Source organism: Amborella trichopoda, chromosome 3, assembly GCF_054954075.1.
Source record: "Amborella trichopoda isolate Santa Cruz 75 chromosome 3, AtrichopodaSantaCruz75HAP2 v2.0, whole genome shotgun sequence".
In the NCBI taxonomy this organism is placed as follows: domain Eukaryota; kingdom Viridiplantae; phylum Streptophyta; class Magnoliopsida; order Amborellales; family Amborellaceae; genus Amborella; species Amborella trichopoda.
The window spans coordinates 5,405,221-5,549,399 of NC_142338.1; the positions used below are offsets into that span (position 1 = coordinate 5,405,221).

Genomic DNA, 144,179 nt, shown 5'->3' on the forward strand with positions numbered 1-144,179 from the left:
TTAATCAAAAACCTTAATTTTGAAAATTTTCTTGTCGCATAAATGGTTTTATAGGGCTGCAGCTCTATCGGAATAAGCAAAGCCTCACCTCATAACTAATTGAAATTACGATTCAAGCATTGAAAAACCTTTACATTGATCGTCTCAGCTTGAATGTTATGATTCTAAAAAAAAAAAAAAGATTTCAAGCTCTAAAAATAGTGTATAATGGAACAAATTATCTAGACCGTCCATTTCGTCATAAAAATAAGTTTCACATATCCTCAAGATCTGTTGTTAATATTAGAAATTGATTTTAGAGCCATCTTGGAGATTTACATTGCCAAACATGCTTTTCGGACGAGGATTTGAGGTGAGTTTTTTTTTTTTCCATAAAGACTAGGCCTCATAGAAACTTCATCCTTAACTATATTTAGAAAGTTGTTCCCCACTTCATATGGCCACTACGTTAAAAAAAGAAATATATACAATGTGGCCATTTACTTATGCTATAAGGAGATCATGATCGTTATTGACAGTTAAATTTTAAATATTCTTGTTTAGACATAAAATCCAAAATAAAATTTCTCGAATGTTGTAATATACTTTTATCTATGGAAAATTGTTTCATCCGGGCTGGACCGCATGACTACATATGCGGTCCAAAAAGTGTAAAGCATCCATCTTAAAGATGGATGCAAGTAGGTGTCCCATCTAAAATGTTTTCTTGCTAGAATTATTATTTCTAGTTTTTAAAATTTACTTATTTTTTCATATTCATGATCTCCATGTTAGAAATTACATTTCCTTCAAAATTGAGTAAAAAAATCCATCTCAAAAATAGATTTATTAATACCACATTTCAACATATGCGGGCTTGGCCACATAGAAACTGGGTCCTTCATTTATTAGCTTTTCAATCCGATAGCTAAAAATAATTGTGACCTTCTTGTACCAAAAAATAAAGGAAAAAGTTTATATAAGGATGCAACCTTATAATGTAGAACTACGGATGCACCTCAAAAATCTATTGGAAAATGTAGTTTTTTAATGTTGAAAAACCCTTTGATTGATCATCTCGATATCGAGATGTATGAACATGAAAAATAAAAAGATTTTAAGTATCAGAAATATTGCATTTTACAACATATTATCTACACCGTCTATTTTCAAGATTTTCATATGTTTATAGATCTACTTGATTTTAACCATTTTTGAAATTTAAAATTTTATAATTAGATATAAAAATAGATTTTGAGATAATCCTAAGAATATTTACATCAAAATTATATACCATGATAAAATTTGAAGGTGCAACTTACCTCTACAGATGCATCCGTATGCTAACTGCACCAAAAAATAAATAGTCACATAGTATACAATCCCTTATTTAAAAACTAGAGAAAATTACTTATATATCAATTATATTATGCGTTATTACCGATCCACCTTTCAGTTTTTGTTATTACCTTCAAGTCCGTTTTTTCACTTTCATAACGAGATTTTTTTAAAAAGACGATTTTACCCATTTTCGGGTGTTGAACGACGGAAATAAAAAAAAAAAAAAGGTTTTTCAACAACCGAAAAAGGGAATATGTCTTTTAACCTTCCCGCTCTAGTTACGGTTGTTTAACAACCGAAATTTGGGTTTTCGAACCGAAATTTGGGTTTCCGGATGTTTAACAATCGAAAACCTAATTTCGGTTGTTCAAAATCCGAAACCGTGAAGTGCGTTGTTTTCACAACCAAACTTATATTTTCAGTTGTTCAAAAATCGAAAACATGATTTTGGTTTTTGAACAACCTATAATTTATGGACTTCGGCTTTTGATTAATTAAAAATGTTCGCGCCAATATTTCGTGCGTTGTTACTGTAAGAAATTTTTTTTAGGTTATAAAGTTGGGGAAAAACGTGAAATATAGTATCATATGTGGATCCATACCTTTTTTACTTTCCCCCAATACAGTATCCCACGAGATTGGCCCACGGTCGTGATTGGTACGGTATGTACTCTTGCCTTATGTTGTTGATTGTTTTTTGTTAGTTTTGTCGCAATGAGTATAATAGAATATCATATTTTTATATTTGTAATTTTTATGTATAGCTCATTAATAAATAATATTTGTTAAAATATTGATGAACGTATTTCTTTGTATAATTATTTGTTGTTTGTACAAAGAATAATGATCCTATAGGACCTTCCCCCACCCATATGTGTAGGACCTCAAAGGATCACCATTAAATTATAGATCGCTAGAAAAGTTATCACATGGGTGTGAGACTTGATTTTTTTAGAGGTCCGTGCCAAGTCCTATACACATGGGTGGGAGAGGGTCCTATCAGATCATTTATCTTGTATAAATATATATTGTTTGTTTTATGTTGATACATTGTTTTTATTGTATTGGGTAAATATTGTTGAACCTATTGGTTTGAGTTAATAGTTGTTGTTTATTTGAAGTTTGTTTAATTTGTCCTTTTATAGTAGTATACTATTTGAATTTATTATGTAATACTCACTTTTTATGCACCTTAAAGTAGTTAGAAATATCCAAAATTTTTGTATTTTTTATTGTATTGTGACACAGATTTTTCTATGACGGAGTGCAACTGGTATTCCGATATGGGGGGTCATTTGAGACGAATGCAAATGACGATCGTATCTTTTACAAAAAGGGAAAATTGAAAGTTAAAAAGTATAATAGAAATAGTTCTTTGGAGGAAATCAAAAATCATTTTGGTAATTTAACAATGTGTGATCCAAACAAATTAACTATTATGTACCACAACACAAGTCTTTCTAGTGGGATTGATTTGATAAGTGATGATGTAGATGTATCGTTTATGTTGGGAGGGGAATCTTTGAAAATTGTTGTATATATTGCATCTACAATGGAGCCAGAATGGGAATCTATTGGTGAAGGCCCATCTTCAAAAAATAGGTATATCTATAATTTACTTTTTCATCTGTAATTTGCTTTAATTTATTCTTTTATGTATAGAAATTTTATTGTTTCTTCGTCTCACACTATATCTTTTGTCAATAGTCCACATAATACTTTATCTGATCAAGATCAAACATTCAAGTGGCTCCTGACCCTGAGCTTGTACCAGAGCGTTATATGGAGGATATTGAACCGCTAGAGAGCCCCTATAGAGGAGTTGGTAATGAGGTTCAATTGAATATAGGACAATATTTTGAAAGTGTCAATGAATGCCGAGATCATCTTGTAGATTTTGCAATTTACAATAATTTTGTTCTGAAGTTTGACAAAAGTAAATTGGGACGAGTATGGGCAAGTTATAAGGCAGAGGGATGCACATGGCAAGTTCGGTGCTTACGAGTTGGCAGTACGGCTTACTTCAAAGTGAAATCTATGGTTAAGGAGAACACATATAATGGTCAAATGGGGAGGGTCCATCAACCACTAGCTCGTAGTGATTGGGTGGCCAAAAAAATTAAAGCCCGCCTTATTGACCAACAAAAAATTAAAGCTAAATACATTGAAAAGGATGTTCAACACGATCACGGTGTCAGGCTTTCCTACATGTAAGCTTGGCGGGAAAAAGAGGTTGCTAAAGAGATGATAGATGGATCACACGAACAACAACATCATAACCTCCCCTTGTATGTGGAGAAGCTTAGAATAATCAACCCAGAAACCATAGTTCTCATCGTCACAGATGAAGGTAGGTTCAAAGTCCATGTATCATGGGTTTTGTTAATGGATGCAGGCCACTAATTGGTATTGATGGGACATTCTTAAAAGTATCAAGGCATATTATTGTATGTCATATTTATAGATGCAAATAATGAGCTCTTTCCATTGGCATTTGCAGTGGTCGAGAAGGAGAACTACCAGAGTTGATATTAGTTTTTGAGTATGATGAGTGAGCTATTATATGAGTTTTCTAATCTGCATGCCTTAACAATTATATCAGATCGACAGAAAAGCATGTCAGAAGTAATAGAAAGATCTTTTCTCCCGTGTTTTCCAGCATTCTGCATACGACGTATGAGAGAGAACTTCAATGGCTTTATGAAGAAGTCAGCAAACACCAAAGTATTGTTGATGTTGTTTTGGAAGGCTACCCGTAAAGCAACCATTAGTGGGTTTGAAAAAAGTATGTTTGACATACAGTGTGCCGACCCAGATGCATATGAGTGGATTAAGAATATCCCTCCCAAATATTGGGCAGATGCCTATTTTCCTGGGACAAGATATAATCATCTTACCTCTAACATAGCTGAGTCATTCAATGCTTGGATAATGTCTGCTCGAGAGAAGCCGATCATTACAATATGTAAAGAAATAATGGTGCAGTTGATGACCAGGTTTGAAGAGAAGAGGGAGTTAGGTAATAGTTGGAGCGGCTTGCTAGTACCCAAAGCCCAAGATTTACTTGACTTGCGAAAGATGAAGCCTAGATGTTTGCATACAGTTATATTTGCTATGGATACACAACTTGAGATCCACTATCTTGGAAAGAAATACGCTATTGATTTAACTCACTGGACATGCAGTTGTAGAAAATGACAACTGAGTGGCATACCGTGTACTCATGCGATTGCGGCCGTGTACTCATGCGATTGCGGCTATTAACCATATGCATTTAGACCCCATAGCATACTGCCTTTAGTATTTCACAGTTGAAATATTTAAAAGGGCATTTCAAACTCCCTTTGGGCCCGTCCCAGTTGATATTGAGTTGACTAGTATGTTCAACTGTGCAATATTGCTACTAAGGACAATACGCCATCGTGGTAGATCGAAAAAGATCTGAGACTGAACAACCCATCACCACGCCTCTGAAATACAAACGATGCGGCACAGTGGGTCATACTAGGAGGACATGCAGAGAGCCGATAGAATGAGTTATTTGTTGTCAATCTTGTGTTTTTGAATGGAATTAACAATTTGATGAATTAATGAAATGAGTGATTTAGATGCCGTCAATCTTGTGTTGTTCTTGGTGTTAGTGTGAATTGAGATTCAATGAATATGCTATATATAAGGTGTGGTTTCTATGAGGTTGCAACCTTAAACAATCCAATTAAACCTCCTAATTTTATTAGAACATGTATTAAAAATGCTTATGAACAATTGAAATTGTTATATATATGGCTAGGAATCTATTCCTTCCATAGAGGATATGAACAATTTGCAGCTTGTTTGGTGCACGACTATAATTTAATTTTTAATTATTTATGAGATTTGAGGCGTGGCTTTATGAAAGAACGGCCCTACAAAATACTTTCTTAAGATGGAAAGGAAATAGCACAAACAAGTGTTGTATGGCAAATAAAAGAAAACTTAACAATGTCTATGTCATAGTTTTAAATCCAACTTGGACCAATCCCAAGCCTACTGGTTCAACTCAAGAATTATCGAGTTAGATCGTTGTAAAATACAGTTTTGAATACTGTTTTAAATGTTAAAAAATGAATGTTCAAGTAGATCTATAAGCATAACATTGTAAAATACTGTTTTGAATGTTAAAAAATGAAAAAAGAATATTTTCGGCTGTTCAACAATCGAACAACCGAAAATGTTTTTTTTTCATTTTTTAACGTTCAAAACTGTATTTTACAATGTTATGTTTATAGATCTACTTGAACATTCATTTTTTAACATTTAAAACAATATTCAAAACAGTATTTACAACCAAAATTATCTCAATTCTATCAATTTTGGTTGTTCAAAATAGTATTTTACAATGTTATGTTTATAGATCTACTTAAACATTCACTTTTTAACGTTCAAAACAGTATTCAAAACCGTATTTTACAACTGAAATTATCTCAATTATCTCAATTTCGGTTGTTCAAGATTTTCATATGTTTATAGATCTACTCGATTTTAACATTTTTAAAGTAATTTTATAATTAAATATGAAAATAGATTTTTAGATACATGTTATGATAAAATTAGGAGGTGCATTTTTAGATGCATTTTGTCATAAGCATTTTTAATACATGTTATGATAAAATTAGGAGGTGCACCTTAATTGGACTGTTTAAGGTTGCAACCTTATAGAAACCACACCCTATATATAGCACGACCAAGTACAAATAATTCCCAAAAAAATAGAGTTATTTACAACATCCTTAAGAAGCAATACAAATGTATTCAATGACCATTACATTGTCCTTTCATAATATTACAACGGTAAAAATGACCATTATATTGGCAAAAAAATACAATTATGGGTGCCGCCTTCTCTTCGGCTGATACTGCTTCAAGCTTGTGTTATATATTCTACACTCCTCAACTGCAGGTTATGTGGATGGAGCCAAGTCATCAATAGCAGCCCGACTACTCTCACCCACTACATCTTGTCTGCCCTCTTCTAGTACAGCTTCTTCATTAACTTCACGGTGTAACAATTTCCATCGTGGCTTCTATATCTTCCATGTCGACTAGCACAAACTTAGACAACATTTCAAACGCATTATTAACGCGATTATATACTTTAGAGTACCACTTCTGTCTAAGTGTAAGTGCCTCTGCTAACATACTTGTACTAACCTGAACTGCACTAACCGGCAAAAACATTTTATAGGTTGTTAATAAACATATAAACTGATTAGTAAATACAAAACTAAAGCAATTTGTAGGTTAAAGTATACATACCAAATGATCCTCATAACCTCGAGATCTTATTATATACTGTAGTTCATGTGCAGGAACCACCTCTTCTTCTTCCTGGTTACGAGATTGCAAAATATCAATAGGTGGGTTAGCGATATTGTGTATGATAGGATGAGACACTCGGCAGTACTAAGCCTTGTACTCCTGTGAGGGCAACCCATTCGCAGTATTGACTTCAATGTATGTCATCATGTGATCATGACGAGGTAACCAATGATGAATCTTGTCAAAATTAATATTTCACCAATCTCGTTGCCCACCATGTCAGCTGGACCTTTTACCAACAGATAAATGATTTCTTAGAATGCTCTGTTTAGCTCCAAATTGGGTATGGCTCAGCAATATCATCAAAGATCAGAGTCGTTACACACATTGCAGTTTGGAATGCCTCATGCCTATCATCTGAAGTTGCCTCATCAGGCTTGAAGTACGGATTCCATATTACCTGTTATATGAAGTGCAATCACACATATGACAATCAGGCAATAAAAAAAGTACAAATACTATAATATAGTTGAACGTATTGAATATCAAAGTATAAACTGACCTCATTTGGTTGGAGGTTATCTAACTATTGTCTAATGGGAGGCATCAAATTATGTGGATTGCCATAATAATGCTTGGGTGGCTCCCACCGTTTTTCCCTTGGCATATTTGGAGATATATTATGCGGTATAGGTTTCATCTGCATAATACGCTCATAACACCAGCACTGCATTATATCAAGATATGATGAGTTAAAAAGATATTTCAAAATAGTCTAAAGTATCATGCTTATATCTATACAAAAATTAAATTTACCTGCATAAGAATGGCAGAACCACTGAAATGTCTTCTTTTGAAAGTACAAGTTTTTCCAAGTGAACGATATAGATATACGAGGGCTGCAACACCCCATGCATATATGTTAGCTTTCTCAATATCTTCAAAGAATTGCAGGTACCTTGTTGGGACTGTTGCAACTGATGCATTAACGAAAATGGTAACGTTGATGAGGAAGAATAGATAGGCTCGAGTATATCTTACTATTTGTACAGGGGATGCATCAGGTGGTAATTCCCTAAAATCAGCCTTCAACTATGAATGCTTTATAGTTGTTAAGTTGCCTTAAGTGGGGACTATACCCAAATTGTCCTCTATGAACTTACGTAGGTCACTGATAGGACGGCATGTAACAGACTCGCTATCTATAGACAATCCTAAAATCTTGTACACATCAAATAAAGCTGGTGTCATCTCACCAATTTGAATGTTATAATGGAAGGAATTGGTATCTGAGCGCCACCTCTCTGCATTGGCAGCAACCAATAGATGATCAATTCGACCTGGCCGAATGATAAACAGAGCACCTAACCCAGATGCGTTCACTAATTGAACTTGCTCTTCAGTCAATTGAAATGTCTTCTCATCGATTCTAATTTCTTGTTTTTTCTGAAATATAACAAATATGATACATATAAGTCACATTATATATACACATGTACTTCCCATATGCAATTGAAACAAACAAAAGTTATTAAAATATAACAAACTTATAGAAATAGCAGATGAATATATTCATATACCTTTCCTTCCCATATGTAATATGATGAATGCTCTGGATGAAGCTGTAGCGAGCTAAGGTCCTGAGGACCTCTTGAGTATCCCCCCTTTGGATGGACATGACTGATATTGACTAAAATCGAGACAACAATAATTCATCATGCATATTAAGATTGCATCATGCATTTTCATGTATATTACTACTCTAAGACGAGAATGCAATAATAAATTTACATATCCAACTATAAATGGAGTTACTAACACATCTGCAACTCGTATGTAATCAATATATGAGTAAATCATATATCACTAATAATGGCATGGGCTCGTATGTAATCCATATATCAGTAAATCATATATCAATAATAGAATGTGCATGAAGTATAGAAGGCAAAATTTTTGTTCTTATATGATAACCGAGACAGTGTACCTATACATCTTTGTACCATCTATATTCCTAGTCAAAATTTATGCTATAAGAAATATTGAATTATAGAACCCACGCCCATTCATTATAACCCCATTTCATACAACTAAAAGATTGGTTAAAAGGGGAAGAAATAAAAACAACTAGTGTTTTTTGCTTTTAATTATAACTCAAATGCTATTTATAACAAAATACAAACAACAACATCCAACAACACAGAGAAACATATAAAAATCCATATTAAGCTACTAAATTTGAAATTACAAGTCCAACATAGCATAAGTCATACATCTTCAATTATAACAGAGGGTGCTACATTAAGCAATATATTTCAAATTACAGATAGATTCATTTACATACAATCACATACATTTCAAATTACAAATGGATTCATTTACTTACAGTCACAAAAACAGAAATAAAGCCCAACTTTACAAATTTGTAATCAATAGATAATACACAAACATAATAACAGCTATATATTTCAATTTACATATGGATTCATTTCCATACAGCCACAATACACAACCATATTCAACTACTTAATAACGAAATCCCCAAAACGAAAAAATGATACAAACAACATCCAAAAGCTTAAAAAAATAATAGAAATCTTTAGTAATAATCAAAATATATTGTCATTGGCATTGACACAACAACACATTTAACTATATTCAGTTATTGATATCGATTTATAATAAAACCCCCAAATTTGAAGTTCTCAATAACCCCAAATTTACAAATTCTTAAACAATAAATAATAAACAAACATAAATCAATAACTCATGTGTATCATTCAAAAATTAAAAAAACACTATAAACTCACAGTTATAAAAATCCCAAAAGTAAAGTTATAAAAACCTCAAATAATACATACCCTCACTACAAATTTGGAATCTGCCAAATGAACTCAAAATACGTCAAATGTCATTATTTATCTGTCAAAATGCTAGTGTCCAAATTTAAGTAGTTATTTCGGTTAGAAATATAAGAAAAATTGGAAAAGAGGGGGATGGAATATTTTCGGATGTTCTTCGACCGAAACAGCCCAAGAACAGTTTTGTTTTTGTTTTAAAGGAGCTCCTACTAATTTCGAGTGTTGAACAACCGAAATTAGATTTTCAGTTCTTCAACACCCACAAACCTAAATTTTGGTAGTTGAACAACCGAAACTAAAGCGGAGACCTATTCCCGTTTTCAGTTGTTGAAAAACCGAAATTTTATGATTTCGGTTGTTCAACACCCAAAAATGGGTAAAGTCATCTTTTTAAAAAATTCGTTATGAAAGTGAAAAAACAGACATGAAGGTAATAACGGAAACTGAAATGTGGATCTATAATAACACATAATATAACGAATATATACGTAATTTTCTCTAAAAACTACACCACTATTTGCTCTCTCAAGTACACTTCCCCAATAGTAAATCAACAATGAAATGTGGAAGTGAAATAAGATATTCAGCTAGACTATGGTTAGTGCGAATCAAACTATATGATACCTTAATAAATTGTAACCGCTGAAACTTTTGGCGTCATGCAAAAATGGCCGATTTTTTTAACCAAACCAGTTTTTTGGGAAAGTATATAATGAAATCATTTACCTTTGGTAGAAGGCAGTAACAATTAATCTTGACTATTGGATGTGAAATTGGGTGGTTGTATTTATTTCATTGACCAAGCTCAAAGTTCAGAAATTTTCTCGATTTGTGACACACTCAAGCTATTAGATTGCATATCGGATGGTTATAAGTAAATCCATCTTGTATCAAAGGAAAATAGTTTCATTGTATACAATCTTTTTTTTCTTTTCTTTTTTTGAAATTTAACTTGAAAAGTGGGGGAACGTGAATCTTTAGTCTATTCTTAAATAGGGACTAGTGCAACCCCGCTTGGGGCTAAATTCGACCAAACTAATAAAAAAAAAAGTGAATATTTAGGCATAAATGGAGTTAAAATATCCAAAAATGGGGCCAAATTTTGCCAAATTTGAAAGAAAGACTAATATGATCTAGTCGATGAATATATATATTTTTATTCTTTTCACCCCATTTCTTTTGACAAAGATCATTTGCAAGTAGTCTTATTACATAACTCTTACTTCAAAGAAAATAAGATCAGTAAAACTAGGACCTTAAAAACCTTGATGTCACTAAACCAATTTTCTTTAAACAAAAAAATAACCACAACTCTTATGTTTGGGAATAAAAAAACAATATAATTAAAAATATAGTAGGTAACAAAAAGGAAGTGCCGGAGATTACCTCGACCGAGCTTATTACACCCCACACTGAGTCTTCATCATCCGATGATACAAGATCAACGATCAACCGTCAATCTTAACCAAGAAAGCAAGTTTAAGTTAAGCCCTCCAATGGAACTTTGAACTCCTTTTGATCACAAAACTCAAACTTAGGTACAAACCCACAAAACCTAGTTTAAGTGAGATAACATCTACTTACTACTACTACCAAACCCTTTAGATCATCAATGCAAGATGAGAGAGATAACGCCATCAAGGTGGGGCGTGCCCCATACTATAATCTAGAGAGAGAGAGCTTCTAGGGTTGGGGTGTGCCCTCTATTATTACTAAAGAGAGAGAGAGAGAGAGAGAGAGAGAGAGAGAAATATTTAGTGAGAGAAGAGAGATTTTGGTGTAGATATTTATGGCCAAGGGATCCTCTATTTATAGTACAAAAATAAGATTATGGTTTCTAATGGTTTTTCATGGCTTGCCTCTTCTTTGTGAGATTAAATATGAACCATTGATCTTGGATGACTTGTGGAGTGAGAGATTTGAGCCCTCCATTCCATAAATGGGTCATCAACATCATAGAAGGTGCTAAAACCTTTATCCCCATTTCTTAAACCATTTTTTCATTAATAAAAATAAATAAGATAATTTCATTCATAATATTGTGCTTAACAAAAACTATGCACATCTTATGCTTTCTAAAAATCCATTTAAAGCTTCCTCAAGGCTATAGCTTTCTGAATCACATAACAACTTGGGCTTAAAGCTAAAACCATTTAACACATCAAAATGGAAAGCCTTAAATGGGTGGGGGCGTGCCACCCATCAGGGGATCTCATGGGCCCCACCATCTAGGCCATGGTGGGCCCATGTGCACAATGGGCCCCCATACAATTTTAAATAGTTTTAAAATCAATAATTTTTTTTTAGAATTTACTTGAATATTTAAATCAATGTAAAATCAATATCTCTGTTTTTGTAAATCCAAATTTGATAAATAAAATATCTAGAGACCTAGAAATAATTCAAATAATAATTCTAAAAATCATATATCATAAAACAAACATAATTAAATTCATTAGATGAGAAAATGATCCATATGGTTTAGGAATTAAATAAAGAAATACTGGGGCACTCCACCTTCAATTACGAACTATGGTCCATACTTGTTTTATCAAACCGACCTAGTATTTCCCATGACCCACAGTCTATGCAGGGGTTCATTAGTCGGTCACCAAAGTCTGGCTGATAACCCAAGGGATCGTAATATCAGTTTATGGATTTTAGGTTCTCTCCTAGAGACGTACCAATGTCACATAGACCTGACGCAACTATAACTCTTATGGCGTAAATGGGTATTTATCGCACATACATAAACTTCACCCTGAAAGGTGGTTCGCTTCCCGAAATGACTATCATATATGTATGACGTATAATGGTACATAGATGAGGCTTTGACCCCCATCTCTAAAAGCTACCATCACATACGAGGGTCACACAATCCATCGGCTTACTCATCCAGGAATACCCCAACCTCATCAATGGATGACCTATTAGAACCCTTATCGGATAGTTTTCTATGCTCAGCTAATATACGTTTTCCAACCGATTGGGGTAGTTCGTAAAACTCAGTTCGGTATCAGCAAATGTTATTTTCTTAGTATAGTACATGGGGGACCACACTCCCACAAAGCTCACGTTCAATTATATTAAAATGTTTTATTACAAGCATTCATAAGGCATTTAATGGCCACACTCACCTAACATCTCCCACTTGGCATGTGACATTCTCTCTTCCTCACATTCTCTCATCCCCATCTCTTTCACATGTTTTACAAAAACATTAGGGGCAACCCCCTTTGTCAGATGATCTGCAATCATCAGATCTGTGAATATATAGCTAATCTCATTCTCACCTCATTCTTTACGTGATAGAAATATGGTTTTATGTGTTTGGAGTTCTTACTAAAATGTGACTCATTTGAAACGCAAATCGCTGTCGTGTTATCGTAGAAAATCCTTACTGCCTCACAATGCACAGGAAAAAAAGTTGAGTTGATTAAAAAATTTAGTAATCCATACGGCCTCCTTGGCCACTAAACAACATGCCACGTATTTTGCTTTCATGGTGGATAAAGCCACCATATCCTATTTCTTTGACTTTCAAGAAACCATACCCCTTCCAAGCATAAATACATATCCAGATGTGGACTTCGCATCATTTGGATCCGCAAGTTAGCATGCATCTGAATATCCCTCAATTGTTATTTCAGTTCCTCCTTTGTATGTAAGCTCATAGTTTATAGTCCCTTTCAAATATATGAGGATTTTCTTAACCGCCCTCCAGTGCTCATCTTCAGGATTGCATTGAGGATTTTCTTAACCGCCAACCATGCTCATGACGAAAGACAAGTCAGTCCTTGTTCCCATCATGACATACATAAGAGACCCAATTGTACTCCTATAAGACACTCTCCCTATGGATCTTATATCCATATATTCAGTAAGACACATTTTATTACTGAGCTTCATCTTTTTATCTATCGGGGTAGACATGGGCTTACACTTATCCATATCAAACTTTTTCAATGTCCTCTTGCAATAGGTTGCTTGGGAAAGTTGGATAGTTCTCTTTTTTCTATTTTTATTATCTTGATGCACAACACGTATGAAGCTTCTCCAAGATCCTTCATATCGAAATGTTGTGCAAGGAAAGTTTTCATTTCTACTATTAGGGTAATCGAGCTACTAACAATTAACATATCATCTACATATAAGAAAATACAAACCACATCACTCCTACTGATCCTTTGATAGATACAATGGTTCTTGTTATTTGTAGAGAACCCCGCAAGGGTTTGTGTCTCTTCAAATTTTATATAGCACTGACGCGATGTTTATTTTAAGCCATAGAGGGATTTGTTACGCTTACACATTAAGTTTCCCTTTATTTTTTTCTCAAATCCCTTAGGTTGACTCAAGTAGATTTCTTCTTTTAAATCTCCATTTAGAAAAACTGTTTTGACATCCATATGATAAACTTCAATATCAAAATGGGCTGCTGTGGCTATTAGGATTTAGATAGATTAAAATTTGGCAACTGGGTAAAAGGTCTCATCACAGTCTATCCATTCACAACTAGCATAGCTTTGTATTTTGTTATTTTTCCTTCCGAGTTTAACTTCTTCTTGAAAATCCACTTACATTTTATAGCCTTACATTTTCGAGGCAGTGACATTAATTCCCAAACATAGTTTTGGTTAATGGAAGCATATTCGACCGTCATGGTTTCTACCAAATACCCCTTTTCAGGACAAGACAAGGCTTCATGGTAAGTTTTAAGTTCAGAATTTGGATCTTCCCCAACCTTATCATAGTGTTCCCCCAAGTAAACAAAATGTTCCAGGTATAGAAGTGCTATACTGATTCGGCTGCTTCGTTTTAATTCGAGTTCGGGTTTATTTTGATTTGAGGGTTCGTGTTTAATCTCAAGTCTATTTGAAGTTTTAGGTTCAGGTTCTCGAAGCACATCCTTGTTTCTTGCCTCTTCAACGAAGTCGGTTTGTTTGTGGCTCAATCTTGCTTCAAAGAATTCCTCCTCGAAGAAGTAAGCATCACAACTCTTGATAACCGCCCCGGTTTCAACATTGCATATTCGATACCCCTTACCATGATCTTGGTAGCAAATGAAAATGGTTTTTGAAGTTTTAGGTTGAAGTTTGGTCCTATTTTTGTATGAGATTAGGATATGGGCTGAGCAACCCCAAACATTTAGATGATCAAGGGCGGGAGTACAACATGTAAATATTTTGTGAAGTGTAAGTGAGGCGGCTTTTGATGAGTCCGATTAAGGATATAACATACCTTCAACACAGTTTCTCCCAAAAAATCTAGGAAGAACATAGCGTGCCCCATCATACTCCTTACCATTTCAACCAAGGTCGTATTCCATCTCTCGACTACACCGTTTTATTCGGGAGTATAAAGCATCGTGTATTGATGGATAATTCTAGTTTCGACACAGGTCTTTGAAAAATTCGGATAAATATTCCCCCCTCTATCGGTTCTAAAGATTTTGATTTTCAAGTTAGTTTGATTTTCTACCTTGGATTTATATTCTTTAAATTTTTTTAAGACTTTCAATTTTGTGTATATTAGATACACATGGTCATATCGCAAGTGATTATCTATAAAAGTGATGAAACATCTTTTGTGGCTTTTGGTACCACATTCATAGGATCACATATGTTACTATGAATGATTTCTAAAATGTTAGTAGCTCTTTTTTTCCTGGTGGGATTTTCCTTGTTAGTTTTCTTTTCACACAAGGCTCACACACTTTCGATAAATCACCCTTATAATTTTGAAGAACACCATCTTTTTGCAATCTTTCCATTCTTTTGTAATCAATGTGTCCTATGCCATAGGGTGTCATCCAACCATCAGGAGATGAGACATAAGCAATGTTCTATTTCATTTCAATAATAAATAAACCATCCACAAGACGTCCAATCATAACAACATTATCGCCCTTCTTGACTACCACCTTCTCTCCAACAAAAGTAGTCATAAAACTTGCTAGAGCCATATTGGGAACATAAACCAAGCACTTCTTCATTGAGTGGGCATAAAGTGCATGCTTTAGGATCGAGATGCTCCTACTCTTTAATTGAAGCTCAAAATCCCTAACTCCAAGTACGTCGGTCTTTTGGTTCCCTCTCATATAGATGTGTTGCTCACCCGGCCCGATGGGAGATAAAGAGCAGACGTCATCTTTGGTGTCAGTGATATGAGCTGTAGCTCCTGAATCAAGACACCAAGAAGCTCCTTTGGGTTTGGCTAGCGACTTTTCAAATACCACACAAGCAAATTCCTTGTTGGTCCCACCAAGTTTGTTGGACCGACAATACTTGGCTATGTGGCTCACATTCTAGCAAATAAAGCAAGTCTTAGTCTCTCTCTTTCCTCCTCTATTTCTAAAATCTCTCCTTTTGTCATCCCTTCTCTTTTTAAAATTGTTCATTCCATTTCCTTTTTTTGGTTTAAAAGAGGGTTGAGATTTTACCATGTGTATGGCCTCTTTTGGAGTCGATGTCGGTGCATGCTTTGAGTTCCTCCTTTTTTCTCCACCTTTGATTGTCGTGATAAACTCCTCCACCCTTGAGGCCTTTCGTTGTGCGAAATGAGAAGACACAGACATTTCTCATAAGTTAGAAAGTGAATTCATGAGATTAATCACTTGCATGGGTTTCATGCCAGTGTCTTTCATCTCTTGGACTAATGAATGAAATGTGTGCACATGATTCGAGAATTTAGTTCCCTCTGCCATTTTTAACTCATTGTACTTTTTCATAGCAATGCCTTGTTTCATGAGAGAGAGATTTGCATTCTCTCTCTGAAGCCTATCATAGATTCCACTTGCGGCAAAAATTGACCCATACTCAGAAGCATACGAGTCGGTTATAATGCACAAAAAGATGTGCTCATATCTCAAGCTTTTGTATTTCCACGTAGCATACTCATATTTGATTGCTTGAGATTAGTCGGCACTTGGACGATCGGGATGACACTCATAGAGCATCTCATACAAGTGTTCCTTATAAAGGACATACCCAATCTTTCTTTTCCAATAGGAATAATTGGCCTCATCAAACCTTTCAGTTTTTAGGATCTCCAAGATGAAGGTACGAGCAGCCATAACCTATAATTCCCAAGCTAGATCTAAACTCAATAAAGAGAAAATGTTTCTAATAGTAACGAGTAACTATAACTCTGATACCAATGAAAGAAAGACTAATGTGATATTGTCGATGAATATATATATATATATATATATATATATATATATATATATATATATATATATATATATATATATATATATATATATATATATATATATATATAGGAAAATACTACGCAACGTCTATAGGGGAAATGAATAGTGATTTCACCTATAATCATCACCGTCCAAAGTTCGTCGCACGGTTACAGTTGTCCGATAGTGTTTCAAGTTTAATTTTTTTCTATAAATTAGACTAATCTAAAATTTGAGCGTGTGTTCATAAAAAATAGAATAATTTAATAAAAATATAAAACAAATAATTCTCAAAATATAAATTAACCAAAATACCCCTAAAAATTTACGGGGGTATTTTAGTCAATTTATATTTTGTAAAATATTGTTTTCATATTTTTATTAGGTGCGCCTCACTAAGATGTAGACATGTTCTAAATTTCAGATTATTCTGATTTGTAGAAAATAATGAAAATTAAAACATTACTGGACAATCATGACCGTACAATGAATTTTAGACGGTGATGAGCATAGGTAAAATCACTGTTTATTTTCGTCTATAGGCATTGGGAAGATTTTTCTATATATATATATATATATATATATATATATATATATAAATATATAAATTCTTTTCACCCATTGTCTTTTGACAAAGATCACTTACAAGTAACCTTATTACAATAACTCTTACTTCAAAGAAAGTAAGATAAGCAAAACTAGGGCCTTAAAAATCTTGATGCCTCTAAATCAACTTTCTTTAAATAAAGAAATAGCCACAACTCTTATGCTTGGGAATATAAAGACAATAATTAAAAATATAGCAAGTAACAAAAAAGAGTGCCGGATTATCTTAATCGAGCTTATTACACCCCACACCGAGTCATTATTATCCGATGACATGAGATCAACGATCAACCTTCAATCTCAAACGGGAAAACAAGTTTAGGCCAAGCTCTTCAATAGAACTTTGAAGTCCTCTTGATAAAAAAACTCAAACTTAGGTACGAACCCACAAAACCTAGTTTAAGTGAGATAACATCTACTTACTACTACTACCCAACCCGTTAGAACATCAAAGCAAGATGAGAGAGAGATAACACCATCTAGGTGGAGTGTGCCCCTTAGGTCAACCTAGAGAGAGATATGGTCTAAGAGGTGGGGCGTGCTCCATACTATAATCTAGAGAGAGAGCTTCTAGAGTTGGGGCATGCCCCCTATTGTTACCAGAGAGAGAGAGAGAGAAATATTTAGAGAGAGGAGAGATTTTGTTGTAAATATTTAAGGGCAAAGGGTCCTCTATTTATAATGCAGAAATAGGATTAGGGTTTTTTAGGATTTTTCATGACTTGCTTCTTCGTGTGAGATTGAATATGAACCATTGATTTTGGGTGACTTGTGGGGTGTGAGATTTGAGCATTCCATTCCATAGATGGACCATCAATATCATGAAAAGTGCTTAAACCTTTATCCCCCTTTCCTAAATCATTTTGTCATCAATAGAAATTAAATAAAATAATTTCATTCATAATATTGTGCTTACCAAAAAATTAGATGGACCATCAATATCATGAAAAGTGCTTGAACCATTATCCCCCTTTTCTAAACCATTTTGTCATCAATAGAAATTAAATAAAATAATTTCATTCATAATATTGTGCTTACCAAAAAATATGCACAAGCCTTCTCATGCTTTCTAACAATCTATTCAAAGCTTCCTCAAGGCTATAGCTTTTCAAATCACATAGCTACTTGGACTTCAAGCTAAAACTAACCCATCAAAATGGAAAGCCCTAAATGTGTGGGGTGTGCTGCCCATGAGGGGATCTCATGGGCCCTACCATCTAAGCCATGGTTGGCCCATGTACACAATGGGCTCCATGCAATTTTAAATATTTTTAAAATTAACAGAATTTTTTTTAGAATTTATTTGAATATTTAAATCAATGTAAAACCAATATCTCTGTTTTTATAAATCCAAATTTGATAAATAAAAATCCAAAAATCTAGAAAAAATTCAAATAATAATTCTAAAAATCATACATCATAAAACAAACATAATTAAATTTATTAGATGAAAAAATGATTCATATGGTCTACGAATTAAATAAATAAACGTTGGGGCACTCCACCTTTAATTGCGGACTACGGTCTACATTTGCTTTATTAAACCGACCCAGTGTTTTTCATGACCCACAGTCCATGGAGGGGCTCAGTAGTGGGTCACCAAAGTCTGGCCGATGATCTAAGGGGTTGTAATTCCAATTTGTGGATTTCAGGTTCTCCCCGAGAGATATACCAAAGTCACCTAGACCTGATGCGACTACAACTCCTATGGTGGATAGGGGGTATCTCTTGCACATGCATAAGTTTCATCTTAAAAGGTGGTTCGCTTTTCCGAAACAACTATCTTATATCTATGCCGTGTGATAGTATATGGATGAGGCTTTAGCCACCATCTCTGAAGGCCACCATCAGATACTAGGGTCATACAGTCCCTCGGCTCACGTATCCTTGAAAACTCCAACCTCACCTAGGGATGACCTATAAGAACCTTTATCGAATAGTTTTCTATGCCAGGTAATATAGGCTTTTTCCAACCGACTGGCCTAGTTCGTAAAACTCAGTTAAGTATCAGCAAATTTTATTTTCTGAGTATAGTCCAGGAGGGACCACACTGTCACTGAGTTCACACTCCAATATATCAAAATGTTTTATTACAAGCACTCATAAAGCTTTTAATTGCCATACTCACCCAACAAATTTCTCCACCAAATATGGACCTAATAGTTAGTTTATACTATTTTTTAAAAAAATAATATATAATTTTGACTGAGAATTTGTCCCGATTCCGAAATTCGGGTTCTATCTAACAAGACATGATTTGTCATTTGGCTTTGAAAATTGAACATCCGGGGACATAGTTGGGCTAAAAGACCCTAGTGGCCCTTTAGGATTGGTTGAATTAGGCGAGATCCAGATCGACTGAATCAGTAATCTAGTAGAAAAAAAAAATCATTTAAGGACCTTAACCTTTTATAAAATTATTATAGGGTTTTAAAATATCACAGTTAATATTAGAGGATTTACTTCTAAATTTTAATTTCACTTAGATACCTCATTAAGAGATATCCTAGAAGTTGTCCAAACAACCTCGTCCTGGGCACTTTCATATTTGACCCGCTAAAAGGCATAAACCAAATGATGGGAGTACCCTTCCTTGGTCAGGGTAGGGCACAAATTACTGAAATGATTCTGCTTGATCAGGGTTCCCAACTTTGAATAACAGCGATTTTTTTTTTTTTTTTCTTAACTTTTCGGAGGAGATATCTAAGTGAAGTGGAAGCTAGAAACTCTAATGTAACATGGGGGTTTTTCTAAGTTCTAATTTTTGGATTTCCATATCTGTATTACCAGTTTCGTATTCGCATGTCTTTCAGGGAATTACTCTTATCATTTTCTTTAAATAAGAATTGATTATCTGCCGCAGTTTCGTATTCGCATGTCTTTCAGGGAATTACTCTATCATTTTCTTTTAATAAGAATTCATTATCTGCCAAAGTGCTCATTTTAAAACCCACAATAATGTTACCTACCTAATGTTGTCAAGTTCAATGTCTTCGAGTTTTCCAATTTTTATCCACTGTTAGTGCCCCCAAAGTCTTATTTATCCAGTGATTTAAAATGCGGACTTGAGTCCCAGCTCACCAACGTCCCGAGCCCGAGTTGGTGGTCCAACTCGGCCAAGCCCCAGTGGAAATTACATAGAATGGGACCCTGACTCGATGATATCCAGGTGAGTCTCAAGGTCGGAACCAGACTTGGCTCCCCACATACGAGTGACTCAGGCGAGTCTGAGCCTGAATCGTCGCCTTTTTCAATTTGAATCACTGGTATCGTTGATTAAAGAAGAATACCCTCCCTCTTAAAAGCAATATTATAGCTAGCATTACAACTTAAGGACGGCTAGAACTCTTTATGATGTCTTTTTGTGTGTCAGATCTGTTCTCTATGTTTCTGAACAGACAAGAACATGGTTGCAGAAGGGATAATTAGACTTGGATTTACACTTTTTATTCTCTTTATAAGAAAGAGATACTGCCGCAGACTGCAATGCCGAAAATTCGGTAATCAGAAGAATCTAAAAGATCAATAAATGAATTTCTGATACTTCTTAGTGATTGCAAATTTTCAACGACCAAAAACAGTTCTCTAAACTAAACACTGCATAAGAGGAACCAGAACACACATAAAGATGGCAAGCGGTACATGGTTCTGAGGGTCAAAACCTAGTTGCCTTAATTCTTTTGCCTTCAAGCTTGTGGTCTCATTTTAGTCCCTGGAGGAAAGAGCATGATTCCTAAGTTTATTGACTCCTATGTAAAGTTAGTGGTCATGCACCTCTAGATAAACTTATAGTAGCACCATTCTCAAGAGGCCTTCAAATGGGCACTTCATTTAGTGGAAAAGTACTTATTTCTTGGACTTCAGACTTTGGAGGTATGAAGTAAATAAAGTTTGGACTTTATAGGTCTCAAGTGCTCATTGGAGTTCCAAGGAGTATTTCGGACCTTCAAAGTCTGAAGATAAAATAAGAAATTTGTTGACACTTGCAGTCCTTGAAGGTCAGAAAAGGACACAAAAAAAGGGTATGCACTTAAACTACAAAACAATAAAAAGAAAGAGATATTTATAAGAAAATACATTCAATGGGGAATGAGTGTAAGCTTCTCGTATAATTATGTAATGGGAGGAATTAGGGAATAAATGGTTTGCCTATGAAATAATGTGCTCTGAATTCTGATCTGCCTTGTAAGACAATTATTCTGTGTCTCTCTCTCTCTATCTCTAACAATAAGTTGTTCGACCACTCCATGGAAGTTCTTGAATTTCTTTTTTTTGGGGTAAAAAAAGAAAAAATTACAGGGAACTAAGTATTCTAAAAAAATCTACCCCACAAATATAAAAGATTTGCCATTATTAAATGCCACACCAAAGGAAAAAAAATGCTTGGATACTGTATTGATTTTTTTTTTTTTGGTATTTTAGGATCATAAAATGGCCTCAAATGTCCATCAATATCCTGTAGACCAGACACCATTACTGGCGAGGACATTGGGATAAGATACCCTCAAATGAAGAGGCAAAGCTTGCATATGGTATACAAAGCTTTCCATCAGTTTATTGAATGGTCCAGGCTACATACTCTTGGATGTAAGCTGACATCTTTTCAAGAGCTTATGAAGAGAACAAAAATGCAGCACCGATATCACAAGCACGCTGGATCTTCAATTCAATTGGATTGATAGTCCAATATTACAGATAGGCAATTGCCATGAACAACCCCTTTGTTAGCATGGGGAAGGGGGAGGTGGAGGGGGAGGGGGAGGGGGATGGGACGGGGAGGGGGAGAGGTCCGGGTTTCTGGGTACGGGGAAAAGGAATCAATGTCATTAACCACTACTTTTCTTTTGCCTTTCTTGCCTGCCAAAATAAAATTAATATTTATACAGGCACAAGAGATTAGTATGTTAATACACAAAAATGTGTAAATGTGTTTGATGGCAGTAAATGAGGTTTATTTAGAGAGAACAATGAAAGCTGGATTTGAACCACATGATGCAAAACCATAGGAATATCAGTTGAGCAGGATTTACACATTTGGAATTACCAAACAAGATAGCAACCCCCTCCAGTGAGATATTCAGATGCTGCCATGAAAATAATGCTTAAAAAGGGCAAATCTATTCCTCTTACCTTTAACATCCCATTAAACCCCAGAGGCGAAACCATAGCTCGACCTAAACCATAGAAATCTCACCTCTTCCACCCAAATCAAATTAGAACTCAGTCATACATAATCAGCCTCAACTGGTAGACCCCAAAGAGTGTTAGCAGTTGGCGCACCTGTGGGCAGGGCTTGTCAAGTAGGTCTACCTTTCTTTTTTCTCTCATTTCCTTTTATTTGCATGCTGTATACTTTTCTTTTATTCTGAACTTTCAAAAAAATTCCCTCTGTTTTACAACCTTTTTTCAAAAGATTCTCTTTTCTTGAGTTTCAAAAAATTCTCTTTTGATTTTTGGTGAACAAGTTGGCATGGTCAGAGGTCCGCAAGGAAGAGACCCTCGTTTTGGTTGATTTCCCTGTAGATCATAATTTGACAAAACCACAATCTTACCTCTGATTGACGCTCTTTCTTTTTTCTTTTTTTGGGAAATTGTACCTCTGATTGATGCTGTTGAAGTGCAAACTAAGGGGGAGCGCTCTCGAGTATCCTCTCTCTACACCAACATCATTTTAAAAAAGAAAAAACAAATAAGACCAAGACTGGTGAGCTGCCATAAGATGCTTGAACTTCATGGCAAACCAGTAGCAGCTTACACCACTGATATTGCCCATGTTAGCATACACAATAATGAGGGGGCACATGCAAATATACCTTAGCTAAAATGATCTTTCAAGCAAAAAAATCTTGGATTCGATAGAAATACACTACTAAACTTGACACTTTTTATCAGATTGACCCATATTTTGAGCCCCAAGTTGCTATCATGCCAAAATCGCACTTTTCACAGTATCATAAGAACTATTAATAGCACGCTCCCCACGAATACGTTTAATTTTTCAATACTGAGGAAACGACCTAAACTTTGAGGAGAAAAGGTTCATGTGTGTCATACATGTATAGACCAGATATACCTATGATTTCTAATTACATAAAAACGTAAACTTTGAGGAGAAAAGGTTCACACATGGAACTTTGTCAAACCTAACCCTATAAGACCATGAAAATCACACAACTAAGGTTTTCTTATAAAAAAATTTCAATTGGGGAATCTAGCACTAATGCTATGAAAAATATATCAAAGACTTGGTGGAAAATGCTAATCAGAATGGCACACAGTGAAGTTTGAAACACAAATACATATTCCAACACTTAAGAGACATACAAAGGAACATACAAAACTTACTGATATGCTTATGATAGCTTCGCCCATATAAGCCCCGATTGTCACATTTTCCAAAAGTCAGGCTTTTCAAATATATCATGGGATGAGAAGTCCATGAAATGTTCCAGGCAGTAGATTTCAACATTTGAACGGGTCACCTTCTGTTCTAAGGAAAACTATAATAAGGATCCAGATAAGAGTTCACATTATACGAAACTTTGAACAATGTCGATTGCATGATAAGTAATTAAACATGCAATGTGGCTCACGGATTGGTTCCTAACAAAATCCTGGACACAATGCTTGGCTGATCCACCAATTGATATTGGAAAGTAATATAAAAACATACAATAGTTCAGTGTGCCGGGACCCCCCTTAGCCAGGCGAGTTACTCTCAGCCGAGTCTGGCATGGGGCTTCTGGGCCTAATTTTTTTTTAAATAGAAAAAATTTGAAAAAACAAAAAAAGCATGTAGTAAAAGTAAATCGAACCTAAAACAATTTTAAAAAATAAAAAATAAACTTAAAAATTTAGAGAAAAATGGATTTAAAAAAAAACAATTTACAGTTTGAGAAATTTAAAAAAAAAATCTAAAGAAAGAGGAAACTACAAAAATAGTGATTATAGCACAAACACTCATCAATCTTTGCCAAATAAATCCAAATCATATAAAAAAAGATAAAATAATCCAATATTTAGAAACTTTTTGAAATTTTTTATATATCCCCGAGCTGGACACAGAACTCGGGGAAACACGGGGAGAGGACAAATTACTCGCCCTAGCCTAAGTGAACTCGGGCGAGTCCCGGAACACTGCAATAGATGCTCATTCCTTACATTCATCCTGTTCATCAATCAAATAAGAAAGGCACCAGTCTATAAGAAAAAAGGCTAAGCCTTTCTACATAGAAAAGGTAACATAGAGAGAAACAGGTACAAAGAACTCTGAGTCATTGGAAGTAAAATTTATCAGATGGTTATAACTACGCATTAAAAATTGAATATCAAAATTAGTTAAATTATTGATGAACATAAAAATCAGGTATTCAAAGGGCCCCAACCAGACTCACTTCCAGACCAACTATTGGACGAAATGACCAGCCTGAACCCACCATGGAAACAAACCATACAGTCCAAAATCATAACATACTAGAGAGAGAGAGAGAGAGAGAGAGAGAGAGAGAGAGAGAGAGAGAGAGAGAGAGAGAGAGAGAATCCTAACCTTGTATCCATGACAACAGGTTCCTTGAGCTCAGCCTCAGGGATCATGACTGGCCACGGCTCGCCGGCCTCTCGGAACATCTGCTAAGTCTCTAACATCCTTCCCTTGGCCAGTATCTTCTCTCGAATGTCCTGGGCAGGAGTGGAAGCGGCATCGATGACCTCTTCAGTGCCATTAACGAATGTCACAGTGATCTGAGGGTAGAAGTCGTCGGTGCGCCGCTTCACAGCGATTTGGCACCCTGGGTTCGACTCCCGAGCCCTGCGCGCATTGCACAGAGCCAAGAACTCGAAGCACGCCGCCGTTCGGCCCGTGTTCAGTGCATTGAACTCGATCTTCACCTTTGACAAGAACTTCAACATCCTCTCTCTCTCTCTTCCCCTCGATGCGAGCGAAAACCTCGTACCTGAATGATTGAGAGAGAGTGTAGAAAGAGGAGGGCGCGCCTTCTTGCTTGTCTAGTAACTTTTATTTATTTATTTATTTAATAATTTGACTTATTCAAGTGTCTCATTTATTCATAAGGGAAACTATAAAAAATATGTTTTAATTTTTATCTAATTAGAAAAAAAAACCTTCAATTTTCATATATCTCGTCCATAACTTTTTTTTTCGATTTTAACATTTTGTTTATCAAAATAGTACTTACAATAATCATATTACCATAATGACTACCGCATTATAGTACTTTAAATATCGTAATGACCAGGCTAAACATTGCAGTACCTTAAGTATCAAAATGATAAGGCTAAACATTATGGTACTTTAAGTACCGTAATGATTAGGCTAAACATTACCGTACTTTAAAGACTGTAACGCTTAGATAGGCTAAACATTATGGTATTTTAAAAACTGTAATGCTCGGTAAATGAGGGAAAAAGAGACCTAATGAGCATTACGGTCTTTAAAATATCGTAATATTTAGTCTAGTTATTACATTACTTAAAGTACTGTAATACGATCATTACGATACTTACAGTACCATAATGCGGTAGTCATTATGGTAATACGAATAAAGTACCGTAATGCTTACCTTGGTCATTAAAGTACTTAAAGTACCCTAATGACTAGGCTAAACATTACGGTACTTTAAAGACTGTAACACTCAGATAGACTAAACATTATGATCCTTTAAAGACTATAATGCTCAGATGTGACAAATGGGAGAGAAAGAGACCCAATGAGCATTACGGTCTTTAAAATATCGTAATACTTAGCCTAGTCATTACAGTACTTAAAGTACCGTAATACGGTCATTACGATACTTAAAGTACCGTAATGCGGTAGTCATTACGGTAATACGAATAAAGTACCATAATGTTTAGCGTGGTCATTACAGTATTTAAAGTATCATAATGACTAGGCTAAACATTACAGTACTTTAAAGACTGTAACGCTCAGATAGGCTAAACATTATGGTACTTTGAAGACTGTAATGCTCAAATGTGGCAAATGGGGGAGAAAGAGACCCAAGGAGCATTACGGTCTTTAAAGTATCGTAATACTTAGCCTAGTCATTACAGTACTTAAAATACTATAATACGATCATTGCGATACTTAAAGTATTATAATGAGGTAGTTATTACGGTAATACGACTACTGTGAAGGTTATTTTGGTAAAAAAATACCAAAATTAAAGAAGCAGGGTATGGAAGAGATTTATGAAAATCGATGATTTTTTTTTTCGAATTAGATAAAAATTAACGTATATTTCTGATATTTTCCATTATTCAATTTAGAGAAAAATCAACTACAAAATAATCAAAATATCAGTCAGGCAATATGAAACCAGGGGCATTTTCATCATTTGGTAATTCAATGTTCCTAACCGTAGATGATATACTTTTTAAACTTATCTTTCGGTGTGGGATGGTTCAGATATCCCAATCTCTTTCGACGAATGTGGACTGTCCAGATTGGTAAACCAGAGATATCAGGTCTATGCTATAGCTTGGGCCGGAAGGCACATAAAATCTACATCCATTTTGTATAATGTATCTTCATGGTTGGTATGTACTATAAGGTGGTAGCTTGAGAAAATGGCAAGAGCTTGTTTTCATGCCTTAAAAATTGAATGAAATAAGCATAGTAAACATTTCTCTTCTTCAGTGCTCAGCTGCCTTTGCCTCAGTGGTTCTCAAGGATTCATTTCCATGATGAACTCTCCCTCTTTGTCTTAGTATTTCTCATGGTTTCATTTGATAGACATGGGATGGGGAGTGAAATTAAGTGATACCTCAACAATAAGGGCAATTAATCTTATCAAGGGTAGACCATCTTTTCTAAAATTCATATACTCTGCATGAGATTATTTGATTGACTATCTATCTGGTGCATACATTCTATTATATATTTGTGTATAATTATTTGACTTTTTGAGTGATTTTAAGGTGTTTTTAGTTATTTTTGTTTAAAAACATGTGATTTTCAATAAATTACTTTGAATAAAAATAAAAACTTTTCAAAAAGATAAACTTATATGTAAAATTGTCTATAAGTTTTATCTCAAGTACTTTTATAAGACATGCTGGCAAACAACGAATAATTCATTATCATCATGATCAATTTTATTGAAATAGTAAAGGGTAGGGATTCTATGAGTCAACTGGCACATTTGTATATGTGCCTTCCCTCTTTAAAATCCATCTTGAATATGGATTTTGTTTCTCCAAAATTATTAAGGATTCATGATCTAAGGCAAGGAAATCATGGATACGAAAAGAAAAAACAAAATTTTAAAATTAGAATTTCTTTTTTTTGAGATTTTTTTTGCACTGTTAATTTGATTTTTTTGGTCCATTGCAGTTTTCGCAATTACCATCTTAAAGATGGACATCCACGGTTCAGCTGGATCGCGGGTCCCTAACTTATATAACAATAGTGAATTATCAGCAATAATGAATACATCCAACAAGCCCTAAATATCAATCTTCAACGGCATACACAAACAGATTAGGTGAGCAAGTGTCATTGAAAACAGCCAATATTGTTGGCTTCTGAAATTGATTTATTTGGTTTCAAGTCAAGTTCCTTTTGTAGATAGCATCTCTCAGCCACCAATAGACTCCTGGTCTGTTTTGTTGGATAAATGAAAACCTGTACTACCCAACCTAGAAGCCTTAATACCCTAGTATACTTCAAATCAGCAATTATTTATTTCTTGTTCACATTAAAATTTACATTACAGAGACCAACCAATTGTTTTAATGAGAAATTTCTCTTATGTTATGACGTTTCAGACTTTCATTAAGATCATTCAAACAAAAAGTAAGATCCTATGGTTGAACTTTTGAAAAAACAAAAAAAGACCATAAAACTAAAATTCAGAGATAAAAGGAGATGTTTAAATGATGAACACCACATATTAGTGAGAAATATTTTTTAACAGAAATTATCACATAAAAAGGTTCTTTGAATTTAATAAAATTTTAAAATAAACAGAGACATTTAGTATAAGCTATAAAGGGCTAAAATCAAAAGATTATTGCAACAAGCAAAACTTAAATTGGATATTGCTTCAAATTTTAAGTGGATGGATTCAATACTCGAATTTCGTTGTCAGCTTTACATCCTTTTTTTGCATCCTTTTTTACTTTCTACTAGAATTTGATAGAACATACTTGGAGTTCTATTTTTAAAACGGTTATTGGTTATCTATATGAAATCTTTCAGAGGATTTTATGATCTGATTCCTAAGCTGAGGCATTGCGCAACATATGTGCGATTTGCTAATTAAAATTATGCCTCAACTATGATGTGAACCTAGGAATGGTGCTGCATGGAGTTTTGCAAGCCTGCCTAATAATAAAAGCAAAACATATATATTGCAACACAGAATTATAATTAGTTCCCTTTCTTTCTAACTTTTTTTGCCAATTTCAACATTAATCACAGTAACCAATCAACACAGGCACTGAGTCCTGTCTCCAATAATAAAAGCAAAACATATATATTGCAACACAGAATTATAATTAGTTCCCTTTCTTTCTAACTTTTTTTGCCAATTTCAACATTAATCACAGTAACCAATCAACACAGGCACTGAGTCCTGTCTCCAGTGTTGTTATTTCAGTGAAAAACCATGGCAAAAACAAAGACATTGGGACTAAAATTTCTTCAATGACTTACTTCTCTTCATTGAGAAGTCTCATTGATAACTAATTTGCCATGGCCTTTACCTCAATTGTGAGAGAGAAGGGGGGTGTCTTTGCTTATGTTGTGAACCCCTATGTCTTTGAATGGGCTAAACTTTACAGATAATCTTTTGAAATGTCAAAAAAAATGGAAAAAGGTTATCTTCTCTTCATATCAATTTAATGTCGCGGCCACAACGAGCAATCAAATATTTAAAAACCACCTCTCTGACCATAAGGAATAAAACCAAGTAAAACTACTAAATTGCCACCAAATGCATCGAGCTTTTCGTTCGTCTGAGGTCTCACAATCTCATTATGACACTAGAAAGCCCACTATATTGTGAAATATCAAATGACTAATTATTTTTGGAGTCCCAGTAGGGCTTCATCTTGCAATCTAGAATTATCCTGAACAACCTGCATTCAAAAGGAGAACATGAATAAAAACGAGAATGGTCAGGAAAGTAGAACTAAGAGTGGGATTTCTTCTTGTTTTTTCACTACTAAAGCAGAGGCATGCCTTCTTAAACTCATGCTCTTTGGTTAATGTGCACACACCACCATTAAAATGAACAAACAATAGCGCTTCATTCTTCTTTCTTTTTTTGGGTAAATAGTGGGAAAAAGGTTATAAACCTGCGGTAGAAATGGAACTCAAAATTTCACATTATGGCACCTCGCCACCTTAGTACTTATCCTTGAGCCCCATTCCTAGCACAAGCACTTTTTGACCATGCACATTTGTCTAGCCAAGGACATGCTCTGGTCAAGCTCCCCCCTTTCAAAGCAAACACAATCTTTGTTGCATTCCAATTGTAGTTGTACGCTAATACGCACCATGTGAATGATATCAAGGAATGGATGCTCTTGCGTAACATGTTCCCCTCCTAAGCATGCAAATTGTTACTAAAGACCCTATACATCAAAGTACCATCATCATTCATCATTATTAAAGCTTTTTTTTAACTAATTGGGGTCGGCTACACGAATCCTAGTCTGTCATTCTGCTCTAGGGACAGTACCTTCAGTGAGGCTTATATTTTAGATTAATAAGAAGGTTTTGTAAAGTTTTTACATTAGCTGCCTACTTAACACAACCCACCCCTTTTATCCAGGGTTGAGACTGGTTAAGGGAAAATTTAAGGTCCTTACTCTTCTTAGACTACTTATACATAAAAGCAATGTTTCAAAATTTGCCTGTCTGACCTAAGACTTGTCGAGTCGAACTATATTGGGAAACTGGCGCTGAAAATATCTAGAATCTCATGAATCTCTTATATATATATATGGGTAATGATTTCATGCAACCGTTATATAGTAATATGATGCAACAACTTTAAAAAACCATCTAGCCATTTGTTTGATCCAAAATTTGAAATATATGCTCTTTTCATTCTAATGAACAATCACAAAAAAATAAAAAATTGAAAACACAACCTAGAAAGTATTTTTTTATCCCAATTACCATAGGCCGTTCATTTTGGTGAGATGTTTAGATCTAGGCCTTAGAAGGAATTTTTCATTTCAAATTTTTTTGGATGACTTTATTATCATTAGATGAACAATGTTAAAAAATAAAAAAATGATTTTGAGTTTATAAAGGCTAAGATCTTGAAATTCACAAAATGAATGGTCTAGATTCATTTTTGGAGAGAACTTATTTTGACCATATCTAGAGTTCAAATTGAACTTTTTTTTTTAGGTAATTGATTATTGAGATGAAGAAAATATGTGTGCAAAATTTGGAGTCATACAAATACCACAAACATGGTTTTCTAGAAGTGTCGTTGCATTATACTATAATACAACCGTTGCAATGTATCATTGTTATATATATATATATATATAATTCCTGGTCCGACTAAGGACTTCTCCGAGTGGAACTCAGATTGTAAGGTGCATGACTTGGCACCGGTTGCGTTATTAAAAACATTGTATCAAAGTAATGCTTTCCATGGACAATTGCCCAAGCCCACGGATTGGGTTCGAAACTGTCAATTGATCAAGTAAAAGCCAAGAGGGAGTCAATGCCTTAACCTGATATATGAACTCACGCATGCATAATTTACTAAAGCTAGGGGTTTCAATCAGGTTAAAGGACTAAGTTAGACTCAGTCGGGTCGGGTCTAGGCCAGGTTGACGCGACTTGTACTCAACCTTTTTACGAACATAAGTAAAACCCTCCAAATTTTTGTTTGCATCACAACTGACCTATCTCAAAAACCCCTCTAACTTCTCTCTCTCTCCTTTTTGTTTTTTTTTTGTGTGTGTCGAAAATCCCTTTCAATTCAAGTGTTTCTTTTTTCTATCCTAGCCCCGAGAAGTATATTGGTATTAATCGAGTTATGTGATCTGTACAAACCCTAATCTACCAGGCCAATCTCCAAGCATTGTGCTGATGATAACAATGAAGCCTCATCTGATAATGAGAGGAGGATGAATTAAACTTAATGCACACCTCAACACTCACAATGAGAAAGGGTAGAGGCTCTTGTGAACTTGTAGGGGTGGCAACTGGCCGGCTGGACCCAGACCCATACCCGATTGGATCTGAAGTCATAGGACCTAGATTTGAACCCAAAAATCTCATTTGGGACCCGAACCCAGAGCCACCTAAAAAATCTAAATATCTACATAGTTAAATATATTTAAACATATTTCATAAATTGGGACCAAAAATACAATGTGTGGCCTAAACCCAGACCCGATCGAACTCGGACCTGGCCCCAAATAGTATTCAGTCCAAGATTTAAATCCGGAGTTGACCCACCGGATCCAATTTTTGGCCCCATACCCTGACCCGGTCAGGTCTACATGTCAACCCCGGTCCACGTCCGGGTCCATTGCCACCCCTATTCAAAACTTGATGCTCACTGGACAGTATACTTTAGGTGAGCATCCAACTTCCAGAACAAATCGATAAAAGACCTACCATTTTATTTTATTTTTAAATTACCTGTAAACCCCTATTGTCTAGCATTTTGTACAATGATGAATTCTCAATTGGGAAAAAGACATGCTTTTGTATTAGTTTCACGTATATCATATGGGCACATGGACCGAGACATGCTTTTCATCGTTAATGAATGTCGTATGGTTTAGATATTGTAAAAGATATAATAAAAATAATGAATTTTAATGCATAACACAAGGGGTTCTTTTTTTAAAAGATGGGAAAATATCTCTTTATTTTTTATTTTTATATAATAAAAATCATGAATTTTAATACATAACACTAGGGTTCTTCTTTTAAAAGATTGGAAAATATCTCTTTGTCCCCTATTTTTTACTTTTATGAAACCCAAGAATTAGAAATATTACTTGTTAGCAAAAGGTTTCCATTTGTTCTATCTTTCAACCCCTAGATCCCTTTGACCATGAATTTTGACCTGAAGAAACATTAAAATGACACCCTCTATTTTTTATTTTCCGTTAATGTTTTCTCTCAAATCACCATCTCTCTCTAAAACCCAAAGTTATAGAGAAGTTCCCCTCTCTACATCGTCCCTCTCTGTCTAAAAATTCCCCTCTCGTCAAATGACGAGTTATGCAAAACCGGTACGGCCAATGTCATACTTTGATGTCTTTGCAAGGAAAGTCGATGTAGAGAGAGGAAATAATTTTGAGATGGTGAGAGAGGAGAGAGAGAAGATGTAGAGAGTGGAACTTCTCTACAACTTTGGGTTTTAGAAAAAGAGATGGGAGTTGTGTGAGAGAGACGACGATTCACGACTTATGGCAAACCGGTACGACCAGTCTCATACTTCGATATGCTTTTGCAAAGAGAGTCAATGTAGAGAGGGGAAATAATTTTTAGAGAGAGAGATGGAGTTGTGAGAGAGAGACGGTGATTTAAGAGAGAACGTTAACGGAAAAGAAAAAAAATTGGAGAGGGTGTCATTTTAGTGTTTTTTTGGATAAAAAATTCATGATCAAAGTGGTCCAGGGGGTTGTAAGATAAAAAAGATGAAGAACTTTTACTTATAAATAATATTTTCAATCATTGAGTCTTAAGAGATATAGAAGTCAAAAATAAAAGATAAAGAGATATTTTGCCTTAAAAGAATTGCTTGGGGTTTCTTTCTTCCCAACCCCTAAGAGGAGAAAAAGCTTGTAAATACTAGGGCTGCCAACGGGGCCAGCCAACTTTTGGGCCGCATGATGAGACCCATGTATTGGGCTTGGGGTGGGCCTAATATGCCCAAAATATTTTTGGGCAGGTTCACATGGAGCGCAGGGGCCCAACTCAAATGTTTTTAGGCTAGGCCAGGCTCAGGCCTCAATCTGCACCAAATTAGATTCTCGGGACCGAGCCTATATTACACAGTTTCGATTCGAGTTTGGGTAAGCCCTGGCCCGGCCTGAGGCAAGCCATTGACAACCCTAGCAAATATATCAATGTTAGTTTGGCGTAAGGAACATGAAAAAGGAGCCTTTGCTATTGTAGACAGGAAATTAGCCAAAACAAAAACAAATATGAAAAATATTATAGATAGAAAGTTTACCTTCCAGTTAAAAAGTTAGTTTTTTTTATTGTGAATTGCCTAAGATGCGACAAAACATTAATATTCTAAGGAAAAAATTTATATAAGATTGCAACATTGAAATGTAAAATTAAAGATGCACATCAAAAATCTATTGAAAAATATTATTTTAATGTTAAAAAACCTTCTAATTGATCATCTTGACATAGAGATATATGAATATGAAAAAAAAAAAAAAGTTTGAGTCCCAAAAATAGTGAATCTTACAATACATTATCTAGACCATACATTATCAAGATTTTCGTATCTTTATAGAGATTTTAACCATTTTTTAGTACAATTTTAACCATTTTTAGAGTTTAAATGGTTTTAACCATTTTTGGAGTTTTAAAATTTTATAATTACACCAAAATTATATGTCATAATATAATTTGGAGGAGGGCCTTAATCGGATATTTAACGTCGCAACGGTATAAAAACCACACCCATATCCTAAAGGTTGCAAATTTCCTATTTTGGCTTTTACAGCGTGCATATTATTCTCATGTAGAAGCAATATTGTACACCTAATCCCTGGGGCAAAAGACCTATTTGGGAGGAGTTTTTCATTCTAAAATTTGAGAACCTCATGAGAGTCATTCGATCATTATTTTGGAAAGAAAAAATTTGAAATTTAAGTTCTTCAACACTTTGATCTCAACCTCCAAAAATTAGACGATTCCTATTGAATTTTCAAACATTATTTTTTCAATTATATAAAGAGTATAATTTGGAAAAAGAAATTATTGATTTTCGTCGATGTTATATCCCCAAATTTGGAGTTCCTAAAAATACTTCTAGATTACGTTCTACGTGAGAGAGTAAATGGAAACTATACTTTTACATAAGTAAAAAAATTATTTGGATTTCATAAAAAGGTGTAGTACATTTAAAGATGAGGCCCTAAATAATCAAAGTAAGACACACATTCAAATAGTATTGAAAGATGTTGTTTAGGTACTGAAATTGACGGTCAAGAATAGTATAAATCAGTGGTTTAAAAAACGGATCGGTGACCCGGATCGGGCATCCAAAAAACTGATTCGGATTGGTGAATCGGCGATCCAGATCGGGAATCGGGCCGAATCGCTCGGATTAAGCCTTAAAAAAATTCAAAAAAATTATTAAAATTCATTATAAATGTTCTTTTTTAAGAATCCAATAAGAAATGAGGATACTACATTATTAACTTTCATTGTTTTCATAAATTTATGAATATTGAGATGTTTTTTCCCTGTATGAATTTATGTTGACCATTAAATTTACATCACACAAAAGAAATCATAGAATTATCATGGATTAATTATATAATCATATATGGACTACAATAAAGAGTTGACTAAATCGATGAAAAATTGGCCACTAAAATCTCGAATTGGCGAAAAACCCTAATCCGCTAAAAAAACCCAAATTATTGCAACCTAACTAACTATAATATTATATACCAACAATATTTTATAATTATGTTATTATATAAATAATAACAAATCCAAAATATTTTATAATATCATCTAATTTAAAATGTATTATGGACAACTGTTAGAAAAATAGTACACTACATGATTTATAATACAAAAATTAATAAATAAAATAAAAGATTTGGTTATCAATGTAGAAATTATTAGAATGCGTACCAATTTTCTTTAATTTTTTAGGTTTCTAGAATAAATTCGTAGAAAAGATTATTAGCAAAAAGAGAGATTTCAAATGGCCTCATTGTATGAATCCTATCTTTAAATTAATATTACGAAATTTATGTTAAAGACCTTCAAGTTATAAAAATAAAAAATATAATTAGACCATTTATTCCTAGGTTTTATTAATAAATACCTTTTATTTTTTTGACAAGAAATACTTATTGTGTTATCTTTTATTTTTTTTTACAAGAAAAATATGATACTTGTTGATTATCTTTTTCTTTTTTTTTGACAAAAAAAGAAGACGTTGTACTACATTTTTTTGCTTGTTGTATTACTTTTTTTTTTTTTTTACAAGAAAAAAAAAAAATGATGCTGCCAAAGTACATTTTATTTTTTTATGCCTTTTGTTTTATTTTTTTGTAAGAAATACTTGTTATATTACCTTGTATTTTTTTTACAAGAAAAATAAAAAAATGTTGTATTATATTTTTACCTTTATCTTGAAAAGACTTTTATTTTTTATTTTTTCTAATTTTTTACAATAGTATTTTCTGCCTTTGTTTATTTTTGTTGTCAAAATTTTTTTTTATGCCTTTTGTTTTATTTTTTTGCAAGAAATACTTTTTATATTACCTTGTATTTTTTTACAAAAAAATAAAAAAATATTGTATTATATTTTTTATCTTTATCTTGAAAAGATTTTTATTTTTTATTTTTTAAGCTTTTTTTACAACAAGAAAAGCTTTTTATTTTTTCTATTTTATTTCAAGTTTTTTATTCATTATCTTGAAAAGCTTTTTATTTTTTATCTTTATCTTAAAAAAAAATGTTGTATTAAACAATGACGAGCAGGGTTTGAACTCAAGACACCCACCCGAAAATTCAAGGTTGTCAAGCAACACCACCACATCACTTGATGTGTTTCATTAGCAACTATAATATAATATATATTGAATCATCTTGCTTGAATGGCTTTTTGAGGGAATTATCCCACATCGAAGGATGAGAGAACCTTTGTTCTATATAAAGTGCTGTGTATTAGTCATACAGTCACGTGTGTAGAAAAGCGAGGGGGGAATACAAGCGAGGTGAATTGCCACGCAAGGGGGGGCATACAAGCGAGGTGAATTGCCACGCGTGGAGGGTTTGTAGGTGCCACGTGTCGCTCTCGTGAGACGGCCAAGTGTGAACCCAAAAATTTTCGGTAGGACTCGCGATTCCCGATTTTTTCGTGGAACCGGCTCGGTATAAATCAAACATATCTATGAACACCTTCGAAGTACGGCATACCCTAAAAAATAGTATAAATCAAGCATATCTACGAACGGTCAAGAAAATGCATAATAAAAAAAATGCATAATAAGATGGACCGAAATCCATTTTTTCTCATGTGCATACTTATGGAGATCAATATGGTCGATTTGAGGATTTTTTAGCATAAAATGTTTTTTGAGGCGCATCCTAACTTCGGTAAAAGAAAAAAGAAAAGGTGCAACCTTAGGATCGGGTTATGTGTGAGGATGAGTGCTTGTTGAAATGTGTGGCCTGCGAGAGGAGTCTTTAGCACTAGGAGATCCCGTTCAAATCGTCTCTCCTTGTGGCTTGAAAAACACGCTTAGTACTGGTGGGTACGGGTCAACCGGACTTGGGTGCAGGTCAGGGTCCAATTTTTTGACCCCAATGGGTTTGGTCTAGGTCCAAAAATAGGGGCTTGACACCAAGTCTGGTCCGGTTTGGGCTTCAGTTGACCTGACTCGACCCAATCCGAATATTTTTAATGTACTATTTATTTTATTATAATAAAATATTACACAATTTACTATTATTTCGTCATATTTTTTATACATTATATGACAGTTTTCAATATAATGTAGTATTATATAATATCTTATAGCTAGAAGCTCAAAGGGACTCTTAAGGAGAAGGTTTCTCTCTTCCCTTCAACTATTTTTTTCATTATTGAGAGTTAGAGACGTGAGTGTGTGTGAATGAGAGAGAGACATGAAAAAGTAAGTATGGCTTGATTAATAGGGTCCAATTTGGGTCTGGGTCAACCTTGACCGACCAACTCAAATATATTAGTATGAATTACATATCAATAATACTAATTATATTGTATAAAATAAATTTTCATATTTATAGACTCGGGTGGGTCAGGTCTATATCCAATTGACTTGGACCCAACCCGTACCCCGAACCAAGTATGGGTTTGCTCCGAATCAAACTTAGACGTAGTGGGGTTAGGGCCAGATCGACTCCAACATGGACATGAGCAGATCCATTCCCACCCCTAATGCTTAGCGGGCTTTGGTAATTGAGGCATTAAGCAATACATCCCTGTCCACGTGAGGGCTAGTCTCAATGTTATCGAATTCGCTTCGCTTCGGCCGAAGCCTTCGGATTTGAGGCATAGACAAAAGTGAAGCTTGGTGTTGTCGCTTCGGTCAGATTCGGGCCACTTCGAGCTGCTTCGATCAGATTCGAGTCTGCTTCGAGTCTACTTCGGCCAGCAAAGAAATAACTATATATAAAAAAAACTCTATTATTTGTGTATATTTTATATATAAATATTTAATTTAATAATATTAAATTTTTTAAAAAATAAGAAGTCTTTCCTCGAATTGACTGAAATACCGAATTACTTTATTTTTCTCACCAAACCAAAAAAGACTCTACAAACGAATCTAATAACATTGGTTAGTATTGTTAACCTCTCTCCATAATTGGTCATTGGAATTTGCATCAGGCCAAACCGCTTGTTTTTTACCTCCCTAGAAAAGACGAGTTTCAAGCATCAAAACACATTGCAAGTTACTTTTTTTCTTCAAAACCGTGAATTTGAAGTTCTAGAAATAATAGAGATTTCCCGATCTTTAAGAATTGAAATAAATGATCTAAAATAAATTTACAAGATTGACCCCTCATGGTGATTAGGGTGATTATCCTTCAGAATTTTGAATATAAAATCCATCCCTAAGATAGATTTCAGAAGGAAGATCTTTGTTTCTCGAAATGCACCAAAACCCTAACCTATTACTTATTACCGCGTGTGTTATTCTGAGGAAGTATTTTATGTGTCAGGTGACACAATTAGGTGTGCATCCCTGCGACATGAAGCATTCATCTTTATTATGGGCTTCATAAAATGGTCCCTCTACTAAAATGTAAAACGAACAGTATAAATAATAATAATAATAATAATGAAAGAAGCAGTTTATGCACGGACATAATGAGTCAATTTTGGCCAAAAAAATATAAGAAATATTGTTTTTCCGTAGAGTTTTAAATTTTCCCAGAATACCCCTTGGTCCGGGGATGGTATCTATGGACTGGTTTTATTTTTTTATTTGTTTTAATTTTAATTTTATTTATTTTTATTGTTTGAGCCATGTGCTATAGACAGTTGGCGACCAGATTGAGATTCTCATCCTCAAACCACTCAGATTGTCGTGTTACAACACATTACAGGCATTCCGAGGTCTCAACCGTTGGACTGCCTAGATTGTCGTCTTACACGACACATCCTCGAACAGTCTATAATGCGGTCGAACACCACAGTGTGGGCAGTTCGAGGATGAGGACCTAAGACTGTTGGTACGTATGGGTGGCCATGGGGCCTCATAATTGCTATTTTTTTCTCTTTAATCTTTATCATAAATAATATGTTTATCACTAAATAAAGGCCCTTCTTAGAGAGAGAAAATATCGTTATCTAACGGACAGAAAATAACCACCCACATCCCAGGATTACAGGGCCACGTTTCTCATAGTTGTAAAGAGAAAGTCGAATGTTGGACAATGGCTCTCCTCCATTCTCTATAACTAGGCCTTTCATGGCCATAGAGATGTAACACACAAAGAGTTCTCATTGTTATGGGAAACCCTTCACTCTACGATCCTCAGTCTCACAACGCTACCAGTAATCCTGGGAGAGATTCCATCTCTTCCCTAACAATTCAACATTGGCATTAGAGCGAACAATAGCGGAAGCGTGATGGGCCCATAACCTACATGTCCCAGGATCGAAATCGATTATTTGGTTTCCTGTGAGTTTGTATTTTATTTATTTATTGTCATGTTCCATCTTATTTGACAAAACATTAAAAAATATATATAAAAAAATTGTTACCTATGGCTTGTTTTTTTTTCTTCAATTTATTTTGCATTGAAATGCCATTCTCTTAAATTTCAACACTGTTCAATTGAAGCATAAAGTTTTTTCTTTTTTTGTTGTTCTCTCTCCTAGGCAGATCTCCTATTTTGTTTAAATTCTATTCTCTTTTGCTCTCTGTAAACATCTTTTTTCATTCCAGGATCATACCAATTCAACTATAACTTTTTTAAAACACTTTTCCCATTATTATTGTTATTATTATTATTTGTCTCTCCATTTACGTGTTCTATCAAAGGTGCAAGCGATTTTTGTTTTCTTCTTTTGTATTCTTAATTGTGCGCCCCTCTCATCTTTTAAAGAAAATTTTCTTAGTTAGCAAGTAGGTCCAATAGTGCTTTTGCAATTGAATCCAAGGATATCTTGAAATCGTGTACTGTAGCTGAAGTTTTTTTAGAGAGAGAAAGGCAAAAATATAACTGCCGCTGAAAATCAGTGTATAAAATAAATAAATAAATAAATCTGAACTAGCAAGTAGATCAGTGCTTTTGCAATAGAAACCAGGGACCTCTTGAACTTTTAGTACTGCTGTAATTTAGATAGAAAGATAGAGCTATTGCTGGAATATTTGATATAAAGTAGTTGTTGCCTTACTTTATTAATTTTTTTTGTTGCATCACAGTTGTGCGAATATAAATTATTCGAGAAAATTTTTCTTTAAGGTTGCAGCTCACTGAGAATCGGCAAACCTATTGATTTAGCTAGCAGACAACCTTTTCTTAAACACAATTAAATTTTTTGAAAATTTAGGTATTATCTAAATATTTAAAATAACATCTAGGCTAGTCATGTCAGAATTATCCAAACTTAAAAAACTCAATGGAACCAATTTTTCTGTGGAAAAGAAAAATTGGGTATATTTTTTTCCAAGATATGGTAGATTATGTCCTAGAAAAAGAACCACCTGTCTTAGAGCTTAATACCAATAATCAAGCCAGAAGGTGACTTGAAAAATGGTTAGAAGATGACAAAGTAGCTCGGACAACTATGTTAAGCTTTATGGAATATGATTTGATTAGAGTCTTTGAATATCACACCACAACTCAAAATATGATGGGTGCCCTATCTGAAAAATATGAGACCACTTCTAAGACCCATGTGCAATTGTTGTTAGAAAAATACAATTGTTGTTAGAAAAATACAATTCTTGTAGAATGAAAGAATCAGACACAGTGACCAAGCATGTCGATAAAATGACAATGCTCGCAAAGGACTTTGCTGCAGCTGGGAATCCAGTCCCCGATCGCATGCAAGTGTTTATTGTCCTTAACAGTCTCCCTCCATCTTGGGAGTCTGTTGTAATTGCATTGAACCATTTTACACAAGGGATAACCATATTAAATCTTCTCATGCATCTCAGTATTGAAGCTGAGAGAAGAAAAATAATAGGTATAAGGGCAATGGGAGAAATTTTAAAAATCAAAAGAATAAAGTTGAGAAAACCTGTTTTTATTGTAAAGAAATTGAACACATCAAGTTTAATTGTTTTAAGCTGAAAAATAAAAATAGGAATCAGAATAACAACCTTGTTCGAAATAATCGAAATAAAAGAAATGACTTGATCTGTGTACTCCTATAATCAATAGTTGCTGACCATGATGACTTTAGAAATTGGTGGGTCGACTCAGCCTCTACTCGACATGTCTCGATGACCAAGAATGGATTCACAGAATTGAAGGAGATTGCAACCGATAACTAGCGGATTTACATGGGAAATGACACCTACTGCGAAGTACTAGGTGTCGGTACTTTCAAGATGAGTCTACCAAGAGGAACAAATCTCTTATTGACTGATACATTGTATGCACCCAATATGATGGGCAATTTGATTTTTGTCCCTAGGATAGATGACAAGGGTTATGAAATAAAGTTCAGGTCTAGTCGGGTCACCATTGGGAAGTATTCTAAAGCATTGGTGTATAGTATTAAAGTTGATAATTTGTAGCGACTGAATGTTAATGAAAGTTCATCTTTTTATGGTTATTCTGATGCTTCTTTTGATGCTTTTACTTGTATAGATGATTCATATTTATGGCACTTAATATTAGGACATATCAATAAAGATAAAATGAATCAAATGGTTAAAAGAGGCTTACTCCCCAATGTAGGAGACATTGTGTTCAAAACATGTGAGTTATGTATTTCTGGTAAATTAACTAAGAAGCATTTCCCTAAAGGGAAAAGGTCTAGTGAACTACTTAGTATTGTTCATTTTGATGTATGTGGCCCATTAAATGTAAAAACACATAGAGGTATGAAATATTTCATAACATTTATATATGATTTTTCATTTTATGGATATGTATACCTAATTAGTAAAAAATCAGATGCATATAAAGCTGAGGTAGAAAATCAATTAGGTAAACATGTTAAAATTCTTCGAACAAATATGGGAGGTGAATATTGCTCCGCCTTATTTACCGAATTTTTTAAAGAGCATGGTATAATTCACCAAACAACCATGCTATATACACCACAACAAAATGTTGTAGCTGAAAGGAGAAATAGAACTCTAATGGACATAGTTAGGTCTATGATGAGCCATTCAAATTTATCACCTCATTTTTTGGGTGAGGCTCTCAACACTGTAATGTATATTATTAATCGTGTCACAACTAAATCTATAGACTGGACCCCATATGAATTATGGATAGGTAGGAAACCTGACCTTACTATCTTGAAAGTTTGGAGTTCTTTAGCAAATGTGCTTATACCATCATAAAATAGAGATAAATTACAAAATAAAACTATAAAATGTTCTTTTATAAGCTATTTAAAAAGTTGTAAGGGGTTATAGATTATATAACCATGATATTAGATAATTAGTAGAGAGTCGTGATGCTCATTTCTTAGAAAATATAGATAATGAAAATATTTTAAATAAGCTTGTTGATTTACATGAAATTGATAAAGATAAGGGTCTGAAAGACCCTGTCTCTCAACCTCCCTCCACATTTGATGAGAATGACTCAATTGAATCAAGTATACCTGACAGGCCTAAAAGAACTAGAGCCCCACCTACAACCTTAGAAGAATTTTATGTATTTATGAATGAAGATAATTATTCTTCAATGAGTGAGGATACAATAGATGAACCTCGAAGCTATAGTGAAGCTATTAGCTCACATGACTCAGCTGAGTAAACTCAAGCCATGAATGATGAACTTGATTCTATTAAAAGACATCAAGTTTGGTAATTAGTTGACCTCCCTAAAGATAGAAAAGTCATCAATTGCAAATAGATCCTAAAGAAAAAGCTTAATGCCAATGGATCTATTGACAAATATAAAGCTAGGTTGGTAGCTAAATGATTTACGCATAGGGAGGGTATAGATTATGTAAAGACTTATTCTCCAATAGTAAAATTTTCATCTATTACGATCATCCTAACATTAGTTGCATATTATGATCTAGAATTATTTAAGATGGATGTCTAAACAGCTTTTTTGAATGGAGAATTAAAAGAAGACATATATATATAATAACCAAAATGATATGTAATTAAAGGCCACAAAGACAAAGTATATAAGCTTAAGAAATCGTTACATGGTCTAAAACAGTCTTCTAGGCAATGGTACTTTACTTTTCATAATGCAATCACTGAAATTGGTTATGTAGCCAATATGTTAGACCATTGTGTATATGTTTAGAGTAGTGGGAGCAATTTTGTTATATTATCACTGTATGTAGATGATATTTTGATAGCCTGTAATGACATTGACATGATTAACCATACCAAATCATGGCTAAGTTCCCATTTTGAGATGAAAGATATGAGAGAAGCCTCATATGTATTAGGCATTAAAATAACAAGAGATAGAAGTTAAAGACTTCCATGTTTATCTCAAGAAAATTACTTAGAACGTATTTTAAAGAAATTTAAGATGGAAAATTGCAAGCTCATAGATACACCAGTTTATAAAGGCTTAAAATTGTCAAAGAAAATGTGTCCATTAAAATGGAAAGAATCCCATATACTCAAGCTGTAGGATGCATAAACTATGTCATGTTGTGTACAAAATCTGATTTGAGTCATGCATATGGTCCTGTAAGTAGATTTTAGAGTAAACCTAGGATAGCTCATTGGCAAGCCGTAAAAAAGACACTCAGATATATTTAGAAAACTAAAAATTACAAGTTGTGCTTCCTAGTTGATTACTTAGAGGTTACTGAGTACTCTGATGCAAACTTTGCAGGAGACCCAGATGATAGAAAATCAACCTCAGTATTTGTATTCCTTTTTGAAGGAGGATGTGTTTCTTGGTCTAGCAAGAAACAAGGTTGTATACCTCGATATACTATGGAAGCCGAGTATATTGCTTGTGGCATTGCTACAACTTATGCCGTCTGGATTAAACGCTTCATAAATGATTTGAAGCTGGATATAGCCTACGGACCTGTTAAATTGTTTTTGTGATAATCAGGTTGCTATCTTATCAATTAGAAATAGAGCTTATAGTTTCAAGGGTAATCACATTGAAATTAATTATCATTACATTTATGATATTATTGAACATAATAAAATAACTATAAGTTATTTGTCATCTTCAGATATGATTGTAGACCTTTTAATAAAGTGATTGAGTACATAAATATTATCAAAGCATATAGCTTTGATGAGACTTCAAAATATTTAAGTCAGGAACTCCCAAATGGAATATTTTTCTTTGATCTTTTGGTTATGAGAAGAAAAGCCACATGAGCGTGAAAAACCCATGACATGACTCTAGATATTTTTGGTTATGAGATGTATTACCGCACTAGCGTGAAAAGCCTCATAACAAAGATATGCTCATTACGTAGAATTATATCAATATATCTAGCCTTTATGACCAAGTGAGAGATGTTAGCACATAAGGGTAGCCATGGGCCATCATACTTACTATTTTTTCTCTCTTTAATCTTTATCATAAATATTATGTTTATCACTAAATAAGGGCCATTTTTAAAGAGATAAATGTCGTTATCTAATGGGCAGAAAATCACCACCCCCATCGCAGGATTATAGGGTCACATTTTTCAAAGTTTTAAGGAGAAAGTCAAACGTTGGAGAACGGCTCTCCTCCATCCTCTATAACTAGGTCTTTCGTGGCCATGGAGATGTAACACAGAGAGTTCTCATTGTTCTGAAAAACCCTTCACTCTGCGATCCTCAGTCTCACGACGTTACTAGTAATCCTGGGAGAGAGTTCAATCTCTTCCATAACCATTCAACAAAGACCACTAACTGGATTGAAACGATCCAAGATCATCCTCAAACCAACTATGATACGTAACACTACAATCTTGGGGGTTTGAAGATTGGGACCCAATCTTGTCGCCAACTGTCCTAAAACATAAGACCATGGCCAAAACAATAAAAAAACTAATTTTAGTTTAAAAAACGGGTATGGCGATACTATATCCGGACCAAGGGGCATTTTGGAAAAACTTGAAAATCTCTACAATAAACGATATTTCTTGTAATTTTTTGCCAATGACCTATATATATATATATATATATATATATATATATATATATATTTGTAACCATCACCATGGTTGAGATTAAGAATTTCGAAATTTTCGGAGGGAGACAGTGAGACACATTCCCTTCAAAACGAGCAAGGGAAAATCCATCGTTGACTCGAACTAAACTTTGGGCCGAGCACGGAAAAATCCATCGTTGACTTGAACTAGACTTTGGGCAGTTTCGAATTTTCATAAGTATTGACCTACAGAAGATAAAAGGGCAACGATGATATTTTCAATCCCATTGTTTTTTAACACTAATTGGACTTTGTGCATGGGGCATGTTCACGTAATTTCCCGCACCGGCGATATCTCCCACGAAGCAAAAAGAATTAGGGTTTGGATTCCCATGCACGGCAAACCATTATCGTTACTAAATTATAAAACGTATTTTTTAATAAAGAAAAAAAGGAAAGACAAAATGTTCCATTTCTTTTTCGTGGACTCCCCTTCCAAGTAACTAAGGTCATTCTTTTTCATGGACTCTCCTTCCAAGTAATTAAGGTCATTTTTTTAAGGAAAAAGTTTGTATAAGGTTACAACTTTATCTCAATAACTACGATGTACCTCAAAATTCTACCAGAAAATATAGTTTTAATGTTGAAAACCCCTTTAATTGATCATATCGACCTCAAGATGTATGACTACGAAAAATAAAAACTTTTAAGTCTAAAAAATATTGTATTTTACAACATATTATCTACACCGTCCATCCATTTGCAAGATTTTCATATGTTTATAGATCTACTTGATGTTAACCATTTTTGAAATTTAAAATTTTCTAATTAGATATAAAAATAGATTTTGAGATAATCTCAATAACATTTTACATCAAAATTATATACCATGATAAAATTTGAAAGTACACCTTACCTCTACAGCTATGAATGCATCCGTCTGCACCCTCTTTTTAAATGACCAAAAGCTCCCTAGGATTTTAAGGTATGATTTAGAATCTCCTTCTAGTTTTAGGCTTTATTAGTAGAGAAGGTGAGAAGACTACTTTCTCATAATTGATGAAGATGGGAGTAATATATTGGCTCGAGCTTAACAAAATTGGCTTAGCTACCAGGAAAAAATGATAAGGCAAGACAAAAAGGCTCTATAGGCTTTCTTTTATATTATGTTTATTTCATCATATGTATTTTCTATAATTTTTTGAGGTTCCCTCCCGGTACTGTAGAAGTAGTTTCAGTGTCAGAAATCTTATGATGCTTTGAAAATTAATTTTTATGTCTAATTATGAGATTTAAAATATCATAGGGTACAGATGAGCTAATCTATATATTGTGGTGTGAAAGCTGGGCTAGGGCCAGTGGTGGCCTGGTTCGGTCCTGACTGGCCCCACTTTTTTGTTGTTTTTCTTCTTCTTTTTTTTCATTTGTTTTTGGCCCAGTCCAACAGGGCCAAGACCAGGCCTCGGGCAACCCTACGGGGATAAGGGTAGGGCCCGAACCAAGGCTGGCCTAGCCTGTTGCCGTCCTTAGCTTTTATAAGGCAAGACAAAAAATGGAGATAAGTAATGAAGGATCACATGCATTTTATTTGTGAATGGTTCTATTACGATACCTTCTCTGCCTTTTCCGACAATGAAGCAAAGGCAAGCTACCTAGAAGTTTTTTTTTTGATGAAACTACCTAGGATTTTCTATCCTAAAGTTATATCAGCTTTTGTGGGGAAATTTTTAAAAATATCATGAAATATATAAGAAGGCTCTGACAAGAAGTACTTGAAAAAAAAAAAAAAAAAAAATCAAAGAAAGAAAGAAATAAAAAAAAAAAAAGAAAAGAAAAAAAAAGAAAGCTGGACCATTCGGGGGCAATTAGAACTCTTAACCTCCCTCATCTAAAATCATTATGTTTATCGCTAAGCCGGAGCCTGCAAGACGGAATGAAAATAAAAAGAACCACTCCTTTTAAACTTTAACTTAGTGGTACTCATAATTTTAAGTGAGGGAGATCAAGGGTTCAAATCCTTGAAGTTTGTTCCAATTAAACCAAACAAAAATGGCTAAACGAAACAAAAATGGCCTCCCTCTTTTTGGGAACGAGCTTCGGCTTGAGTGATTAATAGCTGATATTATTAACACCACATCTCTATTTCCATTTTTGCTACTGAATTACCTAGAAGAGAAACATAAACGAGAACCAACATGATTAAATGATACAACAACCAACATGTTGAAGAGGTAAAACTGTTAATACATATTTTGTTCACATAAAAATATTTTTCAAGAAATTTTTTTATATAAAAGCTTTCGTGTAGTAAGGTGTGAGAATATTTTCATACCAATTAACTGCTAAATGATATGAAAAGATGCCCGAGAATTTATTAGTTTAAACTTTTTCCCATTTAACCACTTCTTTCATATTTTCATACAAAACAAACATTATTATGGCTATAAAGAAACAACATTACCAAGAACAAACCAAATTATTCCTTTGTTATTTGTCCTGTAATCAACAAATTTTGGAAATTTCATCGTAAATAAATAAATAAATAATAAACCAAAACTATCTTTCCCACCGGGGGTAGTTTACCCCTTTCAAAATACTAAGGCTCCATTTGTCATTTTATATTTTCTTGAGGGCGACATGCTCCTATCAAAGCATCCTAGTTAAGTAGATTTCATGCTTTTCCCTCCCCGTGCGAGACCCCTTAAAATCCGGAATTTGTCGGTTCAACTCCTCGTAAATTGCAAGCTCTTTACCAAGTGATTGGTTAGCGTAATTAGGCTGTTAACCAATTAAATAAATGGCTCATAAAAACTTATAATCACTAAATATTTATGTTTTTTCTTGTTTCTTTTTTTTTTTTAATTTTAATCTCATTTGCCCATTTACTCACGCAAGAAATAGGATAATGCATTTATCTCATTCAACAAGAAAAATATAGGTGGATGACAAAAAAATGGGTGGATGCACAAGTCCCTCATGTTACCAAAACAACATATTTGAAAAAAAGGTAAAGTATACAATAAGGCTGTTCACTCTTAGTGTATGGTGGTCTAAAGAAATTTTTTTTCAAACTTTGTGACAAACCTGTTCGATTTCAAATTAGATGGTTAAGGATAATTGTAATCACCTTACACCAAATCTAAATGGTCATATGGTATACAATGGTCGTTTTAATATTTTCAAGAACTTCGTTTCTTGAATACGCAATTGATTAAATTAGGAGCAATTTCTTTACTTCAATATATGATGTAAATCTTTATATAAGGTGTCAACTTTTTTTTTCTGGTAATTCAATGGGGAAGATAAGCTCCTACCCTTTTTTTCAATAGGTTGGTGAGTTACATTTTGAAGGTACTTAGGGTGTCAGCTGTAGGAATGGACACCAAAATGAGGTAATTGGGTGTGGGGATACTACCACCACAACACTAGCCCCTTTCCTATGGGTCAACCTTGTACTATACAAGTAAGGTACACCTAAAAGCACATTAGAGAAGATTGTTCTTATGCTGGAAAACTCTCAAATCGATCATCGTGACCACAAGATTCATAGACATAAAAAATAGGGGATTTCTGGTCCTAAAACTAGTTCACTTTCTAACGCATTATTTGGACCGTCTATTTTCAAGATTTTCAAGTGTTTATAGATTTGCTTGATCGTCACTGTTTCTTGAACTTTTAATTTTATAATCGGGAGAAACAATAGATTTTCTTATCATTGCAAGACTTTATACGACCAAAACTGCATTTTTGGCATAGTTTTGAAATAAACTTTACTTCAATAATTTAAAGTTGGGAAAATTTCGTATAGAACCCTAGTTCCTCGTATTATTTCCTGATAGACTTTTCTTCCTTTTTTCTTTCAAGCGGTATAAGAAAACCTTTAAAGATTTCACCATACCCTCTCATCTATTATCTCCCTATTTTATTGACTTTTGATCATAAAAATTAGCCCCAACAATTCTTTTTATACCATTTCAACTCAAAGAAAATTTTAATGAGTAGAAAGGGGAAAAAAAGGTTAAATTTTTTTTTGATAAAATGGTATAACAAGATTTGTTGAGGTTAATTCTTATAGTCAAAAGTCAATAAAAGATGAATATAAGAAATGATGGGGTATGGTGAAATCCATAAGAAATTCCTTATGTAGCTTTAAAAAAAAAAAAAAAAAAATCTAAGATGAAATAATACGAAAAATTAGGGTTCAATACGGAATTTTTCCTTTAAAATTTGATACGTTATACAAACTTGACCTATATCTAATTGGATAAAACAAGAAGCTAAAACCATTAAAGGCCTTTTTATTTTTAATTGGGGTGTTAAGTTTTATGATCCACTTGGATAAGGGTCCTTTACCCTCATAGTCAAAAGTCCTGACACACAAAAAAAGAAAAGAACAGCCTGTGCCTTTTCATGGTGTAATTAAAGATACAGGGTGGCTAACTATTATAAGCCCACCCCACAAGATCTTATACAGAGAGATAATTTTGAATTTAGGGTTTCATAAATTTTTCTCAATTTCTTTCTAATAATAACTCTGCAAAAACATTCTAAAAAAAGGAAGAACTTTGTACCAAGTTGCAGAGTTATGGGGTTTCGTGAAAAAAATCTTAGGGTTTTGGTGGGAGAATTCTATCTGCTAAAAAAGGACTTGGCATGATTAGGATTAAACTCCCAAGAAACCTTACTGTTTCTGTGCCAGATTTTATTATTTTTAAAAATCAGAGAAATTATTAGAAAAATGACACGGGCTTCCTCGTTTGATTCTTCGGTTGACCGTCAATGGCGTGGTAATTTAAGAGTTTTTGGGACTAAAAAAATTATGGTAATTCGACTAGTACTTGTTAATGTATTTTAATAAGAAATCAGAGTCAGCATACAACATGGGGCGTGTGATACTTTCCCTTGTTATTTCTCTTTTTCGAGAAATTTAAAGAAAATTACACTTAAGACTTTAGTTTTTTTAACACGGAGTCGCCCGGTCCAACCGGGAATCGGTTATCCGTAGTGATTTTGTCAATATATATGAAATAGTCTGGGTGAGAAATGCCGCTTTACTACAATAAAACAATGTTATTTGTTATAGTAAAAACCTCGTTTGACTACAATGTAGGAAAAATTGAACAAGAACGGTTAACTAAATATGGGGCCAGAAGCGGTTACTCGGTACTAACCAGTAAATTGGCCGGTTCAACCAAGCCTAACCGAGCAAGTTTTGGGCATTAAAAAAAGTGTTAAAAATGAAAAAATATAATAAAAATCTATTATAATATGAAAAGTAGATTTAAGGCATGATTAAACAAAACACATCAATACGAAGTTGAAAAAAAATGAAAAAAATAGATTTTAAATAATCGAATTGAGTTTGGGGTATTTTTGAAAATTTTCAAAATAGATAGGAAATGTAAAAATAAGTATTAATGGCCAAAAAAAATTTCAATCTTTGACAAAATGACGAAAAGCATTAAAAAATGCATTACAAATAAAATTCCTTATTTTTTGGGATTTCATATAATTTTTTTTGAATTTCCTTTAAAATACCCGACTGGTTCATCAAAACCGGAAGAAACCGGAATCGGCCAATGGCCAGTTCCGGTATAACCGGGCGGTAAGAATTTGAACTGCTCGATTTGTCCTACACTAACGCCAATTCACAAATCCGAACTGATTTTTGGCCTGTTCACTATTTTTGCATGTGTTTTTTCGTTGTTTCGCTATTTTTTCTTAGATTAAAATAGCGATCAAGACTGCCAATTCAACGATCCATATCAGTTTTAGCCATGTTCGATTCAGTCACCGATCCATTTTCTAAATCACCGAGTTAAACAAATGATGTGTCATTTGATGGGCTCTTTATTTATAATTGTGAAAGACATAAGTGATATGTTAAATAGTTAAACTCATGGGTTTGATTTGTTTTTTATTTTTCTAATAATTGGCTTTTCAATATATATATATATATATATATATATATATATATATATATATATATATATATGAAAATGTTTCTATAGGGCTACAATTCTATCAAAATAAATACCTCAAACGTTAAAACTCACCAAAAATTTAGTTCTGGCATAAGAAAACGTTCAAATGGATCATCTTGACCTTGACCATAATGCTTGTGAAAAAAAATAAGATTCTAAGCACTAAAATAGTGTATATTATGATACATTATCTAGACCATCTATTTTCAAGTGTTCACATATCTGTAAGATCTTTACCATTTTTTGAACTACACATTTCATGATTGGTTGTAGAAACTGATTTTAGAGCCATCATAGGGATTTCATGTGCCCGAAGTACGTGGTTGACAAGGTTTTGAGGTAAGGCTCAATTTTTTTTTGTAAGCCTTAGCCCTTATGCAAATGGGATTATTTACAAAGAGAACATATGAAAATGTTCTCAAGAAATGGGGTTGCATCTAAATACGAAATAGTTCTCAAGAAATACGTTCACTTTCAAAAACAAGGCGCAGACTTGGAACTCAGCAGGGTATGAGACGTCTGTATAAATACAGTTAACTGTCAAAGACAATCGAGTCTGTAAAAGTTACAGTACAAAAGTACAAGAAATAGCTGAGTCTGGCTGATTCCTCGGACTCGGCAAGGTGCCGAGTCCCATTAAGTCAGGTGAATCTAAGCGGACTCGCCAAATTTTAGAACCTGCTTGGAAAAGCCTAATTTTCGTGCAAGAACCTTATGGTTTTAGTGAAAACGTGTCTCGTTTTTGAGGTTGGTTATTTTTGATAAATTAATGAGGTGCTAAAACCTTTTTGTGATAATGCTTTCCATAGCCTCTCTTTTGATTGTTACTTCAGGAAAAATGGTTTGAAAAGTGTTAAGGTGAAACATGAAAAGATCATCCTTGAAATTATTGATTTGCTTTATTTGTGGATCAATAAATTCACATCTCCAATAAAAATTTATTTGATAAAGTAGGTACCTTGCACCAAATATGAACACATTAATATAAGAAGAACCTTTTATACATCAGTATAAGAACAAATTATATAAGTTCTTTCAGGTATTTGCAAGTAGACGATCATAAGTAATTCAAAATTGAGCATATTATGTACAGGCTCAAAATAATTACTTAAAATATGAAATGATCTGGTTACAGGTGAAATTATAAGGAAAGTCAGTCAACTTGTATTTTTTTATATTTTTCAAAATTATCCCTTAGTCCTCAAACCGCATTTGTTTTGTTTTAGTGTTTTCGTGTTAGTAGGGATGTGCTCGAAGCTTTAGGGGTAGTACTAAGGCTGTATGAGATCAGAATCCTCAGATCGCTCTATGAACACAATAAAACCCTAGTAGAGCGGTCTGAGGTCCCCATCCTTGGACCACTGTTTTACGAAAAAATACAATATAAAGTGCGGTCCGAGGATGGGGACCTCTTACCACCCTGGAATAGAGTTTTGCTTAGTCGAGAGAGCGCTACGAGGTCCTCTTCCTCGGACTGTTGTTTTTCTCTAAATAAGAAATAAAGCGTGGCATGAGGATGGGAACCTCTAACTCTTGTTTTTTTTTCAAAAAAATAAGAAAAAAAGAGCGGTCTGAGTATGGGGACCTCAGACCGCTCAGGAACTGAGGCCTGCTTAGTCCAGTAGACAGTTCGAGGATTCTAACCTCGAACCGCCTGTGCACTGCCCTACCAAACAAAAAAATACAACAAAATGTGTTCCAAAGGTTTCTCGGACCGAGGGGCGATTATGAAAAAAATAAAACAATCGCCGGCCGACCTACCTTCTTTGTAATTTACGCTTATAATCGACTCATTTCGTATTCTAAGTACTTATTTCGAGTCTGTACGTAAATCACTCTTGAAAATATAACAAAGATATTTTAATTTTAAATTAAATTTACCCAAAAATTGACACAGTAGATATGAACCATGTAACAATACGTGTTAAAAGGCTATTGGTTCATGGTTAGGGCCGCTGCACTACAGTCCACGGTTCAAGTCCCAGCTTACCTTACTATTATCAGTGAAGTTCGTTTGTAGAGAGAGAGAGAGAGAGAGAGTGCAATAAGAATTCTAGAGAGAGAAAGAGAGACTAAGAGCGGTATGGTTTGGGAACAAGATCTATTGCTTACCCACCAAGCAAATACATTTCTTCCATGTTTTGTTTCGAGTTTTTAGAGAGAGATTGTTTGTGGTTTTAATAACAGCAAGCTATAAATATTATGGAACTTAGAATATATGCTAAATTCTGACACGTTTTGTAGTATGAAATAAAGTGGGAGTTATTTATTGGAGAACTTAGGAGGGAGTAGATAATTAGGTCAGTTTAGAAATGAAGAAAGAGGGGAGAGTGGTTATTTTGCCGACAGAGAGAGGGGAATAGAGAACGTCCCTCCACATGTAATAACTCAGCTTATGACGCCACATGGGCACCATGCAAATCACTCTGAATCCAACCGTATACGGACAATCTCTCTCTCTAGCCACATCAGCATCAGGACAGACTCTTTCTCTCTCTAACCACATGGACAAATTCTCTCTCTCTCTCTCCACTTTTCGGCTTCCACAACTTCTGAACTTGCTTATATTTTATCATCCCCATTGTCACATAAGTCTCTCTCTCTTTCTCTCTTATTCTCAAATCGGATCTCTCACTCATAAATTTCTCTCTCTACTATCTCTCACATGAAACTCTCTCGCTCATCTCTCACCTACAAATCTCTCTCTCTCTCGTAGACATAAGTTCCAATAATCGAACCTCTTCTTCAACCAGCCTAACTGGATAGATCCTAGCCGGTCTAAAACATGCTTAAAAATGTAAAAATCATATTTTTTTAAATATAAATATTATGTTTAAAGCATGATTAAAATTTGAAAATAAAGTCGAAACTTACTGACAATTAAATTTCAAAAATCCATTTATGTCAGGGAATTTTTAATTTTTTTAAAAAAATAAAAAAATATAAAACCAAAATACTTTCTAATATTTACCAAAATAATAAAAAATATTCAAAAACACATTACAAGCAAATTTTTTATTTTTTGAGATTTTATATAACGTTTTTTATTTTTTTAAAATAACCAACCCCACACTACCAACACCGGCCAAAATCAGATCGGCCAGTGCCCGATTCCAGTAGTTTTGCGAACATTGTTCTCAACTTTGTTAGATGTATGAGTTTATCATCACCGTCGCTTCTTCTTCTCCTCTCTCTCTCTCTCTCTCTCTCTCTCCATCCTCGTAAATCTTCGTTGTCAAATGCCTTATCTTAGAAATCTAATTTTGCGAAAATTCGTCATTCCCTAGTGGCGTCTCTATCCATAAAATAATGTTCTTTTTCCCCAGTTGAGCCATAAAATTACACCACTATGCAACTACGTTACTCTTTAAAAAAATTTCTTAAATTTCCATTATCCGATTATTGCACTTTTTATTGTACCTTCCATAATTGAGCATAAAGATTAATTACATTATAAATGAGGAAAATTTTTGGTCAAATTAGTTAAAATTATCACCACCTAAACCTATGAACTGCAATTTTAATCCAAAAAATTGAAGATTATAACAAGTTTTCACGTGAAATGAATTTTCTAACTCTGATCTTTTCTTCTTCTTTTTTACTATTATATGTTATTTTCTATTTATGTTGTGTTGGGTAGGCAATCAACATATAATTTTACAAAAACTTTTTATGAATCAAGAATCTAAAATATGAGGACTTTACCTCATTAAATGTATGACTTGTAATAGATAAGGATTCTTATAACTAACTTCAATTAGTTGGAAAAAGATTTTGGCGATCATAATAATATTATTATTTTTTATTTTTTATTACGATAATAACCTTTTTATTCGATTTTGAGATTTCCTAGCCCTTTTCAATCCCCCTCTCATACAAATAGTATCGGGTGGGATTGCTAAAACGACCGATGATTTAGTTATTTAAGGAACTTTCAAGGGTAAAAGGGTCATTAATGAAAGACAGGGGTTGAGAGCCCTTGTTATTCGGGGGTCTTGTTGGAATAAGAGGTGGCGGTTGCTGAGGCCTCCTAAAATTTCTGACAAAAAATGACCCTCCTTTTGGATTTGACAGAGAGAAAAAGAGAGGCCTCCCATTCCCACCTGTCTGCTCCATAAAAATAAACTATGAATATTAATTTTGTGGCAATTTTTATTTTTGAGAAAAAATAGGAGTAAATTATTATGATGATGAAATGATTTTTTTTATAAAAATAGTATAAAAAATTAAGTCTTTTATCACCTTCTGAATCTACCACCCAAGTCCCCCAATCCCATTCAGTTGGGCTCTGACTTGAATTGACGTTTGCCCTTTAGGAAACAATGTGAGAAAATTTGACCAAAACTTCCCTAGGGTTTAGAGAAAATATCAAAAGTAACCTCAGTTTGAAAATTTTTGTATGGTTGTATCACTGGCCAATGCTAATAACTTCATCATGAGGTGTTCATGCAAATCTCAAGCTTCGAAAAAAGACGAAGGGTTGTGTTAGGTTGGTTGTTAATGTAAAATTTTTATATGTTGTTTTACGAATTTTTATTTTATATAGTAGAATAGGATTGGTACAACCAATTTCAAATAGTTGAGATAAGGTTTAAACAACGATGATAATCACTTGTCATTGCTAAGGTAAAATTGGGAATTATTTTTTTATGTTTTGGGTACAAAATATCCATAATGAAACTTTGGGTTAAAAGATATTACGTAACGGGGAATGAAGTTTGGGAGATTTATATGTTCAAATTTAAGTTTTGATTTGTATCCTAATATAGAATGTCAAATATTCCAATTATATGGATAATGGAGGTTTTCAATCTATGTATTTTCTTAGTAATTTGTTCTCCATGATAAATACAAATAATAGGCAATCAACAAATGTCTCCCCACTGATTTATCCAAAAAAAAATGATGATGAGATAAGACTAAAATGATGATGATAATCACTTGTCAATGCTAAGGTAAAATTGGGAATCATTTTTTTATGTTTTGGGTACAAAATATCCATAATAAAACTTTGGGTTAAAAGATATTATGTAACAGGGAATTAAGTTTGGGAGATTTATATGTTCAAACTTAGGTTTTGATTTGTATCCTGATATAGAATGTCAAATATTTCAATTATATGGACAATGGAGGTTTTCAATCTATGCATTTTCTTAGTAACTTGTTCTTCATGATAAATACAAATAATAGGCAATCAACAAATGTCTCCCCGCTGACTTACCCCAAACAAATTTCAAGCCTTCTTTTTATTATTTTTTGGTGGACAACGAGGGATTGCAAAATATAGAGGTTCATCTTAGAAAGATTTGTAAGAGAAAAGAAGCAGCAGCATAGGGCCTAGTCAAGAATGGTAATCTAATGCCTATCTCACATTCACAAGCTTCCAATACCTTTAAGCACTTTTATATCAATTTTGTTAGTCAATAAAAGTTACACTTTAACATTTTAAAAAAGAGAAAAAAAATAAAAAGGTAGGGCAAGATAGCTTAAGCTTATGTTTGACCTGGTAAATATTTTGTGAGTTTAAGAAATGCATTAACTGATTAATTTGCAATATAATTCTTAGTAAATTAAAAATGACACAAATAGGTAAAGTGATGCATGAACTACTTATTTTTGCGGGGGAATGCTTAGTAAATTTTAAAATAATACAAATGGCCACGTTTAACTCCACAATTGTCAGCCCCCAATCGGAATAGGTAGGAGGAGGGTTGTGTTAGATTAGTTGTCAACATAAAACTTTTACTACATTTCTATTATGAAATATAATCCAATGAATAGTAGAATGAGATTCGTAAAGCGAACTTTAAATAATTTAGATGGAGCTTGAACGATGATGATAACAGATGATGATAACGACAATATGGAATACGAATGGGTACACATGGTGCAACTAAAATAAAATAGCTTTCTTATTTATTTTATGTTTTTAGGTAATTTAGTGGGAAAGAGGAAGCCCCTACTTCTTTTTTCAAGTAGAATATGAAAATAGGAGTAAAGTGTTAGTGGGAAGAAAAAATTTGCTTTTTTTTTTTTTTCGGGCTTTCCTATAAAATATTTGAAATCCGGTTTGTGACAATTGCGGGGGTAGTTTGGTTATTTTTTTCATGCAAGGGCAGTTTCGAACTTCTGTACATAAATAGTGGCGTATCAGAAATTCATGCAAAAACAATAGGGTAACTACGATTCTAGGGACACTGAATATAGTTCACAGTGTGGGCTCCGCATTTTTAGAGAGAGAAAGATGAACCTCTTAATGAGAAGAGAGAGAATGTCATGTCGTCGGTGTATGGAACATATAGAGAGAGAAGACCCTTAGTGAGAGGACTGAAGAGAGAGGCGACGTTTGGTGAAGAGAGAGAAAGAGAGCCATTAACGAGAGGAGAGAAATGCATCCTTTTAATGAGAGAAGAAAGAGAGAGAGAGCTGCTTTCTCTCTCTAGAGTCTAGAGAGAGAAAGCATGGTTCCCAATGCAAGCACGCCTGGTAAACCTTAGTATATAAATCCCAGGCGCGTCGTCACCGCATTTCTTTTCTTCTTCTGTCGCCATTAACCGCATCTGCACAGTCTTTTCGTCTCCCTCTCCAAAAAAAATTCAACCCCATTTCTCCCTCTTCATCTATCTGCACAGTAAAATCAACCCAATAACGAGGTTTTCTTTCTTTTGGTAAGTGGAGGATATATAGAGAGAGAGAGAATGGGGTCCATTAATAATTGGTTGGGATTTTCTCTCTCTTCTCCTGCAACTTCTCCTCGCTGTACACAGTCATCTTCTTCACAGGGATTAGGGTTTGATGGTGGTTTCAGTCTCGCATCGGAGAGCTCCTCTGTTGCAGCAGATGATGGCCACTTCAATATTTTGGACGTCTTAAGTGGAAACCCTAGAAACCAAGGTGAACCCCACATATGAATAAAAGAAACTGCAGGAATAGCTTATTAATTACTTCGTTTTGTATGTTGGGGTTTTGGGTCTCTCTCTCTCTTCTGTTTTTGGTTTTCTGTGGGGATTGTCAGTTCTGGAACCCCAAAACTCTCTCATCTCTCTATCTCTCTCCTCTGAGTGAATAACAAACTTTTTCTTTCTCTCTCTAAGAGAGCGTACGATTTGTCTCTGTCACTAATAGGACTTCTCTCTCTATGTATGGCAATTGTTGTGAGAGAAGGATCGTTATCTCTCTCCTCGCTCACTAGTAGGGAAATTCGTCTCTCGCTCTCTCTTTTGTTCGTTCTTTTATTTTTTCGTAAATCCTCTCTCTCTCTCTCTCTCTCTCTCCACGTTTCATTGAATTTACACATTCTGCAAGCACATAACTTAGCTTGTCAAGAAATTCTTCCTTTTTCTTTTTGCTTAGTTTTTTGATGGTCTTCTCCATTTTTAGAATCTTTCTCTCTCTCTCTCTCTCTCTCTCTCTCTCTCTCTCTCTCTCTCTCTCTCTCTCTCTCTCTCTCTCTCTCTCTGTATTGTCGTTTCACTGAGTTAAAATTCTGCAAGCATTCAACCTTTGTTCCGAAGAAAATTTTCCTTTTGCTTGTTTTAGTTTCTGGATTTTTTTTTTTTCTTTTTTTGGAGCTGTTTACTTTTAGTAATTCCTAGACTCTTTCTCCCTCTCTCTCTCTCTCTCTCTCTCTCTCTCTCTCATTTTTATCCTTTTTACTTGGTTTTTGCTTGATATTCTCTAATATTAACTAATCTCAAACATGCAGAATGGGTCGACGAACGCTCAACTCTAAAATCAAGTTTGGTGAATTCTTCAGATATCTCCATGCCCGCTGAGGACACAACCGATCCATTTGCACCTTCAACATCTACATTTAATGACCTAAACAGTGGCTCCTCTAACATGGATACCAAAAGGGGGCCAAAGTTGGAGGACTTTTTAGGGGGAGTCACGTTTAGAGAAAGCGGGACTGACGCGTTAACCTCCGGTATTTTCCGGCCAATTCAGCCATCACAGAGTTTTTCTGGCGAGTATTCCACCCAGAAGGCAATCGGATTATCGATGATCAAGTCCTGGCTAAGGGAGAATCCGGCCAAAGAGGTCACCGGAAATTTGAATAATAATCTACAGTCGCTAACTTTGTCGATGGGAACGGGGTCGAGCCCTGGTGTGAATGGTGAGAATGCAGCTAGTTCTTCCTCTATGGAGAGTGAGAGAAACAGGCCTCCTCCTCTTGATAGCCAAACTGGTGCAGTAGAGGCTGTGAATGTGAGGAAGCCAGTTGATAATTTTGGGCAGAGAACTTCCATTTATCGTGGGGTTACAAGGTATACTTGCAAGAAGTCCTTTACAATGAGAAAAGGGTCTTTTTAGAGTGAGAAAGTGAGTGTTCAAAATGAAGTTTGAGAGAGAGGGAGAGGCTGATACAAAAGATTGTGTAGTTCAAATTTGAATTTGAAGAGAGAGAGAGAGAAAGAGAGAATGGGACTGGTTGTGCCCCTGTAGAGGAGAGAGAGAACTAGTATGCAATCAATTGTGCCCCTCTGTTGGAAAGATAATTTGGAAGTTTGGAGGAGAGAGATCTTTAGAGTAATTATTGTTGGATTTGAATTATGTCGAGAGAGAGAGAGAGAGAGAGTAATTATTGTTGGATTTGAATCATGTTGAGTAGTGTTGATTTGGTAGTGTAGGCACAGATGGACGGGTAGATATGAAGCACATCTTTGGGACAACAGTTGCAGGAGAGAGGGCCAAACCAGAAAGGGACGCCAAGGTACACTTTTATGCTTCTTGTCTCCTCCTTTTCTATTTAATCTCTTTTCTAAGTGAGATTACAAGTCTCTTTTGATCATGTCACGTCCTTTTGGTTTATGTTCTCTCTCTCTTTCATGTGCTTATTTATGGCATTTTTTTTTATTTATGGTCTGTTTTTTTAACTGGGTTCCCTTTTATATTTAGAAATATTCTGACTGTTTTCTCTGGTCTTTTTTTAATCATATGCAATGCTCAAATTTGGGTCCGAATCGCCGTCCATCGCCTCACTTTTTGCAGTCTATCTAGGTATGTGATGCTCTATGATTCCACGTAATTCGTGGTGAAAACTAAGCAAAATTCACTAATCCTATTGAAATGTGCATGTAATCACTAAGAACTTAATATGATGGCGATTATCGGCATAAGTTCTAAGTAGTCATCAATTCATTTTCTTTCCTAGGAAAGGGGAAGGGGTAAGTTCTAAGTAGTCATCAATTCATTTTCTTTCCTAAGAAAGGGGATGGGGTCGTGGTGGTAGAATCCCCACACCTAGTTACCACATTGTGGTTTCCATTCCTATCAATAACACCACCCCACTAACAACTTAAAAAATGTAACTCCTAAAACGGGTAGGGGCGTGTCTTCCCCACTGAATTACCCAAAAAAAGAATCATTTTCTTTCCTCTATTATTGTCCTTAGTTTCAAAAGAAATCTAACTTTTCGACTGGTCTATGGCCCGAGAGTGAGAACTCCAGGTCTGATTCCGGCAAGTCTGATAGGGATTTGGATGGTTTTTGGGATTTTCGGCCTGAAAATCACCTACTTCTGATCCTTATTCGACCCAGTGATTTTTGAAACACGAAACGTTCTTAATGAAGTATCTACTTATTTTTGTTGTTTGAGCAGGCGGTTATGACAAAGAAGAAAAGGCAGCTAGGGCTTATGACTTGGCTGCTCTCAAGTACTGGGGCACTACTACCACTACAAACTTTCCTGTATGCATTTGTTTCCCAGATTGAAAATTTTGAGTCGGGTTTTTATTGTTTCAATATTTTATTTGTATTTGCTCTTTATCTTGTGTAGAGAATTATTGTGGCATGAATTTATTTTTTATGTATTCAGATCAGCAATTATGAGAAGGAGCTGGAGGAGATGAAGCACATGACCAGGCAAGAATATGTGGCATCTCTTAGAAGGTAACCATAACTGACTAGGATCTATGATTTTTATGTTTGATTATGGGCCCTTTTCAAAACTTTATTTTATTTATTTATTTATATAAATAAAAATTTCTACCACTTATTGCTTTACTAAATTAGTATTTCTCTAACTGTACAATTCATTAAACTAATTTTAAAAGGGTAGTTTTTTAGTTTCATATACCTCAAGTTTTTAGCTGCGCATTCTTTTGGGGTGTTTCTTTTCTGTCATATTAGTAATTTATTTTTTGTGTCCCATTTATGACAAATTGAATTTCTAAATATATTCAACCTTGGACTGGAGTCTATAAAATTAGTAGCATGTTTTATACATGCTTTCTATGATCCATTTTTTTAGCGTGAAATATGAAGTTCTATAGAGAATCATGCTTTGATTAATTTATATTTTTAAAGTTTTATGCTGGCCTCTATGTCTATAAAGTCTTTTAGGAGGTACCTGTTGCTTCTCTATATTTTTTAGGTTATCACAATCAAATCTTATATGGAACCAATTTTTTCTTTTTGCTAATATATTTCTCTCTGTATAAATTATTCTTGTGTTCAGAAAGAGCAGTGGATTTTCCAGAGGTGCATCAATTTATCGTGGGGTTACAAGGTATGCTTTGGCTTGGGTGCCATGTCTAATAATTTGGCATTAAAATATTGGGCATGAATTATCAAAGCCATGGTCGTGTTTGTTTAAATATAGGAGCATTGGTGCATCTGTCAGACTGTGGATTTCCTTTTATTGGAGATGAGGCTATACTAATAAAATAAACCAACCTCAATAATGCACATTCTTTAAAGCAATGTGGATTTTCTTGCTTGTTAGAATACATTATTTCCTCACATTTTTGGTAAAATAATATATATATATATATATATATATATATATATATTTATTTATTTATTTATTTATTTATATGCATGCATAACCATTCCTTTAAGCCTTGTTCAGTAGACTTGTCCATGGGTTTATAACAGGCATCATCAGCATGGAAGGTGGCAAGCTAGGATTGGAAGAGTGGCAGGGAATAAAGATCTTTATTTGGGCACTTTCAGTAAGTTTGTTTAAGCTCTTGGCATGATTATTTTGCAGCTTTATATCGAACAACCATGTTTATTTTGATTTGGTGGTTTTTTTTAAAGTTAATCTCATGATCTGATCCACTAAATTTATGTGTTATCTTATATTTTTTACTGCACAAATGATGTGTGTTATCTTATCCAATAAAATGATGTGTTTATGCAACGTGAATAATTGTTGTGTGTGAATTGAAGGCTATAGTTTTATTACAAATTAATCTGAGGGACTCGATTTTGAATTTCAAGGCTATTTTTTAGTGCAAATTAATTTGAGGTGAGGAGTCAGTTAGATCCCAAATTCCCATTTTATTCCTTTTTTTTTGTTTTTACTTCGATTTATTTTTTGTTTCAGATGAACTATTTATTTTTGGGGAAGTATGACATTGTTTAGCCCGCCTCTTCAACTTGGTCTTCTAGACTAGGGTGCAATACCATCTTGGTTTAAAAGTTATGGTAGACAAGTGGTATATAATATGTTGTTTTGATTGCGTTAAACCATGGTTTTGTCCCCTAATTGTGGACTTAAAGTGGTGGCAAGCATTTTGAAAGTTGTTATTATAGAATATTAAATAACATTTCATCACTATATTTTAAAATTTGAAGTTTCGAATACAGAACATTATTTGTATTTTTTTTTTTTGGCTAAGTATATAATATTAATAATCTAAACTACAATATAATAAGAAGCTAGGTTCCCTTGTGCTTCGGACCCCTATTTGCTTGAGGGTTGTCAAGAATTCAAAGTTTCAAACCTTGAAGTTTGCCCCCAAGAGACCATACTAATTAACCTTTTTAAGTAATATTATATACATTTTTGGTACATATATAAAATATAAGGTAAATACCATGCTACACAGGTTAAAGCCAAAGACCATTCCTGTGCTTGGATTGAAGCAAAAGAAACATGCTTTATACTTCAAAGCCTAACATCACTATTTTTTTTATGGAACTGAAAGTTACTCATTCCTAGTTGGCCGAGTTTAGCTCAATATCTGAAGCAAGAAATACGCGGCCTAATTACTTAGCATGCAGATGCTGTAATTATTTTTTAATATCTAGGTAAGACTGCAACTAACACTTGCAACTTAGGTTTCAACAGACTGAAACTAAAATTTATGTTTTATTGAATCAAGTTCGGAATGTAAAACTGGATCCACTAAAATCGAAACTTTGGTTTGTGAAGGTACCCAAGAGGAAGCAGCAGAAGCCTATGATATTGCGGCCATTAAGTTTCGAGGACTAAACGCAGTCACCAACTTCGACATGAGCAGGTACGATGTGAATAGCATTCTTGAGAGCAGCACTTTGCCCATTGGTGGTGCAGCAAAGAGACTAAGAGACACTGAGGTAAACTCAGAGCCCAATTTAACAAGAACAAGGGGAGAGATAATGGTGCCTCAAGGCTCAAACTTCTTACTGGATAGCATCAACTGCTATGGTGGAAACTTATCTGCATATGGGTCTCAACATGGTCATCATCATGCATCTCAACAAGGCCATCATCATTCATGGCCCATCATGACATACCATGCCCAACCTCAGCCTCTTTTGGTGCAACACCCCTACCATGCAACATCAAGAGCATGGTGCAAGCCTGATAATGGTGATGGCCATGCCCGTGATACTAACATGCTTGGGCTTCAGTACCATCACCATGACATGATGAGGCCATCGTCTTCTCACCCTAACCTGGCTGTTGCTCATAACATGATGGCCATGGATGCACTAGATGCCGGATCGAATATGTCGACCAACATGGTTATGATGCCTTCAAGCTCGTCTTTTGGCGGTGATCATGGTGCCCATGAGCATAGGCATGACCATCATCACGCTTATATGCAGGATAACCAACAAGGGAACGAGTATAATCAGGCTGAGCAAATGGCTGGGATTCTCAAGGAGGACTATGATCAGAGTGCAGGACCCGGAAACTGGTCGACTGGTTTCATCCAACCGTCAGTATTTACAGTTTGGAATGATGCATGACCTCTAGAGAGAGAACTGATATGTTTGAAATGATGCATGATCTCTAGAGAGAGAGAGCTGAAATGTTTAGAGACATGAATTTAGGCTGAGATTTATTTTTAGGACACAGAATTGAGAAGTTAAAAAGTGATATAGAGGAAGAGAGGGAGGTGCCCTTGAAAAAGGGGATCAATTTTGTATAGTTGTAAACCATACCTTTTGGTTTGTTTGAGCAACTTCCAACTTTGCATTGAACTCATCGACCTTTACTTTAAAACCAGCTCCTCATGCTTGGGGGCATTCATGTCGCCTTTGATTATCATATGGGGCGATTTCATAAAGGAAGAAGAAAAGTTTTGAATATGTTGTTGTTGTTTTTATTATTATTATTGGTTAGAATCGGTCTATTAACTAGAAGTGAATAAAATTGAATTTTGTTTTTGTGTTTTCTTTTTTTTTTTTTTTTTACTTTGAAAGGCTCCTATTCATTTTTCTCATATAGATTAGGGTGAGGTTTTTTGAAGGTCTCAGTGGGTGGTATCTGTAGGATTGAAAACTACATTGTGGTAACTAGGTAAGGAGGTGCTCCCATCAAGTTCTGTGGGCTGGGGAATTTTACACTATAGAGAGATTTTGCACTATTTAGAGAGAGAGGTTTTGCTCTATTTGGAGAGAGATTGCACTTACGTTGATTGCACTATTGGTTGTGATAAGAGATTGCAAATTGCACTGTTGGTTGTGATTGAGAGAGATTTTGCACTATTTAGAGAGAGGTTTTGCACTATTTGGAGAGAGATTGCATCGAGATTGCAAATTGCACTATTGGTTGTGATCGAGATTACAAAATTCACTTTATCTATGAGAGAGAAATCACCTGGTTGTGATAGAGATTACAAAATTCAGTTTTATCTATGAGAGAGAAATCGCCTTATTTGTGTGTATGTGTGAGGGGAAGATTGTTTACGAGAGCGAGATTGTTACCATGAGACGTTTTTTTGTGTTTACGAGAGCAAGATTGTTACCATGAGACGTTTTTTTTAGAGTTAATTATGTATGGATCCTGTTTACGAGAGGGAGATTGTTACCCTGAGATCTTTTTTTTAGAGTTAATTACGTTTGGACTTCATATAAGTAAAGAAAATACGGAGTGCTCCTCTTATATGCGAATATCTAGCCTCTTTTTTTTTTTTGACAAAATTATCCCTCAGTCCGAGGATGCCATCCCCGAACCGCCTTTTTTTTTTTTTTATGAAATTACTTTGGATGTAATATTTGTATATAAGATGAGCATACTATATTTTTCCTATTTACATAGGATCCATATGTAAAGATGCTGAGATAAAATAAACCCGAAATAATAAAAATAAACAAAAATAACAGGGTTGAGAGAATATACTCTCTCTCAAAATCTGAAAAAGAATAACCCAAAAACGATCTTTTGAAAAGATTACTCAACTCTATTTACAATGAGGACATCATCCCTTTAAATAGACTTCAAAACAAATAACTAAAAAAAAACTCTCTCTCATGCGTATTAACTTTTCTCATCTCTCTTTTCATCTCCCTATTTTCTCTCTATTTTTAGTCTTAAAATATTTACTTCCAAAAGATAACCCAACTCAATCCGTATCTACTCTCTCTTAACCTCACGTGACATCCTATCTTCCATCCCCTAAATAAACCCAAAACATACGTTCCTATATCTAAACCCTATATCTTTTTTATATTTAAATCCCCTTAAATCTCTCACTAAATCTAGATAAAATCTCCTACTTAGCTGTACTTAACAAAAATCCTCCCTCTTCCTACTTAACTTTATCCTAATCCCAGCTCTCTTCCTATTCCTAATTAAAAATAAAAATAAATAAATAATCTCCCATTTTTATTCGCATCATTCTCCCCAGGTTGAGAGTAACTCAAATATTTTAGAGGCCGAGGCCTTCTAAAGTTGGTGATGTAGTCTCACCATGCGCCTTTGCGCTTTTTCTTCAATTTATTCATTAAGCTGATTCATCGATTGATTCGTGCTTATCTCGAAGTAGAACACAATGATCTCTGGCTCAATCTTGATTTCTCCTTCCAACTCACTTGGTTGGATTTCAAATGTTTCATCACACATATCTTCTTCTTCATAATTGATTTTCAAAATTTCTTGCACATTGGGGTTATCGACGTCTTATGTTGTATCAAGCTCTAGCTCTCTATATTCTTGTTGCACATTGGGGTTATCGACGTCGTATGTTGTATCGAGCTCTAGCTCTCCATATTCTTGTTGCACATTGGGGTTATCGACGTCATATGTTGTATCGAGATCTACCTCTTCATATTCTTGTTCTTCTGGCTCCGATTGCAATCTATGCAATACATCTCGTAGATATTTTTCTACTACTTTTCTAATACTATCTACTAGGTCGTCTTTGATTTTATTAAATCTTTGATCGAAACTCTCCATAACTAGATCAGGGATCTTAGGGCTCTGATACCAATTAATGCAAGGAGAAAATAAATCGGAATCATAAACATAAACAAAAACAAAATGATTGAGATAATATCTCATCACTCAATGTCTACATGGGAATCCATCCAAAAAACGATATTTTCACAATATCAACTTTACTCAACTCTCATTCTCTGATCATTCTCAGATCTGTTCACAACAATGTTTGCAAAATCAAACCGGAACAGTTAACCGGTCATGAGGCTGGTAGCGGTTTGAACCGGAACCGAACTAACCGATCAAGTAGATTTTTTTTAAAAAAGGGTCAAAATCCCCAAAAACAAATTAAAAAAAATAGAAAAACTCAGATTAAGTATACACCATCATATTACATACATTTATCTTGTAAAAAATTTGATACAACTTTTTATATAATTTAATATTTGAATATTATGAAAATATGCAAGACAATTTATAATTTCACATAAATTCAATAGGTGAAGTTTCAAAGTGCAACTAAAAATAGATGATGCACCAATATATGCTTCTATATTGTTTTAATGTTGATGTTTAAAAATGTTGTTTTAATGTTGAAAAACCCTTTAATACGGTTTAGAATTGGGTTTGAGAGTGTATTTTTTTGTAGCATGATGTTCCCAGCTTTACGAATGGTTGTGAGTCAAGGTAGTAAGAGAGAGCACCTCATTTACTTAGTAACTTGGTTATCAAATGCCGGGTGTGGGTCAAGTGTTAAGTGCTGCTTCAAATGGCCAAATCACATATTTTAAAAAAATATGGCCAAGTCGATTTTCAAATGGCCAAATCGATTTTGAAATTACCAAATTAATTTTGAAATGGCCAAACCGCATTTACTCAATAACCTTTTGAGTTGGGTTTTAACATGAAAAAAAAAAATTATATAAGATGGCAACGTTAAAATGTAGAATTAACATGCATATTTTAAAAAAAAAAAAAACCGGGTTAAGTTTTTATCCATTTCAGCATGTGGAAACATAAGAGATGAGTAAAGCACTTTTTAGCTTCTACTTTTTTTCTTCATAGAGGCTAATAAACAGATATAAGGAGTATGAAGTTGCAACAAATAATAGATAGCTTGTAACAAATAAAAAAACAAATTAGAAGAAAATGTCACAACTAAATAAGAAGTTGAGAACACAGACATCAGTAACCTACACCAAAAATAACCTTAAAAAGAAATAATTTTTTTCTCATATTCATCACAAAATAATTTTTTTATAAAAAATATATATAAAACATTAAAAACAATCCAACAAGCTCACAAAAAATGTATAACATTAAAAAGAAACAAATTTTTTCCTCATATTCATCACAAATAAACGTATTTTTGTAAAAAAATATATAACATTAAAAACAATCCAACAAGCTCACCAAAAAGATATAAATTTAGACAAAAAAAAAGAATATATTCTTTTTTTCTCATATTCATCACAAATTTCATATTTTCATAGGAAATTTATTTTAAAAAATTTGTTTTAAGAACCCTAAAATCGAGCCAAAGAATGCATAAACTTTAGAGTCGAAATCAACCCCAAATATTTCATTTTTTGAACAAATTGATATAGGGGTATGAGAGATACTTGAATTAAGATTCAAATGCACCAAATTTCATGAAAACGTATTCACTATTGAGATCTTTATTCAAAAAATTGCAAATTTTTTACTTCACGAAAATTTTAGGAAATACCACAACAAATAAAATTTGATATAAAAAAATTTAATCAATAGGAAATCAAAACAACTAGTCTATTTGATACATAAGGACTTTATGATCAAAATTCAGTGATTAATTCAATAAAAATCTATCAATTGATCGATCATAAATCAATTTGTTTGGATAAAAACAGTTCTTCGAGCAGCAGTACTTCGGGCCCAAAAAAACCTCAAATCTTCATCGTTTTAGAAAAATTGAATTATGTAAACATTGAATCCTTCAACAATCAATCAAAACCCTCCATTTATATGAAAATCTATGAGGTATTAAGCTGCATTGGATAGAACGGCGGAAATTTCTAATTTTAAAAAATCCCCATTTCAATCCACCAAGAACTCTTTGTTTTTCAACTTCTGATTCAATAATAGATAATCAATAGAAACTTTACAGTGTATAACATCCATATTTGACTGAAAAAACAAAAAAAGAACTACAAAATGGAAGAAAAAAATGCTGCAAAATCTTGATCTTTGAAAATATTGGGCATGTGTCAAATAACGGCTGTTATTTTATGCATTATAACAGCGTTATAACGCACGAAAACAACATTAAACCGGACTGGTTACGAAAACCGGCCGGTTTTGAAGAAAAACTGCCGGTTCGACATTTAACCGACCGGTTGTGGCACCGATTTTTTTTTTGAGATCCGTCTTACAATATGTACCGTAAAACCGGCCCTAACTGGAATCGCTACCCCACCGATAGCGATCTAACCGACCGGTTTTGCGAACACTGATTCACAATGAGAGACCTCGTCCCTTTAAATAGACTTCAAAATAAATAACTAAAAAAGACCTCTCTCTCTCACATGCACGAACTCTCTCTCTCACGTGCACGATCTTTTCCCATCTCCCTCTTCATCTCCCTATTTTCTCTTTATTTTTAGTCTTAAAATATTTACTTCCAAAAGATAACCAAACTCTATTACTTTGATTTAGGAGTAAATTACGTATGGATATAAAAACAACTTAGAAAATATAGAGTGATTCAATTTATCCAAAAATTACTCAGAAGGTTGGTCCTGTACCATTTTTTATTTTTTCCATGAATCCAGTAGATCCAATCATAGCATCTTCGGACCATTTTTTAATTTTTTAAATTTTTTTTAGTTTTCTTTGATAGTATGAGCTACTAGATAGGAAGAGAGGTTGTCCAGGGATGGGGACCTCGGACTGCCACATGGACTGCGATAGGAAGAGAGGTTCTATGGAAAGAGGGACGTCAAATCAGACCACTGAGTGGTCTGAGGTCCCCATCCTCATTCCACAACTAATGTGGTATTAGACCACAATAGAGATTGTCCAAGGAAGGGGAATTTGGAATGCCACATGAACTATGCTCTGCTAAGTTCTATGAGTGATTCTCAAACGGCCACTAATGTGGTAGTAGACCACATTTCCTAACCGGCATGGTGTTCTAAACGTCAGACCCGTCACCAAGTGCCCTAAATTAAAAGACACAACCTACTATCAAAGAAACATAAAATAAATAAATAAATGATAGGACCGATCTTCTGTATAACTTTTGGATAAATTAGACCCTTTCGGTATTTTCTTTTTTTTTTTTTTTTTTGTCCATACAAAATTTAGTCTTGATTTTGTATACAACACATGGTACACCACTGAGATGTCCACCATACTATCATACTATGGTGTCACACCCTGAGATGTGACAGACAAAACATATATACATCTATTGATAGGACAAATTTACAGTGGCGAGGTCTTACAAAGTAAAAAAAAAAAAGTTTAAGCAAAACTACAATATCTTCCCAAAGTTGATCTTGACGAGGACACAAATGAAACCGCAGTTATCCTGAAAAATGTTTACCATAGTTTGATGAGTTTGGCTACTCAGTAAGTGATCATCATAATCCTAAAAATAATCATGGTTGAAAGATATCAATATTTTCCAAAATGAGATCTATTAACAGAAATACATTAACAGGTTCACTTTTAAAAAAAATGCATAATTAAGTATAATCCGAATAATTGAAATGCACATAACACTTTAACGCGTCAATGCATAATTCAAAAGATTTCACAAAATACCCTACTGGCGTCCCAAGTAGGTCACCTATATACCCCATCAGCGTCCTGATAGGTCCACTTAATCCCTATCGGCGTCCCAGATAGGTCCACTTAATCCCTGCAGATCCACTTATACCTCACTGGCGTACCGGATGAGTCCACTTAATCCCTACCGGCGTCCCGGATAGGTCCACTTATACCTCACCGGCGAATCGGGTGAGTCCACTTGCATACTTAAATTATTTCTAAATCTCTTTAAACATTCGAAAGCAGCAAATATCATGTACTCAACATATCACTGAAATCACTAATATGAATTTCACTAAAACCATTAATAATGGTCACTTTCAATAACATTTCAAAAATAACCAATCAAATATTTTGGGCTCAAATTTAGAAAGGTAGCAGTTTGTAAAGGCATTCTAGCATAATTGCCAATTTAATATGTATAGAAAAACTCTTTTTAAAAATAAAAAGAATGGATTATTTTTCGAGACAATGGAATCACTTACACACAAAACTTATAAAATAAAGATTTAAAGATCTTGGACGGAAATATCACCATTTATTAAAAATAGACTATTTTTCAGAAAGACGATGTCACTTACACACAAAACTTATAAAATAAAGATCCTGGACGGAAATATCACTATTTATTAAAAACAAACGATTTTTCAGGAAGACGATGTCACTTACACACAAAACTTATAAAATAAAGATCCTGGATGGAAATATCACTATTTATTAAAAACAGACTATTTTTCAAGAAGACGATATCACTTACACACAAAACTTATAAAATAAAGATCCTGGATGGAAATATCACTATTTATTAAAAACAGACTATTTTTCAAGAAGACGATGTCACTTACCCACAATTATTTGAGAGGCAGCATCCGATAAAAAATTCGGCTAGAGAGAGAAGTTCACTGTGTTTCGACCAGAGAGAGAGATCTCAAAATTTTGTTTTAGGGTGGGAGTGCTCACATCCCCTATTTAAATTCTTATAACATAATATTATATTGTTTTCTTACGCTCTACCTCATACCTGAGGTGTCGCGTTAAAAGCAGACTTTTATCGTACGAAAACCACGTCCGCTAAAGGACGCTGCCAACTGCAAGCAGCAGGAGGCAAAAGCGGGCAAAGGAAAAAAGTAAAGGCAAAGCAAAAGTTAATCCAAAGCAAAAGTTTTTTAAAACAGTGATGGTCCCCAAGGACCATCATACTCAAACAGAACATCACCTATTTATAAGCATATTTTCTCCTTTTTTTTTTTTTTCAAAAGTTTAGGATTGTTACATTCTTCCCCCCTTAAAGAAATTTAGTCCTCAAAATTTGTGTACCTGATTATTGAAAAATATTTTTAAATTTCCTAAAAATCTTAAACCTATTGCTCTGATACCATAATTGTCACACCCTGAGATGTGACAGACAAAACATATATACATCTATTGATAGGACAAATTTACAGTGGCGAGGTCTTACAAAGTAACAAAAAAAAAGTTTAAGCAAAACTACAATATCTTCCCAAAGTTGATCTTGTCGAGGACACAAATGAAACCGCAGTTATCCTGAAAAATGTTTACCATAGTTTGATGAGTTTGGCTACTCAGTAAGTGATCATCATAATCCTAAAAATAATCATGGTTGAAAGATATCAATATTTTCCAAAATGAGATCTATTAACAGAAATACATTAACAGGTTCACTTTTAAAAAAAATGCATAATTAAGTATAATCCGAATAATTGAAATGCACATAACACTTTAACGCGTCAATGCATAATTCAAAAGATTTCACAAAATACCCTACTGGCGTCCCAAGTAGGTCACCTATATACCCCATCAGCGTCCTGATAGGTCCACTTAATCCCTATCGGCGTCCCAGATAGGTCCACTTAATCCCTGCAGGTCCACTTATACCTCACCGGCGTACCGGATGAGTCCACTTAATCCCTACCGGCGTCCCGGATAGGTCCACTTATACCTCACCGGCGAACCGGATGAGTCCACTTGCATACTTAAATTATTTCTAAATCTCTTTAAACATTCGAAAGCAGCAAATATCATGGACTCAACATATCACTGAAATCACTAATATGAATTTCACTAAAACCATTAATAATGGTCCCTTTCAATAACATTTCAAAAATAACCAATCAAATATTTTGGGCTCAAATTTAGAAAGGTACAAGTTTGTAAAGGCATTCTAGCATAATTGCCAATTTAATATATATAGAAAAACTCTTTTTAAAAATAAAAAGAATGGATTATTTTTCGAGACAATGGGGTAGCTTACACACAAAACTTATAATATAAAGATCATGGACGGAAATATCACCATTTATTAAAAATAGACTATTTTTCAGAAAGACGATGTCACTTACACACAAAACTTATAAAATAAAGATCCTGGACGAAAATATCACTATTTATTAAAAACAAACGATTTTTCAGGAAGACGATGTCACTTACACACAAAACTTATAAAATAAAGATCCTGGATGGAAATATCACTAATTATTAAAAACAGACTATTTTTCAAGAAGATGATGTCACTTACACACAAAACTTATAAAATAAAGATCCTGGATGGAAATATCACTATTTATTAAAAACAGACAATTTTTCAAGAAGACGATGTCACTTACCCACAATTATTTGAGAGGAAGCTTCCGATAAAAAATTCGGCTAGAGAGAGAAGTTCACTGTGTTCGACCAGAGAGAGAGATCTCAAATTTTTGTTTTAGGGTGGGAGTTCTCACATCCCCTATTTAAATTCTTATAACATAAAATTATATTGTTTTTTTACGCTCTACCTCATATCTGAGGTGTCGCATTAAAAGCAAACTTTTATCGTACGAAAACTACGTCCGCTAAACGACGCTGCCAGCTGCAAGCAGCAGGAGGCAAAAGCGGGCAAAGGAAAAAAGTAAAGGCAAACCAAAAGTTAATCCAAAGCAAAAGTTTTTTAAAACAGTGATGGTCCCCAAGGACCATCATACTCAAACAGAACATCACCTATTTATAAGCATATTTTCTCCGTTTTTTTTTTTTCAAAAGTTTAGGATTGTTACATTCTTCCCCCCTTAAAGAAATTTACTCCTCTAAATTTGTGTACCTAATTATTGAAAAATATTTTTAAATTTCCTAAAAATCTTAAACATATTGCTCTGATACCATAATTGTCACACCCTGAGATGTGCCAGACAAAACATATATACATCTATTGATAGGACAAATTTACAGTGGCGAGGTCTTACAAAGTAACAAAAAAAAAGTTTAAGCAAAACTACAATATCTTCCCAAAGTTGATCTTGACGAGGACACAAATGAAACCGCAGTTATCCTGAAAAATGTTTACCATAGTTTGATGAGTTTGGCTACTCAGTAAGTGATCATCATAATCCTAAAAATAATCATGGTTGAAAGATATCAATATTTTCCAAAATGAGATCTATTAACAGAAATACATTAACAGGTTCACTTTTAAAAAAAATGCATAATTAAGTATAATCCGAATAATTGAAATGCACATAACACTTTAACGCGTCAATGCATAATTCAAAAGATTTCACAAAATACCCTACTGGCGTCTCAAGTAGGTCACCTATATACCCCATCAGCGTCCTGATAGGTCCACTTAATCCCTATCGGCGTCCCAGATAGGTCCACTTAATCCCTGCAAGTCCACTTATATCTCACCGGCGTACCGGATGAGTCCACTTAATCCCTACCGGCAACCCGGATAGGTCCACTTATACCTCACCAGCGAACCGGATGAGTCCACTTGCATACTTAAATTATTTCTAAATCTCTTTAAACATTCGAAAGCAGCAAATATCATGTACTCAACATATCACTGAAATCACTAATATGAATTTCACTAAAACCATTAATAATGGTCACTTTCAATAACATTTCAAAAATAACCAATCAAATATTTTGGGCTCAAATTTAGAAAGGTAGCAGTTTGTAAAGGCATTCTAGCATAATTGCCAATTTAATATGTATAGAAAAACTCTTTTTAAAAATAAAAAGAATGGATTATTTTTCGAGACAATGGGGTCACTTACACACAAAACTTATAAAATAAAGATTTAAAGATCTTGGACGGAAATATCACCATTTATTAAAAATAGACTATTTTTCAGAAAGACGATGTCACTTACACACAAAACTTATAAAATAAAGATCCTGGACGGAAATATCACTATTTATTAAAAACAAACGATTTTTCAGGAAGACGATGTCACTTACACACAAAACTTATAAAATAAAGATCCTGGATGGAAATTTCACTATTTATTAAAAACAGACTATTTTTCAAGAAGACGATGTCACTTACACACAAAACTTATAAAATAAAGATCCTGGATGGAAATATCACTATTTATTAAAAACAGACTATTTTTCAAGAAGACGATATCACTTACCCACAATTATTTGAGAGGGAGCTTCCGATAAAAAATTCGGCTAGAGAGAGAAGTTCACTGTGTTTCGACCAGAGAGAGAGATCTCAAAATTTTGTTTTAGGGTGGGAGTGCACACATCCCCTATTTAAATTCTTATAACATAATATTATATTGTTTTCTTACGCTCTACCTCATACCTGAGGTGTCGCGTTAAAAGCAGACTTTTATCGTACGAAAACCACGTCCGCTAAAGGACGCTGCCAGCTGCAAGCAGCAGGAGGCAAAAGCGCGCAAAGGAAAAAAGTAAAGGCAAAGCAAAAGTTAATCCAAAGCAAAAGTTTTTTAAAACAATGATGGTCCCCAAGGACCATCATACTCAAACAGAACATCACCTATTTATAACCATATTTTCTCCTTCTTTTTTTTTTTTCAAAAGTTTAGGATTGTTACATTCTTCCCCCCTTAAAGAAATTTAGTCCTCTAAATTTGTGTACCTGATTATTGAAAAATATTTTTAAATTTCCTAAAAATCTTAAACCTATTGCTCTGATACCATAATTGTCACACCCTAAGATGTGACAGACAAAACATATATACATCTATTGATAGGACAAATTTACAGTGGCGAGGTCTTACAAAGTAACAAAAAAAAAGTTTAAGCAAAACTACAATATCTTCCGAAAGTTGATCTTGTCGAGGACACAAATGAAACCGCAGTTATCCTGAAAAATGTTTACCATAGTTTGATGAGTTTGGCTACTCAGTAAGTGATCATCATAATCCTAAAAATAATCATGGTTGAAAGATATCAATATTTTCCAAAATGAGATCTATTAACAGAAATACATTAACAGGTTCACTTTTAAAAAAAATGCATAATTAAGTATAATCCGAATAATTGAAATGCACATAACACTTTAACGCGTCAATGCATAATTCAAAAGATTTCACAAAATACCCTACTGGCGTCCCAAGTAGGTCACCTATATACCCCATCCGCGTCCTGATAGGTCTACTTAATCCCTATCGGCGTCCCAGATAGGTCCACTTAATCCCTGCAGGTCCACTTATACCTCACCGGCGTACCGGATGAGTCCACTTAATCCCTACCGGCGTCCCGGATAGGTCCACTTATACCTCACCGGCAAACCGGATGAGTCCACTTGCATACTTAAATTATTTCTAAATCTCTTTAAACATTCGAAAGCAGCAAATATCATGGACTCAAAATATCACTGAAATCACTAATATGAATTTCACTAAAACCATTAATAATGGTCACTTTCAATAACATTTCAAAAATAACCAATCAAATATTTTGGGCTCAAATTTAGAAAGGTAGAAGTTTGTAAAGGCATTCTAGCATAATTGCCAATTTAATATGTATAGAAAAAATCTTTTTAAAAATAAAAAGAATGGATTATTTTTCGAGACAATGGGGTAGCTTACACACAAAACTTATAAAATAAAGATCATGGACGGAAATATCACCATTTATTAAAAATAGACTATTTTTCAGAAAGACGATGTCACTTACACACAAAACTTATAAAATAAAGATCCTGGACGGAAATATCACTATTTATTAAAAACAAACGATTTTTCAGGAAGACGATGTCACTTACACACAAAACTTATAAAATAAAGATCCTGGATGGAAATATCACTATTTATTAAAAACAGACTATTTTTCAAGAAGACGATGTCACTTACACACAAAACTTATAAAATAAAGATCCTGGATGGAAATATCACTATTTATTAAAAACAGACTATTTTTCAAGAAGACGATGTCACTTACCCACAATTATTTGAGAGGGAGCTTCCGATAAAAAATTCGGCTAGAGAGAGAAGTTCACTGTGTTTCGACCAGAGAGAGAGATCTCAAAATTTTGTTTTAGGGTGGGAGTGCACACATCCCTTATTTAAATTCTTATAACATAATATTATATTGTTTTCTTACGCTCTACCTCATACCTGAGGTGTCGCGTTAAAAGCAGACTTTTATCGTACGAAAACCACGTCCGCTAAAGGACGCTGCCAGCTGCAAGCAGCAGGAGGCAAAAGCGCGCAAAGGAAAAAAGTAAAGGCAAAGCAAAAGTTAATCCAAAGCAAAAGTTTTTTAAAACAGTGATGGTCCCCAAGGACCATCATACTCAAACAGAACATCACCTATTTATAAGCATATTTTCTCCTTTTTTTTTTTTTTTCAAAAGTTTAGGATTGTTACATTCTTCCCCCCTTAAAGAAATTTTGTCCTCTAAATTTGTGTACCTGATTATTGAAAATTATTTTTAAATTTCCTAAAAATCTTAAACCTATTACTCTGATACCATAATTGTCACACCCTGAGATGTGACAGACAAAACATATATACATCTATTGATAGGACAAATTTACAGTGGCGAGGTCTTACAAAGTAACAAAAAAAAAGTTTAAGCAAAACTACAATATCTTCCCAAAGTTGATCTTGACGAGGACACAAATGAAACCGCAGTTATCCTGAAAAATGTTTACCATAGTTTGATGAGTTTGGCTACTCAGTAAGTGATCAACATAATCCTAAAAATAATCATGGTTGAAAGATATCAATATTTTCCAAAATGAGATCTATTAAAAGAAATACATTAACAGGTTCACTTTTAAAAAAAATGCATAATTAAGTATAATCCGAATAATTGAAATGCACATAACACTTTAACGCGTCAATGCATAACTCAAAAGATTTCACAAAATACCCTACTGGCGTCCCAAGTAGGTCACCTATATACCCCATCAGCGTCCTGATAGGTCCACTTAATCCCTATCGGCGTCCCAGATAGGTCCACTTAATCCCTGCAGGTCCACTTATACCTCACCGGCGTACCGGATGAGTCCACTTAATCCCTACCGGCGTCCCGGATAGGTCCACTTATACCTCACCGGCGAACCGGATGAGTCCACTTGCATACTTAAATTATTTCTAAATCTCTTTAAACTTTCGAAAGCAGCAAATATCATGGACTCAACATATCACTGAAATCACTAATATGAATTTCACTAAAACCATTAATAATGGTCACTTTCAATAACATTTCAAAAATAACCAATCAAATATTTTGGGCTCAAATTTAGAAAGGTAGCAGTTTGTAAAGGCATTCTAGCATAATTGCCAATTTAATATGTATAGAAAAACTCTTTTTAAAAATAAAAAGAATGGATTATTTTTCGAGACAATGGGGTCACTTACACACAAAACTTATAAAATAAAGATTTAAAGATCTTGGATGGAAATATCACCATTTATTAAAAATAGACTATTTTTCAGAAAGACGATGTCACTTACACACAAAACTTATAAAATAAAGATCTTGGACGGAAATATCACCATTTATTAAAAATAGACTATTTTTCAGAAAGACGATGTCACTTACACACAAAACTTATAAAGAAAAGATCCTGGACGGAAATATCACTATTTATTAAAAACAAACGATTTTTCAGGAAGACGATGTCACTTACACACAAAACTTATAAAATAAAGATCCTGGATGGAAATATCACTATTTATTAAAAACAGACTATTTTTCAAGAAGACGATGTCACTTACACACAAAACTTATAAAATAAAGATTCTGGATGGAAATATCACTATTTATTAAAAACAGACTATTTTTCAAGAAGACGATGTCACTTACCCACAATTATCTGAGAGGAAGCTTCGGATAAAAAATTCTGCTAGAGAGAGAAGTTCACAGTGTTTCGACCAGAGAGAGAGATCTCAAAATTTTGTTTTAGGGTGGGAGTTCTCACATCCCCTATTTAAATTCTTATAACATAATATTATATTGTTTTTTTACGCTCAACCTCATACCTGAGGTGTCGCATTAAAAGCAAACTTTTATCGTACGAAAACCACGTCCGCTAAACAACGCTGCCAGCTGCAAGCAGCAGGAGGCAAAAGCAGACAAAGGAAAAAAGTAAAGGCAAACCAAAAGTTAATCCAAAGCAAAAGTTTTTTAAAACAGTGATGGTCCCCAAGGACCATCATACTCAAACAGAACATCACCTATTTATAAGCATATTTTCTCCTTTTTTTTTTTTTCAAAAGTTTAGGATTGTTACATTCTTCCCCCCTTAAAGAAATTTACTCCTCTAAATTTGTGTACCAAATTAATGAAAAATATTTTTAAATTTCCTAAAAATCTTAAACATATTGCTCTGATACCATAATTGTCACACCCTGAGATGTGACAGACAAAACATATATACATCTATTGATAGGACAAATTTACAGTGGCGAGGTCTTACAAAGTAACAAAAAAAAAGTTTAAGCAAAACTACAATATCTTCCCAAAGTTGATCTTGACGAGGACACAAATGAAACCACAGTTATCCTGAAAAACGTTTACCATAGTTTGATGAGTTTGGCTACTCAGTAAGTGATCATCATAATCCTAAAAATAATCATGGTTGAAAGATATCAATATTTTCCAAAATGAGATCTATTAACAGAAATACATTAACAGGTTCACTTTTAAAAAAAATGCATAATTAAGTATAATCCGAATAATTGAAATGCACATAACACTTTAACGCGTCAATGCATAATTCAAAAGATTTCACAAAATACCCTATTGGCGTCTCAAGTAGGTCACCTATATACCCCATCAGCGTCCTGATAGGTCCACTTAATCCCTATCGGCGTCCCAGATAGGTCCACTTAATCCCTGCAGGTCCACTTATACCTCACCGGCGTACCGGATGAGTCCACTTAATCCCTACCGGCGTCTTGGATAGGTCCACTTATACCTCACCGGCGAACCGGATGAGTCCACTTGCATACTTAAATTATTTCTAAATCTCTTTAAACATTCGAAAGCAGCAAATATCATGTACTCAACATATCACTGAAATCACTAATATGAATTTCACTAAAACCATTAATAATGGTCACTTTCAATAACATTTCAAAAATAACCAATCAAATATTTTGGGCTCAAATTTAGAAAGGTAGCAGTTTGTAAAGGCATTCTAGCATAATTGCCAATTTAATATGTATAGAAAAACTCTTTTTAAAAATAAAAAGAATGGATTATTTTTCGAGACAATGGGGTCACTTACACACAAAACTTATAAAATATAGATTTAAAGATCTTGGACGGAAATATCACCATTTATTAAAAATAGACTATTTTTCAGAAAGACGATGTCACTTACACACAAAACTTATAAAATAAAGATCCTGGACGGAAATATCACTTTTTATTAAAAACAAACGATTTTTCAGGAAGACGATGTCACTTACACACAAAACTTATAAAATAAAGATCCTGGATGGAAATATCACTATTTATTAAAAACAGACTATTTTTCAAGAAGACGATGTCACTTACACACAAAACTTATAAAATAAAGATTTTGGATGGAAATATCACTATTTATTAAAAACAGACTATTTTTCTAGAAGACGATATCACTTACCCACAATTATTTGAGAGGGAGCTTCCGATAAAAAATTCGGCTAGAGAGAGAAGTTCACTGTGTTTCGACCAGAGAGAGAGATCTCAAAATTTTGTTTTAGGGTGGGAGTGCACACATCCCCTATTTAAATTCTTATAACATAATATTATATTGTTTTCTTACGCTCTACCTCATACCTGAGGTGTCGCGTTAAAAGCAGACTTTTATCGTACGAAAACCACGTCCGCTAAAGGACGCTGCCAGCTGCAAGCAGCAGGAGGCAAAAGCGCGCAAAGGAAAAAAGTAAAGGCAAAGCAAAAGTTAATCCAAAGCAAAAGTTTTTTAAAACAGTGATGGTCCCCAAGGACCATCATACTCAAACAGAACATCACCTATTTATAAGCATATTTTCTCCTTTTTTTTTTTTTTTCAAAAGTTTAGGATTGTTACATTCTTCCCCCCTTAAAGAAATTTAGTCCTCTAAATTTGTGTACCTGATTATTGAAAAATATTTTTAAATTTCCTAAAAATCTTAAACCTATTGCTCTGATACCATAATTGTCACACTCTAAGATGTGACAGACAAAACATATATACATCTATTGATAGGACAAATTTACAGTGGCGAGGTCTTACAAAGTAACAAAAAAAAAGTTTAAGCAAAACTACAATATCTTCCCAAAGTTGATCTTGTCGAGGACACAAATGAAACCGCAATTATCCTGAAAAATGTTTACCATAGTTTGATGAGTTTGGCTACTCAGTAAGTGATCATCATAATCCTAAAAATAATCATGGTTGAAAGATATCAATATTTTCCAAAATGAGATCTATTAAAAGAAATACATTAACAGGTTCACTTTTAAAAAAAATGCATAATTAAGTATAATCCGAATAATTGAAATGCACATAACACTTTAACGCGTCAATGCATAATTCAAAAGATTTCACAAAATACCCTACTGGCGTCCCAAGTAGGTCACCTATATACCCCATCAGCGTCCTGATAGGTCTACTTAATCCCTATCGGCGTCCCAGATAGGTCCACTTAATCCCTGCAGGTCCACTTATACCTCACCGGCGTACCGGATGAGTCCACTTAATCCCTACCGGCGTCCCGGATAGGTCCACTTATACCTCACCGGCGAACCGGATGAGTCCACTTGCATACTTAAATTATTTCTAAATCTCTTTAAACATTCGAAAGCAGCAAATATCATGGACTCAACATATCACTGAAATCACTAATATGAATTTCACTAAAACCATTAATAATGGTCACTTTCAATAACATTTCAAAAATAACCAATCAAATATTTTGGGCTCAAATTTAGAAAGGTAGAAGTTTGTAAAGGCATTCTAGCATAATTGCCAATTTAATATGTATAGAAAAACTCTTTTTAAAAATAAAAAGAATCGATTATTTTTCGAGACAATGGGGTAGCTTACACACAAAACTTATAAAATAAAGATCTTGGACGGAAATATCACCATTTATTAAAAATAGATTATTTTTCAGAAAGACGATGTCACTTACACACAAAACTTATAAAATAAAGATCCTGGACGGAAATATCACTATTTATTAAAAACAAACGATTTTTCAGGAAGACGATGTCACTTACACACAAAACTTATAAAATAAAGATCCTGGATGGAAATATCACTATTTATTAAAAACAGACTATTTTTCAAGAAGACGATGTCACTTACACACAAAACTTATAAAATAAAGATCCTGGATGGAAATATCACTATTTATTAAAAACAGACTATTTTTCAAGAAGACGATGTCACTTACCCACAATTATTTGAGAGGGAGCTTCCGATAAAAAATTCGGCTAGAGAGAGAAGTTCACAGTGTTTCGACCAGAGAGAGAGATCTCAAAATTTTGTTTTAGGGTGGGAGTGCACACATCCCTTATTTAAATTCTTATAACATAATATTATATTGTTTTCTTACGCTCTTCCTCATACCTGAGGTGTCGCGTTAAAAGCAGACTTTTATGGTACGAAAACCACGTCCGCTAAAGGACGCTGCCAGCTGCAAGCAGCAGGAGGCAAAAGCGCGCAAAGGAAAAAAGTAAAGGCAAAGCAAAAGTTAATCCAAAGCAAAAGTTTTTTAAAACAGTGATGGTCCCCAAGGACCATCATACTCAAACAGAACATCACCTATTTATAAGCATATTTTCTCCTTTTTTTTTTTTTTTCAAAAGTTTAGGATTGTTACATTCTTCCCCCCTTAAAGAAATTTTGTCCTCAAAATTTGTGTACCTGATTATTGAAAAATATTTTAAAATTTTCTAAAAATCTTAAACCTATTGCTCTGATACCATAATTGTCACACCCTGAGATGTGACAGACAAAACATATATACATCTATTGATAGGACAAATTTACAGTGGCGAGGTCTTACAAAGTAACAAAAAAAAAGTTTAAGCAAAACTACAATATCTTCCCAAAGTTGATCTTGACGAGGACACAAATGAAACCGCAGTTATCCTGAAAAATGTTTACCATAGTTTGATGAGTTTGGCTACTCAGTAAGTGATCATCATAATCCTAAAAATAATCATGGTTGAAAGATATCAATATTTTCCAAAATGAGATCTATTAACAGAAATACATTAACAGGTTCACTTTAAAAAAAAATGCATAATTAAGTATAATCCGAATAATTGAAATGCACATAACACTTTAACGCGTCAATGCATAACTCAAAAGATTTCACAAAATACCTTACTGGCGTCCCAAGTAGGTCACCTATATACCCCATCAGCGTCCTGATAGGTCCACTTAATCCCTATCGGCGTCCCAGATAGGTCCACCTAATCCCTGCAGGTCCACTTATACCTCACCGGCGTACCGGATGAGTCCACTTAATCCCTACCGGCGTCCCGGATAGGTCCACTTATACCTCACCGGCGAACCGGATGAGTCCACTTGCATACTTAAATTATTTCTAAATCTCTTTAAACATTCGAAAGCAGCAAATATCATGTACTCAACATATCACTGAAATCACTAATATGAATTTCACTAAAACCATTAATAATGGTCACTTTCAATAACATTTCAAAAATAACCAATCAAATATTTTGGGCTCAAATTTAGAAAGGTAGCAGTTTGTAAAGGCATTCTAGCATAATTGCCAATTTAATATGTATAGAAAAACTCTTTTTAAAAATAAAAAGAATGGATTATTTTTCGAGACAATGGGGTCACTTACACACAAAACTTATAAAATAAAGATTTAAAGATCTTGGATGGAAATATCACCATTTATTAAAAATAGACTATTTTTCAGAAAGACGATGTCACTTACACACAAAACTTATAAAATAAAGATCTTGGACGGAAATATCACCATTTACTAAAAATAGACTATTTTTCAGAAAGACGATGTCACTTACACACAAAACTTATAAAATAAAGATCCTGGACGGAAATATCACTATTTATTAAAAACAAACGATTTTTCAGGAAGACGATGTCATTTACACACAAAACTTATAAAATAAAGATCCTGGATGGAAATATCACTATTTATTAAAAACAGACTATTTTTCAAGAAGACGATGTCACTTACACACAAAACTTATAAAATAAAGATCCTGGATGGAAATATCACTATTTATTAAAAACAGACTATTTTTCAAGAAGACGATGTCACTTACCCACAATTATTTGAGAGGAAGCTTCCGATAAAAAATTCTGCTAGAGAGAGAAGTTCACTATGTTTCGACCAGAGAAAGAAATCTCAAAATTTTGTTTTAGGGTGGGAGTTCTCACATCCCCTATTTAAATTCTTATAACATAATATTATATTGTTTTCTTACGCTCTACCTCATACCTGAGGTGTCGCGTTAAAAGCAAACTTTCATCGTACGAAAACCACGTCCGCTAAAGGACGCTGCCAGCTGCAAGCAGCAGGAGGCAAAAGCGGGCAAAGGAAAAAAGAAAAGGCAAAGCAAAAGTTAATCCAAAGCAAAAGTTTTTTAAAACAGTGATGGTCCCCAAGGACCATCATACTCAAACATAACATCACCTATATATAAGCATATTTTCTCTTTTTTTTTTTTTTTTTTTTTTTCAAAAGTTTAGGATTGTTACATTCTTCCCCCGTTAAAGAAATTTAGTCCTCTAAATTTGTGTACTTGATTATTGAAAAATATTTTAAAATTTCCTAAAAATCTTAAACCTATTGCTCTGATACCATAATTGTCACACCCCGAGATGTGACAGACAAAACATATATACATCTATTGATAGGACAAATTTACAGTGGCGAGGTCTTACAAAGTAATAAAAAAAAAGTTTAAGCAAAACTACAATATCTTCCGAAAGTTGATCTTGACGAAGACAAAAATGAAACCGCAGTTATCCTGAAAAATGTTTACCATAGTTTGATGAGTTTGGCTACTCTGTAAGTGATCATCATAATCCTAAAAATAATCATGGTTGAAAGATATCAATATTTTCCAAAATGAGATCTATTAACAGAAATACATTAAAAAGTTCACTTTTAAAAAAAATGCATAATTAAGTATAATCCGAATAATTGAATTGCACATAACACTTTAACGCGTCAATGCATAATTCAAAAGATTTCACAAAATACCCTACTGGCGTCCCAAGTAGGTCACCTATATACCCCATCAGCGTCCTGATAGGTCCACTTAATCCCTATCGGCGTCCCAGATAGGTCCACTTAATCCCTGCAGGTCCACTTATACCTCACCGGAGTACCGGATGAGTCCACTTAATCCCTACCGGCGTCCCGGATAGGTCCACTTATACCTCACCGGCGAACCGGATGAGTCCACTTGCATACTTAAATTATTTCTAAATCTCTTTAAACATTCGAAAGCAGCAAATATCATGTACTCAACATATCACTGAAATCACTAATATGAATTTCACTAAAACCATTAATAATGGTCACTTTCAATAACATTTCAAAAATAACCAATCAAATATTTTGGGCTCAAATTTAGAAAGGTAGCAGTTTGTAAAGGCATTCTAGCATAATTGCCAATTTAATATGTATAGAAAAACTCTTTTTAAAAATAAAAAGAATGGATTATTTTTCGAGACAATGGGGTCACTTACACACAAAACTTATAAAATAAAGATTTAAAGATCTTGGACGGAAATATCACCATTTATTAAAAATAGACTATTTTTCAGAAAGACGATGTCACTTACACACAAAACTTATAAAATAAAGATCCTGGACGGAAATATCACTATTTATTAAAAACAAACGATTTTTCAGGAAGACGATGTCACTTACACACAAAACTTATAAAATAAAGATCCTGGATGGAAATATCACTATTTATTAAAAACAGACTATTTTTCAAGAAGACGATGTTACTTACACACAAAACTTATAAAATAAAGATCTTGGATGGAAATATCACTATTTATTAAAAACAGACTATTTTTCAAGAAGACGATGTCACTTACCCACAATTATTTGAGAGGGAGCTTCCGATAAAAAATTCGGCTAGAGAGAGAAGTTCACAGTGTTTCGACCAGAGAGAGAGATCTCAAAATTTTGTTTTAGGGTGGGATTGCACACATCCCCTATTTAAATTCTTATAACATAATATTATATTGTTTTCTTACGCTCTTCCTCATACCTGAGGTGTCGCGTTAAAAGCAGACTTTTATGGTACGAAAACCACGTCCGCTAAAGGACGCTGCCAGCTGCAAGCAGCAGGAGGCAAAAGCGGGCAAAGGAAAAAAGTAAAGGCAAAGCAAAAGTTAATCCAAAGCAAAAGTTTTTTAAAACAGTGATGGTCATCAAGGACCATCATACTCAAACAGAACATCACCTATTTATAAGCATATTTTCTCCTCTTTTTTTTTTTTTCAAAAGTTTAGGATTGTTACATTCTTCCCCCCTTAAAGAAATTTTGTCCTCTAAATTTGTGTACCTGATTATTGAAAAATATTTTTAAATTTCCTAAAAATCTTAAACCTATTGCTCTGATACCATAATTGTCACACCCTGAGATGTGACAGACAAAACATATATACATCTATTGATAGGACAAATTTACAGTGGCGAGGTCTTACAAAGTAACAAAAAAAAAGTTTAAGCAAAACTACAATATCTTCCCAAAGTTGATCTTGACGAGGACACAAATGAAACCGCAGTTATCCTGAAAAATGTTTACCATAGTTTGATGAGTTTGGCTACTCAGTAAGTGATCATCATAATCCTAAAAATAATCATGGTTGAAAGATATCAATATTTTCCAAAATGAGATCTATTAACAGAAATACATTAACAGGTTCACTTTAAAAAAAAATGCATAATTAAGTATAATCCGAATAATTGAAATGCACATAACACTTTAACGCGTCAATGCATAACTCAAAAGATTTCACAAAATACCTTACTGGCGTCCCAAGTAGGTCACCTATATACCCCATCAGCGTCCTGATAGGTCCACTTAATCCCTATCGGCGTCCCAGATAGGTCCACTTAATCCCTGCAGGTCCACTTATACCTCACCGGCGTACCGGATGAGTCCACTTAATCCCTACCGGCGTCCCGGATAGGTCCACTTATACCTCACCGGCGAACCGGATGAGTCCACTTGCATACTTAAATTATTTCTAAATCTCTTTAAACATTCGAAAGCAGCAAATATCATGTACTCAACATATCACTGAAATCACTAATATGAATTTCACTAAAACCATTAATAATGGTCACTTTCAATAACATTTCAAAAATAACCAATCAAATATTTTGGGCTCAAATTTAGAAAGGTAGCAGTTTGTAAAGGCATTCTAGCATAATTGCCAATTTAATATGTATAGAAAAACTCTTTTTAAAAATAAAAAGAATGGATTATTTTTCGAGACAATGGGGTCACTTACACACAAAACTTATAAAATAAAGATCTTGGACGGAAATATCACCATTTATTAAAAATAGACTATTTTTCAGAAAGACGATGTCACTTACACACAAAACTTATAAAGTAAAGATTCTGAACGGAAATATCACTATTTATTAAAAACAAACGATTTTTCAGGAAGACGATGTCACTTACACACAAAACTTATAAAATAAAGATCCTGGATGGAAATATCACTATTTATTAAAAACAGACTATTTTTCAAGAAGACGATGTCACTTACACACAAAACTTATAAAATAAAGATCCTGGATGGAAATATCACTATTTATTAAAAACAGACTATTTTTCAAGAAGACGATGTCACTTACCCACAATTATTTGAGAGGGAGCTTCCGATAAAAAATTCGGCTAGAGAGAGAAGTTCACTGTGTTTCGACCAGAGAGAGAGATCTCAAAATTTTGTTTTAGGGTGGGAGTGCTCACATCCCCTATTTAAATTCTTATAACATAATATTATATTGTTTTCTTACGCTCTACCTCATACCTGAGGTGTCGTGTTAAAAGCAGACTTTTATCGTACGAAAACCACGTCCGCTAAAGGACGCTGCCAGCTGCAAGCAGCAGGAGGCAAAAGCAGGCAAAGGAAAAAAGTAAAGGCAAAGCAAAAGTTAATCCAAAGCAAAAGTTTTTTAAAACAGTGATGGTCCCCAAGGACCATCATACTCAAACAGAACATCACCTATTTATAAGCATATTTTCTCCTTTTTTTTTTTTTTTTTTTTTTCAAAATTTTAGGATTGTTACATATGGCCTTTGTGTATGATGTTGCCATCCACTGCACCACCATGCATGCAAATTGGGATTGTATACTGTGAGACAATTTATCTGGGATTTGTATACTATGAGACAACTTATCTTTTTTACAAAGAGTTCTAAATTATTTCTAGCCAATTGATATCAAATTGGATGGCTTGGGGTGTGTCACAAAGTTTGAAATTTTTTTTTTCGAACTTTGAGTCTAGTCAATGACATGCTTTCAACCACTCGATAGAGTAATTATGACCTCCTTGCACTAAAAGTTTGAGTCTAGTCAAATGGCATGCTCTCAACCACTCGATATAGTGATTATGAGCTCCGTGTACTAAAAGTAAAGGAAAATTGTTTCATGTAGTAGGGACCACATTTCTACTTTTTGCGGTCCCCGAGGTATAAAGCATCCATCTTAAAGATGGATGAAAATAGACGGTCCACCTAAAAATAATTGAAACTAACAATCCAAATGTTTTCGTAATAGAATTATTATGTTTAAATTTTAAAATTTATTATTTTTTCATATTCATGATCTCCATGTTAGAGATTATATGTTATTAAAAATTAGGTCCAAAAATCCATTTCAAAAGTAGATTTTTAAGAGGTGACTCATTTCTACATGAACTCATAAAAACCGTTTCCAAAAATATGGTCTCTAAAATACTTTTGATACAAAAAGGTCATAATTGCCTTTATTCTTCTGATTTTAAATCGGGTGGTTCCATTTGTATCATTGACTAGATTCAAAATTCAAAAAAAAATTTATCGAACTTCATAGCACAACTCAAACTGTCCAATTTAAGATTGGATTACTAGTTATAATTGTGACCTCCTAATATAACAAAGGTAAATAATCTCATTTATTAAAAATCCATTTGTTTTTGTGTATAATATATAATGCACCACTGAGGCATGATATTTTAGTGTCATTTGTGTACAAGAGAGAGATTGATTATTATTATTTTTTTGGGTAAGTCAGTGAGAGAGATTGATTGATACAATGCGCTATTGGCACTATTTGTGGGCCAGCTCTCTATGCTTCCCCTGCAGCATAAAACTTATATACTCCCCCTTATCCAACCATCCATTCTGAATGGAGAGTTAAGATTGCCCCAATCACAATGTCACGTCTCTACACCTTTTTATTTTTAATTTTTTTCTATAAATTATTTTGACACCAAATTTTGGATATCCATTCCTCTATTAAACTTGCACTAGCAAAAAATATTAAAAAAATATTTCAATAAAATAAAATGACTAAAATACCCCAAAAATATTCAAAGGGTATTTTGATCATTATATTTTATAGAAAAATTATTTTAAATATTTTTTTATAAATGCACACCAATGAGAAATGGCATGTATCAAATTTCATATTCAAACAATTTGTATAAAAAAAAACTAAAAATAAAATATTTTGAGACATCGGATCTAAGATCAAATAGTGAGTGGCTCTCTTGATCAAAATTGGACTGCTGGATGATAGGGAGAGGATAGAACTTTCTATGCTGTAGAGAAAATATAAAAACCTTTCCTTTGTTTTTGAGGTATATGATGCACCAATATTCAATTATATTTCAAAGAGAGAGAGAGAGAGAGTCAATTTCATTTGAAGAGAGAGAGATATCATGCACTATTTCTTTGTATACAAGAGAGAGAGATAAAGAGAGTTCATTTACTATTTCTTTGTGTATATGAGAGTGAGAAAGAGAGAGGAATAGGTTTTGGTCAAGGAACTTTGTCAAATAAAAAAGAGAAAGAGAGATAGCATGGACTATTCTTTGTGTACGAGAGAAAGAGAGCATGCACTATTTTTCTGTGTAATAGAGAGAGATTGACTTTTTTTTTTAACAAGGTTGTAAACTTTTATTGATAATGAAACTAAACATAACAATTACAATGGCAATGAGTCACGAATTACAAGATGCACAACAATGGACTTAAGGTGTTGGATTTGGTGTTATCTAAAATCAGCCACATAAGTAAATCTCATATTATGCGGGATTGAGATTGATATTGATAACTTTCCTAAATGAAATAGAAATCTAAAAAGATTAAGACAATTATATATATCTTTTTTGTTTGAGATATATGTAACATCAATAAAAAGTTTCATATTTAGTGTGGATTCCCAATCTTATATATTTGGGATGAAAGTATAAAGAATTTGTGTGACCTATTTGGATCACTATATGGGAATGGTGGTTTCCTATAGAGAGAGATGGGGGCAGAGCCTCTTGTACATAAGATGCAAGGTTTCCTCTTAGAGAGAAGAGAGTTTCTTATAGAGAGAAACATGGTGCCTCCCTCTTGTGGACTCCCGAAAATTGAGAGGCTTTTTTCCTACAGGGAAGCGGTTCCCATAAAGATTTTGAGTTGTTCTCCTTTTAGTTAGAGAGATATAATTTTTTGTTGCTCCCACATTTCTATCTGGTGTTGTCGGTAATGGTTGCCAGAAGTAAAGAGAAGGAAGGGATAGTGATTTAAAAAGGTTTGCTCGACTTAATTTTGTCGAGAGTAAGAGAGGTAACTCTCTATTTCAAATCTTTGATGTAACTTTCATTGGTATAGTGGATTTTAGTTTGTCATGCTAGTGGATGTAACCCTTTTGGAGTGAACCACATAAATCTTTGTGTTCTTGTGGTATGTGTTGTAATATTTATTCCACGTACTTTATTTGCCAAAAATCAACCCGTCGGGTTTATAAATCTGCGCACAACAAGTGGTATTAAAACCCTGTTTGTGGTTGTTCGTATGGCGGTAAAAGTTTCGAGTGCAAGGTTCGAGGTGGAGAAATTTATTTACAAGAATAATGAAGAAATTTATTTGGCAAAAGATGAAGAATCAATAAATCTACCCAATGGATGTTGATATGGTGAGTAAGTGATTTTGATATTAAGGTAGAAAATGTTGGATTTGGTACTATCCAAAATCACCCACATATGTAAATCTCATATTATGTGGGATTGAGATTGTTATTGATATGTTTCCTAAAGAAAATAGAAATCTAAAAAGATTATGACTCTTAGATATATCTCTTTGGTTTGAGATATATGTAACCTTAATAAAAAATTTCCTATTTATTGTGGATTCATAATCATATATGTTTGGAATGAAAGTGAAGAGAATTTGTGTGCCCTATTTGGGTCACCATATGAGAATGGTGGTTTTCTCTAAAGAGAAATGGGGGCAGGGCCTCCTGTGCATAAGATGCAAGGTTTCCTTTTAGAGAGAATAAAACTTCCTATAGAGAGAAACATTGATGGTACCTCTTGTAGACTCCCGAAGATTGAGAGGTCTGTTTTTTATAGAAAATCGGTTCCCATAAATATTTTGGATTGTTTCCTTTTTAGTTAGAGAGAAAGTCGGTTTCTTCTTACTCTCGCATCTTTATATGGCATTGTCGGTAATCGATGCCAAAAGTAAAGAGAAGGAAGGAAGAGTGGTTTAAAAAAGTTTGCTCAACTTGGTTTTGTCAAGAGTAAGAGAGGTGAGTCTCTATTTCAAAATCTTTGATGTAATTTTCATTGGTATAGTGGATTTCAATTTGTCATGCCTATAGATATTTCGTTCCCGCTCATGCCTAACTCCGTGCTTATGCACTCCACTCGCTGGGTCTATCTTTGTACGATGAAGCGGTCAAGTCCATACTAAGATAGCCTGTTCGGATCATAAATCTTGTTGTCTCAGTCACCCTCGTCTTCCTGGTGAGCTCGTTAGCTGTCTCATTCACCCGCACCCTATAACCACGGTTCATGTTCTCTGGAGCTACAATTCCATATTGCTTCTTTTATTGGAATTATTCCCAGCAAAATCAAGTCCTCTAGATTTTGGTAGTTGAATTGTATATTATTTATTGACTCACTTCATTGAGTTATTTAGTGCCACTTTTTTTTTTTTCTTTTTAATGTGCCATTGTTGCTTATAATCCATAAAAATATTACTAACAATTCGTATTTAATCTAATAGTGCTTTTGTAATGAAACTGAAAATAATTTTAGTCTTGTTGGCTTATTTATTTGGGTGGAATAGTAACTTATTAGAATAACTTTATTAGGCTAACTTGATGTCTACAAAAACACCTCCAATTGCCACTACAGAACACTACTCATCAGCATGCATATATAGAAAAAAGTAGTGTACTCATCAAGCTTGGACCTTGGTCTAGTCATGCCCTCCATGCTTATGATAATGGCTCACGTATACTCGTGTATTGCTTCTAAACAAAAGTTTTTCTTCCTAGGAAAAAAGTTTACTTGACAAGGAAAATTACTGTGGTTTTGATCTTTATTGCTTTTCTTGTTAGATTGTTTGAGGCTTCACATAAATGCTTGCCATTAGGGGTGGCAACGGGTAGGGTGGGGTCTGACTCTGGCCGGACCCAGACCCAAAAAAATATTGTGGGACTCGGACCAAGACCCGAAAATATAATGTGGGACCTGGACCCAAACTCGATCGGCCCTGCCCCAAAAATCAAAATATCTATATATGTAAATATATTTCATAAATGGACTCGGTTTCTATGCGGCCATGTCCACATAAGTAAAAATACGGGCCTATTAATAAATCTATTTTTAAGATAGATTTTTGGGTTTAATTTTTAATGGCATGTAATCTCTTACATGGAGATCATGAATATGAAAAAATAAGTAAATTTTTAAAACTAGAAATAATAATTCCAGTAAGAAAACATTTGGACAGTTAGTATCCATTGTTTTTAGATAGAACACCTACTTGCATCATCTTTAAGATGGATTCTTTACACTTTTTGGACCAATTATGTAATCATGTGGTCCAGCCCGCATGAAACAATTTCCCTTCATGAGTTTCTTAAACATATACATGCATTATTTTAATATTACAACTAAAAATGTATAGTTATACATTTAAATGTTATTTAAATATTAAATAGGGAAAATATTTCTATACCTTTTATTTTTTCGTTTCATTTCACAATAGACCTAAGGTTTTAAAAGATATCTTGAGGTATAAAATTTGTAGATTTTATTTTTTTTAATCCTTTGAGCTAATTTAAACCTGTTTTTTTAGGCCAAACAAATCTAAAAGACATACCTTTTTTAAAAGCCATCCTCCCAAACTTCTAGAGAGAGAGAAGGGCTTCATGGAGGTGAGAGGTTACCAGGAGGAGAGAGAGAGGTATTTGGATAAACACAGGAGGAGAGAGAGTGATAGATGTAGGAAAAGAGAAAAAGAGAGAAGTTTGGGATATATAAGTGAAGAGAGAGAAAAGATTGGGTTTAGAAAGAGTATGTTTTTCTCACATTTGTTTAGGTTAAAAAATAGGTTTAAAGTAGCCAAGGGGTTAGAAGATATCTTTTGAAACCTTAAGTTTATCAAGAAAGGAAACCTAAAAATAGGACACATGGAGATATTTTTCCTATTAAATACTATTTAAATATCAACACTATTCGGATCGGGTCTACATGGACCAGACCGGAATCATGTTCGGGTCCCAATCTTGGGACCCTGACTCGACCTGACGGGTCCAATATTTAGACCCATACCCATGCCCAAATTGGTCCAGGTCCATTCCCACCCCTACTTGCCATTGTCTAATTCCACCACTCCTTTCATATCAATTTAAATTTAAAATTTTTTAAATTGTTTGATATATGGATTGCTTCAAAGTTTTGCCCATGCCCAAGAATGATTTTTTCTGTCTTACTGCTTTGCCTAAAGTTTTCAACATATATGAGATCTACCACCTCAAAGTACACTCTTGTATCCACATGGTTATGTGACGGTCTTGTTTGTCACCTTCTTTCTCAAGTCCTCTCATTCTCTTCCTTGTTAAACCCTATAGATAAATATATTGACTTCTTCAACCTCCTTGCCCCTCAAGTATAACAATGGAATTGTCTTTGTGGTTGTTATTATATCTCATTTCTTTTTCTTGTGATATGTTTTTGTGATTTGCTTAGTATTAATGGTTGTTTATATTATTTCTTTGACAGCATTGAGCATAGTTAAACAAGATGTCTGTGAGGTAGAACCTACAAATGACGAAGCCAACATAAAACTGGATCTTCGACCCATATTTGCATAGCCATTAAGATAAAAGCCAAAGAAATATTTGAATTTCAACTTCAGAAAATTCGAGCACAAAGCATTTTTACCAAAAAAAGGAAACACAAATAATTCATATACTCCTGCTGAAAGGAGGAAAGGTGGACTACATTGTTTCAAATGGTAAAGGTGGCTTAAATCTTTTAGCAGATGTGGAACAAAGTAATATCGATTCCTCTGATGTTCTAAGAGGAGCATCTAAAGATATTAGAGATGAGCTCTTAGTACAAAACCAAGTAGTTTTAGATTTGATGTATGTTTATGTTGAAACACACAAGGGGGTGCTTTTCAACAGTACGTTGTCAACTTTTGTCACAATTCGCTTGTGTTGTACAGGAAAACTATATAAATATTACTCCAAATTTTTTTGCTTGGTGGCTTTCATGCTTTGGTGCTCTCTCCCTCTCTCTCTAACACACACACAGGTGGACAAGAATGAAAATATCTTTGAATCTGTGTGTGTGTGTTTGTTTGTTGGATCTATGAAAGTATGTTTAAATTTGTTGTGCCTTACTCTCTCTGCGTTAGAATTAGCATTAGCATTAGAGTGCACAACTCCCTCTTGCTAAAGATACCGGGTAGATCAGATATTGTTAGCGTTGTTACTAAAATCTTCTCCCTCGAGCACAAAACAACTCTTATTGTAAAGTTTAATGGGACTTTATTAGTACTTGGATTATAAATTATAAATCTGATTGTGGTAGCAAAAACCCAATTGAAAAATTAGTGAAACCCATGCCATATAAAGTTCCAAATTGATTTTTTTAAAAGAGGAATTGATATTCTTGAATCCATTAGCTTAACATATCATATCCCAAAAGAGGCATCTGAGCATTTTCCCAAGAATAAAAAACAGCTACAATATTCACATTTGAATTGGTAACAAAATATATGAGTAGGTTGTTCAATAAGTAACAAATTTTAAGTCACGTACTAATTGTAATTACATTGATAGAAAATGTCACCAAAGAAAATAACATCTTCTAGAGCCCATAAAGCATTTCCATTGCACCACCAACACAAAAGCCTTATATCTTATGCAATGGATCATAGTACCTTAGCTCCATGTTGCATTGTAGCTTTCCATTAAGTTGTATTGTTGCCTTAACATTTTCTTTTGTGGCCTTGACCTCATCCAAAAGCTCATCAATGTCATGCACCGTGAAATGATAACTCTCTATAGTTTTGACTCATTCATTTGTGAGTTGGAAGTACGCATCGACATAAATCATTGTATCGCAAGAATAAAGGTTCTTAAGGATTACCTTACACTTGAATTTCATTCTTCTCAAATACAAAACCACTTGTGGCATTTCTTGTCCACCTTTTCAATATGTAATGAGGCAGGAGGAGTAAGCGTGCATCGCAGCATGCTGTCCTAGAAACTCAAACAGAGTACACTAGTTTCTCTGCCCCAAGTCTCACCACCCTAAATGTCGTGAAAGTATCATCATCCTTAGCTATTTCTACAATACAACACTGGCTTTCAACTAATTCATCTTGAAATTTTAGGAACATTTTTCTGGAAAAAATTTCAGCCACCTGGAATTCCAAGGGTAGTTTCATCTTCATTATAGACTGTATGGTGGTTGTTTCCAAATCATATTCGCATTCCATTTCATATTGATCGTCAATTGCTTTTCAACCTGAGTGACAAATACTTGTTGGCTAATGGGCATCAAAATAACCATCCAAAAATGCATTTATACTTTCACTCTGTTGGGTGGTTGACATGTTCGCAAAAAGGTGTTTTGTAAGTACACAATACTCGCAATTGTTGAATAATAATAGAAGCCCTGGGTCCTCTTTGAGATCATATTTATACATCAAAGACCACCAACACTTCTCAAACTCATCGACATCATCGAGCTCGATGCACCTAAATAACTCATCATGAAAGCTCAGGGTATTTGCAATCAACATGACGCAATTTCTCTGGATATTCCTCAAGATATGCCACTTCAAAAGCAATGCCGGGTATGTGGAAATGCTTTTGCAACTGCTGCTACAATAGCTTGATCTTGATCTGTGATTATTGAGATTGGAGGGATTTTTATCCATCGCTTCAAGCCAATGATTAAATAACCACAGGAAAGTGCTATATTTTCCGTCAACTAAAAGTGCACATCCAAACTATAGGAACTCCCGACGATGGCTAACTCCAACGAAAGGAGCACATATGATACCATACCAATTTGTCCCAAATGTTGTCATGTCAAATATAACAACAGCACCAAAAATACGATAATATATTCTTGCTGTAGAATCCACCTAAAGGAAATGCTTCAATCGAGAGTCCTAATCCATTTCCATCGCATGGTAGAATGATGGACGCTCTTCTTCTTTTTTTCTCTCTCCTTCATGAAATAATTCAGAACACTTTTGAGCATCACTTTCACCGATTTTTCTTCAAGTGCTTTCAATACAATTTTGACAATCCTTTGTAGTCAAACCAAGGTTGTATAATCCCCCTGCCAGTGTTCTTAAAACTGACAAAAGATTCAAGGACCTTTTTCTCACCTCATCAAGAGTATGAATCAAGGTTCTCACAATGTTAGAGACACACCTATGACATCGAATCAAAGATACTTTTATCAAGGAAAGCACCTGATGTTTATGGTCTTTAATAAATTTTCTAATAATCCATTTCCCTGATTTACCCTCTTTGTGTATATACTTGCTCCGCATCCTACCCTCGTAAATGGATGTAGTTTTTCAGTACTTCCAATTTTTTTTCCATAACAACCTTGCTTACAACATACAAAGTATCGACCAATAAACTCAACATCCTTCAAGAGACGTTTGTCATAGCAACAGATGCCAAAACCCCTTTGTCATGCATAGTCATTACAGAAGATCCTAACATCTAACTAAGATTTGAACATGCCTTCATGTGGTTCAACATGCAAAGGACCTTCATGATCAATTGCTACAATACCCAAATCATTCTCCATATCACTACTTATTTGCTCATTTTCCTTAAAATCAGTTCAAACAATTCCCAAATTGTCCTCCAAATCATCCTATAATGACTGCTATTTGAAGCTCCATTTGCACTAGAAGGCAAACGAATGAGCAATGCCGTGATAATTACTGTCATTCCATGACTAGCATATAGATTTAAATCAATCAAAATGCATAAAAAGGAAACGAAATGGAAAGTTTGAAAAACTCAGCAGCATCTTAATATATGAACAGATCCACTGAACCACTTTTTTATTATCGACACAATGTAGCAACAAATGATTTTAAATTATTGGTTTTAATAAAAAATTTGCAATTCCAATTTGATTTTAAGACCAAAAGTTGACATAAAACTAATGGGAAACATTACCATTGCATGAAATAATTCGATGGCTAAATCACCGCCCTTTCCCTTATCCTATGACACGTCCACACAAAAAATATTTCGAATAGTTGAGAAGATGAATAGCAATATTTGATATATGAATTGGTAGTAGTATTTTTACAGATTATAAACAACAAATAAGATACAACTCAATGAAGTGAGTCAACAAATAAGATACAATTCAATCACCAAAGTCTAGAGGAATTAATTTTACAAGGAATGGTTCCAATGAAAGAAACAGCATGGAATGGCAGCTACAGAGAACATGAAGCGTTGTTATCATACAGTGACTGGAAAAGTTAAAATTGGAAGGGAGATTTTCTTTTTTCTTTTTTTTGGGTAAGTAATTAGAAGGGAGATAGTCATCACAGAAGTCACATAACGCAATTTATTTCACATTGAAACTTAAAGAATAATTACTTTTCTATCTGAAAATAAAGGAAAAACAATAGCATTTACTTTTCAGCTAAATACCCCAAAACTGAACACTGGTTTGAAAAGAATCCACATGATATTGTTCAAGTCACCTAAAGGGCTCAAATTTTCTCATAAGGATTTTACAGGAACTATGGCAATTTATTTAAATGCGATTAAGCACTACAAGAAAGTCGTTGAACCAACGATCTCTAGACGATATCCACAAGAATTGGATGAAGACATAAAATCATGTATGCAATGCATATCCCCACATCAACCCTAAACCACTTTATTCATTTAACTTATCAAAATATTTATCCATTGATACATATTTTAGCAAACACATTAACATAACTGTAACCAATAATCTGAATTCTATGGAAAATAATTTAATAAATGCAATTAACAAGCAAAAGTTATCATTAATCACTTCATCAGACTGCTCCATTAAAAAGAATCCAAGTCCAAAGTTTTATCATCAAACCTATTGGTATCTGGATCTTGATATGGATATGTATTTTCTTGACGGATGTCCAACCTGCTGTCCTCTGTATCATCTACATTTGAGCATGTATTTGCCTGAGGGGTGTGATGGTATTAGTTTATATAAGGTGTCGATCCTATACTGTACAAGTAAGGTGCACCTCAAAAACACAATCCAAGAATGTTATTTTGTCACTAGAAAATTCTTCAAGTGATCATTTTGACCTCCATGTGTATGGACATGAGAGAAAAAATGAATTTCAAGTCTTATAGCACATCATGTAACAAATTATATGGACAGTCGATTTTTAAGGTTTCTAAGTGTTTATAAATATGCTGCACCATTTTGAAACTATCAATTCCATAATAATGGTGAAAAATAGACTCTTAGGCCCTTATGAGTGTTTCGGCACTAAAAATACGTCTTTTAACGAGATTTTTAAAGTACATTTTACTGTAATTGTTTAAGGTTCACACCTTATTCACACCCATTAAAAAAACAACATGCACCAGCAGGCTCAAACTGGATTGCCGGTTGCTTGCACGTGAATCTCAATTAAGCCCTGATCTTCGTAGAACACCTTGTTTGAAAGGTAAACGCCCTCTCCTAATACATTCCCAAAAAAAAATATTAAAAGAATTAGAATGAACAATCCAAATTGATATTAAAAGAGTTTAAGATTATCCATTATTAAGAATTAACTTTGAAAAAAGTTTATATAAGGTTGACGCCTTAAATTGTAGATGGCCTCTCCTAATACATTCCCAACAAAAAATTCATTAAAAGAATTAGAATGAACAATACAAATTGATTTTAAAAGAGTTTAAGATTATCCATTATTAATAATTAACTTTGAAAAAAGTTTATATAAAGTTGACGCTTTAAATTGTAGACTGCCTCTCCTAATACATTCCCAACAAAAAATTCATTAAAAGAATTAGAATGAACAATCCAAATTGATATTAAAAGAGTTTAAGGTGCACTTCAATAATACATTGAAAAAGGTTGTTTTGATATTGAAAAACCATCTAATTGGCTATCTCCACATTGAGATGTATAGCAATAGAAAAAGTCATAAAAATTGTACATCTTGTAATACATTATATAGAGCGTCCATTTTCAATATTTATATGCATTTATAGATTTTCTTAATTTAAACTATTTTTTAAGTTTAAAATTTTAAATTAAAGATGAAAATAGATACTCAGGCCATCTTAAAATTTTTCGACACCAAAATTGTTTCTTAAGACAAAGTTTGGAGGTACGCCTTACTTTGATTGTTTAAGGTTTTAACCTTATACAAGCCACACGCTTTAACTTTTCCATGTTCATAATCCTTGTAGTCAAAATTGTTGGCCATTTAAAAAATGAAAATGGTTTGATAGGACAGGAGCCCTATCAAACACATGTAAAGCGTCACCTCAAAACTCAAATGAAAATTGTAGTTATCACGTTAGAAAAGCTTCAAATTGATCTTCCAGCCATGACCATTATGTTTGTGAAAAAATCAGGATTTCACGTCAAAAAAATAGTTCGAATTGTAACACATTATCTAGGCAGTCCATTTTTCCTAAAATAAGTGATCACAAATCCACAAGATCTGTATCATTTTTTTTAGCTTTAAATGTTATAGTTAGATTTGAAAATTGATTTTAGAACTATCATGGTGATTTTTCATATCCAAATTACTGTCTAGACGAGGATTTGAGGTGAGATGTTATTTTGTTTTTATAAGTCTAGGCCAAAAAGCAAAAAAAAAAGTTTATTTAAGGTTACAACCTTACAATATATAATTAAAGTGAACCTCAAAAATACATCGAAAATGGTTATTTTAATGTGAAAAACCCTCTAATTGATCATCTTGACATAGAGATGTACAAAAATTGAAAAAAAAGATTTCAAATCCTAAAAATAATGTATCTTGTGATACATTATCTAGACCGTTTATTTTCAAGAATTTGATATGTTTACAGATCCACATGATTTGAATCATTTTTGGAGTTTAAAATTTTATAATTAAAGAAAATAGATTTTTCAGGTGATTCTATGGTATCAAAGTTATAGATTTGGGGAAAGTTTACATAAGGTTGCAACCTTAAAATGTAGAATTAAAGATGCACCTAAAAAATACATAGGAAAATGTTATTTTAAAGTTGAAAAACCCTCTAGTTGATCATTTCGGCATCGAGCTATATGAATATAGAAAAAAATTTATTTAAGTCCCAGAAATAGTACATCTTGCAATACATTATCTAATCCGTCCATTTTTATAATTTTCACATGTTTACAGTCCTACTTGATTTTGATCATTTTTTGAGTTTAAAATTCTATAATTAGATATTAAAATAGATTTTGAGATAATTCTAATAATGTTTTACACCAAAATTACATGTTGTGATAAAATTTGGAGGTACGCCTTAATTGGATTATTTAAGGCTGCAACCTTATAAAAACCACACCGTATATGTTATGATAAAATTTGGAGGTGCACATTAATTTGATTGTTTAAAGTTGCAACCTTATGCAAGCCACACCCTATAGAAAGTGCATCTTTAAAAAATAGAATTTGGAATAAAAAATTATTTCATGCAGCGGAGACCGTATTTCTACATTTGTAGTCCCAAAAGTACAAAACATCTGTCTTAAGATAAATACAAATAGGTGGTCCATCTAAAAATAATTGAAACTAATGGTCCAAACGTTTTATTAATAAAATTATTATTTTAAATTTTTAAAATTTATTTATTTTTTCATATTCATGATCTCCATGCTAGGGATTACTTCTCCTTAAAAATTAGGTACAAAAATCTACATGGACTCATAAAAACGTGTCCTTTTGGAGTAAGATAGTAGTTGAACACGACGAGTCTGCTGCCGCACCAAAACCCCATAAGTGGGCAAAAAGGCGAGGAAAAGGAGCGAAAATGCCCAAAAACGGTTCCACTAGATTGACGATCCGGATGAGAAATCACAGATCCTCTGTATATCTTGACCTTCCGTTTTAACTACGGAAATCTGAAAACTGCGATGGTGTACAGTTTTGGTTAAATTTTGGGCATTTTCGGCCCTCTCTCGAGTATTGATTTCTAAGCACTCTCCCCCGTTTCAACAGATATCGGAGTTCCTTCTCACTCTCTTCAAAACCATAACGGAAACACAGAGCGAGAGAGTGTGTGTGTGTGTGTGCGTGTTTTAGAGAGAGAGTGTTGCAGAGAGAGAAATGATTTTCTCTTTCTAGAATGGGCTCTGGTTCTTCGTTACACTATCAATTCCCTTAACATTCTCTGGTCTTATGCCTCAATTTTCAGATCTACAAGCTTGATCGATCTATTTCAGAGTTGCTACTTCTAGATCTGAAGGTACGCCTTAGTTTCTCGTTCTCTCTCATCCAGATCTGATACTTCAATTGAATTTCCTTACTATTTGGATCAGAGAAGGAAAAGTAGGATTTAGTCTACTATTCTGAAGAATTTGCCATCGAAAAACTAGGGTTTAGTATTCTTCTCTTGAAGAATTCACCATTACAAAAATGGAGAAATCGTGTAGCCTTTTGATCCATTTTGATAAGGGAACCCCTGCCCTAGCTAATGAGATCAAGGAAGCCCTAGAAGGAAATGATCTTTCCCTTAAGATTGAAGCTCTAAAAAAAGCGATCATGCTTTTGCTCAATGGAGAAACCCTACCTCAATTGTTCATCACCATTGTTCGATATGTTTTGCCCTCCGAGGATCATACAGTTCAGAAACTCCTTCTCCTGTATCTCGAAATCATCGATAAGACTGATTCTAAAGGGAAGGTCTTACCTGAAATGATCCTGATCTGTCAAAACCTCAGGAACAATCTTCAACACCCAAATGAATACATCAGGGGTGTTACCCTCCGATTTCTATGTCGATTATCTGAAACCGAGCTCATTGAGCCATTGATTCCCTCTGTTCTTGCGAATTTGGAGCATCGCCATGCTTATATTCGTAAAAACGCGATTTTGGCTATAATGTCGATCTATAAGCTCCCTCAAGGGGAGCAGCTCTTGGTCGATGCACCAGAAATGATGGAGAAAACACTTATGTCAGAGCAAGACCCAAGTGCAAAGCGAAATGCATTTCTCATGCTTTTCACTTGCGCTCAAGATCGAGCAGTGAATTATCTTCTCTCTCATCTTGATAGTGTTCCACAGTGGAATGAGCTCCTTCAAATGGTGGTTTTGGAGCTGATTCGTAAGGTTTGTAGAGCAAATCCAGGTGAGAAGGGGAAATATATTAAGGTGATCATATCTCTCCTCAATTCTCCTTCAACTGCTGTTATTTATGAGTGTGCTAGTACACTTGTTTCTCTCTCATCTGCCCCTACTGCCATTAGAGCAGCTGCGAATACATATTGTCAGTTGTTGCTCTCCCAGAGTGATAACAATGTGAAGCTTATAGTGCTCGATCGGCTTAATGAGCTCAAAATCTCACATAGAGAGGTCATGATGGATATGATAATGGATGTTCTCAGAGCTCTTTCGAGCCCCAATGTTGATATTCGAAGGAAAACACTTGATATAGCCTTAGAATTGATCACTCCGAGAAACATTGACGAGGTTGTTCTCACTCTAAAGAAGGAGGTCATGAAAACTCAGAGTGGGGAGCTCGAGAAGAATGGGGAATATAGGCAAATGCTGGTTCAAGCCATCCATTCATGTGCTGTGAAGTTCCCTGAGGTGGCGAGCACAGTTGTGCATTTGTTGATGGATTTCTTAGGCGACACCAATGTTGCTTCCGCCATGGATGTGGTTTTGTTTGTTCGAGAGATAGTCGAGACCAACCCAAAACTTAGGGTCTCCATAATAACCAGGCTTTTGGATACGTTTTATCAGATCCGAGCTTCCAGGGTTTGCTCCTGTGCTCTTTGGATAATTGGGGAGTATTGCCTCTCTCTATCTGAAGTTGAGAGTGCCATCTCGACAATCAAGCAATGCCTTGGGGACTTGCCATTTTACACTGCAACAGAAGAAGGAGAAGGTGGGGTGGATTCAAAAGGCTCAAACGCTAACCGAACGCAACAGGCAACCTCCATTACTGTATCTTCTCGAAGGCCTGCAATTCTGGCAGATGGAACTTATGCAACGCAAAGTGCTGCTTCTGAAACTGCTTTCTCAGCACCCACACTTGTCCAAGGATCATTGGCCTCTCCTGGTAACCTGAGGTCATTGATTCTTACTGGGGATTTCTTTCTTGGGGCAACTGTGGCATGTACATTGACCAAACTTGTCCTTAGGTTAGAAGAGGTGCAACCATCCAAAGCCGAAGTGAATAAGGTTTCAGTTGGGGCCTTATTGGTCATGGTCTCAATGCTCCAATTGGGTCAATCTTCATTTCTCCCTCACCCCATTGATAACGATTCCTATGATAGGACCATTCTTTGCATAAGGCTTTTGTGTAGTACTGGTGACGAGGTTCGGAAGGTGTGGCTGCAATCGTGTCGCCAGAGCTTTGTGAAGATGCTTGCAGATAAGCAGTTCCGAGAAATAGAGGAGATCAAGGCAAAGGCCCAGATATCACACGCCCAACCGGATGATCTCATTGACTTCTACCATTTGAAGAGTAGGAAGGTACGAGACAATTTCTTATTACTTTTGATTTTACTGGTTGATTTAGGTTTTATTCTTAGTTATGGATGTGCATTCGGACTTCATTTACTTCCCTTATTATACCTTTTGATTATGCTGGTTGGTTTAGGGCTTGCTTCTTAGTTATCTCTTTGCCTCTTGATTTCATTTACTTCCCTTGTCATTACATGAAACTAGGATGCTACTTCTATGTAATTATTAGAGAATGTTTTCTATAAAAATAGCATTTTTGTAGAAGTGACTCATGAGTGTGAATAATTACATGTAAAGAACCTTGCCTTATTGAGTTCGGACCGTAGCACTTTGAACAAATTTGTGAACACTTCATTGAAGGAACCTATTGTATTGATTCTCTCTAAGAAATGTGCTTCACGGTTGTTCACCTTCTTTTGAAGGTGAACAACCTTCTTTACAAATGGAACACAAAAAGGTATCAATGGCAGTATTTACTGTGCATAACTGCATACATAAGTCAATATACCTTTCATAGGATTCAGGCAGAAAATGTAGCTGAAGCTGGAAAGAAAGTCTTTCTTCTCAACCTTCAAAAAAGAAAAAGAAGGTCTTTCTTCTCTTGGAAATCAATGGAAATCTAGGTGGCTGTCTAAAATTACCACAATCTTAGAATAAAAAGCTTTTCTTGTGAAAGTACAGACGTATTTGAAAGCCGAATATTTAGTGTAAATCGTAAGCAGAGTCTGAACTGTTGAGAGTGCTTTTATGGGAAATAGTTTCTATACTTAAGTTTTATAGCACTTGTGCTCTTCTTTATTGCATGTAAGCATTTGGCTGCTGAAAGTACTATGCTCTTCTAATGTTGCTGAAAATTTGTTGGTATTTAGTCACATTTCTCAACCTAGAACAGCACTGATTAAGATGAGAAATTTGGTTCAAGTAGAAAGGCTCTAAAAGGGCAAGGGGAAGGCCCACATAAATGGAAGTACTGATAAGAGATATTGTGACATATTCTGATTGAGGGTATGGCCCTTGGTAGAGTTGAATGGCGAAACAGGATTCATGTAACAGACCCCAAATAGTTGGGATAAGGCTTAGATCATGATGATGATTTAGTCACATTTCTCATGCTTATTTTCTGCTAGTCCTTAACAATATAGTTTCGTGGTCTTTGTCGTATCATGCATCATTTCACTGTCATTCTTTTATTTGTAGAGAATTTTCTTTTTGATTTCATTTCAGCAATCATTTGTTGATATGGTTTTGTTATCAAAATGTCTTTATCTGTTTGTTTCCTGGGAAATCATGGTCGCATGCCAATTCAGGACTCATGACTTGTTTCTTTCCCTATAGCAAGTTTTGTGTGGGGGATTGTTATGTGGTTGTCAGAGGTCTTGTCAGTTGATCAGATGGTCATGGTATACAAAGTCAAAGGACAAATGAATAGAAAGAATAAATTGGAAAGCAATAGCATGTGTAAGTAAATATTGGTCTATGAATAGGAGGGCATATTTAAGTGTTCCTTACGACCTCTCATTCCCTCTACTCATATTCCTGACAGCAAAATATTTATGAGGTTCCTATTACTCTGCTATATTGCAATTCTCTGGACGACTACTACAAGGTAGAACTGGTCCTCTAGAGAGGACCAAACCTCCTTTACCCCATGAGAGGCAAATTAATGCTAGTACATCCTAGCACTACTTAGGATGTATCAAAGGTGTCCATGAAATATATCCACATTGCCCGATTAACTTAGCAGAAGATAAGCAGATACTCAACTATCTTGTCCTCATGGCACATGATACAAACATTTAAGATGATGAGCGTATGTGTTGGATATGGTCCATGATTGAGATTCTGTCTAGATATGCTATTTACTTGAAAAGCAAAAAAAATTGGTGGGTAGATCAATGAGGAAAGGTTCCCTACCCGTGGTGGGAATGGAACTCAAGACGTCACATTGTGGAGCCCTGCCACCCTGACCATCTAGTCTTGAGCCCATCTTCATTTACCTGAAATTGAACACATTATCATGCGATAATCCTCTAGATTTGAGGCCAAGGGAGATTGATTGATCCTGATTAAGGCATACACAGAATGATTTGGCTGAAAAATACCCTTGATCCCTGCAATTTAGATCCTCCTATCCACGGACCACGGATGTGACATCTTGTCCATGTTCGAAATATAGAAGTCATTCCATCCAATGTGTAAATCCTTAAACCATAAGAGGAGCTAATTCTGTTCACACTTCAGTACAACTGGCCGCACTAATTGAATAACATGGTAGAAGAAAATGTATCAAATGATGGGTTTTTCAGTTCAACCAGATGTTTCACTAGCTTGACCTGGTTTTCTCGAAATAAAAAGCGTTTTTTATTTATTGGACAAGTTATGGGCCCAGTTTTTATCCAATCAAGTGGTCTGGTCATGCTTTCATAACTATATCTACCTTCACAAATTCATACTTGAGGCACGATTGATCTGCAATCTTGAAGACTATCCTCCACTTTAATTGGTTGATTGTCAGTGAAACTTATGATGGCTTATAGAATTCAATATCACCTATTTAGCAATTTAAAGATCTGCTTGTTTGATATTTTCCTTAGTTCTGTTTAAGTTGGATGAGCTTTACATTGTTACATCAAGCTGTCAATGTTCTTGAGAAGTTATGCAGTATATGTATCATAACTGGAAGTTCTGTTAAACGTGTGCTGTAATTATGTCCAAAATGGAGCATAGATGAAGAAAACTGGTCTTCGGAACCATTGCTTGCCAATTTTCTATTTAGTGCTTGATGAATCATCAGGTATGTGGTACTTTAAGAAAACTCATCAGGTATGATTATAGTGTGATTCAGTACTTCCCTTCTCTTCATTGTACGCTTACATGTCTCAATTAGTTTGCGCTCCTTGGAGTGCAATCTGATGCTTACAAACTAGTTCCTAGTACAATGTCAAAAAAAAAGGAAAAGAAGAAGAAAAGGAAATGCGGGATGGAATGTCTTCTGCAACATGCAATAGATTCTGGATATCACCCTTCTCATGGAGCAACTTAAGCTCAGTGTACAATATGAGTATATGACTGAGAGAAGTGGATTAGGAGCTGCAAGGGTGCCTAGGCGGTGAAACCCCTCTCATTTTGCCCCTCCAGGGGTCTTGTTTATCCAAAGAAAGGAAGACCAAGTTGTTTTCAAAGGGGATGGGAAGGATCCTCTTCCACTAGGGGAATGTTTTATAGCCCCCTGTGCTCCTCTCCCAGGAAGCATGCCCTAGTTGTATGCTAACTGCAACTTGACCGTTTCTGTACTTTCCTTTGTAAACGATACAAAAAAAAAAAGAGAAGGAAAAAGGGGAGCAGATTTGAGGTTTGAGAAAACTTATGTTCTCGGTTGCGATTATCCTTTATGGATGGGTAGACAATTCCTAATGGAAGAACTGAATGGGGAGGTCTGATTTGCATATCAAGGCCCATTTGCTCCTATATACCAAGTAGCATGAGATATCTTGTTTTCTTTTCTGCTAGGTGTGTAGAACCAAAAATATGCTATTAATTTCTGTGTGAATTACTTTGTACACAATATGTTATTACAATATGTTGTTACTTTGTACGCACCAGTTACAATCTATTACAACTGTTTGTGTAAATTACTTTGTACACAAGATCACATGGAGAATGGTATATGACCGAAGTATTCTTGTTCATCTTTTTCTTAGGCTTTTGGTCTCAGTCATTCGTTGTTAACTTGTTGCATCAATTGTTACAAGTAATGATACTTGCATATAAACATACATGATAGTTTAAACAATATACATTGGCCCTCACAAGCATCGACCTAGAACAGCACCGGTTAGGAGGGGCGATCTGGTTCTAGTGGAAGGCTCTAAAAAGGCAAGGAGAAGGCCCAAAAGGACATGGATGTAAGTAGTGAGAAGAGATCTTGTGACTTATAGTCTACATGAGGGTATGGCCCTTAATAGAGGTAAATGTCGGAACAAAATTTGTGTAGCCGACCCCAAATAGTTGGGGTAAGGCTTGGATGATAATGATGAACATTGGCCCTCACAAGCAAGTTTCACCCATCTAATTACTTAAAGCTCTTTTAGAAGTAGGACATCAAACCCAACCATCAAAACCCCTTTTATGGACCTTTTCTACCATGCCTTCACGTGAAGGACTCCTAGTCAAAACCCAAGAGATCCAAGGCCAAGATGAACACCTACACGATTATCCGCCATGCCATAACTAATCTATAGCACTATCCACCTAAAAGCAGTATTTGAAATTCCTCTAATAAACAGAAAACCTCTTTGATATTTGATTGGAAAAAAAGGAGAGCCTTTAGGACCCTGAAGATTAGTCCACCTGCCCAAACACCACTCCAAGGCTATCTGCCATATGGTGAGTGGTGCCCAAATCACTATTCTCAAGAAAACTTGGAACTTGCCTAACAGTATGTCTTTTTATTATATTAAAGGGTCCGATTTTGCACAGCCCAGCCATGCCAAAACATTGTCTCCCTCTCTTCTCAAAATCCTTCCCTTTGATGGATGTAGGGCCCAAAAATCTGCAAATTCATCCTCTCGACCTGTAAGATCAAGATCTTGAAAATAAATGGATTTGGAGCCCTAAAAATGCTCTATTGTAAGTGCTATTTGAACATCTGATCTGAACCGCCCATTTCAATGGATCCTATATCGATCATATTTGCATGATTTTAGGAGCTCCGAATCCATTTTGTTTAGAGCAGAAATGGAATTGCTGGTGTATGGGAGGGTTTTTGGATCCTCGATCCATCAAAGAGATGTTTTTCATAACAGGTGCCCATTTGTTTTCCTTTAATAAAACATTGAGTTATTCCCCCGTCAAGGATTTCTTTTTGTTATTATTAGAAAGTTTGCATCAAGTTGCACATGGAAAGGACCAATGAACTGAGATGTAATCCTCAGCTAACATTCTGTTATTTTTATCACTTCTGGTGTGTTGGCCCTAAGAAGAGCATTGAACAGCACTTTAGATTGGGAAATTAACAGAAAAATCTTTTTTTATTGTCAAAATTTAAAAATAGTGCTATATAATTATTTGGGATTGTCTAACCATTTATCTTTTGTACATGAAGGTCACAACCATTCTCACTCATTTGATATCAAATTGGTTGGCTTGGAGAGGTACGAAGTTCTAGAATTTTGTTTTTTAAACTTCGTGTCTATTCAATGACACTCGTACAACTACCCATTTTGAAATTTAAGGGACAAGAATGATTGTAACATCCATGTACAAAAGTTAAATAGTCTCTTTGTTGACGATGCCATATAATCTATATTTGATATTCTACACTTAAATCCTACTTTTTTACAGTGAGTATTGTATTTTCGATATATCTGATTATCCTCAAATTTTGGGCATCTATACTTCTCGCCATGATGCATTTGGAAATAAAAATAAAAATTGTAAAATTAAGTTAAATAAAACTGACCAAATACTCTTACAAATTTCAAATTTTATTTTTGTTGTTTTACTTATTTTTAAATACTTTTTTTGTTATTATTTTTTTACAAATATGAGATGTGATAAGTATCAACTCCCCAAATTTAAGCTCAATCCGATGTATAAAAGATAAAATAAAATTAAAATACAATATACATTCATAAAAGAAAAAATAAATTAAAATACAATACACATTCTCAAAAAGTATGACTTGAGCGTAATATACAAGGCTTTTTTCTGATTTTGATAGTTAATAGGATTTTTTTGTAAATTTCCCCTTTAAATTCGTACTAGGGATTTGCGTTAGAATTTTAGCAGTTCAAAATAAATCTACTTGCATCTTTGTTCTCAAAACTCTTAGGACATTTTTGCTTTGCATCTCCTTCTTTTACTACATTGTTAAGAGGGCCCAAAATTATATTTCCTTCTAGGTATGTACGTCGTGCATTTCTGCACCGTATTCATGTTGTCCTGCCCAACAATAAATTGTACTTGTGCTGCCCTCCCCTCCCCAACTGGCGGGTTGAGAAGGGGGGGGGGGGTGTTCGCTTTATTTAACTGTGGATGCATATGCAAGTTGAAAGCTAATTTAGTTGAGCTTTCATTTAACTGTAAAAGAGTGGTGGTGGTATTAATTTAAGTTCAATGGTTCTTTTATGTGACGTAATCTTTTGAAGAATTTGATACTTGCAACCTCATAGGCTTGCGTTATTAACCATCTTGGCCCCAAACAACCATTCATGAACCACTCCTTTTCTTACCCTTGGAATTTTTGTTCTTGGTTCTCTTCTTTTGTGGGTATTCTCATTGCTCTGTATTGCTTCTACTTTTTGTTGTTCAAGCAGGGCATGAGTCAGCTTGAACTAGAAGATGAAGTGCAGGATGATCTGAAGAGAGCCACGGGAGAGTTCACAAAGGATGGGGATGATACCAACAAATTGAACCGCATCCTTCAACTCACAGGTTTCAGCGACCCTGTCTATGCTGAAGCATATGTAACTGTTCACCAATATGACATTGTATTGGATGTCACGATCATTAATCGAACAAAGGAAACCCTTCAAAACCTGTGCTTGGAACTCGCAACCATGGGTGATCTCAAGCTAGTCGAGCGACCCCAGAATTACACCCTCGCCCCAGAATCGAGCAAGCAGATTCGTGCCAACATAAAAGTTTCTTCCACTGAAACAGGGGTCATATTTGGAAACATTGTGTATGAGACATCCAATGTGCTTGATCGAACTGTTGTGGTCCTTAATGATATACACATTGACATCATGGACTATATTTCTCCTGCAAGTTGTGCTGATGTGCAATTCAGAAACATGTGGGCCGAGTTTGAATGGGAGAACAAGGTATGCGCTAGTTCTCTTTATTATATTCTTTTCGTGTTTTTGGAAGTGTATTTGTTATATATTCACAGTCCCATGATCATGTTAAACAATGGTCCATTGGGGTTGTGACACTTTGATGTAGTGATGGGCAGATCAGAGGAAAGGTGCGATCCATGTTTGCTTGTTTTAGTGGGTCCCACTCTCTTCATTGGAGGCCATCAAATCATTAGACAGTCATGACCTCAATGAACTATTGTCTTCCTAATCCACCATTTTATGATTATCAATCATGCGTTGGACAATTGTATACTTTCCCTTAATATTTGGGTAAGTTGTCATGGTGTGTCTTTATCTCCCCACACAGTGAAAAGTGTTCATTTTACTTCTTGATGGGTATTTCCTGATGATGGAGAACTGAGAAGTATGATCATTTCATGCTGATTAAGAACCTAGGTAGTATTTGGAATACAATTAAGGAGCAAAAGAAATCAGTTGGGCATGTGAGTATATATGGATTCTATGAGATTGGGGGTTGGATTGTCCATATGCATACGCTCATGAACTTTGGAATATGAGAATTCTTCTGTTGTGCTCCTCAGAGCGAGTCATGACCATGGTTTTTGGATGCTGTAACAGGTAGCTGTGAACACTGTGATTCAAGATGAGAAGGAATTTCTGGACCACATTGTCAAGTCGACAAACATGAAATGCCTCACACCATTGTAACTCTCTCTCTCTCTCTCCCTCTCTCTCTCTCTCTCTTGCACACAAACAAACACAAGACCTGTGGACACCGTTATTGTCATGGACTGAGATTTTCTTTGTCCTATCCCCTTCATCGTATTATAAAAGCAGTAACAGTTCTCTTCCTTGATTTTCATACTTTTCCTTAGGTCTTGTTTTCTCCCTCCTCTCTTAAATACCAGCAGGCATCTGATTTGAATAATTTGGACTCTCTTAGCACCTTCTGATTTCCCTTGCCTCTTCTGTCACTTCTTTTTTCTTTAACATTCTACTTTTTTATTGCTTTACTCTTACTCTGGAAGTTTTTACTGTGACTTTGTTGCTCTAATATGGGTTCAGGTCTGCGCTGGAAGGAGATTGTGGATTTTTGGCAGCTAACCTCTATGCAAAGAGCGTGTTTGGGGAGGACGCCCTCGTGAATGTTAGTGTGGAGAAGACGCCAAATGGGAAGCTGAGCGGGTACATAAGAATAAGGAGCAAGACTCAAGGGATAGCCCTTAGTCTAGGGGACAAGATCACTCTTAAGCAGAAGGGTGGTTAAATCTTCTCCAAGATCTTTGAGGTAAACAAGCCGGGCAGGATATTCTTAAATGTTACATCTTATCAAATCCAAGAATTTGTACTTTTTCTCGTCCTTTTTTTAACCCTGTTTTGGGTAATTGCTAGGAACATAAAACTGCAAATTTTGCTGGGTTTAGAGAGATTTTTTTTTCGGGGTGTTTCATTTTCATGAGAGGTATGTGCAAGAGGATTAGAAATCTATTGATGCTCTAATGCAGTTGGGATTTCTCTTATTATTGTTATTTCTTATTCTGCCGGACCATACAGGAGGTAAAGCTTTTGTATTTTTTGGGTTGCTTGCATATTCTTGGAAGCAAAGTTATTGTGAAGTATGGAATTAGTAGTCTCCAATTATGATATCGGACTCACCCAAAATTGTGATCTATAATATCAAACAAGTGACACGGTGAAATTCATGCATCTTTCAAGTGTATTCGCTATATGCTCTCCTCTGGTCTATCATCTACCATGCACCTGTGGTATGATATGCTAAACTCCTTTTATAGCATTGTGGAGTTTACTTGTGAGATTCTTGGGAGAGTGCCACACTCCTTTTTAACAATATGGTTATGGCTTCATGTTTGAGAGGGACTAAGGAGAGTGTGTGTGTGTGTGTGTGAGAGAGAGAGAGAGAGAGATGGAGCTCAGAATCATTTGGGTAGTTAGTTAATTTTTTAAAGGTGCGGTTTGCATAGAGCCGAGGCTCGAAACAATCAAAGTAGAGCCCAATAGTGTTGGGAATTGTGGTTTCGCAATTAAATATCTTTGTGATGGCTTTAAAATATATTTTCATATCTAATTATAAATTTTAAAGCTTAAAAAATAGTGTAGATCAAGCAGATCTATAAAAACTTTAAAATCTTGAAAATTGACGATTCAAAAATGTATTATAAGATGCATTATTTTTAAAACTTGAAATCCATTTTTTTTTTCATTTCCATGCATCTTGATATCGAGATGTTCAATTTAAGGATATTTGGGCATCAAAACAATTTTTTCTAACGAAAATTTTGAGGTAGGCTTCAATTTGATTGTTTAGAGCCTCGGCTTTATTAAACTTTCCCCATTTTTTAAAGGATCCGGCTTCTAAGCGGTCAAGTCCACATATGTTGAATTGTGGGTCTCTTAATAAATCTATTTTTGAGATGGATTTTAAGACTTAATTTTAAAGGCATGTAATCTCTAACATGGAGATCATGAATATGAAAAAATAAATAAATTTTAAAAATCAAAAATAATAATTCTAGTAAAAAATATTTGGACCGTTAGTTTTCATTGTTTTTAGATGGAACACCTACTTGCATCCATCTTTAAGATGGATGCTTCACATTTTTTGGATCGTATATGTAAAAATACGGTCCAGGCCACGTAAAACAATTTTCCTTTTTTAAAATGAAAAAGGTTATTTTATGTTTTAGGTAAAGGAGAGTGGTCGTTTGGATATTGAAACTTGGAAGTAGCGTCTTTGGGTATAAGGTGCCCTCCATATATTGTAAAAGTAAGGCGCCCCTCTAAAAATGTGTTTGGAGATTGTACTTCTCGGATCGAAATGAAAACTACTTTTATTCTTTATGAATTTTGAAATTATTAAAATTATATAAATTGATTAAATCTATGACCACTTGTAAATCTTGAAAATAGGTGGTCTAAATAACTTGTTCAAGATGTGTCATTTGTAGGACTTAAATATTATTTTTTTCTTCATATCCATACATCTCGATATCGAAATGATCAATTAATTGGAGGGCTCTCCAACTTCAAGACACTCTTCCTGAGAATTTTTTAGGATGTATTTTACTTCTATTTTTTGATAATGTTACTTATGCTTTATTGATCAATCAAAAGTTACAACCAATCAAAAAGGAAAAACATCTGAAATAACCAACTGATGCAAAGATACCCCTCGTTTTACCAAACCGTCAGCAATGTCATTAGCTTCCCTATACACATGTTGAAAACAGATTTGTAGACAGTCGCACATATGTATAATATCTAGCCATTTCCTCCTCAAATTCTAAGGTGACCTGGAAGTCTTTTAAACACCAATTAATTACATTCAAGGAATCCCCTTCTACAAAACATAACATCCTGATATTTTTCTGACGTAGAATCTAAATTCCACATTCCAATGCAATCAATTCTCCCTCATTAACCGTTATCTCCCCACATGAGCCAGCAAAACAAAATTGTGTTATCTCACCTCTCCATTTGCATCACGCACAATTCCTCTAACCCCAGATATAGGCTATATTTTACTTCAATAATATAAGATTGAGACCTTATATAAGTGTTTTTTGTGTTTTTTTTCTTAATTTACATGCTACTGTATGGTTTAATAAAGGTGAGGGTTTCAAATTTTCCATTAACCGGTTCCAAACACGAGTAAAAGAATTAGGTTGCGTTAGGTAAGCAACCAACATAAAAACTTTACCACATCTTATCATGAATCATGAACTTATATTATGAATAGAAAAACATAATTCACATAACAGCACTCAAATAATTGGGATAAGTCTTGAATGATAATGATGATGATCATATACATGCTGCTATTTGCAATTTAAAAATACGTAGAGGAAGAAAGGCACTCCATTGCCATGGAAGTAAATACCCCGAGATCATGGTCCCCCTTAAAATCAGTGGCTCACTGTAAACGCCCAAGGCACTCTCTCTCTCCCCTAATGCTCCCACTCTCCCTCGACGGACCTCAGCCAAATCACCCGACGCGAGCACGACTCGAGTCACAAGCCACCACCAAGTCAGGCCAGTCATTTTAACAAAAAATCAAGATTTAGGTGAAACTAGGGTGATTACGAGTTCTAATCACTCCTATTTCTTTTTATAAGGAGTCGCCGGTTGAGGCTAAAAAGAAGGCTTAGAATTCATATAAGGGGTTTTGGTTCAATTAAAGCCTACCTCAAAAATAAGTTTTACTAAAAGAGGTCGACTCTAAACAATCAAATTAGAGCCTACCTTAAAAATTTCACTAAAAGAGATTGTTTTAATGCCCAAATATCATCAAATTGATCATCTTGACATCAAGATGCATGAACATGTGAAAAAAAATAGAGTTCAATTTTTGAAAATAATGTATTTTGTAACACATTGTTGGACCGTCAATTTTCAAAATTTTCAAGCTTTCATAGATCTATCGATCTACATTATTTTTTAAGCTTTAAACTTTATAAATAAAGATAAAAATATATTTTAAGGCGATCACAAGGATTTCCAATATTGAAACCACATTTTTCGACAGTATTTGAAGGTAGGCTCTAGCTTGATTGTTTAGAGCCTAGGCTCTATACAAGCCGCACCCTTTGGTTTTCAAGGACACATTTATTATAGAATTTGTTGAATTATTCTAACTTATAGGTAATGGAAAGCCAGCCTTTGAGATAGAGAAGGGGTGCACATTTAAAATCAGGCTTCAAGGCCACATTTGGTAGGCGCAAAAATACTTTCGTGAAAGTGTTGTCGTATGAAAGAACTCCCCATATGATATGATGAGGTGTAGAAGGTTTTTTTCAGCCAAAATCTACATGAGACTCCAACAAAATTTTATACATGGATCAACAGAAGTATCCTCTCTCAACAGCATGACATAAACTTTCGAGGTCAAGCCCTTAAAAACACCAAAACAACAATAAAATTTGAATGATCAGCGACCCACATGAGATTGTGAATCGAGATGCTCAAGTTCTTCTACAACCTCATTCATGGTGGGTCGCATGCGAGCAGTGACTGTGGTACAATTAAGGGCAATTTGCAGAGCCCCCACCATTTGAAGTTTAAAGGAGTCACCAAATTTTGGATCAAGGACTTTAAAGGCGCCACCCTTTGTGTTCACTTTTCCTCTCACCCACTTCACAATACCAACCATTTCCCCGGATTCTGATAATCCTGCTTGTTTTCCGGTCACCAACTCCAGCAAGAGAACTCCAAATGCATAGACATCCATCTGTTCGGTTGACATCGTACTGTAACCGCATTCTGATGACCAACAAAACACTGTCAATAATTGACTCACTCTCTCTCTCTCTCAGAGCTATTCCAAGTTTGCCTGAATTCAGGCCTTCCATGCATGCTTGAATGTGACCATTGAGAAAAGCATTAAACAGAGTTTTGAACCAAAGATTGTTATGTAGCAACATGGATAAGAAATAGTTTACTACAGTCTATGCAATGATGCAGCTCTTCGCCAAGGTGAGTTACTCCACTTAGTCGGTCAAAAAGCCATATTTTTCACATTTTTGGGGATTTTTTTGAATTTTTAAAAGGCACTCTGAGTTACTCATCCGAGTCGTGAATCCAAGTAACACAAAGTCTATGTTTGGAAAGTAACATAGCAGGAAAAATGAGCTATGAACCCATAGAAAGCCAATTGTTTTTGTTTGAAACCTTGGCCTTGGACCGCATAGATTGTAGAAAACAATAAAGCCAAAGGCTAGAAACATGAACCCCTTACTGCAAGATTTTAGAATTCGCAAAACTATTACACTGTAAAAAAAATTAATGGAGAGTAGTCCTGAAAACATTTTACCTGGGGCTCTGTTACAGTAGGAACCCATTCCAGAATCCATGGATGCCTGGTAATCAGCTTCTCCGACAATGAGATTCAGCCCCAAATCAATGATTTTCGGCTCAAAATCGATACCCAAAACCACATTGCTAGCCTTGATATTTCTATGAAGAATCGGATCTTTTGAGATGCTGTGAAGATGAGCCAAACCCCTTGCTACCCCAACTGCAATTCGAAGCGTAAAATCCCAACCCAAGTTTCTCTCTCCCCCACAAACCCATCTTTCTAGGCTCCCATTCTCAAAATAATCATAAACCAGAAACATTGTCCCTTCTGAGTAGCAAAAACCCAATAATTCAGCTATGTTCTTGTGCCTGATTTTCTGCAACTTCTCAAGTTGAGCCATTAAACTTTTTCCAAGCTTTCTCTCACCAAAGTTCTTCATTAGCTTCTTAACCACCACAAATTTACCATTAGGAAGCTGAACTCTATAGACATGGCCAAAATTTCCAGCCCCAATTGAGTTTTTCTCTTCGAGGTGTGACAAAACCTCTAGTTCCGAGACCCCAGGAGAAGAAATGGAGTTGCAGTTTTTCGGGAGGCAAGACATTCGCCGGAGAGAAGCATACAGAACAATTACTCCAGCAAAAAGCATCAAAATTCCGCCAACAAAACACAGAGGTACAAAAAATCCGGCATGTTTTTTGGCCGGCATCTGGCGATCTTCACAGGAATCAGGTAAACCAGGGCCACAGAGACCTGGATTCCCTTGGAAAAATGAAGCAGGAAGGCCTGAAATCAAAGAAGGTGGTACATGGCCAGATAACTGGTTAAATGAGACATTGAAGAGAGCAAGTTTCAGGTTAGTGAGCTGAGGAGGAATCAAACCAGTGAGGTTATTAGAAGAGAGATCAATGTAGGTTAGGACTGGTAAGCTAGAGAGAGAATTTGGTATCTCTCCTGTTAAGTCATTACCAGCTAGAGAGAAGGAGACAAGCTTTTTACAGTTGGTCATGTCAGGAACTCTTCCTGATAGAGAGTTACGAGAGAGATTGATTATACTCAAAGAAGATGAATCTGGGTTGCAGAGATCTTCAGGGATTTCTCCATTGAAGTTGTTGTGAGACGCTGATAACCTATAAAAAGTAGTGATTTTGCCCAAACTAGAAGGTATGGTTCCATTAAAACTATTGTTATCTATTTGTATTTGTTCTAAGGTGGTAGCCATAGAAACTGAGCTTGGAATAAAACCAGACAACCTATTGTTTTCAGCTCTGATAAGCTTTATTTTTGGAAGTGACCATATATTTACAGGAAAATTCCCATTCAAAGCATTGTTATGAATCAGAAGCTTTTCAAGAGTAAGGCATTTCTCAAGAGAAGAAGGAACTGAACCAGTAAATGAATTACTCTGTAAACCAAGGTGGATTAAGGTATTCCCATGGCAGATATCAGAAGGAATAGCCCCATTTAACCTATTCCCTGAAACATCCAAAAATAGTAACTTCGTTTTTGAACCAAGATTAATGGGGAGCTCACCTGAAAAATTATTTAGAGAGAGGTCTATTACTTCCAACCCTTGTAAATCCCCGAAAAACCCAGGCACTCTACCATGAAAACCAGAGCCCTGAAGAAAGAAATTCCTCAATCTGTGAAGGCCGCTAAAGCTCAAAGGCATATCACTGTTGAGAAACTGGTTTTCAGATAAGTCTAAAACCTCAAGCTCTGTAAAATTTCCAAAAATGGAAGGAACCTTACCAGTGAACAAGTTATTGGCCAAGTTAAGAACTTTGAGGCTCTGTAAATTCCCTAAAGTGTAAGGTATGTGACCTTCAAAATGGTTTTTGCTCAAATCCAAGACCTCCATTGATTTCAAGAGTGAGAGCTGGTCTGGCAGGGTGCCCCACAAGAGATTGTTGCTCAGATTAAAGGTCTTTAGGCCATGGCATTGAGAAAGTTGCAGGGATAATGGTTGGTTGAAGAGATTGTTGGCTAGATTGAGGTTGGAGAGAGGAAGTTGGCAGACAGAGAGAGGAAACTCGCCATAGAGAAAGAGTGAATGAAGATCCAGAGAGAGAATGGAGAGAGAAGATGGGTTGCATTGGATACCAGTCCAGTTGCAGGGATGGGCATTTGTGGGGTTCCATGAAGAGAGAGAATTGTTTGGGTCACGAATGGAGGATTTGAAAGAGAGGAGAATGTCCATTTCTGAAGCTGAGGAGAGAGAAAGAGAGCACAGAATGGCGGCCATGAAAGTGGAGAAGAAGGTGGAGGGTGGCGCCATGGGGAGTGGGAAAAGATGGTGTTTTTGCAGAGATGAGGAGATTGGTGGTTTTACTGTTACGGGGTGTCTGTGTATATGTAGAGAGAGAGAGTGACTCTTCCTCCACAATCTCACTCGGATTTAGAGAGAGAGCACCAAAATCGAGTTGTGACAGTGATATGGGACGAAAGAGAGAGAGAGCACCAAAATCGAGTTTGACACAGAGCTCAGCTACGGGACGATAGAGAGCGAGAGAGAGAGTGAGTGAGCGGTGATTCTCTTCGATCGATTAAAGCGAAAGTCTGAGAAAGAGACGCTTGCGCCGACGTCCAGTCTATACAAACAGTTACGCAAAGATTAGGCGCTACCGCGGGGCCACACTCTACTTTTACCCCCCCCCCTTTTTTTTCTTTTTTTTTTTTTAAAAAAAAAAAAAAGACATTTTTAGGATTTCTATATTCTTCAATGCAGTCAGTCGCCAAACGGATTTGTCTATTTATGTTGTGTACATGAAGGTCATAATCAATCTTGTTTTTTAAAATTTAAAATAGATGGTTGTAGTAATATCATTGAATAGACACAAAGTTCTAAAAAAACATTATGAGAATTAGTCACTCACCTCGAGCCATCCAACATCTAGTAAGTAAAAATGATCGTAATCTCCATATATAAAAGATAAAGGACCTGGTTTCTATGCGGCTACGCTCACATATGTAGAAATGTGGACTTCTTAATAAATCTATTTTTGAGATGGATTTTAGGACTTAATTTTTAAAGACATGTAATCTCTAACATGGAGATCATGAATATGAATAAATAAATAAAATTAAAAAATAATAATTTTAATAAAAAAAAATTTGGACCGTTAGTTTCTATTTGTTTTTAGATGGATCACCTACTTGCATTTATCTTTAAGATGGACGCTTTACACTTTCTAGACCGCATATGTAGAAATGCGCTCTAGCCCGCATGAAACAATTTCAAAATATAAATGGTCTCTTTGTAAACAATCCCTAGTTGTCACTATTTAATATTTTACGCATTTGTTACTATACCAATTCATGATTATGTTTATTTTGATGGGTACTTTGAAATTAAATTAATGATATTATTAAAATATATTACGATACTATTTACCTTTGATACCAGGAGGTCATAATTACTCATAACCATCTGATGTAAAATCCGATTGATTGCTTGGGTGTATTATAAAGTTCGATAAAATTTGTTTTGAACTTTAAACTTGGTCTATAAAATAAATGTGTGGTTTGTATAGAGCCTATGCTCTAAACAATCAAATTAAAGCTTGCCTCCAAATACTGTCGAGAAATATAATTTTAATATTGAAAATATTTGTGATAGCCTTAAAATACATTTTCATTTTTATTTATAAAGTTTAAAGCTTAAAAAATAGTGTAAATCGATAGATCTATGAAAATCTTAAAAATTGACTGTCCAAAAATGCATTACAAAAAATACTATTTCAAATCTTGAAATCCATTTTTTCTCATGTTTATGCATCTTGATGTCGAGATGATCAATTTGAGGATATTTGAGCATCAAATTTTGAGATAGACTCTAATTTGATTGTTTAGAGCATCGGCTCTATATAAACTTTTCCCATAAAATAAATGCAACCACCCAATTTCACATCCAATAAGTCAAGATCAATTGCGGTCACCTTATACCAAAGGTAAACGGTTTCATTACATACTTTCCCATATTAAATAGTTCATCTCTATAGTATTTTGATGAATTTTTCAATAATAAATTTTCATAAAATATAGCTCACTCTCAAAATTAAACATGTGTATTCTTTTCTTTCTTAAATAATTATCTAGTGATTTTTAAGCAGATATTAAAAGAAAATTTTATCAAACTCCACCTACGATTTGAACTCGTTGACATCTTAACCATGAATCCAACTTCAAATTGGCCATTACTCTTTTAATCAAATTCCAAATAGCCCATCGACTGACATGTCAAAACGGGTTTTAGAATTTATCAAATGAACTATATACGATAAAACTATTTATTTTTAGTATAAGGAGGTCACATGTCTCATTAGTTATAAGATATAAAACCGAATGTTTGAAGATGTAAAATAAAATTTATTGCAACATAAAATTCAAAATAAAAGTTATTGCATATTGCGAAATGATTCAATATCTCATATTTTTCATTCAGTGGCTAAAATAATTGTGACCTTCTAGTACCAAAATTGAGCAGTCTTATATCATGTAATTCCTCTATCAAAATATATCTATAGTAAAACATTAAAGATATCAAATATTATATATATATATATATATATAAGTATAAGAAGAGACTATTTATTTCTAATATAAAGAGATCATATTCATCATTGTCCATCCAATTTCAAATCATGTGGTTGTGTGTCATTGACTAGACTCAAAGTTCGGATATGGGGATGGAAGCAGTTCAATCGGTCTAATTCAGCAAGTCTCAAGCAAGCGGTCAAAAAAGTATTAAAACATAAAAAATTAATAAAATATAAAAATATATTCAAAGCATGATTAGCAAATCACATCCAAATGAAGTTTTATGAAAACCAAATAAAGTCTCACCTCAAATCCACATCTAGAAAGCACTTTTGGCATCGAAAATCTCTATGATGGCTCTAAAAGCAAATTTCAATACCGACAGTAAAATCTGTGACTCCAAAAATGGTACAAATCTTGCAGATCCGGTGAACACTTATTTTTAGGGTGAAATGGACGGTCTAGATGATTTGTTGCAATATACACTATTTTTAAAACTTGAAATCTTAATTTTTTTTCACAACCATAATGATCAAGCGTAGAAGATCGATTTAAAGGTTTTCCAACACTTGAATTATCCATTTGTGCCCAAGGGCATTTTCAAAAAAATTTAAAATAGATGACAAAATATAGAAATAAATATTAATTGCCAAAATAATTTCCAATATTTTCCTAGATGATAGAAAATATTAAAAAATACATTACAAACAAAATCCCTTATTTATTGGAAGTACACAATTTTTTTGAATTTTTTAAAAAATACTCTACCGGTTCACCAAAGCAGGCCGAAATTGAAACCGGCGAGTGACGGGTTCCGATTAACCGAGCGGTTAGAATTTGAAACGCCCAATTTTTCTTATGCTGATTTTTATACCAAGAATCTGTCAATCGCATCCTGTTGGCCGGTGCGGTGCCAGTCCTCGACTAGCACCATGGTGCACTGTTGTGGTGCCCTCTGGGGTCACGGTGTGCCGTGCAATTCATGGGCTTCTAGAGAGAGAGAGAGTACGTTGGTAGAGAGAGAGAGCAACATTTTAATGGTAGGGATGGCGTTTCAGCATCGTTTTGCTTTCCCCCTTCCTCGGTAGTAGCTGTGGCCATTGACTAATGTATATCATGTTTGTTTTAGGGGTATTTACTTTAGGTTTAGGGCAACCGTTTTATTACGTGTCTCCAGTGTCGGGACCATAGATAAGCCCTAATAACATGGGAATTGACAAACATTCCTAATTTCCAGGAATAAAAATAATGCCCTTCTTTATGTCCCCGCCCTTGCAGTCCTTAATGGAACTCGAGTGAAATGACAGACTTTTAGGGCTTTAGCCTTTTCAAAACCACACCCTTTTATATAAGGGTGAGGCTCTAAACATTTTATTTTAAGCCACACCTCCAAAATTTATTAAAAAATGTTAATCTTCTCCATGTTGACCTAGATATGTAAGGATATGAGAAAAAATGGATTTAAAGTCTTAAAAATAGTGTATCTTTGAAAGCAATTTCTAGACCGTCAATTTTCAAAGAAATTAAGAGTTCATAAATCGGCTCAATTTTACTATTTTTGAAGCTTTCAATTTTGTCGTTAGAGATGGAAATGAATTTTCATGCCATCACAAAGATTTTTAGTATTGAAATATCGTTTGATACAATTTGAAGGCGTGCCTTACTTTGATTGTTTAGAGTAGTGTTCACAAAATCGAACCAGAACGGTTAACCGAATATGGGGTCGAAAGCGGTTTAACCGGTCCTAACCGATAAACTGGCCAAAAAAAAAATCTACTAAAACATGAAAAACATATAAAGAATGATTAAAAAAACACACATTCAAATGAAGTTGAAAATTAATAAATAAATAAAAATAGATTTTAAAGAATGGATTTGTGTCTAGGGGTAATTTTAAAAAATTTCGAAAAGATGAGAAAATATAAAAGTGAGTATTAATGACCAAAACAATTTTTAATCTTTACCGTAATGTAAATAATATTAAAAAATATATTACAAACCAAATTTCTTATTTTTTGGATTATATATATTTTTTGAATTTAAAAAAACAAAATTGGTTGATCACCAAAACCGGCCGGTTCTGATCTGACGGGGCGGTTATCGGTTAGCCTCTTCCTTTTGCAAACAATACCCAATTCAAAATATTATGAGTTAGAAAAATATTTATATAATACCTCAAAATCCCAATAGAAACAAGCATTTTGAAGTTGGAAAACTTTCCAGTTGATCATCTCGAGCTCGAGATATTTGAGTATAAAGAAAAAATATTTTCCAATATTACATATTGTAATAAGTTATCTGAACTGTCTATTTTCTAGATTTTCAAAGGTTTATAGATACATTTGATATGCACTATTTTTTGAAATTTTAAATTTTATAATTAGGGTTGAATATAGATTTTCAAGTTATCGTAAGATTTTAGATATGAGAACTACATCTTCCGCAAAAATTCAAGGTAAGCCTTATTTGTACAGCACAAGGTGCGCACCTTTTACAAATCTCACCCTTTAAGGTATTGCCTTATGCATTTTCGCCTTCAATTTATTCTCTAGGATTCTTGTTAAACAGCTGATAGTGATTTTCTATAAAAGTGTCACCAGTAAAAACCTTGGCTCTATAATAAGAGCATGTATGCCATGCTCCCGTAAATGGCATTTAAGCATTTTAAGAACTTATAAATTGCAAAGTGATTCATTTATTTAAGGAAAAATCTATATAGGGCGTCAACCTTAAATTATAGAAAAAAGGTACAAAAAAGGGTGTACCTCAAAAACGCATGGAAAAAGGTTATAGACATTAAAAAAACTTTTCAATTGATTATTTAAATCTCGATATGTATGAATATGGAAGAAAAAAAAAAAAAAAAAATTCAAATCTTAGAAATAATACAGCTTGTAATATTTTATCCACACTATCCATTTTCAAGATTTTCAAGTGTTCGTAAATGTGTTGGATCTATACTATTATTGAAGCATTCGATTTCATAATTAGAGATGAAAATAGATAACGCAAATTATCATAGATATTCCAGCACTGAAACACATATTTCAACATCATTTACAGTGCACCTTGCTACCCTTTATTTATGGGAAAAAAATTATATAAGTTGACACCTCAAATTGTAGAATGAAAGTTCAAATCTTAAAAATTATCGGAAGATGCTATTTTGACATTGAAAAATCATCTAATTGATCGTTTTGGATATCGAGATGTATGATTATGAAAAAAAAAAGATTTTAAGTGGCAAAAATATTATATTTTACAATATATTATTTAAACTGTCTATTTTCAAGATTTTCACGCTTGTATGGATCTGCTTGATTTAAACCAGTTTTTTATGTTTAAAAATCTTATAATTAGAAATGAAAATAGATTATCATACCATCCTAAAATTCTCGACATCAAAATTAGATCTTATGACAAAATTTGGAGGTGGGTATTACTTTAATTGGTTAGGATTGCAACCTTACGCAAACACACCCTTATTTAACTCTTGTTGGGCCTCTGTCTAAAATAAATAATTAAAAAATTAAAAAAATAAAAACAAAAGAAGGAAAAGAACATGATAAGAAGAAAATTTTCAAAATGTTAAATATAAAAAAAACAAAAGAAGTGGGAAAAGGTGAACTGCCCGTGAACAGGTGACTGACAAGGGTGGAATACTTGTTGAATAAAATGACAAAAGTCCCCTACACATGTTGGATCGCAACCACTTGTTTTGTTTTGCTGCTCCTTTTCAAACCCTAAAAAGTTACTTTCTCACTCAAGTTTGGAAAACGAAATCTTGTAAAAAGCCGATATTCTCAACTTTTCAGTGCTTTATGTTAAAAGTTTCGGTCTAAAAGGTCCTCGTGAAATGATTGTTATTATTATATTTCACTTCTGTAATATTTTAATCCCATTTTCGATAAATTCTGCAAATTCTTTAAGCTAATAGATTTTCTACTACCGCCCGAGTATATTGTCCATTTACTCACGAAGCAAAGTTCAACCTAGGAACATTTTTTGGATCTCAAATTTTGGAATGTAATCTTTAGAATCCAGCGACCCATCTCAAAAAAAAAAAGACAAATAAATTAATTCCTACACTTTACATGCTTAAAAAAAATTGACTTCTCGATATTGCACTCAAGTTGTCTTATTGTTTATAGAGATTGCATATTACGGGACCACTTATTTTTTTATACAAGAAAGTCATAAATCCAATGTAAAAAAATGTATTATAAGATTCGAAAAATTTTGTTTGGGACTTTATGCATAAATAATGATACATCTTCAACCATCTTATTTTAAAACTAATGGTCAACAATGACAGTTAATGAGTTAATAGTTTTTGAAGGTGTAATTGGGAATGAAGGCCATAACTCATGTATGAGATGTGCTACTACCACGACTTCAACCCTTTTCCTAATTATCGTGCGAACACTTAGTCTAAAAAGGAAAAAAAAGTTTTCTTGCACACCTTATACCCCCCTCATGTAAGTTGGGGTGTTCTCAACTCTCATGACTTAAAACTATGACTTTCTTTGATTGAAATTCTCCTCTCTTGTTGTTTTCCCTCTTTTTTTTGTTTTTTCTTTTTATCTAAAAATTATGAACTTTGTTATTCATGTGATATTACAACGAAGGTATTCCAAGATGTTTTCCCTCGAGGTAAAGTAGAAGTACACCACATCAAGGTTGTTTACCTTTTTGGTAAAAGGTGTAAAAAAAAAATTAAAAAATAAAAAAAAATAAAAATGTTTGAAAGGTTCAGTTAGAGACATGGAGTCTTAGAGGAATGTCAATGACCATGCTCAAAGTCTAAAATATTTTCGTCGTAACATATTTTCTAGTAACCTAATTTTAGGTACGATGAGTGCGAGTAATTGTGACTTTTTTTATACCAAGAATAGACAATTTTGTCATATAAAATACGCCTATATCCCTTATTAAAATTACAATTAATATCTACCGTTCGTCGCATGGTGTACTATATGTTCTATGCTCCAAGGGCATTACTTTCTCCTCATAACAAAATTTGCAAATTATGTATATATAATATATAAAATAAATACATTTGAAGAATTTAGAGGTAACTTGAATAGATTATACGATGAGAAAAAATAAAGTTATGTGATCGGTCCTATACAACGTCAATCTAAATAGTACTGATTAAAAGAAGTGATTTGGTTCAAGTGAAAGGTTTCATATGACATAGTTGAAAGTAGTGAAAAAAGATCAATAACTTATAATTTTATTATAGTAATGACCCTCAATAGAGCGAAATAACATGACAAAATTCACGGACAGAACCCCGAGATAATGATGTAATAATATACCATTTACTTCTCACCAAAAAAAAAGGATATTTCTCTATTCCTATTTGTCTCCCCGTAGATACATGTATAAAGGCATCAACATCAACTTTAGAGAGAGAGAGAGAGAGAGAGAGAGAGAGAGGGATATTGAGAAAGAAATTAAATGTGTACCGTAGGACTGCTTAGCTTTTGGAAAGGCTGTCACAATTAATTTCCACAGTCCGTTAGAAACATCGATACATCCCAAGGACAGTAGAGATTAAATGTAGCTTCTGACTTGTCGTGTTGACTATGGTACAATTAGTTTCCACCATCCGTTCCTGGAAACAGACAATCGGAGGGTGGACTTTTTGTGTGGACCATACACCATATACCGTTAGCGTATGGTACCATTCCCCTTTACCAAGAAGCAAACAACTTTCTGTGTACTATACGCCATATACCTTTCAGGCTTTGTCATTGGTGCATATCCGACAAACACATCCTCGACAAAGGCATGTGCTCGTTGCATGGTACATACGTGCTACAGTATAATACACCGTTCAGGAATTTATGTTATTTCTTCAATATTTGGAAAGATACATGAGTGGTGTCGCAAACAAGAATATCAAGCATAATAAGGGATGGTCGAAACCGGCGTTGGAGAAATCGAACGGGCCTCGGAATCCGGCCAAGGGCCCAGTCCTACTAATTGATAAAGCTGCTTATCCAATCCGCCTAGCCAGGTAGGTCTCTACCTGTCCAAAAAGCATTAAAAAATAAAAAATCTAAAAAAATATGAAATATATATTTGAAGTGTGATTAAACAAAGCATATTGTTGAATATAGTTGAAAAGAAGGATTTTTAAAAAATTGATGGTGTGCCAAGGGGTATTTTTAAAAAATATTTAAAAAATACATTACCAACAAATCGCTTATTTTTTTGAATTTTTTTTAGTCTAACTTGTCGGACCACCAAAACCGGCCAAAACCAGATCGGCCAATGCTAGTTCCAATTTGATTGAGTTGGACCGGCCGAGTTTACAAACATCGGTTGAAATCATAAATACTCGAAAAAGAAAAGAAAGGGCTGCTTGAGATCATTCGCACGGATGGAGAATATCCATTATCAAAAGTTATGGTTAATCCAGTGTTCACAAACTTGGCCGGTCCAACTTGGTACTGGCCGATTCGGTTTTGGTGGTTTGGCCGGGTAATTTAAAATAAAATAATATATATATATATACATTTTTTCATCTTTTTTAAAAAAATTCAAAAATACACTTGAGCATAAAATGATTTTCGAAAATCCATTTTTCTTCACTACTTTCCAACTTCATTTGAATAATTGAATGTCCTCTATTAAATCATGTATTTAAATTTACTTTTCTTTTTTATTTGGATTTATTTTATTTTTATTTATTTATTTTATCACTTGTTGGACTAGCCGGGACCTGCCTGATTAGGCCAGTTTACCAGTTACTCGAACCCCGCCCTTGGCCGCTTTCCAAGACTAGTTCAATGTTTCGAACACTAGGTTAACCTACGTTGTTTATTATGGGAACAAATGGTGAATATCTCTATGGAGCAATATACACGGATACACCATATCCATCGTACCAAGTCATCGGTCGAACCGGCCGAGTCAATGAGTCGCTCGGCCTACTGAACCAAATTTAAAAATAAAAATAAAAAATATAAACAAACTCTAAAGCTTTCAAAATGTTTAGAGAAGGTTTAGGAACTTCAAACGTTCATAAAAACATTGCTTTTAAAATGATAAAACTTTTTTTAATAGTGATTATACACCCCTAGGTTGGAATCCTGACCACCAATCCTCGATCAAATCTGGCTGAGTTCAACTGAAACATTACATTTTTTAGTTTTTATTTTGTTTCTATTTGAATGATAGGAGGGCATGTGGAGTTTATGGAATCGCTATTCACTATGCAGGTGTAGGCAATAATACTATCGGTGACTCTCCAGGATAAGGCTATTAAGGAATTGGGCTCTTATCTCTTGTTTGGTAACACATTCACGGGTAGATAGCTGAATTTAGAGAATTACCAATCTAGATTTTTGGGCAAAAAACGTAGATATTCCACCAAAACAAGGGGAAGAGCGTTATTCACGGTTTTTTGGATTAGCCTATCCATGTCGAACCCTAAATTTTACAATTCATTTAAGTTAATTTGAAACATTGAGGTCCGCAAATCACAAAGACCTCTTACTTAAATATTATATTATATATTACATATAATATAGTAAATATTTTAATTTATTTTATTAATATATAATTTTCCACCCCTTAAGAGAAGGTAGATTCGTTATATAATATAATATAATATTTTTATAATATAATATATGACATATTTGTATCATATATGATACAAATAATATATAGATTATATATAATGTATATAATATTTGGAACTTCTCAAGAGTTGTCCGGTAGTGTTTTCTTTTTCTTTTTCTTTTTTTTTTTCTACAAATCGAAATTACTTGAAATTTGGAGCGTGTATACATCTTAGTAAGACGCACCTAATAAAAATATGAAAATAATAATAATTCATAAAATATAAATAGACCAAAATACCCTCGAAAATTTGTGGGGGTATTTTGATCAATTTATATTTTATGAATTATTTTTTTGATATTTTTATTATGTGCGTCTCACTAAGATGTACATACGCTTCAAATTTTATATCATTATGATTAGTAAAAAAAATAAAAATTAAAACACTACTGTACAATTGTGACCGTTCGATGAAGTTTCGATGGTGATGAGGGTAGGAGGTGTTTTGTAGTGTCTTCCATAATATATATATATATATATATATATAATACAACTACATTAATAAAATAATTATAAATATATAATATATACTATTATATATTTATATTATCATGTATTTTTATATTATATTATATTATATACATTATATAATATTATATATCTATATATTTATATAATGTGTATAATATATTTATGTATTATACTATAATATTATATATTGGGTGCAGTTTGTATAGAGCCTAGGCTCTAAACAATCAAATTGGAGCCTACCTTTAAATAGTGTCGAGAAATGTGGTTTTAACACTAGAAATCTTTGTAATAGCCTTAAAATATATTTTCATCTTTATTTATAAAGTTTAAAGCTTCAAAAAAAGTGTATATCGACAGATCTATAAAAACTTGAAAATCTTGAAAATTGACGGTCAAAAATGCATTACAAAATACATTATTTCTAAAATTTAAAATCAATTTTTTTTTCTCATGTCCATGCATCTTGATGTCGAGATGATCAATTTGAGGACTTTTGGGCATCAAAACAATCTCGTCTGACAAAATTTTTGAGGTAGGCTCAAATGTGATTGTTTAGAGCCTCGGCTCTATATAAACTTTTCCCTTATATATTTCCTCTAATGTTATATAATATAATATAAATATAATTTATGTATTATATATTAATTGTTAATTATTATTGCAATATAATTTATATATTAAGGATACAATAGAAAGGAATAAGAAAAAAATAAAGATTTCATCTTAGTTAAGAAATAATATTGAAGTTTGGAACCAATAAGAGAAGTTAATCAATATAAAATTAAATGAAAGGCAATAACATAAAACCTGTAACAGAATATTTATGGATTCACATCTTCCAAGTAATCCAAATAGTGGATAGGCATATTTCATGTTTCTTATCGGATACTATCCAAATAGGATACACCCCTATCCAGAGACAAACCAATTCCTGGATAATCCTATTCCCACTGGGCTAGAGAATAAAAGCGAAAGCCACACTAAACCCCACGACTAGTTTCAAAAACCTTGCGATGACCCTAAAATCTATCTTTATTCCTCACCATGAAATTTGAAGCTTCAAATATGTTGGGATAGTCCAGTCTAGATAATGTATTACAACATTCTATTTTTAATACATAAAATCATTTTTTCAAAATTCATAATAGTTTAGTTGAGTTGAGTTGATAAATTTTTCGAGGGACGGACTTTTTATAAAGCCTTGGCTTTATGAAAACAAAACAAAGCCTTACCTCAAATCCTTGTCATGAAAGCATATTCAGCAACAAAAATTTCTATAATGGCTCTAAAATAAATTTTCAATACTGAATAAAATATGAAACTGGAAAAATGTTACAGATCTTGTGAATCTTTGAACACTTATTTTTAGGGCGAAAGAGACATTCTAGATATTTTGTTACAATAGACATTGTTTTTTTGGTGCTTGAAATCCTAATATTTTTTCATAACCATAATATTCAAGCCAAGATGATCGATTTATTGCAATTATCAATAATTTATGAGGTGAGGCTTTAGTTATTTTGATGCGGCACTATATTTTTATTGTAAACCTAAATCTCACGCTCAATGTTGTCAAATTCACTTCGCTTCAGCGGAAGCTTTCGGATTTTAGGCCTAGACTAAAGTGAGCGAGGCCTAGTGCTGCCGTTTTGGTCAGATTCAAGTCTACTTCGGGCAGATTCGGCCGAAGCTTCAACCTATTCGGTCCAAGCAAAGAAATATCTATATAAAAGAATTTTTTTTTTTTTTTAAATTTAAGTTTTTTTTTTTTCATTATTTTTATATGTTGGTGTTGCCGGTTTGGTCAGATTCGGGCTACTTCAGTCGGATTTAGGTCTGCTTCGTGCAGATTTGGCCGAAGCTTCGGTTTCTTTGGCCCAAGAAAAGAAATATCTATAGAAAAAGTATTTTTTTAATTTAAAAAAATTGAAAGTTTTATTTTTAATTTGTTTTATTTTTATATATCGATATAAATATCCAATTTGATTTATATTAAATTAAAAAATCCAAATTCTTCTTCCGAATCGGCTGAAGCTCTGAATTGCTTCATTTTTCTAAGCCTACCAGCCTAAGGAAGACCCAAAGCGAAGTTCACAACACACGCTGTCCTTTTTCCATCTGTTCCAAGATCACTAGGGGCTGCTACATCGTTGCATTCTAAATTGGGCAGCTATTTGATCTTTTATCACCAGTTATTAAATAAACATTTTTTACTTATTCAAGATAAAGATGAAGTTTAACAGAAAACAAAATGAAATTTCATTGGGAGCTGGGGTTGTGCAATGATTCCAACACAATGTTTGTCTTTTTTTATTTCCAGTTTTTGTTATTGTCAAAAAAAAAAAAATGTTTGTCATTTTTGTTTTAGAAGACATTGGTTGGCCACCAATTCTGAGAGCTTTTTGCACTAGAGGAAATGAAGGCATCGAAGTCATCATAAGGTAGGGATTTGAGGAGAGCCATGATAATTGTAGGACAAATAAAATGATTTTTTCAAGGCTCACGGACCTACTTCTCTCCCTCTCTCATACATATCATGAGGCCTTCTCCACAGATTCAAACATGCATTATGTGATATCTCTAATGCCCCTTCTTTCATAATGTTACAAATATACTTTGGATCCTGTTTTTTGTTGCAATTGTCCTAAAACTGAGTGGTTGGTAGGCAACATCATTGAGTTCATCAGTGGCACAAACTTTTTATGGTGGCAAACAGATAGCACAAAATTTTTCCAAGTACTAAGATTATCATTAGCTATATGTAAGGAAAACCAAATGCTAGTGCCAGCATTCTATACAAATCCTATATCACGCCTATGCTGCTCCTTATCAAATCTTAACTGTTGATTCGTTTAACTACCTAAAGATATTCAAATCTTAGTCATCGATTTCTTTAAGTACCAAAAAATAGATTAGTGGTTGCATAATGATGACTTAGACTTTTAGTAAGCAGAAGTATTGCAAATTGACTTAGTGTTTAACGCTCCAGTACAAATTATATACACCAAATGCTCATTCACAGGCCACTTTGGTTGCTGCATTTTGTGTACGCTTACGGGTGTGCGCCCATGTAACATTTGAGCACGCACGAGAGAGACGTGACTATGAAGTTGCCATCCGAATGGTACCACCACAATATCGTTAGCCGCATTTTTTCCAATAAGGAAAGAGCCCTTTGTTCTTTACCTCCAAAATAAAATAGATGTAGACTGCATTGTCATAAAACTTCATATTCCCAAGGTAAAATCTTAAAATAAATACAGAAACTCGTGCATTCTGAAGAAAGAGTATACAAGCACCATTGATGTCCTTGAAAAGTACTGGGCCATCTCTCTCTCTCTCTCTCTCTCTCTCTCTCTCTCATGTCCTCAAGCTCTCTTTCTTATTAGGTACATAGGAACACAGCACACAAAAGGTCGCATCAAGGTTCAAAATCAAACTCCCAACTGGTTTTTTTTTCCGATTCTCCCAATCTGCATCTGAAAAATCATTCCATTTTTTATCCCTAAACCATCAGAACCCCACATTAATCCAAGCTCACAAAATCCCATCAACATATTTATACACACACACATATATATATATATACCCAAGTTTAACCCCTCCCCAAATTAACCAAGAATAAAAAAACGCAAACCCTCTGGAAGATAAAGTCTCTCTCTATATCTATGTTCTACCTCTCCTCTCATCAATAAAACAAGGGACCCTATATGCACGCCCAACCCCAACTCAAAGTCACTAGTAATCTCACCAAAGCTGATCCAGTACAACCAAAATAGACATCACAAAACGAGGAAAATAAATTAATTATAACCGCTGAAAATTCTTAAAAAAATACATAAATTCCTTTAAAAGAGCAGAAGATCTCGCATGGCTAGGTCTGAGTAGGAGCATCGCTTCTAACATAAGTGAGAGAGCGTGGGCCTGGAGTCAAGGGTGAGGCAAGAGGTGCCTGGTTCTGTGGACCCACAGGGCCATCGCGCTTCCATTGCAGACTACGGGGCCCAGTCTTTAGCGGGGACCATCTTGTAGGGGCCAAGGGACGAGTAAACGGGGCCCGCCCAGTAAATCTGGAAGTAGAGAAGGGACGGTGTATTCGTGGCCAAATGGAAGGCAAAGCTTCGTGTTGGCCTGAGCTTCTTCGGACCACCTGCAACATAGAGGGATCGAAAGGAAGCATTAGCATTCTAATATGATTGGTTTTTTCTATTTTTCAGATTTTGTTTATTGATACATAATGCAGTGGATAACCAATTTGGCAACTATTTTCTTTCTCGTGAATCGAGGAGGTAATTTCAGAAGTGATATGCAAGGAGATGCAATTTCAGATTACTGAATCACTTCCTCGTGGCATATTCACTTCCCAATGTTCCAAGTTCGCTTAGATAATGGAGACCTGGTTATAAGTTATGTTTCAAAAAGGATCCAAGATAGTTTTATACGGATATTATTAGGCGAGAGAGTGAAAATTGAAGTGAGTCATTATGATTCAATCAGGGTACATATTATTTAAGAACAAGTAAACGGGAAAAAAAGTACTATTTAAAAAAAAGGTGGGTGTGGGGCGGGAGACCACATGGAAGTAAAGAGTGTATAAGAATCTCTCTCAAACACACGAATACGTGTGCACATAAGAATCTCTCAATCGCACACACGCATGTGTGCGCACACAAAAACATAACCCATTTCTTGTATTACTCTGATGTACCAACACTGCCTTTGGCCAACACCATGTAGTGTCGTACACAAAAACATAACCCATTTCTTCTATTACTCTGATGTACCAACACTGCCTTTGGCCAACACCATGTAGTGTCGTATATCGAATGGTTTAGGCATCACGTATTCACATTATTAAAAAAAAGAAAAAAAAGAAAAGGAAAATTAAAAAAAAAAGAACATTATTTAAAAAAAGAAAAGAAAAAAGACATCCAGTAGACTTTCACTCCTGGAGCAGGACTCAAAACAATCATTGTATCCCATCTCTGCCATCCATTCATTTGGTCGGTGGAGATTAAGGAGGAAAGGTTAAAGAATTTTTAAAATAGTCACGCTAGAACCACAGATGCAGAAATGGTGGTTTCTATGAAGTTTTTTTCGTTGTCAAATGACTGCCTAGGGGATGGCAAAAGCATTTCCATCAAGGGTTGGTATTGCATCTACATGCTGTGGACGCTTACTGTGCCCTTTTAGTGGTTCAGATTGAACCAGCCACATCTAAGGGTCAAAATTGAATTTTGTTTTTTATTTTTTATTTTTTATTGAAAAATTATTTTACTATGAAATTTGGGCTTTAGCTTCATTTTTATAATTATAATTTATAGGACAAAATAATATAGGGGTACTTTGGTCATTTTCTATTTAAATTATTTTTAATCATTTTAATTTATTCATAAAAATACACCTGCACTCCAAAATTCAGATATAAATCTTATTTCAATAAAAATTAAAAAATAAATTATGAAACTAATTTTGGGCTGTAGGATATAGCCTCGTAAAATCTCAAAGGGAAGAGTGCTTGTGCAACCTTCCACCCGACCATATTCCACATGATGTGAACGGGATGCTTTTCCTTACAACAATTGCCAGGATGGCTCAATGGAAATCTCTGCAAGTTCCGGGCAAAATGGCCATAAAATGGGATAGCAGGAAATTGTATGGCTTCTAAGGTTTTACAGTGCGAATATTGAAAACAGTTCTTCAAGTTGGGTCAGATTTTTTCAAAACCTCAAAAACAAGTGCCAGATATATCTAGAAAAATTAAGATACAAAAGTTCATTACTTTTTAAATTTATTAGGGAAATATCTGCAGATGTTTAAAGTACACGTATCAAGTTTAAGCCAACATTGAACCTGCCACCAGATCTTTTTTTACTGCATTCTCTCTCTCTCTCAGATAGAATCACAGGGAGAGTGGATCATTTGAAAAATAAAGCATTCGAGATATTTTACTAAAAAATTACATTTTTCATAAGAATAAATGAACCTCGATTATAATATAAGATCTCCGAAAATTGATCATTTGAAGAAAGTGGTCCGTTGAATTAAAACACTTGCCAAGAGAAGCAGGATGTGAAGGGTAACAAGTTACCTTGAGAATGCGAGACATGAATGAGGTTCCATTCAAAGAGAGTGCGAGCTCTGCAGCTTCTTTGCGTGCAAACTCCACATAAGCTGACCTATATATGACAGATGACAACTTATCAAACGAAAGAGAAAAGAAAAATTCTTAACACAGATGAACCTGAGCTCCATAAATGCCAATTTAAAGGCAAAGAGGAAGTCCTTGAGCTCAAATTCTCACTCAAAACTTCCAATCAAGAAAAGAGAACACTAAGGGGTCGGTTGGTTCGTAAGAAAATAATCCCCAAGAATATTTTATTTTTTATATGAAAACAAAGATTAACATGCTTGTTTCGTATTTTTAAATATGTGAAAATTTGTTCCAGGCGAAAAATATTTACATAAAATGACCCTACTCATATGGAAAGAACTCCTCATGAGGTGGGGACAAAATTAAGTAGGATTATTTTTTCCATCAGAACCCGACTTAAACTATCTCAAAATTTAAGTTTTAGAGAGAGAAACTATCTTAAAAATTTTAGAAAGAGAAACTATCTCAAAACTTTTAAAGAGAGACACAATATTAAATATTTTAAAGAGAAACTATCTCAAAATTTTAAAAGAGAAACTATCACAAATTTTAAGTACTAAAGAAAGAGAAACTATATAAAAAAATTTAGAGAGAGAAACTATATCTAATTTCAAACTTTAGAGAAAGAAACTACCACAAAACTTTAGAAAGAGAAACTATCTCAAAATTTTTAGAAACAGACTATTTCAAAGTTTTTAGAGAGGGAAGCTATCTCAAATTTCAAATTTTTAGAGAGAACTATCAAAAAACTTTTTGAGAGAAACTATCTCAAATCTCAAGTTTTAGAGAGAAAGTATCATAAAATTTTTAGTGAGAGAATCTATATCAAATTTAAATTTTAGAGTGAGAAACTACCTCAAAATTTTTAGAGAGAAACTATTGTAAATTTTTTAAAGAGAGACCATCTCAAAGATTTTAGAGATAGAAGTCATCTCAAATTTCAAATTTATATAGAGAGAAAGTATCTCAAAATTTCATTCTCAAAAAAAAAGAAAGTATCTCAAATTTTTAGGGAGAAACTATCTCAAGTCTAAATAAAGAGAGAGGAACTATATTAAAAGTGTTGGAGGGAGGAACTATCTCAAAAAATTTTGAGAAAAACTACATTAAATTTTTTTGATATAAACCATCTCAAAGTTTTAAGAGAGAAACTATATCAAATTTCAAGTTTCAGAGAGAGAAACTATATCAAAAATTTCAGAGAGAGAACCTATATTAAAAATTTTAGAGAGACGCTATCTCAAAGTTTTTGGAGATCCTATCTCACATTTCAAATTTTTAGAGAGAAACTATCTCAAAATATTTAGAGCGAAACTAACTCATATTTTAAGTTTTAGATAGAGAGACTATCTCAAAAATTTTAGTGAGAGAAACTATATCAAATTTTAAGAGAGCAACTATCTCAAAAAATTTAGAGAGAGAACTACATTAATTTTTTAGAGAGATAAATAACTCGATTTTTAGAGAGAAGCTTATCTCAAAATTTTAAGAGAGAACGAACTCAAATTTCAAGTTTCAGAGAAAAAAATATCTCAAAAATTTTAAAGGGATAAACTATATCTTATTTCAAGGTTTGGAAAGAGAAACTATATCAAAAAATTTAGATAGATAAACCATATTAAAAATTTTAAAGAGAAACTATCTCAAAGTATTTACAGAGGCTATCTCAAATGTTAAATTTTTGGATCTCAGAATTTTTAGAGAGATAAATTATCTCAAAATTTAAGTTTTAGAGAGAAATCTCAAAATTTTTAGAGAGAAACCATATCAAATTTCAAATTTAGAGAGATACTATTTAAAAATTTTCGAGAGAGAAACTATCTCAAAATTTCAAGTTTATTGTGTTCTCTTTCTGCCTGTTTCCAACGGTGTTTACCAAACATGGGAGAAAGCATTTGAATAATTTTTTCCCTGTAGATTGTTTGCAGATGTAAATATTTTCCCTGTATACATTGCCAAACTATTTCACGCGAAACAAATGACCCCTAAAGAAATAATTCTCCTAATACTAAACTAAACTACTGCAGGATCAACAATCAAGCACTCAGCTGTAAAGATCTCCCTTTTGATGAGCCCAAGAATGAAAGCTCTCGTGGCTCTTAAAGCACATGAAGGATAAAGATACCAAAACACATTTATTGTTGTTTATATAAAAAAAAAAGGCGAAGAATTGAAAGAAACCAAATGAATAGTTCATCAAAAGGATGTTCGCCAAAGAATTGGATCTACTGTTCCCGAATTCCCTAAGAAATTTATTCTGAACAGGGGCAAGTGTGAGAAAATCAATTCTCATGAATCAGCAGCTACAGTAATAACAATCATCATTTCTGAAGTTCTAAGAGACCTAAAGTTTGTTTACAATATATCCGAAAAGAAAATCCAATTACGAGAACATACCCTTTTGGTTGGCCAGTAGCAGCATCACTTAAAATGATTACTTTCAGCACTTCTCCACATTTATTAAAATGTCGAGATAGGGTATCCTTGGTCGCTCCAAAGTGAACCTGTAATCCAATAGTCAAGAATCAGATTTTAAAATAAATGTTGCTTCAACAACTAGGAAAAGTCCAGAAAAGGTTAGACCAACAACAAAAATACTTCTAGAACCAGGCAAGATGCCTACATTACTGACAAACACAGTCCTAGAATCTGCATCTTCAAAAGAACGAACAGCTGAATATGCACCTGCAGATATCAGAAGAGATAATTAAATTCCTTTCTCAATCCACAGGAGGGAATGACTTTCAATAGGAAGAATGGATTCTACAAAAAAGTGCAAAAAGAGAAAACTCGACGTATTAAAAAAAAAAATAGTAAACAGAGCAATGCAGGATCATGCCATTATCATACTATCTTGCTGGAAGTTGATTTATCACATATGCCCACACGAGCACACACAAAAGCACCTGTGTGTTTGCTGAGCACACGTAGGTGTGTATACACAACAAACAATAATAGAGAACAATCATTTCAAATGGCTACAATGCCGGAAGTACTCGGAGCCTAATGCAAGCAAGTCCAAGACCATGAATACAGGCATCAAGTTAAAATTAAAAGGATAAAGTATGTCAAGGATCACTGCCCAGTAGCCATCAAGTTACAGTAATACAGGCACCCCTCAGTAACAATCAGATTTTCAAAATATCAGTTTATATATATATATATATACACACACACACACACACACACACATATATATATTTAAGATTTATTTCAAGAAAGACACATTTCGAATTCACAGGCGGTGCTTTCATCAGGAGAATCACAATTGTTATATATGCAACGACTATGACTTACCAGGTACAGATTGAACAACCTTTTGAGTCTCTTTCCGAGTATCTCCAAGGGACATATCCTGCTAAAGAACAGACATATGCATGGAGTTTCAGCAATCTAATATAGTGGCAAAACAAAATGAAAATTACAGAGACACCCGAGTACTAGGTATGTGAAGCAAGTAATTAAAACCAAGGTTTTAGTATGCGAAGCAAGTAATTAAAACCAAGGTTTTAAAATGGGCATGTCACCCTTATAACAGCCGACAGCCGATCCCACTAGAATGGGTATAATGGTCTTTATTTTGAAATATTGCCATTTAATAGGTCACACCACCCTCATAACGGCTGAAGGCTGTTACCATTATAATGTTGAAAATTGTCTCTCTTAAAGCCATGCTCCAAACCACCAAGAAGAGTGCAAATATACACCAATTGTTTAGTCAAAGACATCTTAAAACATCTTAACTGTTTTAAAAAGAAGGAAAGGATTATGAAAAATACCACACGAAGTTCTCCCAACGATTTTCACTTTGAATAAGCCAAATTCGAATGATAAAAAAGACACTAAAGTTTCGGAAAAGTTCGATACAAATACAACTTGAAGCCAAAAAACCACAGGAAAGAAAATTAAATTTTTGCAAGAAGAATTTAATCTTTTCAGATCTTTCGCATTTATAAGTAATTAAATACGCAACTTCATCAGACAAATTATAATTTTACTACCATCATTCCCCTACATAAAGCCAGACTGCATTTCACTGGTTCCATTTTATTCTTTTTCTTTTCTCCTTTTTATAAGTTTGATATATTTCACACCAACTGGGAAGTTAACCCATATCAATGCCACTTTGTTTCCAGAAATTCCAGGAACAGTATACTTTAAAATTTATAAAACAGAAGAAAAAAAAAGGTCAAATTTATTTTTCTTTCTCTAATAAGTACTCAAATTCTATTCATCTCAAGAAGCGAAAATAAATATAATGATTTCTATGAAAGAAGCTAGATAGTGCTCTTAAATCAGGAAAACAAACATCCAAATAACTACTAATGATTGTACTTATTTTACCTACATTTCCATTTCCTGCCATGACAGCCTTGACCTCTTCACAGGTCTGGGCAGCATTTTCTGTCACACCCGTGTCTGCCTCAAGTGTAGAATTTCGTTTCTCGGGTCCTCCGACATTCCTAACTGACTGGAAATGGGAAGGCTTCCATGTGTTCACATTCACCGAGATATTCACAATCTTTTGTGAAGCATTTGCCATTCCATTCACAGCTTGATCCTTCAACTTCGTTTTCCTTCCCTCATCTTTGTTCTGAGCAATGCTATACTGAACCAACAATGAATCATTATCCTTGTTCCCAGAACTTTGAGAAGCATCTAAAAACCTTCTCTCGGAGGCCCCAACTTCATCAAAACCATCATTCTCAGAAGCATAATCAGAAGCCATGACATTATTCTCATCAAAAGTTGACACTTCCCCATTAAAGTCTCTACCATAATGGTTTTCTTGGAAGTTAACCCCTTCAGCCCCATGCCCCAGTTCTTCTGGTGTCGGAGCTTTAAATACAGTTAATTGTTCGGTACAATCAATCCCATCCTTGGCACCACCCAACCTATCAAAAACATTTTTACCTGATCGAGATTTACTAACATCTTCAGCAGCTTCTGCAGCTGCTTTCACTGCAGAAGCCATCAAAAGTGGCACTCTGGTTACTGATTTTGTCCTTTGGGGAGGGGCATCATGTAATGTATTGCCTGAAGATGTAGCAACCACCGAACGCAAACGTTTTGAAGCTGGTTCAGATTTTGAAGTAGAGGTTAAAGGCCCAACAGCTTCTCTCACAGCATACTGAAGAAGACGGCGAGGAGCATCAACACTCGGACGAGATGCACTATCAGCCTGAAAGAAGAAGCCACCAAATAGTTAATGAGAATTTATGATTTCCAAATAGTTAATGAGAAGTTATGATTTATGCAACTGCAAAATAAGAATGCATAGTTAGGGCAGTCAATATTGGACGCTGAATACTTGCTTATTAATATAACACAAACTTAATTATTAAATTAACTTCACCTTCAATGGAGGCTAGGAAGGATACGAAACAGGTCCATGTGTGGATTTCTTACTTGTTCTTTTAATATGCAGGTTTCCGCTTATTTTCTTACTTATCAAGATGAAACACATACTGGATCAGTGGATTTCTTGAATTCAGATGTAACACCTAGCTCCTATAGAAATAGCAGAATACTACCAATATTCCCCAAAGCAGTGTTTATGCAATAATGATACTCTTTATGTATTTCCAAGTAATCAGGGATGCCCTGGTGACCTAGAAAGAAAAGCAATACTTCCATCTAAATGTCTAATCTATGATCATGAATCTTTGCAACGGATTACCAAGTGTCAAATACCCCCAGCACATAACATTAGAAAGTCCCTGATTCATTTAGTGGCATGGTAGTTCACACGCTGAATCTTGATTCAGCAAATTTTACACTATCTATGATGCCAAGGCCAAATCTTTCCATTCCATGCAAAATTAAGGGGTACATTCATCAGCTTGGAAAACCAAAAAGATTTCTTTTAGCATCAAAGAAACAGATCACTGATGTTTCACCATTTGTTTTTATACTTGGCTTGGGCCTCGGCCTCCGTCCGAACGAGTAATGTGCAGGGGACAAAAAGCCCTAAAAAATAAAAAAAATTGCTAAAAAATAAAAAATTTAAAAGTGAAACAAAACCAAAAGCAACCTAAATTGTCCAAATAAGCTGGAAATAAATATATAAAACATGGATTTAGAAAAAGATGATTTACGGTTGAAGACATCTCCAAAAAAAAAAAAAAAAAAGAGGACGATATAAAAATACATATGACTAGAAAAACTCAAAACCATTATTAAAAACTCTTTTTTAGTATACCCGAGTTGTATCTGGATACTCGGCTCAACAAGGGGTCGAGACTGAGTACCTCGATCGAGTCCCAGTGGCCCCAGTAGACTAGTTAAACACTGGATTCACCGTTCAAAGAAGGTTACAATGACCAACCTTTTTAGGCTTCCATTCATCATCCAAATTCTCATCTCTGCGAACCCTAGTTTTGGGTGAGCGAGGCCTCTTGAAGGAACGTGATCGGCGGCCTGTTCTCTCCTTTGTATAAATGCTTTGATGTTCATCGTTTTGTTTTATTGGCTTTTCAATATCATTGGTTTGGAGAGAAGGTTCAGTTGTATCCAGTGTTGAACTTTTCCACTGTCTCCTGCGCCTGCTTCTAGCTTCCATAATAGGTTCTTCTATTTCCATATATGAGTGGGGGTCACCACTCGTTTGATCCATTGGCTGATCTATTCCTCTCAAACCATCATCTAACAAAGATTCCGGCTCCACAGTTTCCTCCACAGAAGAAGAAGGTTCTGGAGGGGGCACATATAGATGCAAGTTCGAAGAAAGATGATCCCAGAGCCTGTAATATGAAAACTAAAGATTATTTATCACAAACAAATAGATAAACAACCATCTCATACTCTCAATAAAATAAATAGTCAAAATGTATATATTACAGAACCAAAAGTAGAGACTTGAAGGTTTAACTTACCAAGATACGAAAGACTCACTGTCATCCCCAAGGAATACATTCAGTTCTTTCTTTGCCTCTTCTTTCTGCCTCCCATTCCTAAGTAAGACAATGACATACTCCTGCAGATAAATGATACCATCAGAATACAAGTACTCAACCAACATCCATTAGTCACAATGCATTTCATTTCGCGTAATGATTGATCTTTACTCATTGAATCCAGACTAAGAAGAGCTATTTCCTTCTCCTTTTTTTCCTTGTTACCGGTAAAAATGTTCATAAAGTAGACATGGTAGGTACAAGATTATATGAAAAAGAAAGAGAATAAGGCAAAACAGATGAGTAGGGAGAATGTTGAGGGGACTACCCAAAGGGGCGAACGAGTTTCTTCAAGCAATAGAGAAAGTCAACTAGAGATCACAAGGGTTCAAAAGAACAAAAAGTTTGCAATATTCTTCGGACAAATAAAAGTTCATAAATTATGCAGGAACAAAAGTAATGCATACATGGTCTGAATTCAATGAATCCATTCCCTGACAATTTTTGAAGCAGCTATCCAAGAACTCAAACTTGGCAGCCAACTTGATGACCACCAAAACTAAGTCCATTTGCGGAGTTAAATTGTTAACTCAGAATAAAGAACTGTAAGTGGAAATCCAAATTCAACTCCTGCCTAAAATTAAACCACAACACCACCGCATGGCCATTTATTCATCAAATTAACATAAACATCCTAATTTTTTCTGACACAGTGAGTTTGTATTCACTGATTGGAAGTTAAAAGCATACTTCATTAAATCATAGATCACCAGCATATAATATTATTCTGAGTCATTAGAAGGAAGTTTCATGGAATTGGAAAACTAAAAAATAAAGCAAGAGGATGAATTGTTCAGTAGATTAACTATAGGGGTGTTAGGCCATATTTTAATAGAAGCTGCAATGGCAACCAGGTCAAGCACAGGTTTTTGAAGACTGATGAAAGATGAGATGATGAATTCAAAAGATAAATATTTGTGGGAACTTCAGCAACAGATTCTATTTCTTTGGCACCCGAGAAAGCTCTCCTTATTTAAGCTCTCAAACATGGACTCATTACTATCCCTTGAAGATGGAAGTGTGGAAGATGGAATTCTTAGGTCCCATTTGTCAAGAGAGATTCCTAGAATATGGTAGGTGTTTGGCCTTTCCTGGTCATGGTTTTAAAATGCGGCTGCATCGCCGCATATGATGCTGCGTAATGCGTTATGCGCTGGGAACTGCATCGCATGAGGCCGCATATGCGCCACATCTCGCACAGCCCACATATGCGGCCAGCGAGTGATGTGAAAAGAACCACTCAAGAATGGGTATTTTCGATTTTTTTCAGCCCCCAAAAGGGGGGTAAAGGGCTTGGGGGGGGTATTAAACCCCCCAAACTACCAAAAATAGCCACATCCGTCGCCTTTACTTCATCAAATCTATCTAAAGTGGCGGAAATTTATTTTTTTGAAATTCTTAGATTCTCGCATTGGTTGATCATTGGTTATTGATTTTTTTTCTTTTGGGTGTGGATTTGAGGAAGGTTTAGCGCAGTTTTAACAACAAATCAAGGGTTTCAAGCGCCGAGAAAAAATCAATATTTGTTTCTTTTGAGCGTGAAACTTTTGAAATCTTTAATCTTCATGGACTTTTAGCTTGTATTTCGTAACTTTAAAGTTTGTGGTTGCAAATTTAGGATTATGGTTGTTGAATGATTTATGAATCTAGTTTCAAGTTTCTAGTTTCTACTTTCTAATGTCTTCTATGATCTATCAAGATCTAGTGGATGCAGAATCCTCAACAACTGATAGTTTAGTTTGTATTTCGTAACTATAAAGTTTGTGGTTGCAAATTTGTGATTATCGTTGTGGAATGATTTCTGAAGCAAGTTTCAAGTTTCTACTCTCTAATGTCTTCTACGATCTATCAAGATCTAGTGGATACAGAATCCTCGACAACTGATACTTTTGGAGTAAATCAATAAATTAAATACCTAATATCTCATAAATCACCTCTATATTTTTTTTCTATGCATATACCTATTTTCTTAGTTTTTTTTAAATTTTTTTATATTTATTGACCGCATCGGGGCAATGCACCTGCATCTGGACCATATCAAACCGCATTGCCGCAACGGCCCCCCCAACGCATCAAGCCAAACATCGCCGCAATGGCCCCCCCAATACGTCCGGCCGCATCCCACATTTAAAAATATTGTTCATGGTAGTGACTTCTCGTTGTCCCTTAGTGTTTCAAAAGCGCTAAGCTGCTTCTACGCAATCGGGGGGCTCCAAGCCACCCAGCACCTAGGCAGGCGCACAGAACTTGGGCGGCCTAGTAGATTTTTTTTTTTTGGGGGGGGTTTTCTCTCTCTAACATAACCTCTAATGGGTTTTAGGTTTCGAATGAACCTAAAACCCCCCTTTAGTATTAAAAAAAATGGACCAAAAATATCCTCAAGGAGCCACATTTCTGCCCCTG

General features: G+C 34.4%; 5 protein-coding genes and 1 long non-coding RNA gene across 13 annotated transcripts in view; 3 read left to right on the forward strand and 3 right to left on the reverse strand.

Annotated features, from left to right (window-relative positions):
* Positions 1 to 22,039: 22,039 nt before the first annotated feature.
* LOC110007751 (uncharacterized) lies at positions 22,040 to 25,273 on the reverse strand. Of its 2 annotated transcripts, XR_016052833.1 has the most exons (3): positions 24,827 to 25,206; positions 22,833 to 22,935; positions 22,040 to 22,137 (listed from the first exon to the last, which is right to left on the reverse strand). It is a non-coding gene; the product is annotated as an uncharacterized LOC110007751 (long non-coding RNA). The 2 variants fall into 2 exon arrangements; XR_016052832.1 differs by lacking the exon at positions 22,040 to 22,137 and having other exon boundaries at positions 22,613 to 22,935; positions 24,827 to 25,273.
* A 32,034-nt stretch (positions 25,274 to 57,307) lies between these two features.
* Positions 57,308 to 59,562, forward strand: LOC148782700 (AP2-like ethylene-responsive transcription factor BBM). Its single transcript, XM_088863038.1, has 3 exons — positions 57,308 to 57,642; positions 58,454 to 59,015; positions 59,379 to 59,562. The coding sequence occupies exons 1-3, from the start codon at positions 57,447 to 57,449 to the stop codon at positions 59,515 to 59,517; spliced, it is 897 nt and encodes a 298-aa protein (XP_088719164.1). The 5' UTR covers positions 57,308 to 57,446; the 3' UTR covers positions 59,518 to 59,562.
* A 536-nt stretch (positions 59,563 to 60,098) lies between these two features.
* LOC18439934 (APETALA2-like protein 2) lies at positions 60,099 to 64,092 on the forward strand. Its single transcript, XM_011627223.2, has 5 exons — positions 60,099 to 60,438; positions 60,566 to 60,639; positions 61,208 to 61,258; positions 61,627 to 61,703; positions 62,912 to 64,092. Exons 2-5 carry the CDS (start codon positions 60,596 to 60,598, stop codon positions 63,712 to 63,714), a joined length of 975 nt encoding a protein of 324 aa, XP_011625525.2. The 5' UTR covers positions 60,099 to 60,438; positions 60,566 to 60,595; the 3' UTR covers positions 63,715 to 64,092.
* Positions 64,093 to 100,879: 36,787 nt separating this feature from the next.
* Positions 100,880 to 111,729, forward strand: LOC18439936 (coatomer subunit beta-1). Of its 2 annotated transcripts, XM_006850091.4 has the most exons (4): positions 100,880 to 103,394; positions 109,703 to 110,212; positions 110,828 to 110,913; positions 111,275 to 111,729. In XM_006850091.4, exons 1-4 carry the CDS (start codon positions 101,331 to 101,333, stop codon positions 111,474 to 111,476), a joined length of 2,862 nt encoding a protein of 953 aa, XP_006850154.1. In that variant the 5' UTR covers positions 100,880 to 101,330; the 3' UTR covers positions 111,477 to 111,729. The 2 variants fall into 2 exon arrangements, with proteins under 2 accessions (XP_006850154.1, XP_088719165.1); XM_088863039.1 differs by lacking the exons at positions 109,703 to 110,212; positions 110,828 to 110,913; positions 111,275 to 111,729 and adding an exon at positions 108,490 to 109,034.
* A 3,174-nt stretch (positions 111,730 to 114,903) lies between these two features.
* On the reverse strand, positions 114,904 to 118,587 carry LOC18439937 (Leucine-rich repeat receptor-like protein kinase family protein). Its single transcript, XM_006850092.4, has 2 exons — positions 116,037 to 118,587; positions 114,904 to 115,486 (listed from the first exon to the last, which is right to left on the reverse strand). The coding sequence occupies exons 1-2, from the start codon at positions 118,297 to 118,299 to the stop codon at positions 115,155 to 115,157; spliced, it is 2,595 nt and encodes an 864-aa protein (XP_006850155.1). The 5' UTR covers positions 118,300 to 118,587; the 3' UTR covers positions 114,904 to 115,154.
* A 13,790-nt stretch (positions 118,588 to 132,377) lies between these two features.
* The window catches only part of LOC18439938 (RNA binding (RRM/RBD/RNP motifs) family protein), a 17,569-nt gene continuing 5,767 nt past the window's right edge, over positions 132,378 to 144,179 (reverse strand). For 3 of the 6 annotated variants that reach the window (XM_088863040.1, XM_088863042.1, XM_011627167.3), the window contains 8 exons: positions 141,696 to 141,796; positions 141,149 to 141,563; positions 139,169 to 140,002; positions 138,118 to 138,175; positions 137,444 to 137,505; positions 137,218 to 137,324; positions 134,758 to 134,845; positions 132,378 to 132,816 (listed from right to left, as the gene is read on the reverse strand). In XM_088863040.1, the coding sequence (XP_088719166.1) occupies positions 132,541 to 132,816; positions 134,758 to 134,845; positions 137,218 to 137,324; positions 137,444 to 137,505; positions 138,118 to 138,175; positions 139,169 to 140,002; positions 141,149 to 141,563; positions 141,696 to 141,796 (1,941 nt within the window). In that variant the 3' untranslated portion in view covers positions 132,378 to 132,540. Of the gene's footprint in view, positions 132,817 to 134,757; positions 134,846 to 137,217; positions 137,325 to 137,443; positions 137,506 to 138,117; positions 138,179 to 139,168; positions 140,003 to 141,148; positions 141,564 to 141,695; positions 141,797 to 144,179 lie in introns of all 6 variants that reach the window. The other 3 variants (XM_006850093.4, XM_020670789.2, XM_020670787.2) reach the window with 1 other exon arrangement.

What these genes read in the sequence shown, in the direction of transcription:
- LOC18439934 (XM_011627223.2), top strand. Translation starts at nt 60,596, where the DNA reads ATGAAGCACATGACCAGGCAAGAATATGTGGCATCTCTTAGAAG. An exon ending in TATGTGGCATCTCTTAGAAG is followed by an intron (nt 60,640 to 61,207) that starts GTAACCATAACT and finishes TCTTGTGTTCAG; the next exon opens with AAAGAGCAGTGGATTTTCCA. An exon ending in TCTTTATTTGGGCACTTTCA is followed by an intron (nt 61,704 to 62,911) that starts GTAAGTTTGTTT and finishes TGGTTTGTGAAG; the next exon opens with GTACCCAAGAGGAAGCAGCA.
- LOC148782700 (XM_088863038.1), top strand. Translation starts at nt 57,447, where the DNA reads ATGGGGTCCATTAATAATTGGTTGGGATTTTCTCTCTCTTCTCCTGCA. An exon ending in TGGAAACCCTAGAAACCAAG is followed by an intron (nt 57,643 to 58,453) that starts GTGAACCCCACA and finishes TCAAACATGCAG; the next exon opens with AATGGGTCGACGAACGCTCA. An exon ending in ATTTATCGTGGGGTTACAAG is followed by an intron (nt 59,016 to 59,378) that starts GTATACTTGCAA and finishes TTGGTAGTGTAG; the next exon opens with GCACAGATGGACGGGTAGAT.
- LOC18439936 (XM_006850091.4), top strand. Translation starts at nt 101,331, where the DNA reads ATGGAGAAATCGTGTAGCCTTTTGATCCATTTTGATAAGGGAACCCCT. An exon ending in ACCATTTGAAGAGTAGGAAG is followed by an intron (nt 103,395 to 109,702) that starts GTACGAGACAAT and finishes TTGTTCAAGCAG; the next exon opens with GGCATGAGTCAGCTTGAACT. An exon ending in AGTTTGAATGGGAGAACAAG is followed by an intron (nt 110,213 to 110,827) that starts GTATGCGCTAGT and finishes ATGCTGTAACAG; the next exon opens with GTAGCTGTGAACACTGTGAT.
- LOC18439937 (XM_006850092.4), bottom strand. Translation starts at nt 118,299, where the DNA reads ATGGCGCCACCCTCCACCTTCTTCTCCACTTTCATGGCCGCCATTCTG. An exon ending in CTACTGTAACAGAGCCCCAG is followed by an intron (nt 115,487 to 116,036) that starts GTAAAATGTTTT and finishes GTTGGTCATCAG; the next exon opens with AATGCGGTTACAGTACGATG.